Source organism: Peromyscus californicus, unplaced genomic scaffold (genome assembly GCF_007827085.1).
Source record: "Peromyscus californicus insignis strain IS unplaced genomic scaffold, ASM782708v3 Scaffold_4__1_contigs__length_199733344, whole genome shotgun sequence".
Lineage (NCBI taxonomy): Eukaryota > Metazoa > Chordata > Mammalia > Rodentia > Cricetidae > Peromyscus > Peromyscus californicus.
Genome location: NW_026294562.1, coordinates 171,618,325 through 171,762,503, shown reverse-complemented (window position 1 = coordinate 171,762,503; position 144,179 = coordinate 171,618,325). Strand labels below are relative to the sequence as shown.

General features: G+C 42.2%; 1 protein-coding gene and 2 pseudogenes across 1 annotated transcript; 1 reads left to right on the top strand and 2 right to left on the bottom strand.

The window, feature by feature from the left end:
• The first annotated feature begins 13,890 nt into the window (after positions 1 to 13,890).
• Positions 13,891 to 17,515, top strand: LOC128124086 (carcinoembryonic antigen-related cell adhesion molecule 1-like; annotated as a pseudogene).
• Positions 17,516 to 31,054: 13,539 nt separating this feature from the next.
• Positions 31,055 to 33,996, bottom strand: LOC128094308 (armadillo repeat-containing X-linked protein 2-like). Its single transcript, XM_052712589.1, is given in 3 exon segments — positions 31,055 to 31,114; positions 31,116 to 32,680; positions 32,683 to 33,996. Coding segments are annotated over 3 exon segments (2,403 nt in total). The 5' UTR covers positions 33,461 to 33,996.
• A 23,640-nt stretch (positions 33,997 to 57,636) lies between these two features.
• Positions 57,637 to 142,503, bottom strand: LOC128124085 (carcinoembryonic antigen-related cell adhesion molecule 1-like; annotated as a pseudogene).
• Positions 142,504 to 144,179: the final 1,676 nt, after the last annotated feature.

The window sequence follows — 144,179 nt, the reverse complement described above, 5'->3', positions numbered from 1 at the left end:
CTCATTAGCTCACTTTTAGGAAAATGTTCTAAGATATAAAAGTTTAAGTAAGTCATAAATGTTCAGATATGAGTCTAAGAAAGGTCTGATGATAGGAAAGCTTCTACGCTTTGAGGATCTCAAATAATTTAGGATGAGATATGTTTCAGATTGCTCTCCTGTTCTATGGTTCAGAGCTTAACATTTAGGAGTCCTGATGAGCTGGTAGAGCAATGACTACTTACTGTTCAACCACAAGCTCAAATTTTAGATTTATTTTCGATGTCATCTAAATATATCTAAATGTAAACCTAAAAGTGCTTCTCATCAGTTCAAAAATCTCTGTCCAATTTATACCTTGCTTTCTGGACAGAAGGAAAATGCACAAGCTTTTAACCCAAATTTGTAGTTCTTTTTGGGACTCAAAGGTATGAGTCCACTTCTGCTGTTTTACAAGATTCCCATTAGCTGCGTTGTCTACAATATAGATTTCAGTAAAGATTGGTAATACTAATGTATCTAAAACTTTTATGTCATTCTGTAAGTAGGCCTCAAAGGATCAATACAGTCATAAAAACCTACTTTCGACCCACTTCACAGAGGTCGAAAGGATCCCAGACAAGTATTCCTAAAGATGATATTTTTCCTCTCTCCTGGTTTTGGGACTATTGCTTTTCCCATTACTAAGGGTATGGACCTAAGGGTTCCAAATCAGTTCATAAATTTTAACTTCTGTTCCTAGTTTAAACTTGCCTCAACAGATTTCCACTTGGCTGGCAGTCACCTCTAAGCTTCAGTTGCTGACTACACTGCTCCAGATGACTGTGAGCTCCAGACTTGCTAAAAGCTGATGTGGACCAGCCCAGTTAACATGCTTCCCTGTCCCTATGGGGTCAGGCAGCTACATGTTTCTGACAAATGTCCCCTTGCCCAGTCTTTGACTAGGTTTTCAGCCTTTTGGGGGCCCTGACAACAGCACCCCAATGCCAGCTTGAAGCAGTTCCAGAAGAGAATACATCGTCCCATGTTCTCTGTTCAGAAAAGGCTGAAATGCTGGGTCAAAAGAAAACTCCCTGGCATAGAGACAAGATGGCTAACTATACATGGCCATTATTAGAGAGGGATACTTAACTGCCCAAAACCCATGATTGGGTTCCAATAGGCACATGAGAAGGGAGAAATGTGAGACCAAAATGAGCCATCTTAGAAATAAGACCAAAAGGCTTTCACCCACAAACTGGGGCCTAAGATTTCTCCTTCTAGGAATAGGCCAATAGTTACTGAAACAAGTCAGTCCAGATTCCTGAAACTAGGAAGTGTAAAAGTACAGAGTCACAAGGTAGTCACGAGGGAATGACTGCCGGACTATAGAATGTTCCAACTCTGGTTTCCAGGGTAACTGACCACAAAAGTGTCTCCACCCGAGGGCAGCCAATGAGCAATGTTGGTGGGCAACCACCCCCTTAGAAGTAAGATTAAGCCATGATTTCTAGAAAGCCCCTAGAAGCGAGCCAATCAGAATTGTACCCATACTAGCACCCCTAAATGATGTAACCTTGTGATTTTTTTCCCTTTAAAAACTGAGCTTGCAGTAGGTGGGCACTTCCTCCAGCCTCCACTGCGTTGGATGTATTGGACAAAGTCCCTGCCTAGGCTTGTATTGCTTTTGCATATCCAGAATTAAACCTTGCTTTTGCATTCTGGGGGAAAAATCATATTCTCCAACAACAATGTGTTTGTTTCTTGGGAAAATCCCACTCCTCACTGGTTATTTTACTTTCAGATCATAATGAAGATGATTTTTATAAGAGCAATGATGCTTAGTCAGATCAGTGATTTGACTGAACATTCTGAGCCAGCCTGAAAGATACAAGTGACTATGACAGGTTGTGAAGATGATTAGGGAAATAGTTTGGGTTATTCTGCCAATTGATCCAGTAACAGACAAAAAAAAAAAAGACAAAAATAGGCTAGAAGTCACCTTCCCCTTGGTTAGATGTGGGATTTGCAGAGGATGGAAACTGAAAACAAGGAATTCTCATGCATTATAGACCCATGGATCCTGCCTGTTGGAAAACACTCTGATGATTTAAGAAGGCAATTATGTCCCTACACCCAAGGGTAGGCCTGAGCTTCTTGGTCATGTAGCTTACAGAATTAATCACAGGTCCTGGGATGTAGCTTGAAAAGGCAAAGTTGTGAAAATAAATTAAATGCCCCTATTGTATGTAAACAAAGATAGACACTTAGCTGAACACAGGAATGAAGTTTGTAGGTATCTGCTACACTGAAATCACAAGCAGCTTCCTGTCAATACAAAAGGAAGAGGCTGAAATACACATGGCTTCCTTAAAAATTGTTAACCAATTATAAAATAGTCATTGCTTTGTTGTAAAGATGTTATGGAGGGGAAATTAACATAACAAAAGATGTTAAACTGCTTGTGGCCTTTAAGGAAAACATGTAACTTGTTATCATACTGTGATTTCTCTATGTGTAAAGATTTTAATTTGTTTCTGAAAAATATATAACTTGTGATTATGAGGTAATCTTTTCTTGTGTAGAAAATTTTGTCTTATGAGGTATAAAAGGGATAAGAGAAAAATAAGGAACATAGAAGGGAAACAGCAGTGAGTTAAGGAAACAGCAGGGAAGAAGAATATAACACAGGAAGAAAAGAAGCAGCAGAAAGCGAAAAATGAAATGAAGAATTAAGCTTGGAAAACTCAGATAATATTTCCTGGCTGTTAATGCACTATCGCCGAAGCCACACCTCCTCTCTCCTTTCTCTGACTTGCTGAAAGCTGGTTCTTCAGCAAAACTGTCCCTGTGGATACTTTGGCATGGTCACTCTTGTGGGACTGTCTGCACCTTAGAGTTGCTTGGCATTATGTCTCTGTGAGAACTGCCACATGGAGGGAGTGACACTGTTAGTGCCCAGAGCTCTGGGGAGGAGAAAACTGTCCAGCATCCAGCTGCAGTGGCTGATGCCCAGCTCCACACACATGACTCCTGGCTTTTGTTACAGCTTTTCTATAAGCTATACCACTGCAATGGGAAAGACAGAGACAGACTGACTCATTTCCTCCCCAGTTTTGTCCACATCTGTCTGAGGTAGGTGAGACCCGTCTATGGCCATCCTTGTCTACCTCAGCCTTCTGCAGGGACAGCACCAACTCAGGGCCAAATTCTCAGCTGGAGAGCTGAGAGAGCATGTGGAACACCAGGACTGCCAGCTCCTTCCAGTCCACAGCAGAAGACACACACACAGGCAATCGTCCTGAAGGATGTCTCCTGAGTCAGGGCTCCAGGCCCAGCATGTCCCAGTGTACTCAACCTGCCCAGTCCTGCTGCCCAACAGAGGTCATAAATCTGCCAGAGCATCTCTTCACATAGCCCAAGGCCTGTAGAGATGCAGCTGCAGGGAGAAACATGTGGCAGGGATGCAGAAAGACCAATATGTGAAACTGCCAAAGCACATGCTGCCCTCAGCCTGGAACCCACATCTCCTTCCCAGGGAACTGGTGCTCAAGGGCCTGGATTCCTTATGGAAGGCAGTCTGGACACCCCAGGACCCCTGCACAAAAGACCAAAGATAGCATAGCCTCTAAAATGCTCCTGGCCTTGGAGAGATGCCCTCCATTAAGAACTACAGAAGTACAGTTTTAAAAAGACAAAATAGAGTATAAAAATAATCTTGAAAGACAAAAACATAATTGGAAACACTTTAAAGAAATCAGGGCCACAATCCAACATATAATAGCTTAATAAATAAACAAAACATCTAAAAATAATAAAAAACTAATAAATAAAATTAAGAGTAACTTGAACAACAATGTGGGAGACTTAAATCAAAACATAAAAGCAAAGCTGGAGAGGTGGCATGGAGAGTCAAAGCCCTGCCACCCAAGCCTGGCAACCTGGGCTGACAGAGGAGAGCTGGCTTCCAAAATTATCCTCTGACCTCCACATGTGCACCATGGTGTGCAGAAACACATGTGTGCACTTATGCACACAAGCACACATCAAACACACATATACATACTAAAAATAAATTAAATTTCAAAACTTTATAACACTGAAGAAAGGACCTAAATAAAAACACCAGATAAAAAAGAAGTTCCAGGTGCACAGACTGGCAGATTTAATACTGTAAAAATATCTATATTACCAAAGGTGATCTAAACATCAGTGTAAAATGGGGACCAAAATTCCAAAAATGTTTCTGTGAAGAGAAATAGAAAACACTACATTTTCACAGAAGCAAACAAGACCCCAATGTCCAAAGCAACCCTGAGCAGAAAGAGAAATGCTGGAGGAATCACCATGCTCCACGTCAAATATCCCTAACAACAAACCTAACAACACGGTGTAGTTTCTTATAAGACACAGACATTCAAACCAGTGCAACAGAACATAGGACCTAGAGATAAACTGAGCAGCTACAGCTGATCTGTGACCAAAAATACATTGCCAAAATGCATCCGAGTAAAGACAGCCTCTTTGACCAATGTTCATGGGGAAACTGAATAGAAGAACAAAACTAGGTCCCTATTTGTCATTTGCCCAAAAATCCATGTGATCCTGAAACTTGAGAACTTCCGAAGGAAGAAATTTCAAGATACAGCAGCAGTAAGGACTTTCTGGAATGGATTCCACTGCCTCAGAAATCACCACAAGAATTGGCAGATGAAGCCGGACTGTGATGGCACATGCCTTTAATCCCAACACTTGGGAGGCAGAGGCAGGAAGATCTCTGTGAGTTAGAGTCTAGTCTACAGAGTGGGTTCCAGGACAGTCAGGGAGACACAGAGAAACCCTGACTAGAGAAAACAAAAAAGAAAGAAAGAAAAGAATTGTCAGATGGGATTGCATGAAACTGAGAAGTTTCTGCACAGCAAAGTCAACCAGAGTTGAAGAGTCAACGAGAATGGGTGAGAAGGTTGCCAGATACACTTCTGACAGGAATTAACACAGAGTCTATAGAAAGAGTTCAAAAAGTGAATCAGATAGCAAGAGAGCCTCAAATCATCTGGGCAATAACAGGCAAATGTACGGATCAGAGTACTGAAAAGAAGTGCAAATGGAGAGTAAATACATGAAAAATTCATTACTTTTATCCACCAGGGAAGTGTGAATCAAAAGTGTACACAACAACTATGTCAGGTGACTTGGACCTACCGCCAAGTTCACTGAGAAAGCCTGTGTCAAACAAATACACACACACACACACACACACACACACACACACACACACACACACACACACAAAATAATAAACCAATATGAAGAACCTGCCCACAATGGAGGAGACTCAGGGAGAAGACCTGTCCTCCAGTTCCCAGGACCCTTCCTTTTTGCTGTGCTCAACTGCCCCACAGCTGCTTGCTAGGAGCTGCTACCTCCTCCTGTCCCCTTTTCTCCCCTTGAGACTCACCAGTTCTCAGCCTGCTCCCCACGAGGAACTCTCCAACCACCACACTGGCTGGGAGATCCAGGTGACTTTATTCTTAGGGACTCACCAGTGCCCTGTCAGCTGTCTAACTGGGACCCTCTAGTTCTCCTACCCAGCCTGAGACCCAGGACCAGTTCACACTGCCAGAGAAACTTCTTCCAACTTTCTCAGCCAAGCTGATGCAGACCTTAGATTATAGCTGACAACCAGAAAATCTGGAATAGGGGCTGTAGCCCCAATACCAGACAGAGAAAATCGACATCCTAACCTGCTGTGAATCACTGTAAACACCTCTGCCAAAAAGAAGACAGCCTTAAACAAACAAACAAACTCAATGGATGACCAACTCCAGATGCACACATCCCAACTTGGAAATGAAAACAACACAAATAACCAAAAATAATACATCTTAACCAAAAAGAAAAAAAATATGCAAACACCACAGTAACAGCGTCTATTGAAAAATGACCTGGAAGAACTCCTCAATGATTCAATAGAATCATTATAACCATGGTCACACAACTCAAAAATTCAAAGACTAAAAGAACAGAGAAATAATATAGTCAGTACAAGACAAAAAAATAGAGTTTAAGAAAACATAATCAGAAATGATGCTGGAAATGAAAAACTCATTAAACTTATTAAAAAGCTCAGTGGAGTCAGGCATGATGGTGCACACCTTTGACCCCAAAACTTGGGAGGAAGAGACAGGAGGATCTCTGAGAGTTTGGAGAGCAGCATGGTCTACATAGTAAGTTCCAGGACAGCCAGGGCTACATAGTGAGACCCTGTCTCCAAACAAAATGAAATGAAACAAAAACAAACAAACAAACAAACAAAAACAAAAAAGCATTCCTTGGAAAGCCTCACCCAAATTTCAGGTAGAAAATAGAGAGATAGGGTAGAAAATAGACACAGCTATATAAATCGGTTCATTCAGGAAATGTCACTGAGTTTAACCAAAATTATGAACAGGCTGTTGGAGGTTGGGAATATGACAAGAACACCTAGTCTCAGTGTTAGAAGAAGAAGAAAGCGAAGTACACCAAAGCAAAATACAACTCCATCAAAAAAAAGAAAACAAAATCTAGTTTTAAAATGGGCAAAAGCCACTTGTCATCAGAGAGGCATCATCCATCAAATGATGAGAGCCACAGTCAAACACTAGGCAGAGTCAGAGGAGGAGGAAGGATGTAGGAGCCAGAGGAGTAGAGGACACCATGAGAACACAGGCTACAGAATGAACTAAGCAGGGCTTATAGAGTCTCCAAAAGACTGAAGGGACTAACATGTATCCTGTGTGGGTCTGAGCTGGGTCCTCTGCACATGTTATGATTGTGTAGCTTGGTGTTCTTGTGGGACTCCCAACAGTGGACATGGAGGGTGTCTGACTCTGTAGCCTGTGCTTTGGACACTTTTCCTCCTACTGGGCTGCCACATCCAGCCATATGAGGGTTTGGACCCAGTCTTATTGTATCTTGTTAGTCATGTTCTCTGGATATCCCTGGGAGGCCTGCTCCTTTTTTTTTTAAGGGAAACGGAGGAGGAGTTGACCTGAGAAAGTAGGGAGATGGGGAAAGGATGAGGAGGAATAGAAGGAGAGGAAACTACACTTGGAAAGTAATATATGAGAAAAGAATAAAAGTTTTTTTAAAAGACAGCAAAAAAATAAAGTGGGCCAAAGGCTCAGAAGTCCCTCCAAAGAAGATGTACATGAAAGATGGTGCATGAAAAAATATTCAGTGTCATTAACCATTATGGAAATACATACCAAAATCACAGTGACATCTCCACTGCAATAACAATTTCTAAAGAAAGCTAGATAGATATTCAAAGGTTCCCTGGGCATCTTATAGACAGTTATAAAGGCCCACACAGCATCTGGAGCCTCCTTGCAACACCTCACAGATGAGCTGCAGATCTCATAGTGAAGGCCAGATGGAGACATTGGGACACACAGAAGAATATTTCCCTCAGACACACAATCTCAAAGCCTGGTGTGCTTGTTACGTTTTAGTCAACTTACAAATGCCAGGGTCATTTGGAAAGGGGGAACCTCAACTGAGAAGATGCCTCCATCAGATTAGCCTGTTGTAGGGAGCACAAAGGTCTTTGCACTCACAGAGAAGCACTAGGAAAACCAGGAATGTTAAACATACTGGATAGTTACAACCTGATTTCTGCCCAGAAGGCTGGGAATGGAGTTGTCCCATAGCCCAGGTGATCTCTGTACGTTGTGTAGGGCCAGGCCATATCTATTACCCACAAGCTCCAACAAGCAGGACCAGAAGTGGTTAATAGTCTAGATGACCTCTGTGCTATCTACATGGCCAGGGGACTCCCCAAGTACCCACACATAGGACCAGAGATGGTTAATAACCTAGGTGACCTCTGTGCTCTCTGTATAATGGAGAGCACACAAGATCCTCTCCTAGGCCCTCAGGATAGCACATGTAGCCGCCTACAGAGCCCAATTTCATGGAAGAAGTGACATGTGCTTTGAGAAGAGTTTTGATGTAATTATGTCTCCTTGTGCATACGAAATTATGATACAACAGGAATCTTTTTTCCAGGTTGTACTGTGTTAAACAGTCCCGAATAATCTGCGAGGGGCCAGAATCCTGAAGTCTGAACCAACACAGGCTCCTGAGTCTTGTTGAACAGGATTTTCTTCTGGCCTCACATTGATCATTACTCTGTAGGCCATGGTGTTTTTAGAGACCCCCACAGCCTGTAGTTAAGTCTGTGGAACATTTTCTTGATTTAAAATTGATGTGGAAGGGCCCAGCCCACTGTGAGGATTGCCACCCCTGAGATGGTGGTCTCAGTCCTCCATGGCCTCTGCTTCATTTCCTTTTATGACTTCCCATCATAGGACTGTATACCATAGGACAAAAGAAACCCTCTCCTCCCCAAGTTACTTTGGTCATGGTGTTTATCACAGCAACAGAAAGGTAACTGAGACACCTGATTCCAACCAGTCCCAACACCTAGAGGTTCCTCCCACAAGCCTACTCTAACATTCCATCTTCTTCCCATGTCTCTGAGGATGCTACTTTACCTCCTGACAGTCCCTTCCCTCCTGGTGTCACTCAGAGGGAAAGACAGGGTGGTCACAGGGGAGTTACCTAGACAGATGACATCCCAGAAAGGTCAAGAGGACATGGGCAGACCACAGCCACAACACAACTCACACAGGAAGTTAGCGAGTCTCCCTGAGACTATTCAAAGAATGACAAAGTCCACATTCTCTCTTTAGGACACACAGGTCAGCACTTCCTGCACACCCAGGACATGAAACTTCTCATTCCTGGATCAGGCATTTGATTGGTGACACCAGTGACAGTGGTTCCATCCCCTCCCCAGTCATCATTCAGCTGGTTCCTTTCCAGCCCTCACAGACATCTCTGCCACCTTCCTGCTGGGAGTAAATCCCCCCTCCCAGAGCAGTGAGAACAAAGGGCAGATGGGCTCAGTGCGTTTCTGTGTCACATGAGGAAATACACCATTGGGTTTAGGAAGCACAGGGTCTCCCTCTGGTGCTGACAGGGATGGGGAAAGACATGACAGTGGCCCTGCTGTGTAGACAAATTGCAAAACAGTCTTATTAAATAAAAAACTTCAGCCGGGCGGTGGTGGCGCACGCCTTTAATCCCAGCACTCGGGAGGCAGAGCCAGGCGGATCTCTGTGAGTTCGAGGCCAGCCTGGGCTACCAAGTGAGTTCCAGGAGAGGCGCAAAGCTACACAGAGAAACCCTGTCTCGAAAAAAAAAAAAAAAAAAAAAAAAAACTTCAATCCACATATCTGGGTTAAAACCTGAGAGATCAGAGGAATAGGAAAAGCCACAAGCCAACCTCACCTTACAGATCCTCAGCTTCCAAAGATACCTACTTCTTGTATACCCATGTCTATATGCCTTTCTGTTCTGCTATCTCATTTGCTCTCCCTGTTCAGCTATATCACTTCCTCTTCCTGCCCAGCTCTGTCACTTCCTGTCTGTCTGTACAGACCTCCAGACTTCCAGGATTAACTAGTGTTGGCATTTAAGGCATGTGCCACATTGACTGCTCTGTTCCCAGTCTGATCTTGAACTCACAAAGATCCAGACAGATCCCTGCCTCCTGAATGATAGGATTAAAGAAGAGTGCTACCATTGCCTGACTTCTATTTTTAATTCAGTGGCTGGCTTTTTCCTCTGATCTCCAGGCAAGCTTTATTTATTAGAGCACAAATAAAACATTACCACACTAGAATGAACTGTTGTTCTCTCAGGTCAATTTCCTAATTAGCCTTCCTACTCAAAGAGTGTTCTAGAGCACTGGACCATAAAGAGAGAAAGGGGGAGAGGAATGGAAGGCCCACATTGAGAGGGAAGAGTTGGAGCAGAGTCAGGGACACAGACCTTGTCCTCAGCTGAAGTGACCCTGGGAGGTGCTGCCTCCTGCCAGGAAGCTCAGCTTCAAGGAAGGACAACAAAGGTGACACAAGAGCAGCAGGGCATGGGAGCCATGCTGGAGTTGATGCTCTTCTCCGTAGACAGAGAGAATTGCAGTTCCTTACTACCCCATCGTGCAGGGTGTGTCTCTTGGTGGTCCCTTGGCAGGGGCTCCTACTCACAGGAGAGGGGACCATTTCCTGGGAGTGGTGGGAAGAAGGAAGCACAGAGACTGGCTGGGTCTCCTAGGGAGGACAAGAGCCTGAGAGGGGACACAGGACTTCTAGTTAGAGCATCAAAGGAGATGACACAGAGGGACAGAGGCTCAGCAGCAAGCACTCCCTGAACAGGAATTGGTGTGGAAAGGGAATGGGGGGATGGGAACATGAGTGATCAGATTCGTTGAGTTGGGGTGGAACAGAGGGGGAGTGGTCAATGAAAGAGGTAACTTGATAAAGCAAGCCATTTTGAGGTTAGGGAGAAACCTGGTGCCAGGGTAAATCCAAAAAATCCAAAAGGATGACCTCAGCTAAGACAGATAGCAATGGTGGAGAGGGTGCCTGAACTGGCCTTCTCCTGTAATTAGATTGGGGACTACCCTAATTGTCAACAGAGAGCCTTCATCCAGTAACTGAGGGAAGCTGATGCAGAGAGCCACAGTCAAGTGCTAGGCCAAACTCCAGGTGTCCAGGTAAAGAGATGGAGGAGGGGTTGTATGAACAAGGAAGGTCAAGATCATGATGGAGAAACCCACAGAGACAACTGAACCAAGCTAGTGGGAGCTCACAGATTCTGGACCAACAGCTAAGGAGCCTGCATGGGACCAAAACAGCACCTTTGCATGTGGCTGACAGTTGTGTAGCTTTGTCTGTTTGTGGGGCCCCTAGCAGTGGGATCAGGTGTTCCTGGTGCTTCAGCTGGATCTTTGGAACCTATTCCCCATGCTAGGATGCCTTGCCCAGCCTTGATGCAGTGGGAGGAGATTAGTCCTGCCTCAACTTGATAGGCAGTGCTTTGTTGACTCCCATGGGAGGCTGCCCATTACTAAACAGAGGAGGAGTGGATGAGGTGGGGGAGGGTTGGTGGGAGGTGGAGAGAGGGAACAGGGAAAGGAAGAGAGGAAAGAATGGAAACTGTGGTTGGTATGTAGAATAAATGAAATATTCAATAACAACAATAAAAAATCAGGCTATAGGTAAGCCTGAAGAACATTTTCTTAATTAGTGATTGATGGAGGAGGGTCCTGCCCATTGTGGTTGGAGACATCCCAGGGCTGGTGTTCCTGGGGTCTAGAAGAAAGCAAGGGGAGCAAGCCATAAGCAGCAAGCCAGTAAGCAGCACTCCTCCAGGGCCTCTGCATCAGCTCCTGCCTCCAGGTTCCTGCCCTGCTTGAGTTCCTGTCCTGACTTCCTTCAATGATGAACAGTGATATGGACCTATAAGCTAAGTAAAACCTTTCCTCCTCAAACTCCTTTTGATCATGGTGTTTCATTGCAGCAATAGTAACCCTAAGACAGTAAGTTTATGAATTAAAACTACAAACTGAAATGACAACCTACAGAACACAAAAGCATATTTGTAAGTCATATATACCGTACAGCTTTTGTGTTCAGAATAAAAAACTGATTCAACTCAGGAAAAACACTGATTCCTAGTAATCAGGGAAACACAAATTAAATACTATAAGATACCAGTTGACCCCAGGTAGATTGGCTATAATCAAAATAACCGACAAAAAATGTTGCAGAGGGTGTGCAAAAGAGAAACACATATTCCCTGCTGGTGGGTGTGAAAATTAATACAGTCATTATATAGAGTTTGTAGAAGCCCCTCAAAACAGTAGAAATACCACATGACTCAGCTATTTTACTGGGCATATACCCAGAGATCCTGTATCCTACCATAGAGATATTGGCACCCCGTGATTACTGCTGCTCTATTCAATATAACAAGAAGATGGAACCAATCTAGATGTCCATCAACAGATGAATGCATAATGCAAGTCTAGTGCATGTACCAAATGAAATATTATTCATCTCTAGAGAAAAATGAAATCACAAAATTTACAGGGAAGTGGATAGACTTAGAATGTATACTGTTAAATGAGATCATCCAATCTCAGGGAAAAATAACACATGTTCTTTCTTGTATGTGTTCCAAGCCTATATAATGTATGCATGTTTATATGTAATTAAATATATAGAGGTATGGTACAGTATATAGGAAGGAGAACATGAAAGGGTAATTTTAATGATGCAAAATACTCCCTAATGAGTTCACATACATGCTGTACATTGTGTGGGTCCTCTGAATGCGTGCTCTCTCGACTTGGAACACAACACGGTTTTGATGTAAAACATGTCCTTATCAAGCAATATCCACATGTAACTCTGTGCTGCCACCTTACTGGGAGCCCAAATTTGAAGTTATGTTTTTCATCTTTTAAATGTCCCTGTACACTGCAGTTCTTGTAAGTACTACCAACTTAGGGTGCATTATTCTTTAAACAAGAAATCCAGCTGTAACAATTACAGTGAGTGAAGGCTTCCAAAGTATGCTTAAATCATCATAATTGGCGAATTTTTGAAAATTCCAGGGAATGCAGACTTACTGAAGCTCAAAGACTAACACACGGGGAAATACCAACACTGAGAAACTTGCAGGGTTTGGTTTGGTTGTCATTTTAGGTTCTAAGTCTAGAATGTGTTATTGTTAGTGAAGGAATGTACTTTCCTTTAGAATTTGAAATCAGAATAAAATGATTTTAGAGTGAGCAAAGAACTTGGATATTCCTGCCCTGAACAAGATATACAAAAAAATCTAATAAAAACACATGGAAAGGGGGCTCAACAACATCAGTCTTCCTGGAACTGCAGATCAAAATGGAAGTGAGTCTCACATCAGCTATTCTAGTCTTCAGCAAAAATCTACCTAGATCTTCAAAGGCAGCTGCACTCTGGGACCTTTCTGGAAAACTAGTGCTCAGCTCCATTACAGCATTTGGAACTTGACTACCATCTTTGTAGCAGCCCAGACATGAGCTGCAGGTCTCCTCATGAACACCAAGGGGCAACAATAAGCCACTTATTCAACATATTCACACCTCTCCTTGAGGTGTGAAACTATCTTGCAGCCTTGTTTCCACCCAGTTCCAGCAGATCTGGAGTTCCCTCACATAATCTTTTCCTGTTTCTCCGAGACCCCCACACTGCAAGGAGACCATTTGTAGTCCCCTCCCTGCTCTAATCATTCATGAGGAAAGACAGGGATCTCTTCCATCACAGGACAATCACCAAGGAGAACAAAGGCATCCCAGAAATGTCAAGGAGGCCATGGGAAGATCTGAATCACATTCAGCCAGCACAGGAAGCTGGGGTCAGGAACTCTCCCTGTACCCTCCATAGGAAGCTGGAGCACATGGTACTCTTTCTAGGATGCACAGGTCACCTCCTCCTGCACACCAGGATATGAACTCCTAAGATAACATGTATCCATGGATCAGACACCTGATAGGGAACACCAGTGAGGATGAATCTAGGCCCTCCCCAGTCATCACTCAGCTAGACTTTTTCCAGCCCCTAGAGAAGACTGTCACACCCTGCCAGGAGTAAATTCGACCTTCCATGAACAGTGATATCACAGGGCACACGGGGCTCTGCTGGGTTTTTGTGTGCCAAGGAAATACACTCTTGACTATAGAAAGTTCAGGAACAAGGCCCTGGGGTGAGCTGCTGTTCTCTTGGGGCACAGGTCACTTCTTAGCCTTTCAGCTCAAAGTATGTTCTAGAACACTGAACAGGAAAGGAATAGAAGGATGGGAGGCAGTACTCACAGAAGAACAGAGCAATATACACACAGAGACTTCACCTCCAGCCCATCTGACTCCAGGAAGTGCCCTTCTTGGAAGAGGCTCAGTTCTGGGATGAAAAGCAGAGCAGACACCCTAGGAGTCCAGCTTGAGCAGCAGCCTGAGAGGCAAATCTCCTTCCCAGAGGAACAGCCTAGCCCAGAGCAAAGACTATGGAGCCCACATCATCTCTTCTCCATAAAAGACAGGTCTCCTGGAGGGGACTCCTGCTCACAGGTGAGGAGACATTCTTCTGGAGTAGAGAGCTGGGGAGCTCAGAGACTGGATGGGGTCTTCTGGGAGAGAAAAAGAGCCTGGGAAGAATGGACATCTGGCTTCTTGAAGCCTGGGAACAGGAAGCCCACAGTGGATGGGAACAGGTAATTGGGGCAGAAAAACTCATTTGTTGCCCATTTTAAGTTTATCAGCACTGGCCACTCGATCCTGAAGACTCAAGTTGACAACTCCATCAGGGTGACTCTCCAAGACAAACTCAAACTAAGTTGAGTAAACAACAGCCTCATTACATAGGACCCTGAGAAATCTGCAAATAAACCCCAGGCTCTGGGACACTGATTTGCTCACAGGAATCTGAGCCTGTTCCAGGCAGTGGAGTTTAAACCAAAATCAAACCAGTCCTCCTCACAAAGCCCTGCTACTACTGGGCAGGAAGACAGAGCAGCAAGGACATCTAGAAGGTGGGCTCAGGGGTGGACAAGCACTTGAGAAGAAACAGAGCATGGAAAGGTCAGAAAATGAAGGCATAGAGTCTTTAGAGGAGTAGGTCAGACAAGACATGCCGACACTCACCAAAGAATGTGAGTGTGAGCAGGGATTTGAGGGCAGTGAGGTGTGAGCTGTGTAGTCACTATGAAGCCAGCTTCTTATAGTGGAAAGATTCAGGGGTACTGATGAGTGGGAGTGATGCTGCTGACCTCACCCAACAGGACACACACAGACACCAAGGCTAAGAGTTAAACACTCGCATCTCAAATTTCCACCAAATGCAAAGGTCCTAATATTGATAGATTTTTTTTCTCTATTCCCTCTTAGTCTCTATTTTAACCTGCTGGAACTCTCCCACCACTGCCACAGTCACTGTTGAACAAGTTCTGCCCCAAGTTGCTGAAGGGAAGAATGTTCTTCTATGTGTACACACTCTGCCAGCAACAGTCTTAGTCTTTTATTGGTACAAGGTAAAAACTGTGGTTGAGAGAAATGAAATTGCAGGATTTCTAATGTCCTGAAATACAAATGAAACAGGGCCTGCATACAGTGGCAGAGAGATGATGTATCCCAATGGATCCTTGCTCTTCCAGATGGTCACTCAGAAAGATGCAGAAGCCTACACACTATACATGGTATTGAAAAACTTTGATATTAGGAGAGCATCCATGCAGTTCCTTGTACACCACAAGTAATTCTCTGTACCCTCTGGGCCATGGGTGGAGCTAATTCTATCTCACATATAGGGCTGTCAGTCTGGGAAGACTCTGTGTTATGGTCCCCACATTGTGGTTCAAGCATGCAGTAAAGAACACATGGTGGAGAAAACAGCAGGGTATCAGGATGCCTCACTGGAATCCACCCTCAGAGAAAAAGGGGTGAGGTAACTGAACCCAGGCAAGTCAGACTCTGCTCAGGTTCTTAGAACCTCAACATGAACATGGCCTTGAGAAAGACCCTTCAGGACTCAGGCAGGACCTGGCTGTGTAGACCATGAGAGTCTTACAGAGAGATGACCCCCGATAGCTTTGCTTAAGAAATCCATTCCAGACTGGTCCAGCAATGCTGAGAAGCTTGTAGACTGGGTTGGAATTTGATCTATTGGAGCTGACAGGGGACGATGATGGATTGTAGACTGGGAGCCTGCTGACAGTCAGCCTCTGAGAGCCATGTCTGAGGTAGGTCACCTGGGCATCTCCTCCTGAGACTCAGTGTGCTCAGCATAGGTGGAGAGGTAGGAAAGCAATCAGCCAGACCTTCTGACGGTCTTCTGAGACCTCCCAGGAAGGTCAAGAGCCCTAAAGAGATAGAAGAAAAAGTGTACAAATGGCAGCTCCTTGCCCTCTGGGGGTCCAACCCAGGGATTATCTCCTGCAGGCAAATAGTAATAGACACTGCTTGGTGGAAGGTCAGGTTGTTCTTCACATTTAAGGTTAACTTACAGGCATGGCAATGATCATTTACATGTGTCCTATTATAGGGAAACTGAGACAGGAAACACAGTCACTGAGTCTGGGTCACACAGACTCTGGGTAGCACAAACTACTTATTCACAGCCACTTCTCCAGCCTCCCCACCATGGAAATGGTACTAGGTACCTTCAATCTTCTAGATCATTTTGTAGACTCAGGCTTCTTATAGGACTCCCTGATTCATGTCACTTAACATCAAACACCTGACAAGAATGGCCCACCTGTGGCTCAGCCTGACCTAAATGTCAGCCAGATCCTGAGCTCTGTGAGATCTCTGAAAAGCTGTCAGGTTTCTCAGGGAAGCTCAATGGGAAGACTAATCATGACCTATCTGTAGGACAGCCCTGAACAGCAAAGGCTTGGAGGTCTCTGGTCTACACTGAGTAGTGGAGGCCAGTGCAGCTGGAGGGACTTGAACCTTGTGTCTCAAGGCAGGCAATGGGTCAGTGAGGACCAGGGATAAAATGAGGTCTCTGATTCCAAGTCTTGAGTCTGACCATCACCAAACACTGCAGCCCAGTTCTCTCATGAGAAAGTCTTTTCTTCTCCCATACACAGCACAGGAGGCCCCATTATCTCTGAGCACTCAGCCGCTTCATCTGCCTGTAATTTGCTTCCTGCCTGATTCTTTAAGGATCTGGGTTGGTGGGGAGATAAGAGACTATCTTTGATTGAAAGACACCCTTGCAAGAATCAGAGGTACTACACAGGGCAATCTTCTCTCTGTGATTAGCACAGCAATGATACCAAAGACCAAAATTCCAAGCAAAAAATATCTATACCTGGGAAGGGTCTTTAGTAGCATTAATGTGTGAGCCCAAGACTCAGAATACAACCTACCTGTGGAGGATAAATGATCAAAGCCTCTCAGAAGAGGACAGGCTGAAGCTGTCTGAGGACAACAGGACTTTCACTTGACTCAGTGTTGTGAGGACTGACACAGGACCCTATGAATGTGAAACCAGGAACCCAGTGAGGGACTCCCCAAGTGACCCATTCTCTCTGAACATTACCTGTTAATATTTTCTGTTTCATCCTGGCTCCAACTGATTAAATACAGAGGGCTAGAGCTATACCATGCTCGGTGCCAGTCCCCTTGGGTTCATGACACAGACCAACATACAGATACCTAGGCTGCCAGGGCATCCTGGCCCAGCCCAAGCATAGGCGGACTGGCCCAGCATTGAGCTATAATGGGCTGGTGGGGCTTTTCCTGCCTAGAGATGTCATGGTGATGGAGACAGGGGACATGCAAGACTCACACTAAGTGCACACATGAGTGTGCAGTGGAGATGATTGTGTGTTGTGGTTGAGATGGATCAGGGCTTATGCCAGGCATGGTGCAGTCTTCTATTCTGTACCCTGCTCTGGGAAGGACTTGCTCAACTAAGGTTAAAGCACAGCTCAAAGAGATACTATGGCCTTCTACAGACCAGCATTTCCCCTTCCCTCTTCTGACATCACCTGTGACTTTACTCTGTTTGCTCCAGATGGTCCAGATGTCCCGATCATATTCCCCTCAAATATTTATTTCCATTCAAGGACAAACCTCGGCCTCTCCTGCCACACAGCCTCTAACCCATCTCCACAGTACTCTTAGTATTTCAAGGGAGAGTTTCTGTTTTCCTCCCGAGAGCACTTTATTCCCAACATCAATGCTAATAATATCAGATTGTATACCAGCCACATCTATAACTGTCACTGGCCTGAGTAAGACCACATCAAGAACATTATAGTCCTTAGTAAGTGGATCTCTGAATATCAGCACCAGTTTTGGAGTGGAGTCTTCTGGCTTTCTTGAAGACACAGAAGCATTTAATTTCCAGTGCATGTCGATGGGAACAAGCAAAACTCAATCCTCCTCCAGCTTCCTGCTCCATCCCTATGTCTAATCTTCTCCTGCTTCTCTGATTTCTCCTGGCTGATACGGATGGAGCTTGGAATGTGAGCAGGTAGTTCTCCCAATCTTGGAAAGCCTCAGGTTGTGTAAGGGACTTCCCAGGGGAGGTGTGGTAGCCCGCAAAGGTTTCCTAGTAAGATCTGAGCTTGCTTTATAAAACAGGGCTGCATTAGGGGATGGCTGGACCTTGTGCAAGGTCACCAGGTATCTGGAATGGTCTGCAATTGGCTGTACTGGGAGGGAAGTCTTTTGCTCCACCCCTTGGCATTCCTTTAAAAAGCCCTTTAGTAAGACAGAAGGGGCACATGGATTAGGATCCAGGCCCTCCCAAGCTATCCTATGTTTCATAACTGTCTCTATCTGCATATACTTCTATCTGCAAATTTCTCACTTCTCCCTCCTCAAGAGTACCCTGGGGGAATAAGAGGGAGCTAGTCTCCCTCAAATGGCACCAGAAACATGTACGGACCGGGTCTTGGTGAAAGAAGGTTTGAGGGTCCCACGGGAAGTTAGGGCATGTCTGATTATGAAAATTAAGGCGGGAAAATCTATTTGGGGGAGTGAAAGCAGTTGAAAGATGCCCAGAGGGAGGTTCTAGCATATATTTCTTTCTTATCTAGGTTTTCTCTCTCTCTCTCTCTCTCTCTCTCTCTCTCTCTCTCTCTCTCTCTCTCTCTCTTAAAATTCTAGCTATGAAAAATAAGCAATATAGCATAAGAAAAAATTAGGAATAAGATAAGCTACAAGACAGAGAAACTATGTCCTTAATTTTCTAACTATGGAGCTATGAACACAAAATCCTGGGGAAAGATCAGAGGGAAAAAAAACAGGCAGAAAAAATATTCCTATGGAAGCTTTTGGCCTGGGGACAGCTAAAATGCAAACAAAGTCCAAGTGGAAGAGGAAAAAGATTTCCCCTGATCTGGCCCAGAGCTCCCATCCAGACCAGAGGTGAGTGTCTGGGGTCATACGCAGGGAGGCCTGCCCCTAGGTCCTATCCCTGGGCACCAGCCATTCCCAGGGAAGACCTGCCCACCTTGGCCCCAGTTTCTGGCCATTGAGTGGGGGCCCCCACAGGAAGGTTCCCCTTCCCCAAGACCTCCTGGCAGACCCTGAAATCTACACACCCTGCCCCAACACCTACCTGCCCAAGACCCCCGCCACTTCCTGAGACTTGGTGACCAGCCCCCAGCTCCCATCTGGCTCAGAGCTCCGGTCTAGCCCAGAGAGCTCCCATCTGACACAGAAAGCTCCCATCTGGCCCAGAGAGCTCTCATCAGGCCCAGAGAGCTCCCATCTACCCGAGAGAGCTCCTACCCGGCCCAGAGAAAGAGAGAGCTCTCATTGGACAAAGAGCTGTCATTGGACCAAGAGTAAACTCAGGAGACAGGGAATCTGCCAGCCCTCATTAGACCAAGAGTGGCATTCTGAGAAGCAGAATCTGTCACCTCTCATTGGACCAAGAGAGGCTTCCTGAATTGGCGAATCTGTCAGCTCGGTCTGGATCAAGAGCGCTTATAAGACCAAGAACGAATCCATGAGGAGATGGGCAGACGTCAAGGCAGAAGTACATATAACTAAGTAAAAAGCAATACAGCATCACCAGAATCTAGCCCTCCTCCAACAGCAAGACCTGAACATCACAAAATGGAAGAAGCAGAAAAAAGCAACCTTAAGACAACATCATGAAGATGCTAGAAGTTTTTAAAGAAGAAATCAAAAATGAAATGGAAAAGACAAACAAAAAAGTGGAGGAAATCAATAAAGAACATGAAAAGTCAAACAAACAATGGGAAGAACTCTATACAAAACTAGAGGAAAAGACAAATAAAGCAGAAGAAAACAAAAAATCCCTGAAAGAAAACCATGAAAAAGCAATGAAACAGATGAGGGAAACAGTCTAAGACCTGAAAAGGGAAATAGAAAAAATGAAGAAGACACAAACAGAAGGAATGCTGGAAATAGAAAATCTGATTAAACGAACAGGAAACACAGATGCAAGCATAACCAACAGAATACAAGAGATGGAAGAGGGGATCTCTCGTGGAGAGGACACAGTAGAGGAAATGGATTCGTTAGTCAAAGAAAATATCAATGCCAAAATAATTATAACACAAAATGTCCAAAAATATGGGACACCATGAAAAGACCTAACCTATGAATAATAGGGATAGAGGAAGGAGAAGAATACCAACTCAAAGACACAGAAAATATATTCAACAAGATCATAAAAGAAAACTTTCCCAACTTTAGGAAATGACCTATGAAGATACAAGAAGCCTATAGAACAACAAACAGACAAGACCCCCCCAAAGTCCCCTTGCCACATAATAATTAAACAACTAAATGTACAGAATAAAGAAAGAATATTAAGAGCAGCAAAGGAAAAAAGCCCAGTGACTTATAAAGCAAACCCATCAGAATAACACCCGATTTCTCAATGGAGACTTTCAAAGCCAGAATGACCTGGACAGATGTAATGCAGACACTAAGAGACCATGGATGCCAGCCTAGACTAATATACCCAGCAAAACTTTCAATCACCATAGACAGAGTGAACAAGACATTCCAAGACAAAGCCAGATTTAAACAATACTTATCCACAAATCCACCCCAACAGAAAGCACTAGAAGGAAAATTCCAACCTAAGGAAGTCATATATACCCTCAAAAACACAGGCAATAGATAACACCACAGCAGTAAACCCCAAAGAAGTAAAGTACACACACACACTACCACCAAAATATAACAGGAATGAACAATCACTGGTCATTAATATCAGTGGACTTTATTCACCTATAAAAAGACACAGGCAAACAGAATAGATACGAAAGCAGGACCCATCATTCTGCTGCATACAGGAAACATACCTCAACTTAAAAAATAGACACTACCTAAGAATAAAAGGCTGGGAAAATAATTTCCAATCAAATGGTCTTAATAAGCAAGCGGATATAGCCATCCTAATATCCAGCAAAATGGACTTCAAACTAAAATCAATCAAAAGAGATCAAGAAGGGCATTACATACTCATCACAGGAAAGATCCACCAAGATGAAGTTTCAATTCTGAACATTTACGCCCCAAACACAAGGGCACCCACATATGTAAAACAAACATTACTAAAGCTTAAATCACATATAAAACCCCACACATTAATAGTGGGAGACTTCAACATCCCACTTTCACCACTGAACAGATCTCCCAAATCAAAACTTAACAGAGAAATGAAGGACTTAACTGATGTTATACCTCAAATGGACTTAATCGATATCTACAGAACATTCCATCCTAACAAAAAGAATATACCTTCTTCTCAGCACCTCATGGAATCTTCTCTAAAATCAACCACATACTTGGCCACAAAGCAAATCTCAACAGATACAAAACAATTGGAATAACCTCCTGTGTTCTATCAGACCACCATGGTTTCAAGTTAGATTTCAACAACAACAAAAACTACAGAAAGCCTACAATCTCATGGAAACTGAATAATGCTCATATGAATCACCACTGGATTAAGGAAGAAATAAAGAAAGAAAGTAAGAGTTCATAGAGATCAATGGAAATGAATATGCCACATACCCAATCTTAAGGAACATTATGAAAGCAGTGCTAAGAGGGAAATTCATAGCACTAAATGCCAACATAAAGAAGTTGGAGAAATCTCACAGTAATGACTTTGCAGTACACCTGAAAGCTCTAGAACAAGAAGAAGCAAAGTCGTCCAGGAGGTAAAGATGCCAGGAAATAATCAAATTAAGAGCTGAAATCAATAAAATAGAAGCAAAGAGAACATACAAAAAATTAATGAAACAAAGAGTTGGTTCTTTGAGAAAATCAACAAGATAGACAAGTCCTTATCCAACCAAACCAAAAGACAGAGAGAAAGAGAGCATCCAACTTAACAAAATCAGAAATAAAAAGGGAGACATACCAACTAACACTGAGGAAATCCAGAGAATTATCAGGTCATACTTCAAAAGCCGCTACTCCACAAAACTGGAAAATCTAAAAGAAATGGATAATTTTCTAGATAGGTACCACATACCTAAGTTAAATCAAGACCAGATAAACTATTTAAATAGCCCAATAACCCCTAAGGAAATAGAATCAGTCATTAAACATCTCCCAACCAAAAAATGCCCGGGACCAGATGGTTTCAGCATAGAATTCTACCAGATCTTCAAAGAAGAGTTAATACCGATACTCTTTAAATTGTTCCACACAATAGAAACAGAAGGAACATTACCAAACTCCTTCTATGAGGCTTCAATTACCCTAATTCCCAAGGCAAACAAAGATGCAACAAAGAAAGAGAACTACAGACCGATCTCATCTCCCTCATGAACATTGATGCAAAATACTCAATAAAATACTGGCAAACAGACTCCAAGAACACATCAAAACAATTATCCACCATAATCAAGTAGGCTTCATCCCAGGGATGCAAGGGTGGTTCAACATACAAAAGTCCATCAATGTAATACACCATATAAACAAACTGAATGAAAAAAAATCACATGATCATCTTACTAGATGCTGAAAAGACCTTTGACAAAATCCAACACACCTTCATGATAAAGGTCTGGAGAGATCAGGAATACAGGGAACATACCTAAACATAATATAGGCAATTTACAGCAAGCCAACAGCCAACATCAAATTAAATGGAGAGAAACTCAAAGCGATTCCACTAAAATCAGGAACAAGGCAAGGCTGTCCGCTCTCCCCATACTCATTCAATATAGTACTTGAAGTTCTAGTCAGAACAATAAGACAACATAAGGAGATTAAGGGGATACCAATTGGAAAGGAAGAAGTCAAGTTTTTGCTATTTGCAGATGACATGATAGTATACATGTGTGACCCAAAAAAGTCGACCAAGGAACTCATACAGCTTATAAACACCTTCAGCAACATAGCAGGATACAAGATCAACTCAAAAAAATCAGTAGTCCTCCTATATACAATTTACAAACAGGCTGAGAAGGAAATCAGAGATACATCACCCTTTATAATAGCCACAAATGTTATAAAATACCTTGGGGTAACTCTAACTAGACAAGCAAAGGACCTGTATGACAAGAACTTTAAGTTACTGAAAAAAGAAATTGAAGAAGATGTCAGAAAATGGAAAGATCTCCCATGCTCATGGATAGGTAGGATTACCATAGTAAAAATGGCAATCTTTCCAAAAGCAATCTACAGATTCAATGCAATCCCCATTAAAATCCCAACATAATTCTTCACAGACCTGGAAAGAACAATACTCAACTTCATATGGAAAAACAAAAAAACCAGGATAGCAAAGAATCCTGTACAATAAAACAACCTCTGGAGGCATCATGGTCCCTGACCTCAAGCTCTACTATCGAGTTACAGTAATAAAAACAGCTTGGTACTGGCATAAAAAACCAACATGTGGACCAATGGAATTGAATTGAAGACCCTGACATTAATCTGCACACCTATGAACATACAATTTTTGACAAAGAAGCCAACACTATACAATGGAAAAAAGAAAGCATCTTCAACAAATGGTGCTGGCATAACTGGATGTCAACATGCAGAAGAATGCAAATAGATCCGTATCTGTCACCGTGCACAAAACTTAAGTCCAAGTGGATCAAAGACCTCAACATAAATCCAGTTACTCTGAACCTGGTAGAAGAGAAAGTAGGAACTAGTCTTGAACTCATTGGCGCAGGAGATCACTTCCTAAATATAACACCAGTAGCACAGACACTGAGAGAAACAATCAATCAATGGGACCTCTTGAAACTGAGAAGCTTTTGTAGAGCAAAGGACATGGACAACAAGACAAAGCAGCAGCCTACAGAATGAGAAAAGATCTTCACCAACCCGACATCTGACAGAGGGCTGATATCCAGAATATATAAAGAACTCAAGAAATTAGACATCAAAATGCCCAACAGTCCAATTAAGAAATGGGCTATAGAGCTAAACAGAGAATTCTCAACAGATGAAGCTCAAATGGCTGGAAGACATTTAAGGAATTGGTCAACATCCCTAATCATCAGGGAAATGCAAATCAAAATGACTCTGAGATACCACCTTACACCTGTCAAGATCAAAAACACTGAAGACAGTTTATGCTAGAGAAGATGTGGAGCAAGGGGAACTCTCCTCCACTGTTGGTGGGAATGCAAACTTGTATAGCCACTTTGGAAATCAATATAGCATTTTCTTAGAAAATTGGGAATGAATCTTGCCCAAGACCCAGCTATACCACTCTTGAGCATATTCCCAAGGAATGATCGATCGTACCACAAGGGCATGTCCCCATCTATGTTCATAGAAGCATTATTTGTAATAGTCAGAACCTGGAAACAACCTAGATGCCCTTCAACTGAAGAATGGATAAATAAAATGTGGTACGTATACACAATGGAGTACTACTCAGCAGAGAAAAACAATGATATCATGAGGCTTGCAGACAAATGTATGGATCTATAAAAAATCATCCTGAGTGAAGTAACCCAGACTCAGAAAGACAAACATGGTATGTACTCACTCATAGGAGGATAATAGATGTAAAACAAAGGATGACTAGACTGCTACTCACAACTCCAGGGAGGCTACCTAGAAAACAGGACCCCAAGAAAGCCACAGGGATCACCCAATGACAGAGAAGTGGATGAGATCTGCATGAGCAAACTGGACGTGAAGGGGGTAATGAAGGGCAAGGGTCGAGGGAATGAGAATTTAGGGGAGTGGGAGATCCCAGCTGGATCAAGAACAGAGAGGGAGTGTAGGACCCTGGCCTACCAATATCGAGTAAACTGTTGCCTGCTTGCTGACCTTGACCAGATGGTCTCAATATGGTGATTCCCTGCTGGTTTCCTGGTCTCCTTCTTCCTGAACGCTCACCAGAGGTTGTTTGTTTGTGTATCCTGCATTTGGTGTAAACAGCTTAGATGCAAGAATGTAGAACATTGGGTAGTGAACTTCTGCCCTCCGGGGTTCCTCCATTGTGCTGTAAGCCTGTATTTCAGGTTTCTTCCCTCTTTCAATAAATGGCATTCGGCATTCGGCATTCTGCTGTGGTAAATGACTCGCTGTCTCTTGTCTCTTATTTTTTAATCCACAGCCCCTCGCTCGGACATGGTGAATAGGTAGCGGTAGCGCGGGCGTTACCGCAACAAATAGAGGTCCCACCGAGATCCAAGAAAGAAGGGAAAAGCTGATGGACATCCTTGGAAGACTGACCAGTAATTTAAAGAAAAAATAAAAGGTAAGGATGAATTGTCATGGGTGCAAATAGGGCACCACCGCAGTTAAGGGCAAGACAGCTAAAGATTTTAAATAAAGAAGGAAATCTTCCCAATAGAGAAGAGGGAAGGAAAGGAAATTTCCCGTTAGAAAAGGGAGAAAAAATTTTAATTAACCTACCTCGTCAATCTGGTTTGGATTTGATAGCTAATTCTGTGCTGGTTGCAAAGAGTTCATGTTGAGGTAACTTTTAATACTCAGCAGATTGTTTTCCTTTATATTGTTACTTTTTTTATGTTGCATGTTGCTTTTGATATCAGCCTGACTCTTTGCCCAGTATATGATAGTTCTGCTGATACTTTACTGTTTATTGATGAACATATCTTAAGAATTTTTTGAAAACTCATCAAATTCAGTGAATAAGTTTTCTTCATAACCCATTTGAAATTATTCCTAATAAAATGATAAAAAATAAATAAATAAATAATAAAATAAAAGAAAAAAGGATTTTCCTGGTAAAAGGGGGAAAAATTTTTGAAGCTAGGCCTAAAGATTGGGGTCCTGTAGAGGAAGGATGAAGGGAAGAGAAAAGCCTCTTTTCAGTGGTAATGGAGGAAGAAAAGACTTTTTCCAATTTTAGAATTTTCAGGATAGCTCAAACTCTGAGCTCTTTCTGCCTGCCAGTGCAGAGCGGCAGCATCTGAATTTCTAAGAGTCAGCAGGTAGGCCTCATTGCTGCTGGCTGAACAGCAAGCGAGCCCAGAGCTTAAAGTTTTGTTGTCTGTTTGCTTAATTTTGGTTTAAATTTTTTTTTTTTTTATTTTTCCCTCAGAGCGGGACTAATTCAATATTTAGGATCCCTTCATGGGAAATGTTTTTCTGTTTTTCCCTTATGGTGGGAATAACTCATTATTAGGTAGTCCCTTCATGGGAGTAGGAAGTTTAAATGTGAGTTTATGTGTGCAGGGCACGCACCCAGCGCGGGGGCAGCGGACAAAGGCATGCACGAGATAGCCCAGAGCAGCGGGAAGACAGGTACGTGCCAGTGGGAGGCAGAGCAGCAATGGAGCGTGGCCCGGGCAGGCGCCAGCAATAGAGCCCAAGCACTGGGCAGAGCCAAAGCTAAGCCGCAGCCTCAGCTTGTGCCAAGTGAGCAGAGGCCAGAAAGAGACAGGCACTAAAAGTTTAAACGGGCCCAACTTCTGGTGAAAAATGGTTTTGGTCAGGACATGGAATGCTAAGTCAATGCTGTGTGAATAAAGGATGTTCTGTTCTTTTGATTGTCTTAATAAATGTTTGGATGAGTGGTTGATTTTCATGGTAGATAAACTAAAGGAACAGAATTCATAATTTTGAACTGTATATTAGGTATGCTCTTGTCTGTTGATAATGACTGAAAATTTGGCTCTGCTCTTTAAGTTGCTTTCTAGAATTCTATAGAAATATAACACCTGAAATGGATTGGGTTGTTAGCTTATTAAATAATGTTGCTAAGATAAACCCATAAAAAATTAATCTCTTGCTGATAAAGAGGTTACAAAAATATTTTTCCAGTAAATAAAACACAGGTAAATTGTTTGGTCCACATTGGTAATAATTGGCTATTTGCATTAATGTGTTACTTGGAATCTATAAAAAAGAATCCTCTTTTTAAGATTTTATAAAAATACTCAAGAGTATTACCTAAATTTACCTCTTCAAATCCTACAGAGATTGTATTTATTTAATGCTTTTATAATTGGCATATGTAAAAAGGACCATGGAAATAGATGCTGGTGATAGAATTGCTCAATTATTATTCCTTTCATATTTTAAATGCAAAATGGAGCCTATATGTAGAACTGGAGGCTTTGGAGGTACAGGAAAACAGGTGTTTTGACAAACAGTTATCAATGATAAATAGCCTAAATTAAAAATAAAGTTATATGGGATTGAGATTGAAAGATTATTGGATTCTGGCACTGGATATATCTATAATTTCACAAGAATCCTGAGATCCGATTGGCCCCTTAAAAATTCCACCTCTAACCTACAAGGTATCGGCACAGCTCAGACGCCATTACAGAGCAGGCTACTTTTAAAATGGAAGGATGAGGAAGGTCATGTAGGAACTTTTCACCCCTTTGTGCTACCTGACATTCCAGTGAACTTGTGGGGATGGGATGTGTTAGACGGTATGGGAGCAGTGCTTACTACACAGCCTGTACAACAGATGCTGGAGAGTCAGGGCTACTGCCCAGGCAGAGGCTTAGGGAAAATGTTGCAAGATCCACTACCTATGTCAGACAAAAGCTGTGTTACTAGATCTTCTGGGGATACTAGAGGATTAGAGTTTTTTCCATAGGGGTCACTGCACAGCAGCCTTCGATAATACAACTGATTAAAATCACTTGGAAAAGTGATGACCCTGTATGGGTGGAACAGTGGCCCCTTACTAAAGAAAAATTGGAGGCTGTGAACACATTAGTTAAGGAACAGTTAGATGCTGGACATATCATTACTTCCACTTCACCTTGGAACTCACATATATTTGTTATTAAAAAGAAGTCAGGAAAATGGAGGCTATTACAGGATCTTAGAGCTGTAAATAAAACCATGCTTCTCATGGGAGCAACACAGCCTGGCTTGCCTGCCCCTGTGGCATTTCCTAAACATTGGCATTTAATTATGATTGACTTATGAATGACATATTATTGGCTGCTAAAGATAAAATACTTGTTTTTGATGCCTTTTCTAAATTACAAGAGGTTCTCAGCCTGGCTAATTTACAAATAGCCCCAGAGAAAGTACAGGTATCTTTTCCCTATCATTATTTAAGTCATGAATATTTTGGTTTTTCTCATTCACCCACTGGAGTGTTTTGGCAAACAGGTCCTATTCTATGGATACATTCCCCAGCTTCTCCAGCAAAAACCAGTACTCCTTATCCACAGGCTGTTGCTCCGATTATATTTAAGGTTTAAGGGAATCAAGATCAGTGTTCAAACCTTTGGAAAGGAGTCAGATACTGTGGTGACTCCGTACACACAGTCTCAAATAGCATGGTGTAGTGAGTAGCCATTCCAGCTTTGATCTGGAAGTTCCAACCCCCATTGAGACTTCGGCAACTGTCACGCCTACAAGGCGGGGCGAAAGGAGGCGCCTGGGGACCTGAGATCTGGATCGGCGGGCTCTCTCTGTTGCGGGACCCTGGACTGGAGAGGTGTACCAAGCAGAGCTCCAGAGAACACCGCTGGACTGCGATACACCTTCCCCAGACTCCGCGACCTACCTATCCCTTAATTTGTAAGTTACGCCATTAAATAAATCTCCTTTTAACTACGTGGAGTGGCCTTAATAGTTTCACCAATAGCATGGTTGCAAGCTAAAGATAATGATTGGACCATATTGACATACTCCATGCAGGGTCGGTTTGATACTCACTACCCCTCCAATGATGTGTGTCAATTTTTTTAAATTGCATCCTGTTATATTTCCCAAGATAGTACAGATGACTCCTATTCCTCAGGCCCGTGTGGTATTTACTGATGGCACTTCACGTGGTTTTGCTGTGGTGGTTTCTGGTAACATAGTGAAGAGAGTGAAAGTCCAGGGCACTTCTGCCCAGATGGCAGAGGTACAGGCACTGTTGCTTGCTTTACAGATGCTTTCTGATGAGAGTGTAAATATTTATACTGATAGCCAATATGTGGCACATGCCGTTATGCCTTTGGAGACAACAGCCTACATATCATCTATTTCCCCCATTCATGAATATTTATTGCAATTGCAAGGAATCATATGGTCCTGCTCACATAACCTTTATGTGGGCCATATTAGAGCTCATACCCAATTGCCTGGACCTCTAAGCGAAGGTAATCAGAGGGCTGATGCCATTACTCGTATGACTGTCACACTAATTTGTTCTGCCTTTGATAAGGCTACTCAGTTGCATCAACGTTATCATCTTAATGCTGGATCTCTTCGTCATCATACAGGCATAACCAGGGAACAAGTCATCCAGAGAGTTAAATCATGTCCTATTTGTGCTGAATTTTTACCTGTTCCTCATTTGGGAGTTAATCCCTGAGGACTTTTACCTAATCATGTGTGGCAGATGGACGTCACACACGTGCCTTCCTTTGGAAAATTACAATATGTCCATGTGTCTATTGATACATATTCTTCTCTAATTTTTGCTTCTGCCCATTCAGGGGAAAAGGTTAAGGATGTAAAGAATCATTGTCTTCATGCTTTTGCCTATATGGGAGTGCCAAAATGCATAAAGACTGATAATGGTCCCGCCTACAGCAGTACAGGATTTTCAAAATTCTGCCAAGATTTTTCTATTGTTAATAAGACTGGTATTCCTTATAATCCTCAAGGACAGGCTATAGTAGAACGCTGCTATCGTACCTTAAAAACATATATTGCTAAAGTAAAAAGTGGGGAGCTAGGGCCTTATCTCTCCTCTCCACATTCTATTCTTTCCCTTGTTTTATATATTTAAATTTTTTTTTTTTGTTTTTTTGAGACAGGGTTTCTCTGTGTAGTTTTGAGCCTTTCCTGGAACTTACTTTGTAGACCAGGCTGGCCTCGAACTCATAGAGATCCGCCTGCCTCTGCCTCCTGAGTGCTGGCATTAAAGGCTTGCGCATATTTTAAATTTTTTATCGGTGGATTCTGCTGGAGTATCCGCTGCAGATAAGCACTGGAGGGCTCCTGTTGCAAACCATCCTCTGGTGCGATGGAAGGATTTTTCTACTGGCACTTGGAGGGGACCCCATCTGGTGTTGGTGTGGGCCCGGGGATCTGTTTGTGTCTTTCCTCAGAACAATGAGGTTCCTCTCTGGGTACCTGAGCACTGTGTGCGCCCTGTGGCTGCTGCTGAATCCCAACATGGCAGAGACCTATTGGGCCTTCGTGAAAAACTCACCCCTTCTGATGCCAATGGGGATTGAGAGCCCAGTATGGCCAGCTTTGGCAAGCATTAATGTAAGCCTAGGTACTGTAGCCTTGTGGTTGGATTCTTCAGAAGGCAATGTATGGTAACTTTTTTTAAGTATGTCTGAGAACATGTAACCCAGACACCTTGGAGATTAAGGATAACCCTGAAGGTCACTGACCTCCATTTGTTAACAGTACCATGCCAGCTAAGCCTTCTTCATTTTCGCAATCCTCTTCAAGCTGGTGTAGTTCCTACTTTTCAGGAGTGGCTCTGTGCAACATTTATTGGCCTCCTGAAATTCATCTAGCCTCTTTTGAAGATACCTTAAAATTTGTGAGCCTGAATGTAGCCATTATGAGACCATTGGTTCTGCTCCTTGTGTGCTGTCTGTTTTTTTTTCTTTTTTTTTTCTTTATGGTTCCTAGTTGTTCTTTTGCAGAGCTGCCAGCCTAAGTTGTGCTGGGATCAAGAAAAATGGGCCTTGGTGGTTCATGTTCCTGGAGCTGTGTCCATGCCAGTGGACTGTGGCAGTTAGACACAGATGATGCTCACACGCTCCAGAAGAGACTCTGACATCGCTGTTGCTGTTGTTGCTGTTATAGCGGTGCTGGCCACTGCTGCTACTGTTTCTGGGATTGCTATTTCTTTTTTTTTTTTTGCCATTTGCAACACACATCTTTATTGATGATACACATATGAAGTCTTTGGTGACAAAATTCAAGTTAAAACAAGTAGGAGCAGAGTAGGCCATTCACGGACAGGTTCATTATCAATTCACATAGAGGACCCAGTAAAAATATTCCACCCAAGCAACACAATTCAAATCACAAATGTGTCTTCAGTACTACTGGACTACAGAACTACAGGACTACAGGACTATTTGGTATTCAGGAAATGGATCAGCTTAAAGCTGGTGACTGTCACAGACAACATCACTCTGAATGACACATTTTTCTAAACTGGCAGCTGAAAAGACCCCTTTACTATTCACACAAGGAGAAAAGCAATAACATCTCATTTTTAACCCTTCCAGATTGGAAAACTGAGAAATCACAGATCTTGAGGACACAGAGCAATCAGAATTTGTTTACCAGTTTGATAACTTTCACTTTCACCAAGAGGTCATGGTGAGGCCCATGCCAAGGCTCGTATTTTCTTAACACACACCCCAGATGTAGTACATAAGTAAAACAGGGAACCCTTGTTGAATTCTCTGTAATTGAACACTTCTGCTCTGAGGTTGTCAAAGATAATCTCAAATAGAGTAAGAGCATTAATAAGAATTTCTGATTCCACATAAGAATTATAAAGGGAACTAAATGATGATGGCACTTGGGTACCGAGAAGTTTTTTGAGCATGTCTGGATTTTCAGCAAAATTTGAAAGTATTTTCAAATTTTCAACCTTAATTTTTCCACCCCCTTGAGATAATAAGCGGAAAAAGTTTGCAATGGAATTGACAAGCAGGTGCTGGTAGTCATTAGTAATAGTCATGTTTGTTAAAAATTTTAGCCCAACTACCTGTACTGCTGAGTTCAGGTTAGAAGCCATGATATCATCCATCACTTTGTTCATGTATACCTGCAGTCGGCCCTGGTTTTCATAATTTCCACTCAGGTTATTCATGGCCATTAAGGCTTTTTCCTTAATGTGGGGGCCAGTTTTGTTGATCATGTTAGCAATAATCGGGAGGCCTCCCAACTTTCGAATTGTTTCTTGATTACATGAATAATTGGCATTGTTGCTCAGGGTGAGCAGGGCTACCTGCTGGATAAAGGGGTCATCTGATTTCTGAAGCAAGGCTAGGACTTTCCTGAGATCTCGGACACCCAGAATCTCATCAATTTCATATGGAAAGGGGCGCTTATGCATGGGAATGGTTCTCTTGCCCTTCCCTCTGTGCTGAACCTCAGGTTCAGAGTCTGAATCTGACTCTGTATCCGTCCACCCAGATTCCCCCTCCTCATATTCAGGAATCTCTGCTAGGAAAGCCTGTCCCCCATTAGCAGAAGCTGCAGCAGCTGCTGCAGCCCCATCACTGGGGCAAAAGCCCATCCCCAACTCATCCACTTCAACCTTGTTTTTCCTATTTTTGCCCTTGCCTCCATTCCGGTTCCTGTTTCCACCCTTGCCTCCACCTTTGGGCACAGCGCCAGTGGCTGATTCAGCCTTAGGTATAGCCCCAGTGTGAGCTCCAGGGCTTGCTTTTTTGCCAGTGGCTGCTGTCTTAGAGGACCCTGAAGTCCCAGGAGTCTCTGCGGCCCCAGAAAGCATTGGCAGAGAGGCTTCAGCCACCGTGGCAGGTGTTGCTATTCTAGGAGTCTCTGTGGCATTGGTAGGTGCTGCCACCCTAGGGACCTGCACGGCTTCTGTGGTTGTTGCCCTCTGGGTAGATGCTGGTGCCCTAGCAAATGCTGCCGCATTGGGAGTTGTTGCCCTCCTGGGAGCCACTGTTGTCCCAGAAGGGGCTTCTGTCCTGGGAGGCACTGCTGCCCCAGAATACTGGACTGCCCTGGGAGGCACTACTACCCCAGGAGATTGGGCTGCCCCAGGATGCACTGTTGCCCCAGGAGACTGGACTGCTCTGGGAGGCGCTGATGCCACAGAAGACTGGACTACCCTGGAAAGCACTGCTGCTGCCCCAAGAGACGGGGGTGGAAGGGGAGGCACCACTGTCCCAGGAGACTGGCTTACCCTGCTGCTGCTGCTGCCCCAGGAAAGTGGGTTGCCACAGGAATATAGACTGCCCCAGGAGGCGCTACTACTGCCCAGGAAGGTGCTGCTGGCATAAGAGATTGGACTGCCATGGTTGGTGCTGCTGGCCCAGGAGACTGGGCTACCCCATGAGGTGCTACAGCCCACAGAAGTGCTGCTGGCATAGGAGGTCCTATTGATGGGGAAGGTACTGCTGGCCCAGGAGACTGAACTGCCCCAGGAAGTATTGCTGGCCCAGGGAGTGCTGCTGCTCCAGAAGCCTGTGTGGTGCTGGCAGTTCCTGCCACTTTGGGAGCCACTACTATTTCTGGGGCCCCTGCAGCTGTGGGGACCCCTGCCACCTTGGGTGGGGATGTAACTGCACAGGCAGCTGAAGTCACGGCTACTTTAGTAGGCTCAGTCCCAGTCCCATTTGCCGCCTGGACCTTACTTTCTGCCCCATTCTGAACCTTAGGGCTGGGTGCAGCTGGCACCATTTCTTCAGCTGCAGCTTTGGCAAGAGTGGATGTTTCTTCTTGGGCCTTATTCATTGCCTCAACACTCACCAGGGCTGGGGTATTGAATCCTGGCCCAAGGTCAATTGTGAATCCAGCTCTTAGCCCAGCTCTAGCTCTGGCTCCAGTACCCACCGAAGCCCGGTTCTTGGGCTTGGCTGGTCTCTTCTTCTTCTGGTCACTTCCTCTAGTATATTTGTAGACACAGTACCAGGCACTAGCCCCGATCACTATTCCAGCAGCTACGCAGCCAGCATCCCGAGCATGGCTCATGATACACTTGGAACAATTCTCTGATCCAGGTTGTGTTACCGGCTTGCCTAAGTGGAACGTATGTACCAGTCAAAGCGAGGCTCTCAAGCTCAGGTTTGAAAGTTCTTCTGAGGCTGCAAGCTGAGCTGGACCAACTTCCCGGGATCAGGAGCAATTCCCACGGTGCTCGTTCTCACAGCTGCAGAGTCTACAGGTAAATGGATCTGCAAGAATTCAGAGGTCTTTCCCCTTCCTTTAATTCAGTCAGAGCTTCATGTGGAGGACAGGCTGAAGGGCAGAAATATAGACTGCGGGTGCAGGCTGAGAACCTGGTGGACATACCTTCATCCAGAACAAGAGCCCTAGTGTTAGCCTTTTTCTATCCAAATTCCTTTTTCAGGCCTGAAAAGACCAGGATGAAGGGCTCTGTGGGCCGCAGGTGTCTGGAAAGCAGCCTGGCAGTTAGCATGGTGGTTTAATACCAGATTCTGTCTCGATCCCCCAGCCTGTGAAGCCCATGCAGTGCCAAATCCGCCATCTCTCCCACAGAAGCTGGCACACCCATTTCCTAGCACCCTAGAAGGATGGGGGGATGGTGGGGGAGGGGAGGGAAGTCGGGGGAGGGTTGGAGCAGCAAGGTGTCTGTCCGGTTCTGAGGGAATTTTCTTCTTCTTGCCTGGCAGTGTGCAGATTAACAGCGTTGGTACCCGGAGGAAGATCAGATTGCTATTTCTTAATTGGCTACTATAGCTAGCACAATGGAGACCCTGGCAGCAAAAGTAGCTACCACAGTTAATTAATCTTTCATTCTATTGGGCATGATAAATTTAATTCAACAGTTATATACATTTCAATTGGCCTTGTAAGTTGTAAATTTATAAAACTCAAGTTCCACTTGCCTATGGGATACCACCTTATGAGGACTCCAATTTGCAGTAAGGCTCGTTAAGGAAGGGAATGGCTCAATTGCCTTTAGCCTCCTGGCTATGGGTGGGTTAGGACTTCTGTTAGTCTTTTCTGTGTCACACAGATTGCAAGCCCAGTGCCACTTTGAGATCTTTGGCAGCAGTTAACTCTGCAGCTCACGTGGTTGAGTCTGTATGATAATGAGTATTCAGAGACAGGTAATGCCTGGGGGGCAGTCATCAACCTAAGCCAGAGCACCTGTGTGGCCTGGGCAGGTGTCTCCATGATGGGTAAGGTGACCTTCTGATGTCCCACGCAACCTAAGTCAGAAGCTCCTTTTTTAGGAAAAAGAGGGGACCTGTAGGGCCCTGGCCTACCAATATCGAGTAAACTGTTGCCTGCTTGCTGACCTTGACCAGATGTCCTCCCTATGCTGATTCCCTGCTGGTTTCCTGGTTTTCTTCTTCCTGAACGCTCACCAGATGTTCTTTGTTTGTGTATCCTGCATTTGGTGTAAACAGCTTAGATGCAAGAATGTAGAACATTGGGTAGTGAACTTCTGCCCTCCGGGAATCCTCCATTGTGCTGTAAGCCTGGATTTAAGGTTTCCTCCCTCTTTCAATAAATGGCATTTGGCATTCTGCTATGGCGAATGATTCGCTGTCTCTTGTCTCTTATTTTTTAATCCACAGCCCCTCGCTCAGACATGGTGAATGGGTGGCGGTAGCACAGGTGTTACCGCAACAAGGGAGAACAAGGAAAAAGAGACTATGATAAATGAAGACCCCATGGGAATAGGAAGAAGCAAAGTGCTAGAGAGGTCCCCAAAAATCCACAAAGATACCTCCACAATAGACTACTGGCAATGGTCGAGAGAAAGCCCAAACTGACCTACTCTTCTGATCGGATGGCCAAACACCCTAACTGTCGTGGTAGAACTCTCATCCAATGACTGATGGAAGCAGATGCAGAGATCCATGGCCAGGTCCCAGGTGGAGCTCCGGGAGTCCAATTGGCAAGAAAGAGGAGGGATTGTATGATCGAGAACTATTGAGACCAAGGTTGGATAAAGCACAGGGACAAATAGCCAAACTAGTGGAAACACATGAACTATGAACCAATAGCTAAGGAACCCCCAACTGGCATAGGCCCTCTGGATAAGTGAGACAGTTGATTAACTTGAATGGTTTGGGAGGCCCCCAGGCAATGGTGCCGGGACCTGTCCTTAGTGCATGAGCTGGCTCTTTGGAACCTAGGGCCTATGCAGGGACACTTTGCTCAGCCTGGGCGAAGGGAGGAGGGGACTGGACCTGCCTGGATTGAATCTACCAGGCTGAGCTGAAACCCAGAGGAGTCCTTGCCCTGGAGGAGATGGGAATTGGGGGTGGTTTTGGGGGAAGGGTGGGTTGGGGGCCGGAGGAGGGGAGACAAGGGAATCCGTGACTGATATGTAAAGTTAAATTAAATTATAAAAGAAAAGAACTGCCAGATGGAACCTTAGCAGAGAAATAAGGGAGCTAACTGATGTTATGACTCAAATGGACTTAATATCTACAGAACATTCCACCCTAACAAAAAAGAATATACCTTCTTCTCAGAGCCCCATGGAACTTTCTCTAAAATGAACCACATACTTGGTCACAAAAAAAATCTAAACAGATTTAAAAAAAATTGGAATAACCTCCGGTATTCTATGAGACCACCATGGATTAAAGTAAGATTTCAACAACAAAAATTACAGAAAGCCTACAATCTCATGGAAACTGAACAATGCTCACCTGAATCACCAATGAGTCAAGGAAGAAATAAAGAAAGAAATTAATGATTTGCTAGAGTTCAATAAAAATGAATGTACTACATACACAAACTTATGGGACACTATGAAAGCAGTGCTAAGAGGAAAATTCATAGCACTAAATGCCTACATAAGGAAGTTGGAGAAATCTCACACTAGTGACTTAACAGCACAAATGAAAGCTCTAGAACAAGAAGAAGCAAAGTCACCCAGGGGAAATAGACGCCAGGAAATAATCAAATTGAGAGCTGAAATCAATAAAATGGAAACAAAGAGAACAATACAAAGAATCAATGAAACAAAGAGTTGGTTGTTTGAGAAAATCAACATGATAGACAAGCCCTTATCCAGACTAACCAAAAGGCAGAGAGAGAGCATCCAAATTAGCAAAATCAGAAATGAAAAGGGAGACATAACAATTAACACTGAGGAAATCCAGAGAATACTTCAAAAACCTTTACTCCACAACATTGGAAACCTAAAGGAAATGGACAATTTTCTGGATAGGTACCACATGCCAAAGTTGAATAAGACCAGATAGACCATTAACCCCTAAGGAAATAGAAACTGTCATTAAAAGTCTTCCAACCAAAAAAGCCCAGGACCAGATGGTTTAACTGCAGAATTCTACCAGATTTTCAAAGAAAAGCTAATACCAATATTCTTCAAATTGTTCCACACAACAGAAACAGAAGAAACGTTACCAAACTCTTTTTATGAGGCTACAGTTACTCTGATTCCCAAACCACACAAAGACGCAACAAAGAAAGAGAACTACAGACCAATCTCCCTCATGAACATTGATGCAAAAATAATCAATAAAATATTTTCAAAATGACTCCAAGAACACATCAAAAACATTATCCACCATTACCAAGGAGGTTTCATCCCAGTGATGCAATGATTGTTCAGCACATGAAAGTCTGTCAATGTAATACATAATATGAACAAACTGAAAAAAAAATATGGTCATCTCACTGGAGGCTGAAAAGGCCTTTGACAAAATCCAACACCCCTTCATGATAAAGGTCTTGGAGCGATCAGGAATACAGGGAACATACCTAAACATAATAAAGGCAATTTACAGCAAGACAACAGCCAACATCAAAATAAATGGAGAGAAACTCAAAGCGATTCCACTAAAATAAGGAACAAGACAAGGCTGTCTCCTCTCCCCATATTTATTCAATATAGTACTTGAAGTTCTATCTAGAGCAATAAGAGAGCAAAAGGAGATCAAGGGGGTACAAATTGGAAAGGAAGAAGTCAAGCTTTCACTATTTGCAGATGATATGATAGTACACATAAGTGACCCCTAAAATTCTACCAGGTAACTCATACAGCTGATAAACACCTTCAGCAATGTAGCAGGACACAAGATTAACTCAAAAAATCAGTAGCCCTCCTATATACAAATGAAAAATGGGCTGAGAAAGAAATCAGAGAAACATCACCCCTTACAATAGTCGCAAATGTTATAAAATACCTTAGGGTAACTTGAACTAACCTATTGAAAGACCTATACAACAAGAACATTAACTCTCTGAAGAAAGAAATTGAAGATGTCAGAAAATGGAAAGATCTCTCATGCTCATGGATAGGCAGGATTAACATAGTAAAAAATGGCAATCTTACCAAAAGAAATCTACAGATTCAACACAACCCCCATCAAAATCCCAACACAATTCTTCACAGACCTGGAGAGAACAATACTCAACTTCATTTAGAAAACAGAAAACCCAGGATAGCTAAAAAAATCCTGTATAACAAAACCACCTCTGGAGGTATCACCATCCCTGACATCAAGCTCTACTATAGAGCTATAGTAATAAAAACAGCTTTGTAATGGCATAAAAACTGACATATGGACCAATGGAATCGAATTGAAGACCTTAACATTAACCCACACACACATGAACACCTGATTTTTGACAAAGAAGCCAAAACTGTACACTGGAAAAAAGAAAGCATCTTCAACAAATGGTGCTGTCATAATTGGATGTCAACATGCAGAAGAATGCAAATAGATCCATATCTATTGCCATAAACAAAACTCAAGTCCAAGTGGACCAAAGACCTCAATATTAAACCAGTTACACTGAACCTAATAGAAGAGAAAGTAGGAAATAGTCTTCAACACATTGGCACTGGAGACCACTTCCTAAACATAACACCAGTAGCACAGACATTGAGAACAACAATCAATAAATTGGACCTCCTGAAACTGAGAAGCTTCTCTAAGGCAAAGGAAACAGTAAATAAGACAAAAATGACAGCCCACTGCCGAGAACAATTTTAAGAGCCATGCCATATTGCATGCCTGAATTAAGTTTCTGTTGTCCAGTATTGAGCCACTAACTAGAAACTTTTGACATGCCTTGACAAGTCCTGAGTTATTAGAAAATAACTTAACATTTCCTTATCTTTCTGTTACAGTGACCATTAGTAACAATGTTTTGTGGTTAGGTTGCTTGGTTGGGTTGCTTGGCAACTCAACAGTCCCCTGATCTTTTCCCAAAGAAAGTTTCCTGGTCTGCTGACTATAAAACCCACCTGAGAAAAATAAAATTTTGCAGCTTGATCAGAATACTGTCTTGCTGTCAATTCTTTGTGTCTCTTGTTCCTTTCATTCGCCATTCGCCCTTCTAGGGTCTCTGCTGAAGATCCTGCTGGCCGCGACAGCTCACAGAATGGGAAAAGATCTTCACCGACCCCACATCTGACAGAGGGCTAATCTCCAAAATATATAAATAACTCAAGAAACTAGACATCAAAATAACAAAAAATCCAATTTTAAAAATGGGCTATATAGCTAAACAGAGATTTCTCAAAGGAAGAATTTCAAATGACCAAAAGACATTTAAGGAATTGCTCAGCATCCTTAGTCATCAGGGAGATGCAAATCAAAACGACTCTGAGATACCACCTTACACCTGTCAGAATGGCTAAGATCAAAAGCACTGCAGACAGCTTATGTTGGAGAGGATGTGGAGCAAAGGGAACACTCCTCCACTGTTGGTGGGAATTCAAACTGGTACAGCCACTTTGGAAATCAGTATGGTGGTTTCTCACAAAACTGGGAATCAATCTACCTCAACACCCAGCTATACCACCCTTGGTCATATACCCAAGAAATGCTCAATCATACCACAAGGACACATGCTCAACTATGTTCATAGCAACATTATTCATAATAGCCAGAACCTGGAAACAACCTAAATGTCCCTCAACTGAAGAATGGATTAAGAAAATGTGGTACGTATACACAATGGAGTACTACTCAGCAGAGAAAAACAATGACATCATGAAATTTGCAGGCAAATGGATGGAACAGAAAATAACATACTGAGTGAGGTAACACAGACTCAGAAGGACAAACATGTTATGTACCCACTCATTAGTGAATACTGGATATAAAGCAAAGGATAATCAGGCAGCAATCCAAAACTCCAGAGAAGCTAACTAACAGGGAGACCCAAAAGGGGACTAATGGACGGCCGTGAGAAGGGGAAATAGATGAGATCTCCATGAGTAAACTGCGGATGAAGGTTGGGTAATGGAGGGTAGAGGATAAGGGATGACAACATGAGGGAATGGGATGGTTGAGCTGGAACAGGGAGGGAGGGGGAAAGTAATGAAAGAGATACCATGATAGAAGGAGATATCATGAGGATAGAGAGAAACCCAGTGTTAGGGAAGTTGCCAGGAATCCCCAAGGATGACCCCAGCCTGAGCTACTAGCAATAGTGGAGAGGGTGCCTGAACTGAACTGGTTTGCCCCAGAGATCAGACCGGTGAATAACCTAACTGTCATCACAGAGCTTTTCTTCAATGACTGATGGAAGCAGATGCAGAGATCCACAGCCAATCAATCACCAGGCAGAGCTCCAGGAGTCCAGTCAAAGAGAGAGAGGAGGGATTCTATGAGCAAGTGCATCAGGATCATGATGGGGAAACATGCAGGGACAACCAAACCAAGCTAGAGGGAACTCATGAAAGTTGGATCAATGGCTGTGGAGCCTACATGGGACTGGACTATGCTCTCTCTGCATGGTGAGGTAGTTGTGTAGCTTGATCTGCTTGGGAGGGGGTTTCCTGGCAGAAGGATCAGAATCCATCTCTGGTGCATGAGAGGGCTTTTTGGAGCCCACTACCTATGATGGGACACCTCATGCAGCATTGAGGCAGGGGGAAGGGCTTGGACTAGCCTCTACTGGATGTGCCTCTCCATTGGAGGCCTTGCCTTCCTTAGGGTGGGATTGGGGGGTAGGTTGGGAGGGAAAGGCTGGGGAGGGAGAGGAGGGACGAGTGGGATCTTTGATTAGTGTGTAAAATGAATAAAAAAACTTTCTTAATAAAAAAAGGAAAAAAAATAAGGCAAGTGACGCCAATTCTTTTCACCCTTTGAAGAAAGAGAAACATACTTAGAATACAAAATTGACTCTCTTGACCCTTCCTTTGAAATCTTGAAAAAGAAAAAAAAGAATACAGAACTGGTTTACCTCCTAAGGCACACAATTTTTTAATTTTTTAAAAGGACATAAAAATATTTTTAAAAATTTTAAATGTGAAAAATTAATTTGCTTTTAAATTCTAGAAGAGTTTTATATAAAGAGCTAAAGTTGATTTTGTGATGAGTATTGACCTTCATGGTTTATTCAGATTTAGTATGTATGTTGGATAATTTTATGTCAACTTGACACAGGCTAGAGTTATGTGAGCGAAGGGGACACCAGTTGAGAAAATGCCTCCATAAGATCTGGCTGTACATCTGCAGCAAATGATGCTGGCATAACTGGATGTTCACATATAGAAGAATGCAAATAGATCTCTATCTATCTCCCTGCACAAAACTCAAGTCCAGGTGGACCAAAGACCTCAACATAAATCCAGTTACAATGAAAGAGAAAGTGGGAAGTAACCTTGAATGCATTGGCACAGGAGACAGCTCTCTGAATATAACACCAGTAGCACAGATACTGAGATCAACAATTAGTAAATAAAATATCCTGAAACTGAAAAGCTTCTGTAAGGGAAAGGACATGGTCAATAAGACAAAACAGCAGCCTACAGAATGGGAAAAGATCTTCACCAACCCCACATCTGACAGAGGGCTTATCTCCAAAGCATATAAAGAAGTCAAGAAACTAGACATCAGAATAACAAATAATCCAATTTAAAAATGGGGTACAAATCTAAACAGAGAATTTTCAACAGAGGAGTCTGAAATGGATGAGAAACACTTAAGGAAATGTTCAACATCCTTAGCCGTTAGGGAAATGCGAATCAAAACGACTCTGAGATACCATCTTACACCTGTCAGAATGGTTAAGATCAAAAACACTGATGACCGCCCATGTTGGAGAGGAATTGGTGTAAGGGAAGCACTCCCCCACTGCTGGTAGGAATGCAAACTTAACAAATAACTTAACAAAGTTAAGTTATTTGTTTGTTAAGATATTTATGGTCATATAGAGTATAACTAATTCTAGAAGAAAGGCTTCAATTAGCTGCCTATACATGTCTTTGTGTTCGAGTCTCTATCAGTTTTCTACAGGAAATCACGGACAGGCCTAACATCAAATTTGAAGTCTCCAGGAAAAAGATGGGGCCCCACAGCAACCATTTCACATGGACAATAATAATACCACTAAGCTGACAAACATCATCTACAGATCAGCTTTGGACTACAAAATGCTCAGACCAATTGAGATGGCTAGCTGAGATGATCCAGTTTCACAGAGTACTTGAACAAGGACTTGAGATAAGCCCTGAACTTTGGCATTGTGCAGACTGGACAACAAAGGACATAGCTACCTTTCTTAGAATTTGACAATTACATTTGTCAAATTTGGGTAGACCCAAAATTTTTCTTTTCAAAATAAAGATGCCTTCGCCCATATCCAGCAGAGAGCAATTTTAAGAACATGACGCCCACATTCCCAAAGAGGTGGTGTGGGGTGGGTGGTTTTTGTTCTTTTAATGGGTTTTGGGTCTGGGATAATTTTCATTGTTTAGGATGGTTCGTTACAAGTTGTTGTTAAGGGTTAGAAAAGGGCTAAGCAAATGAGATTAGATTTAAGGTTCTTGTTTTAAAAATTATATATGTGTGTGTTTGTGTGTGTGTATGTGTGTGTATAAATGATAGAATAGAGGGTAGATTATTGAATCTACTCTGAAAAGTAAAGAGAAGATATAGATACGTATAGATAAAAAGATAGATTATTGAATCTACTTTTAAAAGACAATTACTAGTTTTAAATACTTTACATTGAATTGGATTTTTGTATATTGTATATAAATTATATACATTGAGATTGACATTGTTAGAAAATGCCATACATATTGACCCGTCCCGCGGGCCAGGTTATTCGAGGGTCTCGAGGAGGGTCCACCTGTAAACCAAAGCGAGGAGAGGGAAAGGAGACCAGGCGCATAGAGAAGACAGAGTCAGTCTGAGTCACGTCAAGGTCTCGTTTATTGACTGGGTATTGAGGTTTATAAGCAGGGCTTCAGGCAGGGAGGGGGAGCAGGGGAAGCAGAGAGAGAATGAAAAATTCCTGAGGAAGGGTGAGGTCGCTTTGGTCCCAGGCCCCTGCAGCTAACTGATTAGCACGTACTACAGGAAGTTGTACAGCCCGAGGTTAGGCCAGGAACTTCCTGCTTTCGTAAGGTTTGATAAGGCAAGGAAGGTCACACAAAGTTCAAGACACAGCTGTCCGGGGTCGGCCCCCAACAACATATATTTCTAATCTTGTTCAAGATATATTATACTTATATAGTTCATTTAATAATGTGATGCAATTTTCTAATCCTTGAATGTTATTATTACCAACTATTAGGATATAAAGAAATGAAAGTTAGTAGTTAGACATTACACTCGAACTGGTAGTCATATTAGGTATATTTTCAAGATCGAGCAGATATATTTTAGATAGACAAGTCATCTTCAAACTCTTCAGAGATCTACAGAATATGGCATTTAAAATACTTTAATAACTTTGAAATTTTTTCCCTTTTTTATGACTATGAGATATGTCTGCTCCTGGCAGCACCAATCTACTTCAGAGAATATATGGGCATTGAAGAAACTGCATATGGAATTAACTTTCCTTGTGGCAAAAGTTAGCCACTGGACAACAAAGTATTCTTGAATGGACTGCTGACAAGCAGGACAAAATGGACAGGACACGAAAAAGGACTACCGATTCTTGCCAAGACAAGTGTGGTTGTGGCTTTAGCAACAGACATCCTCTGAGGCCAGGAGAAAATGACATCATCCTGAAGTGACCTTTACAATCCAGAAAAGGTACAATGCCCTTTTCTTTGAAGGCAGATCAATAGGCAGTGGACCGATGGCTTCTGCTGTGCAGTGGAACAGCAGCTGAAACAGTTATTCTTGAAAGAGTAACTAAGCTGATGGAGTCTAATTTCTCAATGGTAGACTGGCATTTAATAAATGAGATAAAGCCACCCACAAGCCAAGAAGAATGGGCAGCTGAATTTAAAAAACATGAACAATTTTCCAGAATTTTTTCCAGCAGTTTTCCCTGCTGGCCAGCAACTGGAGCAAAGTTGGGAGGGGGTTCCCTGGGACTGGATGTGTCCCAGGGCTTGGGTCCCAGAGGCAAGACTCTCTGGGTGGGATAGGAATCACTCACTTCTTGGTCCAATGAGAGCTGGCAGATTTCTTGTCTCAGGAAGTTACCGGGGTTTCAGGCAAATGGGTATTGGGGTAGGGCATAGGTCTTATAGATTGCAGGGTCCGGTGGAGTGGTTTTGGTGGGGGAGCCTGGCCATGGGGTGTTTCCTCTGCTGGCCAGTAACTTGGGCAGATTTGGGTAGGAGTTCCCAGGGACTGGCCATGTCCCAGGGCCTCTTTTTCTTAGTTTTTTAAGACAGGGTTTCTTTGTTACCATATCTGTCCTGGAGCTCTCTCCATAGGCCAGGCACTTCTCCCTTCCCCATGCCACCACAAGACATTTGAGTAATGGTGACAGCTCTCCCAGGGTCACTGTTTTGGGGCAGGACTCCCATACCTGTGATAACAGTGTTTCTTTGGTTTTTCAAGACAAGGTTTCTCTTAGCTCTATAGACCAAGCAGTCCTTGAACTCACACAGATCTACCTACCTCTGCCTCTTTAGTGCTGTGATCAAAGTTGTGTGTCACCACTGCCCGACTCTTCTATTTTATATTATTTAAAAACTCAAATTTGGGTAAGGATGACCTTACTGCTGTAGAAGGATTTTGAGTCACTCTGAAACAATTCAGGGTCATGTTCTTTGGAGAAGTGTTCTGTCATAAACAGCTAAGAAAATCTCCTCTTTGTATTTTTTCAGAAGAAATTTGAAGAAATTTGTAATCCCCAACACGGTAAATTTTTCTGTACTACATTAAACTTTTTTTAAAGTATCTGTATCAGAAGCAGCCAATAAAATATCCTCCATATAATGATAAATAATAGACTAAAGAAACTGTTTACGAGTCGTTTCCAGTGGTTGATTTACAAAATATTGACACAAAGTTGGGCTACTGGCAGTGGCTCCTGTTGTAAATTTAGACAGCTAATTCCTGTCTTACTTTGCCTTTGTGGAACCTGCATAGCCTGTGACCTATCCTTTTAATTTTTTTCAATGCTCTTTCCAATTAAACATCAATTTAAACATCACAATTCAAACATCAAATACGAGCTGTTTCTGAAATTGTAGGAATATTAATTTGAGCTCACCATTGTTGTAACAAATCTCTCCCCCATAAATTCATGGCTGTATCAGCTACATAAGGCTTTAGCATTCCTATCTGTTCTTTAGACTCTATACATTTAATCCATTCTACATCTTGTTTTACTTGAGATAAGGTTCCAATGCCAACAAACTGAGTGGAGACTTCTTGTAGAGGCCAGTTGGGATCTTAGAATTCTTGTGAAATTACAGATATATCCACCATCAGAATACAATAATCCTTCAATCTCAATCCCATTTAATTTTACTTTTATTTAGGCCATTCATCATTGATAACTGTTTGCCAAAACACCTTCTTTCCTGTACTTCCAAAGCCTCCACTTCTACATATAGGTACCACATTTTGCCTATAAGATATGCAAGCAATAATAACTTAGTAATTCTATCACCAATTTCTATTTCCATGGTCCTTTTTACATATTCCATCTATAAAAGCATTAAATACAATCTCTATAGGATTTTAAGAGGTAACTTTAGGCAATACTCTGGAGTATTTTTATAAAATCTTTAAAAAAGGATCCTTTTTTTATAGATCCCAAGTAACATATTAATGCAAATTGCCAATTATTGACAATGTTGACTAAACAATTTACCTGTATTTTACTGAATGAAAAAATAATTTTGTAATCTCTTCATCAGTAACAGATTATTTTTTATGAGTTTTTATCATAGCAATCACATTATTATTATTATTATTATTATTATTATTATTATTTGTTTTTTTCGAGACAGGGTTTCTCTGTGTAGTTTTGGTGCCTGTCTTGGATCTTGCTCTGTAGACCAAGCTGGCCTCTAACTCACAGAGATCTGCCTGGCTCTGCCTCCTGAGTCCTGGGATTTAAGGCCTGTGCCTCCTCTACCCAGCTGCAATCACATTATTTAATAAGCTAGCAACCCAATTTTTTTAGTTGTTACATTTCTATAGAATTTAACCAAGAATTTCTAGAAAGCAACTTAAAGAGCAGAGCCACATTCTCATTAATGAACCACAGACAAGAGCATACCAATATATAGTTTAAAATTATGAATCCCGTTCCTTTATTTTATCTACCATGAGAATCAAACATTCATCCAAGCATTTATAGACAATCAAAAAAAGAGAACATCCTCTATACACTGAATGATTAATATCTCTGGAAATTTAAACAGCATTGACTTAGCATTCGAAGTCCTGACCGCAACTGTTCTTTACCAGAAGTTGGGCCCATTTAAACTTCCTCTTTCTCACATAAGAGACTACTAATAATGAGCTATTTCCACCACTGGGGAAAAACAGAAAACATTTCCTGTGAAGGGATCTTTAATATCGAGTTATTCCTGCTTTGAGGGAAAAATAAAAAATATTCACACCAATGTTAAGCAAACAGACAACAAAATTCTAAGCTCTGGGCTTGCTTGCTTGTTCAGCCAGCAGCAGTGAGGCCCACCTGTTGATTCTTTGTAATTCAGATGCGGACATTCTGTGCTGGCAGGTACAAAGAACTCAGAGGTTTAGCAATCCTGACATTTTTATATTGGAAAGAATCTTTTCTTCCTCTATCACTACTGGGTGTTGTGCCCAGACCTCGACCCCCAGAGAGACCACTGAAGATGAGCGTGCCAGAACACAAGAGCAAGGCTTTATTCGGGAACAAAGACCCGAATAAAGGCAGGGACCTCATCAAGCCCATCCAACATAGTGCAGGCTGGTGGAGGTGCTCAGCCTGAATGGAGCACAGCTTTTAAAGGCAAAAACCACAATATTACAATGGCAGGGGGTTTCCATACAGGTCCATTTCTGAACGGCTGGTTTTTAGGAACCTTTCAGAAACCTTATCTTAACATTACTGCTCGTGGGTTGGATGTGTGTCGCCATTTCTCATTGGCTGCCCATGGTTTGGAACATTCTGTGGTTAAAAAATCACCATAGAGATCAGGGTTGGGACATTCTGTGGTCACAGTCACCATCACATGGTTAACTTGTGATTCTGTACTTGGTACTTTCAACTTTGTACTGGAACTTGGGTCAACTGTGGGAACTCAAACCTAAACCTATAGTGGAGATTCTTACAAACTGGAGGCCTTGTTTTAAAAATGGAGGAGCTTTGGTCTCCCACTGGGAAGAGGCTATTTTCTTTCCTTTATTTTTCTTTCATAGGGCCTTACAACCTTTAGGCCCAGTTTTAATATTTCCCCCCTTTTTACTGGGAAGATCCTTTTTTCTTGATTAGAAATTTTTCCCTTTTCTAAAATCGGGAAATTTCCTTTTTTCCCCTCTTCTCTATTGAGAAGATTCCCTTTTTAAAGTTTTCTTTCTTTCCCTTTTATTTATTGAGAAAGATCTTTTTCCTTTATTTATTTCCTGTCTTAGGAGCCATTGTATTTCTATCTTTAAAAATTGTGCAGTTACCGCTTTTTATTTTGACAAGCATTTATCAACTATACATTTTGTTGCTCCTGAGATGGGGAGTTTAAAATCCCCATGACCCTGCCAATCCTGGCATTCTCTTACCCTGAGGTTACTTCCTCCAGTTATTAAGATGACTGGCTCCTCTATCCTTCTTCAGCAGATCCTTTGTCCTTCTTCAAGCCACGTGTTGGGTGCCAATTGTCATGTGTGTCTTGGCACTGGTGTGTGGGTTCATGCAGTCCATTGAATGAAGACTCAGAGGCATCTTATGAATGAATATAGCCTTTCATGGCTGCAGGGGTTCCCTGCCTTGAAGGAATGGAGCCCTTTCCCTTCACCTAGGCCAATTTTATTTCTCTCCATTACAGTTTAGCCAGTTAATTTCCATATGCTCAAAACAACCTGAAAGGAGCTCCCAACAAGACAATACCAAGTGCAAATTCCTCCATTTGTCAGGTACCAGGTTTTGCCAGGTTTCCTGAATCAAGTTTTGCATAGGCATTTGTATCCTTGGGAAACTCCTAGACAAGATTCAGATAGAGGGCAACAAGGGCAACAAAAGGTGTCTGCTAAACAAAAGATGGATTCGAGCTAGGTGCTACTCTCTAGAGCCAGGCCAGGTACAGCTCAGCAGGAATGCTGCCACAGGTCTTGCCTTCTAAAGTGCTCCATTTGCAAAACATTCATGCATCTTTCCCAGGAGTGACAGCATGGCTTCCACAACCAGAAGTTACAGAGAATTACTGAGTGCAGGTAACTGCACAGATACACTCATAACTTTAAAGCTTTCCATTATTATACACAGCATGTAGGCTCCTGCATCTTTCTGAGCGACGTTCTGGAAGAACAAGGATCCATTGGGGTACATCATCTCTCTGTCGCTGTATGCAGGCCGTTTCACTTGTACTACTGGATATTAGAAATTGTGCAATTTGATTGCACAACCGCTTTTCCCTTGTACCAGGAAAAGAATTGGACTGTGCTGGCACATTGTGGACACATAGAAGAACATACTTCCCTTCAGCAACTTGATGCAGAACAGCTTCAACAGTGACTTTTGCAGTGATGGAAGAGACTAAGAGGGAAGAGAAAAAAAATCTATCAATATTAGGACCTTTGCATTTGGTAGAAATTTGAAACGTGAGTGTGTTTAACTCTCAGCCTTGGTGTTTGTGTGCCCTGTTGGGGGAAGGTCAGCAGCATCACCTCCATTCATCAGTACCCTGAATCTTTCCACTGTATGAAACTGTCTTCTCAGGTGTCTACACAGCTCACCCCTCACTGCCCTCAGGTCCCTGCTCACACTCAGAATCTTTGGTGAATGTAGGCATGTCTTGTCTAATCTCCTCCTCTAAAGACTCTGTGCCTTCATTTCCTGACCTTTCCCTGATCTGTTTCTTCTGAAGTGCTTCTCAACCCCCTGAGCCCACCATATAGTGTACATGGAACTCCACAGATGCACTGATAACTTTAAAGTTTTCCATTATCATGTATAGCATGTAGGCTCCTGCATCTTTCTGAGTGACATTCTGGAAGAGCAAGGATCCATTGGGGTACATCACCTCTCTGCCCCTATAGGCAAGCACTGTGTCATTTGAATTAATGCACATTAGAAATACTACAATTTTGTTCCTCTCAACCACAATTTCTCCCTTGAACCAGAAAATGAATTGGATTGTCGCTGACATATTCTGGACATGTTAGTGTTACCCCAAGGTATTTTATATCAATTGCGGCTATTGTAAAGGGTGATATATCTCTGCTTTCCTTCTCAGCCTGTTTGTCAATTGTATATAGGAGGACTACTGATTTTTTTGAGTTGATCTTGTATCCTGCTATGTTGCTGAAGGTGTTTATAAGCTGTATGAGTTCCTTGGTCGACTTTTTTGGGTCACACATGTATACTATCATGTCATCTCCAAATAGCAAAAGCTTGACTTCTTCTTTTCCAATTGGTATCCCATTAATCTCCTTATGTTGTCTTATTGCTCTGGCTAGAACTTCAAGTACTATATTGAATGAGTATGGGGAGAGTGGACAGCCTTGCCTTGTTCCTAATTTTAGTGGAATCGCTTTGAGTTTCTCTCCATTTAATTTGATGTTGGCTGTTGGCTTGCTGTAAATAGCGTTTATTATGTTTAGGTAGGTTCCCTGTATTCCTGATCTCTCCAGGACCTTTGTCATGAAGGTGTGTTGGATTTTGTCAAAGGCCTTTTCAGCATCTAGTAAGATGATCATGTGGTTTTTTTCTTTAAGTTTGTTTATATGGTGTATTACATTGACAGACTTTTGTATGTTGAACCACCCTTGCATCCCTGAGATGAAGCCTACTTGATCATGGTGGATAATTGTTTTGATGTGTTCTTGGAGTCTGTTTGCCAGTATTTTATTGAGTATTTTGCATCAATGTTCATGAGGGAGATGAGATCGGTCTGTAGTTCTCTTTCTTTGTTGCATCTTTGTTTGGCTGGGAATCAGGGTAATTGTAGCCTCATAGAAGGAGTTTGGTAATGTTCCTTCTGTTTCTATTGTGTGAAACAATTAAAAGAGTATCGGTATTAACTCTTCTTTGAAGATCTGGTAGAATTCTATGCTGAAACCATCTGGTCCCGGGCTTTTTTTGGTTGGGAGATGTTTAATGACTGATTCTATTTCCTTAGAGGTTATTGGGCTATTCAAATAGTTTATCTGGTCTTGATTTAACTTAGGTATGTGGTACCTATCTAGAAAATTATCCATTTCTTTTAGATTTTCCAGTTTTGTGGAGTAGCGGCTTTTGAAGTATGACCTGATAATTCTCTGGATTTCCTCAGTGTTAGTTGTTATGTCTCCCTTTTCATTTCTGATTTTGTTAAGTTGGATGCTCTCTCTCTGTCTTTTGGTTTGTTTGGATAAGGACTTGTCTATCTTGTTGATTTTCTCAAAGAACCAACTCTTTGTTTCATTAATTTTTTGTATTGTTCTCTTTGCTTCCATTTTATTGATTTCAGCTCTTAATTTGATTATTTCCTGGCATCTTTTCCTCCTGGGTGACTTTGCTTCTTCTTGTTCTAGAGCTTTCAGGTGTACTGTTAAGTCACTACTGTGAGATTATTCCAACTTCTTTATGTGGGCATTTAGTGGTATGAATTTCCTTCTTAGCACTGCTTTCATAGTGTCCCTTAAGATTGGGTATGTGGCATATTCATTTCCATTGATCTCTATGAACTCTTACTTTCTTTCTTTATTTCTTCCTTAATCCAGTGGTGATTCATATGAGCATTATTCAGTTTCCATGAGATTGTAGGCTTTCTGTAGTTTTTGTTGTTGTTGAAATCTAACTTGAAACCATGGTGGTCTGATAGAACACAGGAGGTTATTCCAATTGTTTTGTTTCTGTTGAGATTTGCTTTGTGGCCAAATATGTGGTTGATTTTAGAGAAGGTTCCATGAGGTGCTGAGAAGAAGGTATATTCTTTTTGTTAGGATGGAATGTTCTGTAGATATCGATTAAGTCCATTTGAGGCATAACAACAGTTAAGTCCTTTATTTCTCTGTTAAGTTTTGATTTGGGAGATCTGTTCAGTGGTGAAAGTGGGATGTTGAAGTCTCTCACTATTAATGTGTGGGGTTTTATATGTGATTTAAGCTTTAGTAATGTTTGTTTTACATATGTGGGTGCCCTTGTGTTTGGGGCGTAAATGTTCAGAATTGAAACTTCATCTTGATGGATCTTTCCTGTGATGAGTATGTAATGCCCTTCTTGATCTCTTTTGATTGATTTTAGTTTGAAGTTTATTTTGCTGGATATTAGGATGGCTATATCCGCTTGCTTATTAAGACCATTTGATTGGAAATTATTTTCCCAGGCTTTTATTCTTAGGTAGTGTCTATTTTTTAAGTTGAGGTATGTTTCCTGTATGCAGCAGAATGATGGGTCCTGCTTTCGTATCTATTCTGTTTGCCTGTGTCTTTTTATAGGTGAATAAAGTCCATTGATATTGAGGGATATTAATGACCAGTGATTGTTCATTCCTGTTATTTTTTGGTGGTAGTGTGTGTGTGTACTTCTCTTCTTTGGGGTTTACTGCTGTGGTGTTATCTATTGCCTGTGTTTTTGAGGGTATATCTGACTTCCTTAGGTTGGAATTTTCCTTCTAGTGCTTTCTATAGGGGTGGATTTGTGGATAAGTATTGTTTAAATCTGGCTTTGTCTTGGAATGTCTTGTTCACTCCGTCTATGGTGATTGAAAGTTTTTCTGGGTATATTAGTCTAGGCTGGCATCCATGGTCTCTTAGTGTCTGCATTACATCTGTCCAGGTCATTTTGGCTTTGAAAGTCTCCATTGAGAAATCGGGTGTTATTCTGATGGGTTTGCCTTTATAAGTCACTTGGCCTTTTTCCTTTGCTGCTCTTAATATTCTTTCTTTATTCTGTACATTTAGTTGTTTAATTATTATGTGGCAAGGGGACTTTGGGGGGGTCTTGTCTGTTTGTTGTTCTATAGGCTTCTTGTATCTTCATAGGTTATTTCCTTCTTTAAGTTGGGAAAGTTTTCTTCTATGATCTTGTTGAATTTATTTTCTGTGTCTTTGAGTTGGTATTCTTCTCCTTCCTCTATCCCTATTATTCGTAGGTTAGGTCTTTTCATGGTGTCCCATATTTCTTGGACATTTTGTGTTATAATTATTTTGGCATTGATATTTTCTTTGACTAACGAATCCATTTCCTCTACTGTATCCTCTCCACCAGAGATCCTCTCTTCCATCTCTTGTATTCTGTTGGTTATGCTTGCATCTGTGTTTCCTGTTCGTTTAATCAGATTTTCTATTTCCAGCATTCCTTCTGTTTGTGTCTTCTTCATTTTTTCTATTTCCCTTTTCAGGTCTTAGACTGTTTCCCTCATCTGTTTCATTGCTTTTTCATGGTTTTCTTTAAGGGATTTATTGTTTTCTTCTGCTTTATTTGTCTTTTCCTCTAGTTTTGTATAGAGTTCTTCCCATTGTTTGTTTGACTTTTCATGTTCTTTATTGATTTCCTCCACTTTTTTGTTTGTCTTTTCCATTTCATTTTTGATTTCTTCTTTAAAAGCTTCTAGCATCTTCATGATGTTGTTTTAAGGTTGCTTTTTTCTGCTTCTTCCGTTTTGTGATGTTCAGGTCTTGCTGTTGGAGGAGGGCTAGATTCTGGTGATGCTGTATTGCTTTTTACTTAGTTATATGTACTTCTGCCTTGACGTCTGCCCATCTCCTCATGGATTTGTTCTTGGTCTTATAAGCGCTCTTGATCCAGACCGAGCTGACAGATTCGCCAATTCAGGAAGCCTCTCTTGGTCCAATGAGAGGTGACAGATTCTGCTTCTCAGAAAGCCACTCTTGGTCTAATGAGGGCTGGCAGATTCCCTGTCTCCTGAGTTTACTCTTGGTCCAATGACAGCTCTTTGTCCAATGAGAGCTCTCTCTTTCTCTGGGCCGGGTAGGAGCTCTCTCGGGTAGATGGGAGCTCTCTGGGCCTGCTGAGAGCTCTCTGGGCCAGATGGGAGCTTTCTGTGTCAGATGGGAGCTCTCTGGGCTAGACCGGAGCTCTGAGCCAGATGGGAGCTGGGGGCTGGTCACCAAGTCTCAGAAAGTGGTGGGGGTCTTGGGTAGATGGGTGTTGGGGCAGGGTGTGTAGATATCAGGGTCTGCCAGGAGGTCTTGGGGAAGGGGAACCTTCCTGTGGGGGCCCCCACTCAATGGCCAGAAACTGGGGCCAAGGTGGGCAGGTCTTCCCTGGGAATGGCTGGTGCCCAGGGATAGGACCTAAGGGCAGGCCTCCCTGCGTATGACCCCAGACACTCACCTCTGGTCTGGATGGGAGCTCTGGGCCAGATCAGGGGAAATCTTTTTCCTCTGCCACTTGGACTTTGCATTTTAGCTGTCCCCAGGCCAAAAGCTTCCATAGGAATATTTTTTCTGCCTGTTTTCTTTTCCTCTGATCTTTCCCCAGGATTTTGTGTTCATAGCTCCATAGTTAGAAAATTAAGGACATAGTTTCTCTGTCTTGTAGCTTATCTTATTCCTAATTTTGTCTTATGCTATAATGCTTATTTTTCATAGCTAGAATTTTAAGAGAGAGAGAGAGAGAGAGAGAGAGAGAGAGAGAGAGAGAGAGAGAGAAGACCTAGATAAGAAAGAAATATATGCTACAGCCACCCTCTGGGCATCTTTCAACAGCTTTCACTCCCCCAAATAGATTTTCCCGCCTTAATTTCCATAATGAGACATGCCCTAACTTCCCGTGGGACCCTCAAACTCTCTTTCACCAAGACCCGGTCCATCCATGTTTCTGGTGCCATTTGAGGGAGACCAGCTCCCTCTTATTCCCCCAGGGTACTCTTGAGGAGGGAGAAGTGAGAAATTTGCAGATAGAAGTATATGCAGAGAGAGACAGTTATGAAACATAGGATAGCTTGGGAGGGCTTGGATCCTAATCCATGTGCCCCTTCTGCCTTACTAAAGATCTTTTTAAAGGAATGCCAAGGGGTGGAGCAAAAGACTTCCCTCCCAGTACAGCCAATTGCAGACCATTCCAGATACCTGGTGACCTTGCACAAGGTCCAGCCATCCCCTAATGCAGCCCTGTTTTATAAAGCAAGCTCAGATCTTACTAGGAAACCTTTGTGGGCTACCACACCTCCCCTGGGAAGTCCCTTACACAACCTGAGGTCTTCCAAGATTGGGAGAACTACCTGCTCACATTCCAAGCTCCATCCCTATCAGCCAGGAGAAATCAGAGAAGCAGGAGAAGATTAGACATAGGGATGGAGCAGGAAGCTGGAGGAGGATTGAGTTTTGCTTGTTCCCATCGACATGCACTGGAAATTAAATGCTTCTGTGTCTTCCCAGAAAGCCAAAAGACTCCACTCCAAAACTGGTGCTGATATTCAGATATCCACTTACTAAAGACTATAATGTTCTTGATGTGGTCTTACTCAGGCCAGTGACAGTTATAGATGTGGCTGGTATACAATCTGATATTATTAGTATTGATGCTGGGAATAAAGAGCTCTCGGGAGGAAAACAGAAACTCTCCCTTGAAATACTAAGAGTACTGTGGAGATGGGTTAGAGGCTGTGTGGCAGGAGAGGCCGAGGTTTGTCCTTGAATGAAAATAAATATTTGAGGGCGATATGATCGGAACATCTGGACCATCTGGAGCAAACAGAATAAAGTCACATGTGATGTCAGCAGAGGGAAGGGGAAATCCTGGTCTGTAGAAGGCCATAGTATCTCTTTGAGCTGTGCTTTAACCTTAGTTGAGCAAGTCCTTCCCAGAGCAGGGTACAGAATAGAAGACTGCACCATGCCTGGCACAAGCCCTGATCCATCTCAACCACAGCACACAATCATCTCCATTGCACACTCATGTGTGCACTTAGTGTGAGTCTTACATGTCCCCGGTCTCCATCACCATGAGCCTCTCTAGGCAGGAAAAGTCCCACCAGCCCATTTTAGCTCAATGCTGGGCCTGTCTGCCTATGCTTGGGCTGGGCCAGGATGCCCTGGCAGCCTAGGTATCTGTATGGTAGGTCTGTGTCATGAACCCAAGGGGACTGGCACTGAGCATGGTATAGCTCTAACCTTCTATATTTAATCAGTTGGAGCCAGGATGAAACAGAAAATATTAACAGGTAATGTTCAGAGAGAATGGGTCACTTGGGGAGTCCCTCACTGGGTTCCTGGTTTCACATTCATAGGGTCCTGTGTCAGTCCTCACAACACTGAGTCAAGTGAAAGTCCTGTTGTCCTCAGACAGCTTCAGCCTGTCCTCTTCTGAGAGGCTTTGGTCATTTATCCTCCACAGGTAGGTTGTATTCTGAGTCTTAGGCTCACACATAAATGCTACTAAAGACCCTTTCCAGGTACAGATATTTTTTGCTTGGAATTTTGGTCTTTGGTATCATTGCTGTGCTAATCACAGAGAGAAGATTGCCCTGTGTAGTACCTCTGATTCTTGCAAGGGTGTCTTTCAATCAAAGATAGTCTCTTATCTCCCCACCAACCCAGATCCTTAAAGAATCAGGCAGGAAGCAAATTACAGGCAGATGAAGCGGCTGTGTGCTCAGAGATAATGGGACCTCCTGTGCTATGTATGGGAGAAGCAAGGACTTTCTCATGAGTGAACTGGGCTGCAGTGTTTGGTGATGGTCAGACTCAAGACTTGGAATCAGAGACCTCATTTTCTCCCTGGTCCTCACTGACCCATTGCCTGCCTTGAGACACAAGGTTCAAGTCCCTCCAGCTGCACTGGCCTCCACTACTCAGTGTAGACCAGCGCCCTCCCAGCCTTTGCTGTTCAGGGCTGTCCTACAGATAGGTCATGATTAGTCTTCCCATTGAGCTTCCCTGAGAAACCTGACAGCCTGTCAGTGATCTCACACAGCTCAGGATCACGTTGGCATTCATGTCGGGCTTGGCCACAGGTGGGCCATTCTTGTCAGGTGTTTGATGTTGACTGACATGAATCAGGGATCCTTCAAAGAAGCCTGAGTCCACTAAATGATCCAGAAGACTGAAGGTCACCTAATAAGGACTCCATGGTGAGGAGGCCTGAGATATGGCTGTGGACAGATAGCTTGTGCTACCCAGAGTCAGTGTGACCCTGACTCAGTGACTGTGCTTCCTGTCTCAGTTTCCCTATAATAGGACATATGTAAATGATCATTGCCATGCCTGTAAGTTAACCTTAAATGTGAACAGTGACCTGACTTTTCACCAAGCAGTGTCTGTTACTATTTGTCTGCAGGAAATAATCCCTGGGCTGGACCCCCAGAGGGCAAGGAGCTGCCATTTGTACACTTTTTCTTCTATCTCTTTATGACACTTGACCTTCCTGGGAGGTCTCAGAAGACCGTCAGAAGAGCTGGCTGATTGCCTTTCCTACCTCTTCACCTATGCTGAGCACACTGTGTCTCAGGAGGAGATGCCCAGGTGACCTACCTCAGACATGGCTCTCAGAGGCTGACTGTCAGCAGGCTCCCAGTCTACAATCCATCATCGTCCCCTGTCAGCTCCAACAGGAGATCAAATTCCAACCCAGTCTACAAGCTTCTCAGCATTGCTGGACCAGTCTGGAATGGATTTCTTAAGCAAAGCTATCGGGGGTCATCTCTCTGTAAGACTCTCATGGTCTACACAGCCAGGTCCTGCCTGAGTCCTGAAGGGTCTTTCTCAAGGCCATGTTCATGTTGAGGTTCTAAGAACCTGAGCAGAGTCTGACTTGCCTGGGTTCAGTTACCTCACCCCTTTTTCTCTGAGGGTGGATTCCAGTGAGGCATCCTGATACCCTGCTGTTTTCCCCACCATGTGTTCTTTACTGCATGCTTGAACCACAATGTGGGGACCATAACACAGAGTCTTCCCAGACTGACAACCCTATATATGAGATAGAATTAGCTCCACCCATGACCCAGAGGGTACAGAGAATTACTTGTGGTGTACAAGGAACTGCATGGATGCTCTCCTAATATCAAAGTTTTTCAATACCATGTATAGTGTGTAGGCTTCTGCATCTTTCTGAGTGACCATCTGGAAGAGCAAGAATCCATTGGGATACATCATCTCTCTGCCACTGTATGCAGGCCCTGTTTCATTTGTATTTCAGGACATTAGAAATCCTGCAATTTCATTTCTCTCAACCACAGTTTTTACCTTGTACCAATAAAAGACTAAGACTGTTGCTGGCAGAGTGTGTACACATAGAAGAACATTCTTCCCTTCAGCAACTTGGGGCAGAACTTGTTCAACAGTGACTGTGGCAGTGGTGGGAGAGTTCCAGCAGATTAAAATAGAGACTAAGAGGGAATAGAGAAAAAAAACCTATCAATATTAGGACCTTTGCATTTGGTGGAAATTTGAGATGCGAGTGTTTAACTCTTAGCCTTGGTGTCTGTGTGTGTCCTGTTGGGTGAGGTCAGCAGCATCATTCCCACTCATCAGTACCCCTGAATCTATCCACTATAAGAAGCTGGCTTCATAGTGACTACACAGCTCACACCTCACTGCCCTCAAATCCCTGCTCACACTCAGAATCTGTGGTGAGTGTCGGCATGTCTTGTCTGACCTACTCCTCTAAAGACTCTATGCCTTCATTTTCTGACCTTTCCATGCTCTGTTTCTTCTCAAGTGCTTGTCCACCCCTGAGCCCACCTTCTAGATGTCCTTGCTGCTCTGTCTTCCTGCCCAGTAGTAGCAGGGCTTTGTGAGGAGGACTGGTTTGATTTTGGTTTAAACTCCACTGCCTGGAACAGGCTCAGATTCCTGTGAGCAAATCAGTGTCCCAGAGCCTGGGGTTTATTTGCAGATTTCTCAGGGTCCTATGTAATGAGGCTGTTGTTTACTCAACTTAGTTTGAGTTTGTCTTGGAGAGTCACCCTGATGGAGTTGTCAACTTGAGTCTTCAGGATCGAGTGGCCAGTGCTGATAAACTTACGATGGGCAACAAATGAGTTTTTCTGCCCCAATTACCTATTCCCATCCACTGTGAGCTTCCTGTTCCCAGGCTTCAAGAAGCCAGATGTCCATTCTTCCCAGGCTCTTTTTCTCTCCTAGAAGACCCCATCCAGTCTCTGAGCTCCCCAGCTCTCTACTCCAGAAGAATGTCTCCTCACCTGTGAGCAGGAGTCCCCTCCAGGAGACCTGTCTTTTGTGGAGAGGAGATGATGTGGGCTCCATAGTCTTTGCTCTGGGCTAGGCTGTTTCTCTGGGAAGGAGATTTGCCTCTCAGGCTGCTGCTCAAGCTGGACTCCTAGGGTGTCTGCTCTGCTTTTCATCCCAGAACTGAGCCTCTTCCAAGAAGGGCACTTCCTGGAGTCAGATGGGCTGGAGGTGAAGTCTCTGTGTGTATATTGCTCTGTTCTTCTGTGAGTACTGCCTCCCATCCTTCTATTCCTTTCCTGTTCAGTGTTCTAGAACATACTTTGAGCTGAAAGGCTAAGAAGTGACCTGTGCCCCAAGAGAACAGCAGCTCACCCCAGGGTCTTGTCCCTGAACTTTCTATAGTCAAGAGTATATTTCCTTGGCACACAAAAACCCAGCAGAGCCCCGTGTGCCCTGTGATATCACTGCTCATGGAAGGTCGAATTTACTCCTGGCAGGGTGTGACAGTCTTCTCTAGGGGCTGGAAAAAGTCTAGCTGAGTGATGACTGGGGAGGGCCTAGATTCATCCTCACTGGTGTTCCCTATCAGGTGTCTGATGCATGGATACATGTTATCTTAGGAGTTCATATCCTGGTGTGCAGGAGGAGGTGACCTGTGCATCCTAGAAAGAGTACCATGTGCTCCAGCTTCCTATGGAGGACACAGGGAGAGCTTCCTGTGCTGGCTGAATGTGATTCAGATCTTCCCATGGCCTCCTTGACATTTCTGGGATGCCTTTGTTCTCCTTGGTGACTGCCCTGTGATGGAAGAGATCCCTGTCTTTCCTCATGGATGATTAGAGCAGGGAGGGGACTATAAATGGTCTCCTTGCAGGGTGGGGGTCTCGGAGACACAGGAAAAGATTATGTGAGGCAACTCCAGATCTGTTGGTACTGGGTGGAAACAAGGCTGCAAGATAGTTTCACAACTCAAGGAGAGTTGTGAATATGTTGAATAAGTGGCTTATTGTTGGCCCTTGGTGTTCATGAGGAGACCTGTAGCTGGTGTCTGGGCTGCTACAAGGATGGTAGCCAAGTTCCAAATGCTGTAATGGAGCTGAGCACTAGTTTTTCAGGAAGGTCCCAGAGTGCAGCTGCCTTTGAGGATCTAGGTAGATTTTTACTGCAGACTAGAATAGCTGAGGTGAGACTCACTGCCATTTTGATCTGCAGTTCCAGGAAGACTGATGTTGTTGAGCCCCCTTTCAATGTGTTTTTATTAGATATTTTTGTATATCTTGTTCAGGGCAGGAATATCCAAGTTCTTTGCTCACTCTAAAATCATTTTATTCTGATCTCAAATTCTAAAGGAAAGTACATTCCTTCACTAACAATAACACATTCTAGACTTAGAACCTAAAATGACAACCAAACCAAACCCTGCAAGTTTCTCAGTGTTGGTATTTCCCTGTGTGTTAGTCTTTGAGCTTCAGTAAGTCGGCATTCCCTGGAATTTTCAAAAATTCGCCAATTATGATGATTTAAGCATACTTTGGAAGCCTTCACTCACTGTAATAGTTATAGCTGGATTTCTTGTTTAAAGAATAATGCACCCTAAGTTGGTAGTACTTACAAGAACTGCAGTGTACAGGGACATTTAAAAGATGAAAAACATAACTTCAAATTTGGGCTCCCAGTAAGGTGGCAGCACAGAGTTACATGTGGATATTGCTTGTTAAGGACATGTTTTACATCAAAACCGTGTTCCGAGTTGAGAGAGCACGCATTCAGAGGACCCACACAATGTACAGCATGTATGTGAACTCATTAGGGAGTATTTTGCATCATTAAAATTATCCTTTCATGTTCTCCTTCCTATATACTGTACCATACCTCTATATATTTAATTACATATGAACATGCATACATTATATAGGCTTGGAACACATACAAGAAAGAACATGTGTTATTTTTCCCTGACATTGGATGATCTCATTTAACAGTATACTTTCTAAGTCTATCCACTTCCCTGTAAATTTTGTGATTTAATTTTTCTCTAGAGATGAATAATATTTCATTTGGTACATGCACTAGACTTGCATTATGCATTCATCTGTTGATGAACATCTAGATTGGTTTCATCTTCTTGCTATATTGAATAGAGCAGCAGTAATCATGGGGTGCCAATATCTCTATGGTAGGAAACTGGATCTCTGGGTATATGCCCAGTAAAATAGCTGAGTCGTGTGGTATTTCTACTGTTTTGAGGGACTTCCACAAGCTCTATATAATGACTGTATTAATTTTCACACCCACCAGCAGGGAATATGTGTTTCTCTTTTCCACACCCTCTGCAACATTTTTTGTCAGTTATTTTGATTATTGCCAATCTACCTGGGGTGAACTGGTATCTTATAGTATTTAATTTGTGTTTCCCTGATTACTAGGAATCAGTTTTTTTCCTGAGTTGAATCAGTTTTTTATTCTGAACACAAAAGCTGTATGGTATATATGACTTACAAATATGCTTTTCTGTTCTGTGGTTGTCATTTCAGTTTGTAGTTTTAATTCATAAACTTACTATCTTGGGGTTACTATTGCTGCAATGAAACACCATGATCAAAAGGAGTTTGAGGAGGAAAGGTTTTACTTAGCTTATAGGTCCATATCACTGTTCATCATTGAAGGAAGTCAGGACAGGAACTCAAGCAGGGCAGGAACCTGGAGGCAGGAGCTGATGCAGAGGCCATGGAGGAGTGCTGCTTACTGGCTTGCTGCTTATGGCTTGCTCCCCTTGCTTTCTTCTAGACCCTAGGAACACCAGCCCTGGGATGTCTCCAACCACAATGGGCAGGACCCTCCTCCATCAATCACTAATTAAGAAAATGTTCTTCAGGCTTGCCTACAGCCTGATTTTTTTATTGTTGTTATTGTATATTTTCATTTATTTTACATACCAACCACAGTTTCCATTCTTTCCTCCCCTCCTTTTCCTATTCCCTCTCTCCACCTCCCATCAACCCTCCCCCCGAATCATCCACTCCTCCTCTGTTTAGTAATGGGCAGTCTCCCATGGGAGTCAACAAAGCATGGCCTATCAAGTTGAGGCAGGACTAATCTCCTCCCACTGCATCAAGGCTGGGCAAGGCACCTAGCATGGGGAATAGGTTCTAAAGAGCCAGCTGAAGCACCAGGACACCTGATTCCACTGCTAGGGGCCCCACAAACAGACAGAGCTACACAACTGTCACCCACATGCAAAGGTGCTATTTTGGTCCCATGTAGGCTCCTTAGCAGTTGGTCCAGAATCTGTGAGCTCCCACTAACTTGGTTCAGTTGTCTCTGTGGGTTTCTCCATCATGATCTTGACCTTCCTTGCTCATGCAATCCCTCCTCCATCTCTTTACCTGGACACCTGGAGTTTGGCCTAGCACTTGACTGTGGCTCTCTGCATCTGCTTCCCTCAGTTACTGGATGAAGGCTCTCTGTTGACAATTAGGGTAGTCCCCAATCTGATTACAGGAGAAGGCCAGTTCAGGCACCCTCTCCACCATTGCTATCTGTCTTAGCTGGGGTTTTCCTTTTGGATTTTTTTGGATTTTCCCTGGCACCAGGTTTCTCCCTAACCTCAAAATGGCCTGCTTTATCAAGATACCTCTTTCATTGACTGCTCCCCTCCGTTCCACCCCAACTCAACCAACCTGATCACTCATGTTCCCATCCCCCCATTCCCTTTCCATACCAATTCCTGTTCAGGGAGTGCTTGCTGCTGAGCCTCTGTCCCTCTGTGTCATCTCCTTTGATGCTCCAACTATATAAGTCCTGTGTCCCCTCTCAGGCTCTTGTCCTCCCTAGGAGACCCAGCCAGTCTCTGTGCTTCCTTCTTCCCACCACTCCCAGGAAATTGTCCCCTCTCCTGTGAGTAGGAGCCACTGCCAAGGGACCACCAAGGGACACACCCATGCACTATAGGGTAGTAAGGAACTGCAATTCGTTCTGTCTATGGAGAAGAGCGTCAACTCCAGCATGGCTCCCACGCCCTGCTGCTCTTGTGTCATCTTTGTTGTCCTTCCTTGAAGCTGAGCTTCCTGGCAGGAGGCAGCACCTCCCAGGGTCACTTCAGCTGAGGGCAAGGTCTGTGTCCCTGACTCTGCTCCACCTCTTCCCTCTCAATGTGGGCCTTCCATTCCTCTCCCCCTTTCTCTCTTTATGGTCCAGTGCTCTAGAACACTCTTTGAGTAGGAAGGCTAATTAGGAAATTGACCTGAGAGAACAACAGTTCATTCTAGTGTTGTAATGTTTTATTTGTGCTCTAATAAATAAAGCTTGCCTGGAGATCAGAGGGAAAAGCCAGCCACTAAGTTAAAAATAGAAGTCAGGCAATGGTAGCACTCTTCTTTAATCCTATCATTCAGGAGGCAGGGATCTGTCTGGATCTTTGTGAGTTCAAGATCAGACTGGGAACAGAGCAGTCCATGTGGCACACGCCTTAAATGCCAACACTAGTTAATCCTGGAAGTCTGGAGGTCTGTACAGACAGACAGGAAGTGACAGAGCTGGGCAGGAAGAGGCAGTGATGTAGCTGGACAGGGAGAGCAAATGAGATAGCAGAACAGAAAGGCATATAGACATGGGTATACAAGAAGTAGGTATATTTGGAAGCTGAGGATCAGTAAAGTGAGGTTGGCTTGTGGCTTTTTCTATTCCTCTGATATCTCAGGTTTTAACCCAGATATGTGGCTTGAAGTTTTTTTTTATTTAATAAGACTGTTTTGCAATTCATCTACACAGCAGGGCCACTGCCATGTCTTTCCCCATCCCTGTCAGCACCAGAGGGAGACCCTGTGCTTCCTAAACCCAATGGTGTATTTCCTCTTGTGACACAGAAACACACTGAGCCCATCTGCTCTTTGTTCTCACTGCTCTGGGAAGGTGGGATGTACTCCCAGCAGGAAAATGACAGAGATGTCTGTGAGGGCTGGAAAGGAACCAGCAGAATGATGACAGGGAAGGGGATGGAACTACTGTCACTGGTGTCACCAATCAAGTGTCTGATCCAGGAATGAGAAGTTTCATGTCCTGGGTGTGCAGGAAGGGCTGACCTGTGTGTCCTAAAGAGAGGATGTGGACTTCATCATCCTATGAATAGCCTCAGGGAGACTTGCTAACTTCCTGTGTGGTTTGAGCTGTGGCTGTGGTCTGCCCATGTCCTCTTGACCTTTCTGGGATGTCATCTGTGTAGGTAACTCCCCTGTGACCACCCTGTCTTTCCCTCTGAGTGACACCAGGAGGGAAGGGACTGTCAGGAGGTAAAGTAGCATCCTCAGAGATATGGGAAGAAGATGGAATGTTAGAGTAGGCTTGTGGGAAGAACCTCTAGGTGTTTGGACTGGTTGGAATCAGGTGTCTCAGTTAGCTTTCTGTTGCTGTGATAAACACCATGACCAAAGTAACTTGGGGAGGAGAGGGTTTCTTTTGTCCTATGGTATACAGTCCTATGATGGGAAGTCATAGAAGGAAATGAAACAGAGGCCATGGAGGACTGAGACCACCATCTCAGGGGTGGCATTCCTCACAGTGGGCTGGGCCCTTCCACATCAATTTTAAATCAAGAAAATGTTCCATAGACTTAACTACAGGCTGTGGATGTTTCTGTAAATGCCATGGCCAACAGAGTAATGATCATTGTGAGGCCAGAAGGAAATCCTGTTCAACAAGACTCAGGAGCCTGTGTTGGTTCAGACTTCAAGATTCTGGCCCCAGGCAGATTATTTGAGACTATTTAAACACAGTACAATCTGGAAAAAAGTTTCCTGGTGTATTATAATTTCAAATGCACAAGGAGACATAATTATATCAAAACTCTTCTCAAAGCACATGTCACTTCTTCCATGAAATTGGGCTCTGTAGGCGTCTACATGTGCTATCCTGAGGGCCTAGGAGAGGATCTGGTGTGCTCTCCATTATACAGAGAGCACAGAGGTCACCTAGGTTATTAACCATCTCTGGTCCTATATGTGGGTACTTGGGGAGTCCCCTGGCCATGTAGATAGCACAGAGGTCATCTAGACTATTAACCACTTCTGGTCCTACTTATTGGAGCTTGTGGGTACTAGATATGGCCTGGCCCTACAGATCGAACAGAGATTACCTGGGCTATGGGACACAGTCACACGCCCATCTCAGCCATCAATGCTTCTCTCTCCTTTTTCAGGGCTTCTGTCTTACAAAACTTCTCCTCCCAAGTCTCTTTCAGCTCGGCAATAATCTTCTCCATCTCCTGCAGTCTCTCCGTGGCCTCCTCAGGCCCAATCTGGGGCTCAGCACCGAGGGAGAAGGAGGGCTCCAGCTCCCCATTGTGTGGAGGAGGAGACTAGGGTGAAGCTGGGGTGGGAGGAGATGATGCAGCTGATGGAGCACCTCCAGGACTGCCCTCTTTTACCTTCAGACCTCCTAGAGTAGAGGCTGAGAGTTCCAGAGCCATCAGCAGCTCCCGCAAATGCGCCACCTCCTCCTGCAGCTCTCAGGTAAGCCAGGCATTGGGGCATCTTGCCCTGTGGTCAGTGTAGCCATAATCCAGGCAGAGATGTTGTGGTACCTTGTACGTAATCTTCTTTGGAGACCTTGGGTCACTGCTAGGATCTGGAAGCCTGTCTGATATAATAAGCTTTTAGATCAACATTGAAATGCCATATTCTGAAGATCTCTGGTGTATGAGGGCTGTCCAGGTATATCTGAATAGACAAACTTTGTTACTAATTACTTGTTTCAAGCTCAGCCCTGAACATATGCAAGGGACTGAGCAAATGAGTAAAATATCCCTGTAATATTACATCAATACTTACTTACCCTGACTGACTATTTATGTTCTCTAACAGTCTATAATAAGTAGCTTAAAAAACAATGCTTTTTCAGAACAAACTTAGCAAACAAAAGGAGGCTAGACAACATTCTTAAGCCTGAATGTACCTTGGGTAAGGAGAAACATTTTTTTAAGTCATTGGTTTTTAACTATAAAAACTGTTCTTAAAAGATTAAGATCTCTCAAATGTCTTCTGTAATATCAACAATAAAGTATCTTTTTATCCTTTAAGGGGGAGAAAACATGGCATCATCACAATCTGTATAAAGTAAAGCCAATCTCCAGAGTCCAAACAATCCCAAAGTTCAATATCTGGGATTCATTTATAATCCTTTTGGTTCTTTTACTTAGAGGCTTGGATGATTTCTTTGACTCTACCTTTGGCAGCATATACATAGCCTGCCTGCTCCATTTTATTAGACTGGTGCTTCCAGTGATCATTATCTGACACTGGCATATTTTTTAAACTGCTAAAGTCCACTATTGCAACTAGACTCTTTTTGGAACTCTAGTCCTGCATACATTTGCAAACCTCAGCTGTTCCCTATGATCCTTTTATGTCTGTAAAACCATTATCATTTTATTATATGGGTAAATCTTAAATGACAAAGTATAGCTGCCAGAGCAAGGTATATTCCTGTGTATAAAAGCATTGATGTGCAGCTTTAGTATTTATTAAGTATCTTATTTATTTAACATATGTTGCCATCTATTTAAATTCTCTAGAAACTTGCTGTTGAACACTTGGTAAAGACATAAGTATTAGGTGTTAACCTGAGTAGATCTTTATAACCTTAGTAAAAGATGGCTGCCAGCCACATGACTGCCCATGAGGTCACCAGCCAAGATGGAGGGAGCCATGTGGTTGCTGTTTAAAGCTCGTTTTTCTAAACAATAATTACTTGCACACATACACACAGTTGGAACCAAGCTTCACAATACATACGAACAGTTAAAGCTTGCTTACATTTTTAAGTCACATACCTGTCCACATACACACATACATAAGCGGTTTGCAGAATCATTAGCCATTTTTAAGATGAAACCAACCAGAATTAACTTTCAAATTCAGTATTTTCATGTATAAGAAACCATAACAAACAGTTTATATCACATCCCCTCTGACCATCTACAACCTTCCATGTACCCACAGTCCGTTCCTTTGATCTCTCAGACGTTTACTCTAGACAAATTCCGCCTTTTCTTTTCTTTTAAAACAAAAACTCTTATCAAAGTCTTTCTTGCTCTGGGATGTTCTGTATGGCAAATTTGTTGCTCTGATTGGTCAATAAATAAAACACTGATTGGCCATTGGCTAGGCAGGAAGTATAGGCAGGACAAGGAGGAGAATAAAGCTGGGAAGTGGAAGGCTGAGTCAGAGAGACACTGCCAGCCGCCATGATGAGAAACAGCATGTGAAGATGCCAGTAAGCCACGAGCCACGTGGCAAGGTATAGATTAATGGAAATGGATTAATTTAAGCTGTCAGAACAGTTAGCAAAAAGCCTGCCACGGCCATACAGTTTGTAACCAATATAAGTCTCTGTGTTTACTTGGTTGGGTCTGAGCAGCTGTGGGACTGGCAGGTGAGAGAGATTTGTCCTGACCGTGGGCCAGGCAGGAAAACTCTAGCTACACTTTCTTGTAATTTCCCTCACTAATCTAGAATATATTGTAAAGTTACAATATTTGAAACAAGAACAGAAATAAATGCATATACCATAACAAGAATAACTCTCAATTTGCATCAGCATGTACCACAGACAAGAAACTGTTGGTTAACCTTAAATCATAGTCACGGTGGCTTATCAATCATTCCATTCTTGGAGCCAGACCTTGATCAGGTTTTAGCCCCAGGGCAGGTCTTGGGAGCTCCACCCAACAGCATGGGAGATGAAGAGGACAGGGAAGGCATGCACCATGGGGACAAAAGATTGCTGTTAACCTCAGATTTTCAAGTACGTGAAAATGGCAGACTGTAAGTGACTCCAAGCCCTGGCTGGGCCCACAGACTTGTAGGCCGCTCCTCAGCTGTGACCCTGGAGGGGCAGTTAGTTCTCCACCAGTCCCCACACTCTGAGCTCCTTGAGGCTCCTGCTGGCTCCTGCCAGGTCTGCCCAGTGTCCACACGGGAGCCCAGCCAGAACCTGCTGGCCACATCTGGTGCCCACAGTGTTCACAGCCTGCCCTAGCACACAGCAATGCCTAGTTCCCATGCAGCCAAGCCTCTACTCCACAGCTTTCTGAGCAAGCTGGGACCCCCGATCCCGCTGCATCTAGGCCCTGTGATGCTCACTGGCCACTTAGCCCTTTCAGCAGTGCCCTGGGTCCCTGAAGTAGCAGCTGTGCAGCCACTGCCTGCTGGACTCATTGCAGAGCTTTCTGCTGCCTGCTGCCTGAGCTCTGGTCAGAGAGAGAGCAAGGAAGCAATGGGGGAGTTCGGTTAGTCTGTGCCAGTTCAACCACCAAAGGGCCTCCATCCCTTCTTCTGGCAATCCAGCCCACAATTCCCAATGTATACACAAGCTCAGGCATAAAACATTCACACATGTGGCCATAGTTTTCACACATTTATACATTTATATAGGTATATAAATCACACTGACAAACAAGATAGGCAGACAAAAAGGAAGAACAAGGGCTCTACAGATGGTCCAGGTAGACCAGAGTTCAGGGAGGGAGCCTCAATTATGCCAAAGACCGTACAGATGGGACAGGGACAAATCAACAGAGACTCCCGATCCCCAGAGTTCACAAAACAGACAGACCCCTCACAGGCATCCTCTGACGGGGGACCTGTGGGGACCCCGTGTCATGATGAGGGGTTGGGACATCTCCCAACTCCTCCAGGGTCACCTTACAGGTGCGTCTGCCAAGGTGAGAGCCTGTCAGATTCAACTGCCGGCTTTGGATAAGAAAATGAAAGTAAAAGAAAAGTGAAGATAAAAAATGGAGTGCTCTTACCGATCGATAGGTGCAGAGGGATCCCGGCGGGGGGTCTGGGGATCCCGGTGAGCCCCCAAGTGTTGTGCCCAGATCACCACCTCCTGAGAGACCACCAAAGATGAGCACGCCGAAATGCAAAAGCAAGGTTTAATTCTGGATATCCAAAAGCAATACAAGTCTAGGCGGGAACTTCGTCCAATACATCTAATGCAGTGGAGGCTGAAGGAAGTGGAGAATATGATTTTAAGGTGTGTTACTTTTGTTTATGTTGCATTTGTTTAACTCTGTGAAGCTGTGTTACTGTGACTGTCTAAAACACCTGATGATATAATAAAGAGCTAAACAGCCAATAGCAAGGCAGGAGAAAGGATAGGTGGGGCTGGCAGGAGAGAAGATTAATAGAAAGAGAAAAAAGAGAAGGAGAGGAGAAAAAGGGGCAGAGGATGCTAGGGGACAGCCACCCCTCTACAGAGCCAACCATGGAGTGAGAGTGAAAGTAAGATTACAGAAGTAAGAAAAGGAAAATGCCCAGAGGCTTTTTAAAAGGTAGAAGGGATAATTTAAAGTCAAGAAATGTTTGCTAGCAGCAAGCAAAGCTAAAGCTGACATTTATAATTAAGAATAAGCCTCTGTGTGATTTATTTGGGAGCTGGGTGGCAGTCGATCCCCAGAAGAGCAAAAACAAACAACAAAATTACGATGTTCCTATGTGGGCTACAGGAAAAGAAAATCCAACAACACACTGTACTAGATACAGTGGGATCCTTTCACAGAGTATTCATACCATGTCGCATACAGCAGGAACACAGCAGCAGCAAGCAGGAGGAAGCACAGAAGCAGCAAGGGGCATTCTGGAGACTATTCCACTCCCCAGGTGCCTCTCCAGTCTTTAGCTTTGCTATTTGGCGAATCAAACTCCATAAACTCCAATGCTGACTCCAGCTCCTCATGACCACTGACAACATTTGAACCCCACAGTGACTCTTCCAGTCTCCTGTGGGTCCTCCCTTCACATCATGCTGCTTCTCCCCATTTCTTCCCATTACCTGACGGCTTTGCTCCTTCTGGCAGGAGCAGTTCTCAACCTGTGGGTCTCAGTCCCTTTGATATGGGTTATGAACTACTGATTGACAGGGGTTACATATCAGATATTCTGCATATCAGATACTTACATTATAATTCACAACAGTAGCAAAATTATAGTTATTAAAATAATTCTATGGTTGGGGGTTGACCATAGCATGAGGAACTGTATTAAAGGGTTGCAGCATTAGGAAGGTTGAGAACCACTGCACTAGAAGGCATGCTCAAGCTGTGCCCAGTGTCTCAGACCACTTCATGTTGCCTGTGGATCAAGATGTACCAGCTCCTTCTCTAGTACCATGTCTGTCTACACACCACCACGCTCCCCTCCATGATGATAACAGACTAAAGGTCTGAAACTATAAGCCACCACCTCAATGAAATGTTTTCCTTTATAAGAGTTGCTGTGGTCATGGTGTCTCTTAACAGCAACAGAAACCATAACTTAGACAGAAGTTGGTACCAGGGACTGGAGTATTGTGATAGGCTGGACCATGTTTTTATTTGGAGTAATGTGGAGTATGGGAGTTTGGATTTGGAAAGCAGTGGAATGCTTTAAGTACTGCTTAATGGGCCAGACTAGCACGAACATGGAAGACATTGGTGTTGAGTTATTTGAACTGTGGGGGCCTGGACAAGAGATTTCAGAGAAGAATATTAGTATGTGGCCTAGAGATTGTTCATGGGATATTTTGGTGAAGAATACGGTTGCTTTTTGTCCTTGTACAAAAAAGTCTGCCTGAAGCTAAAGTGAAGTGTTTTGGATTAATTCCATTGGCAGAGGAAATCTCAAAACAGCCTAGTATAGACTCTGTTGTGTTTTTATGACTGCCCACTCTTGTACAGATTTATATTAAAAAAGAGGAAGCTGAGCAAGAAAAAAATACAAAATGTACAATTTGAGGAGAAAGAGCACCAGGAAGTGGAATGGAACTATTTCTTGTATTCAAGAAAATAAACAGATGAAGAAATGGAATATAAGGAGTGGTGGCCTCAGGGCAAGATCCTAACAAGCTAAATTTCCAACTTGTGACAAGAAATTAAAGAAAAGCTTAAATCAGGGTGTGGTGGTACATGCCTTTTATCCCAACACTGGGAAGGCATAGGCAGGGGGTCTCTGAGTTAGAAGCCAGCCTGGTCTACAGAGAAAATTTCAGGACAGTCAAGCTTAGGCAGTGAAGGAAACCAATAAAAACAGAAAATTGGTGGAGATGTAATTAAACAAGGGGGTCACGTTCCAGTCCCAGTGAGCAGCAGAACGTGGCAGCTTTGGCCACGTGGTTCTGGATTAAGGACAGAAGAAATGGGCTATGCAGTTTGCCTCCTCAACTAAGGAAAACCACTGAGACTAGGCATGTGTCAGGGGTATCCCTAAATGGAGGACCAGAGAGGCCATTGTGTGAAGCTCTGAAAGAGAAGCTTGGATTGCCTTGGAGACCCCCAAGTTGTTGGAGATGCCAGAGCCTTGGGATACCTGCTGAGAAGAGCTGCTAACAGGGAGTGGAACCAGCCCAAAAGAGAGAAGTGTGTTGTGGTCAACACAGCTGAAAGAAGTTGGAGATCTGATGAGCAGTTTGAAATAACACCTGGAGATGCAGAGTTTGGAGTTTGCCAAGATGATTTTCAGTCTCACTTTGGTCTGATATTTCTTCATTATGCTCCCTTCCCTATGCTTTGAAAGAGTAATATATATATTGTGCCATTATATGTTGGAAGCATGTGATTTTTCTATTTTTATTTTATAGGAGATTATAATTAAGAGATTGCGTGAATCTCAGAAGAAACTTTGAACTTTGCACTTTTAAACATTGTTGATGTGTGATAGACTATGGAGACTTTTGAAGTTGGAGTAAATATATTTTCCATTATGATATTGTTACAAGCTTATGGGGGCCAGGAAGTGGGATGCGGTGGTTGGAATGTAATTGGCCCCCACAAGATAACAGGAAGTGGCACTATTAGGAGGTGTGGTTTTGTTGGAGTAGATATGGCCTTGTTGGAGTGAGGGTGTCACTGTAGGAGCAGTCTTTCAGGTCTCCTATGCTCAAGCCATACCCAGTGTCTCAGTTTACTTCCTGTTGTCTCTGGATCAAAATTGTAGAATTCTCAGCTCCTTCTCCAGCACCATGTCTGCCTGCATGCCATCATGTTCCACCATGATGATAATGGACTGAATCTCTAAGCCATAAGCCCTCCCATTAGATGTTTTCCTTTATAAGGAAATGATGTCTCTTCATGGTCATGATGTCTCTTTACAGCAATAGAAATCCTAAGACAGTCCTGATTATCAGTCATCCTCCAAGAGGTAGCAGCACTGGGACAGGACCCAATGTCAGACATGCTGTTGCTGCAGGTCAGCCCAGGGAATGCCTGAACTTGCTCAGTGAGAAGGTGGTGGCTTGTGTTGTGAGAACTTGAATTATAATGAGAAATGTGAGGTTGTTTTCTCTTATTTTAGATTTGCTTTTATTCTCCCTGCCTCTCAGTCTGTGTCATTGTCTCTGTCTCTTTCTCTGTCTGTCTCTCTCTCTGTATGTGAGTATGCCACATGTGTGTGGGGTTCCTATTGAAGCCAGAGGAGGGCATCATTGCCCCTGGATATGAAGCTTCAGGCAGTTGTGAACCTCCTGATGTGTGTGCTGGGAACTGAACTCAGGTCTTCCAGAAGAGCAGCAAGTGCTCTTAGCTTCTGAGAGTTTTTAAACTTTGTGTTTGGAAGGTTTTAGTTTGCAGGTTCTCTTTCCATGTCACTATCATTCTCTTTCTTACCCACCTGTGACACAAACCTCATATTCTACACTGTTATGAGGCAGACGGTTGGCCCACCACCAGCCTGTCTTTATCCAGGGACCCTCACTTGTGTCCCTGTTGTGGCAATGTGTTGAGAATAGTTACCTTCTCCAGGGAGTCAGGACTCCACTCCTGCTTTCTCACTGCAGGTCCATCTCCTCTGCTAATCCCAGGCCCCTCTCGGCCCTCACAGAACTCTGAGCTGGCCATCACAGCACCATCCTGTTAACAAGTGTTTGCTCCTGGAGCTGGTCAAAGTGTGTATATCCTCCTAGGAGAAGCAAAGGTGTGCATGCATGCATGTGCATGTGTGTGTGCACCTGGACACATGTACAGTCTCAGGTATGAGAAGTTAAGAACCATTCAACAAATATTTATTTAAATGTAAAAATTTGAGGGCTGGGGTGTAATTCTGTAGGCAGAGCTTACTTAGTGTGCACAAAGCTCTGGACTTGATCCCCAGGACTTTGTTCAATAATGATACAGGAAGGAGGATGAGAAGCTCAAAGTCATCCTTGGTTATGTACTGAGTTTGAAGACAGCCTGGGCTATGTGAGACACACTCACAAAAAATAAAAAAAAATAGTCAGGAAAAAAATGTAATAGTAAATAGTGGCCATTGGATGGGTATTTGACACACTTTTGTTTGCTTTCTCCTGAATTGTTTGTCCTTGTCCTTATACCTCCACCTGCTAAAAGTGGATCATTTGCCCCATGCCACATCTAACTGGGCATGACCATGAAGCTCGGTCACAGTGGCCAAGGGGGCTTAACACAACCTCATTCTTCCAATATGTCATGCGAAGTTTACCCTATGATTGTCCTTTTGTGCATCCATGGTACCTAAGGTATGTCACAAACCTCAATTTACCTCAAAGTCATGGGCATCATACCTGGAAAGGCCCAGAGCACTGGCCTTCCTGTGGTCTGAGGTGAGTCATGAGCCTGGCCCTTAGGATTTTGTTCTCAAAGCCTGTGGTGGCTCTGGCCTCAGATTCTGCATGCTCTGGGTGTCAGGAGTGTGCTCCCTGCTTTTGTGATGTTCCCATGGGCTGGCCAGAGAGAATGTCTGCAGGAGGTGGGTGTGTTGCTGTCAGGCAGTTTTCTCATGGTCCCCATTGACCCTGATACTTGATATTTTGTGAAAAGGCAAAATCATAAATGTGTGAAAGACAGACACTGGCTTCTATTCCTGTTTCTAGAATGAGGCTGTCCTTACAATCTGGACAGGTTCAGAAATTGTGGGGCTGCAACGTACTCTGGAAGAATTTACAGGTGGAACACATGAGTGAGGTATCTCAAACTTAAGGATTTGTTCAACTCCATCTGCTACCCATGACCAACACCTATGACTGAGTGAAGCCCGGCTTCTCTATCTAGCAAACAGCAGTCCACAGGTGACATACGTGCCCTACTAAGAAAATTAGGCTAACAGTGTGAGTGACTCCATATTGACCTGACTAAGGGCTTACTCCAAAACCACAGGCTTTTCACAGTGTTTAATTTCACGTTTAGTAGATGTCTGTATCATTCCAAAGGGTCCCCTTCTTTCATAATCTGTTTCTTTGGTACCTAAATCACAGGTGGGTGTGAATCAAAGGCCATTTTCCTGTTTTTCAAATGATCATGGTTTTCTGGTTAATATGTTAATTTTCTAAAAAGCAGTGGTTGATTTTCTTTTCTTTTTTTCATTTTTCTTTATTAAGAAATTTTCTACTCACTTCACATACCACCCACAGACACCCCCCCAGCCCTCTCTCCCAAGCAACCCCACATCCCCACATCCCCCAAATCAAGGTCTCCCATGGGTGGTCAGCAGACCACAGCACACTTCCCACTGTACCAAGCCTGTGCAAGGCGTCACACCACTGGTACTGGATTCCCAGAAGCCTGCCCATGCACCAGGGAGAGATCCTGATCCCCCTGCCTGGGTGTCTCCCAAACAGTTCGAGCCAAACAACTGTCTTCCATATCCAAAGGGCCTAGTCCAGTTCCATGGGGGCTCCACAGCCAGCAATCCACAGTTCATGGGCTTCCACAAGTGTGGCTGGTCATTTCTGCATGTCGCCCCATCATGATCTTGACGTTCCTCACCTGCAGAATCCTTCCTCTCTCTCATCAGTTGGATTCCTGGAGCTCAGCCTGGTGCCTGGCTGTGGATCTCTGCATCTGACTCCATCAGTCACTGGACAAAGGCTCTATGATGACAGCTAGGTTATTCGCTAGACCGGTCACCAGAGTAGACCAGTCTAGGTACCCTCTGGACCACTGCCAGCAGAACAAGTTGGGGTCATCCTTGTGGATTCCTGGGAGCCTCCCCAGCACCCTCTTTCTATTCCCATGATGTCCTCATCTATCATGGTATCTTCCTCCCTGACCTCCCACTCTGTCTGTTCTAGCTTGACCCTTCCTTTCCCTATGTTCTCATCCCCTACTTCTCATCCTCTCCCTCCACGTCCAGTCTGCTCATGTAGATCTCATTCTCTTCTCCTTTGCAGGGTCATCCTTGTGTCCCTCCTAGGGTCTTTCCCTGTTAGCTAGCCTCTCTGGAGTTGTGGGTTGCAGTCTGGCCATCTCTTCCCTCATATCTAGTATCCACTTATGAGTGAGCATACTATGTTTGTCCTTCTGAGTCTGGGTTACCTCACACAAGATCATTTTTTCTAGTTCCATCCATTTTCCTGCAAATTTTATGATATCATTGTTTTTTACTGCTGAGTAGTACTCCATTGTGTATATGTACCACATTTTCTTTATGCATTCTTCAGTTGAAGGGCATCTAGGTTGTTTCCAGGTTCTGGCTATTACAAATAATGCTGCTATGAACATAGTTGAGCATTTGTCCTTGTGGTAAGATTGAGCATTCTTTAGGTATATGCCCAAGAGTGGAGAGATGGTTTGGTGTTTAAGTGGTTGATTTTTTAATGTTAAACTCACCCACATTCCTCAAACATAGTCAAGGTTGTAATTCTGAAACTGGTTTTTGCGGTATTTCATTTAGGGGTTTTCACCTCTCTGAAGGTATATAGGAATGAGGTTCCACCTCCTCATTTGTTCTGGAAGGTTTTGACATTGTTCCTGAGCACTCAGTTGTCTGGTAGAATTGTGTAAGGAGGGTACGGACTGCTCCTGGATGTTTTGTGTACAGTGGTTTTTTTGTTCAAACTCCTTCTCTGGGAAATAACAGGATCACTGCCTGTCTTAGGGTTTCCATTGCTTTGACAAAACATGGTGACCAAAAAGGAAGTTGGAGAGGAAAATGTTTATTTGCCTTGTACTTCTACATCATAGGCCATTACTGAAGGAAGTCAGGACAGGAACTCAAGCTGGGCAGGATCCTGGAGGCAGGAGCTGACACAGAGACCATGGAGAGGTGCTGCTTACTGGCTTGGGGCACATGGTTTCTCAGCCTGCTTTCTTATAGAACCCAGGACCCCAGCCCAAGGATGGCACCACCCACCATCCATGGACTGGACCCTCCCCCATTGATCACTAATTGAGAAATGCCTTACAGGTGGATCTCATGGAGGCATTTTCACAATTGAGGCTCCCTTCTCTCTCTCATGAATCTAGCTTGTGTCAGATTGATGTACTACTAACCAGTACACTGCCCCTAAACTTCTGCAAGTGTGCCCCACAACTTACTGCCAGACCTGAACAGAGAATCTTATCTTGTTGTTTATGGTCAGGTTAGATTGACTGATCTCTTCTTGGTTTAAATTTGGTCGTTTGGGTGAGTGTAGAAATTCATCCATTTCTTTTAGATTTTCCAACTTAATGGGGTATAGATTTTTAAAGTAGTCCCTTACAATATCCTGAATTTCCTTGGTGTCTGTTGTGACATTTCTTTATTCCTTTGTGATTCGGTCACTTTGGGTCCTCCCTCTCTTCCCTTTGGTTAGTTGGGCACAGGGCCTGTCAATCTTGTTTACCCTCTCAAAGAACCATCTCTCCACATGCCCAGCTGTGATCTTTTCCAAACAGGCACAGTAGGAGTCCTGAGTATGGGAACTGTCTGACTGAGAAGAGAGCTGCTGGGCAGCACCTCCTTATTAAAAGGAAGTGGAGTCCACACTACATGAATAGATTAATATAACAAATTAAGACTATCTCACACATCTTTTTAATTATCAAGCTTCTTCTGATTCAGGTATAAAGCAATACTCTTTGCTTGGACTTTTACATCCCTTTTCTAACCTGACAGAAAAAAAATGTTTACAATTTAGTAAGCGTCTTTGCACATTATCAAAAATGACCTTGAAGTGAGGGAATACTCTCTCTATACAAAACCCAGAAAAGAAGGCACACATATACTGACATGTTAGCTGTTATTACAGATTTAGATCATAGAAGACATTTATTCCCCTTGTTTTAACTAGAAAAGAGGAACTTCTAGCCCCACAGTAGAAAATTCATTTTCTCCTCCTCCAATCCTATGCTTAAATCTATCAGAAGTTCCTGGTATTAAAAAAAAGAACCTATGGCTCTCCATCCTCTTCAAAATTTATGAGGGATAATTCATATATTATTTTGTATATGTTTATAAGTGTCAATTTTTTTATACTGGTGACATTTATTAATCATCTTATGATTTTTATATTAAACACAGGGTTCTCTCATTATTCTCTCCATTAAAAGACTGTCAGTTTGAAGGTGTTAGCTCCTGTTGATATTGTTGGAGGCACATGGCTGGGCAAACTCAAGTCTCCTATAGAAAGCTGCAAATATATCCTGCAAAACAATGTGCCAACCAAAAACTGCACCATGGAGTTTGGGTATACCCTCCTTAAGATACACAGAAAGTGGGTGTTGGTGGCACAAATTCCAGCACTCAGGAGGCAGAGCCAGGCAGATATGAATGAGTTTATGGCCAGCCTTGGCTATGGAGCAAGACCCAGTACAGCCAGAATTGTTACCCAGAAAGTCCCTGCCTTGAACCGCCCCCCTCCCCACAAAAAAATGACACAAGTGTTGATTTTTATCATGTGGTAATAGAGCCCATGTTGGAGTCTCTTCTAAGTCTCCCAATTCCATGATCCCATTGGGAATACAGAAGATTTAATTAAAATGGAAAAGTTGGAAGAGGAAGACTTGGATGTGTACCTGACTGCCCGTGGCACAGAAAGTACTAGGAGTGCAGTGATCCTCTGAGGGTTCTCAATACTGGTAAATATTTCAATAATGTCACTAACCAAGATAATGGCCAAGTCACATGGTCACCTCTATCTTGATAAAGTCACCATCCAAGATGGCAACAAAGTCATTTGGTTTCTTTCTGTGTGGTGAGCTCAGCTCATGATAAATGAGCCCACACCTCACCAGGGCATGAGACCATGGGGAATATAGAAATGTGGGCAGCCACTGCTTTATTTCTCAAACAATGGATCTCAAGCATGGATGATATAACAGAAGAAAGTACCTGTGAGTACAGGTATGTAGGCCCCAAACAGCAAAGTAAAGACACAGAGGATGGACCGCCATGGTCTTGATCCAAGACAGGGGGTCCATATGTGTCAGCACAGAGGTAACTATGAATGCAAAGTGGTCTCATTTGGATCTTCCTTTGATCTCACTAAACTCCTATGTAGAAGCTAGGATCCACAAGGCCCTCTATAGGACTTTACTTAGTGGTCACCGCTCTGTTTCTGTACACTCCCTGCCTGTCCCTCTATGCCTGTGTATGTGGGTGGTGATGGTGGTGGTGGTGATGGTAGTGCTGGTGGTGCTGGTGGTGGTTGGTGGTTGGTGTATGTGTGTACATTATGTATATGTCCGGTACTCTCTGGGGACAGAAGATGGTATCAGATCCCTTGAGACTACACTTACAAAAGGTTTTCAACTGTGTGGTTGATGGGGATCTGAGTCCTCTGGAAGAGCAGCCAAGTGCTTAGATCCACCGAACCACCTCTCCAGCTCCTATCCCTGGCATCTCTTGAGTATGCTCGACTGTATGAAGTCAGGTGGGGACAGGCTTCTAGTCTTCCTGGTCAACTAGGTTGTCTCCTGATGCATCCTTTTCTGTCACTACCCTCCTGTCACAGTAGTGGGGCAGAGGTGTACAGGGAGACAGATGCAATTAGAACAGAGGGCCCCACAGAGCTAAGTGTTGGCAAGAGCAGGAAGTGTGAGCAAGAGAGGAATCTGGAGTATGTGATAGGACACTGGACATTCCCCAGTAGGAGAAGGAGCTAGTGTCGGGGAGCTAAGGAGACAGTAGTGTGTGCGAGGAAGCCCTGAGAACAGAGTGGGCAAATGTCCAGGAGTGCTTCATGCGCTTGCTGAAGGCTTGGCCACTTAGCTTTGTGGGACTAGAAAACAAGTCACAGCTGAGAGGTGAAATGGAATCCCAAACAGACACGCATGGAAGATTGCATCTCTCCACCATGGAACTGCAGCTGTGATCAACCAAGACAGTTCCTGTGTGCAGCACCTTGGATTTCATGGCCGGCTATGTGTACAGGAAAAATCCCATGTCAGGAAATAGGTACAGAGTGGCTGCCACTGGACTCTTAGAACTGTACACAAGCCAGTCTACATTGTCATCCTCCTGATGGCAGTGATCGCATGCCAGGAACCTGCACACATAGTTACCTAACTGTCAGAGGGCTTTCCCCAGTGGAGGTCATCCCCTCCCACAGCCCATTTTTCTCTGCCACAGTCAGTTTTTTGATCACTACTAAGCTGGCTCCCTGGCTACAGTGGACTTCATAAACTTCTCTTGCTGTATGGTCTAAAGGATGCAATCCCTCACTAGCAATCCCTTTCCTGCTAGCCACCGGCTACCCAATCCATTATCTGCCTTTCTCTCTGCTGACTCTGAAGACTGGGGCTGCAGAGTTGTGTTCTTTGGGGACTCTCCTCCCCCACCCTGCACAGTGAGGCGCAGGAGACTGGGAATACATGAGCAGCAGCTAATGGGGCAGGTCCCATCACTGTGTTTTTATTTCAGAAGACCGTTGTTGCTGGTGGACATGGGAAGGCTGAAGTTAGGGATTTGGGTTGTTGGACATTGTTTTTCAGGAAATAATGTTAAGCTCCATCCACCTGAAAAGTATGATCATACAGTCAGTCTCAAGACCACACATACACACACACACACACACACACACACACACAAACACACACACACACACACACACACACACACACACACAGAGTGAGAGAGAGACAGACACACAGACAGACAGACAGACAGACAGAACATGGGTGCATCTCAGAGGACAACTTGCTGGAGGGGGTCTCTTCTTTCACCTCAGGGTTCGGGTAATGAACTCAGGTGTCAGATTTGTAAATTGCACTTTACACATTAAAGCATCTCATCTCCCCTAAACCTAGTTTGTGAGTGTGTTGCTGTGAACCAGCTCTCATGTATGCCAGGGAGTCTCCATGTTCTCCAGGGACCAAGTACTATGACAGCAGATGTGCTCCACTGTGATTCTGTGGATCAAACCTAGGCCAGCGACAGCCAGGCAAGCACTCTAGCAATAGGACTACATTTCCAGCCTTTAAATTCTCTAAGTGACCATCTCAGTTGCTAAGAAGAATATAGGTTACTATGTAGCTGGAGCGAGCCTTCTGGAAAGGAACAGAAACACACAATAGTCCCCTCCTTTAGAGTCAACCCACATGGTCTGTTTGTCCTGCATAGAAAAACATCTCATGAGGGCCCCCTGTGCCAGAGACTTTAGAAGATAGCACCTGGCCTACTTTAACATGCAGCCCATGGTCCCTGGCCATTGTCCACTGTCGCTCCTTGAGGGCCTTTCATCTGCAGTGGCCCTTTGGCCAATGTCCACCCTCACTGTTGAGCATGCCTCCCACCATTCTCTAAGAAACCTGTCAGTCTTCTACACGACAGGATGTCTCTTATCTAAATCCATCTGGCAGACATCAAGGGACTAGGGTGCTGGGCAGAGGAGGGGACACAGTGAGATCCCAGAGCCTGCACTTCGGACTGGTTGGAATGGAGTCTTTCCTCTGAAAGCCAGAGCAGGTTCAGATGAGAAGAGACAAGGGAAAGGGGTGTGGCCCTTCTACCTTTGGGTCTGTGCTGGGAACTACACAGGGATTAGCTCACCCACACCTGTAACCTCTTTTGTAGTGGACAGAATGCGGGCGAGCAGCCTAAGGGTAAGAGAGGTGCAGCTCCTCGTCTGCTGCACGAGGAACTAAGGACACACAGTTGTGGCCCTGAGTGTCCCCATCTCTCCAGAGACATGTGAGAGGAAGCAGAGAAGCAGGAAGCTGTCTTCTAAAGGCTCTGAGAGTGAAGGTGACAGTGCTTACCTCATTAGGAGAGTTGTCATGTGACCCAGGGAAGCATGATAAGAGTCACCAGAGAATGGAAGTGCAAGGCTCATTTGAGTCTTGTAATTTGGAGCCCAAAGGAGGCGGCAGGAGGTAGCGGTAGATGTGGGGTGGGTGTTGAGGGGGGTGATGCCGAAGTCCAGTTAGAGGATTTGCATCCTCCAGAGTCTGTTTCACAGACCTAGCTTATTAGGACCAGAGGAGAGGTAACAAGGACAGAGACCTGGATTATTCAGTTCAGGAGTTCTCCAAGTTCACAAAGCCTTGATTATTCTTTCCTCAGTGGTTATTTGTGACTGACATGTTCCTATGACAAAGAGGAGCACAGTGGCCCATGGCACCCAGACACACAGAGTAGAGAGTCTCCCTAAGGGAGAATGAATGCCCACAACCTTCACACACAGCAGAGAAGGCATTAGGGTGAGGAACTTGCTCTTGGACATGTGGTTCCCTCATGCCAGCCTAGCCTAGGTGCACTGAGTCTCCCTTCAGCACTGAATGGAAAGGCACTTGAGGGCTGGTGTTGTGCAATATTTGTTTAACAATGTAAAGATGTGTTGTGTGTGTATAACTATGTAAAGATGTGTTGCTGTTTTACTTTGCCTGCCTAAAGCACCTGACTTGCCTAAGAAAAAGCTGAATGGCTAATAGTGAGGGAGGAGGTATAGGTGGGACATCTAGGCAGGGAGAGTAAGTAGCAGGAGGAATTTGAGCTCAGGAAAGAAAGGGAAAAAGGCCTGAGGCAAAACATAGATGAATAGAAACAGTTTAAATTAAGGTAAAGGAGCTAGTTAGACAAGCCTAAGCTAAGGTTAAACACTCATAATTAATAATAAGTCTCCATATCTTTATTTGGGAGCTACTTGGCAGCCTAAAGAAAATGCCAGCCAGAGGCTGGGAAAAGAAGATCTGCTCTGTAAGTCAGACAGGAGACAGTGGCTGGTGTCCAGGATGCCATGGAAGGACGGGCAGGTGGTGGGACCTTTGATTCCTGAGGGTCAGTGCCTTTACTTACTGTGGGTGGATGGTGTCCAGTTGTCCTCACTGAGCATGCTCTTACTTCTTGCCCTAAAGAAATGGGAGACACTGTCAATATTGTTTGGTTCCTCAGTTGGGAAGGCCCCTGGGAGCTGATGTTTCCTGGGAGCTGCTAGGTGTCCTTGCTGTGTGTTCACACCATGACTGCCACTGCCTTTCTTGGTGCTGCCTCCTTTTCCAATCTAATCAGTCCCTTAACCAGCCCCCTCCTAGCCTTTGATCCTTTCCCCCATCATATTAGCTGTATTCTAACTGGTGCTGGGGATGGTACTTTGGTTGAGTGGGGCATCCCGGTCCCAAAGATTTGTCCTTTCAGTGTTCTGCATATTTGGTCTTCAACCCACACTCCTTTGTCTACCAATGCTGGGTTCTTCTTTCACTTGTCAAGAGGACCCTGATTTTTCTGCCTCCACTAGGCTATCTCAGTTCCTTCCACCATCTTTGCTGCTGTGACAACAAAATAAAGAATTTACTTTTGACTTCTGTTTGTTTTGAGGTTTCACATTTGAGGCTTCTTTTGAGGTTTCATTGAGGTTGGTTGGCTCATTGTCCATCTGTTTAACATTGTTCTCAATTTGTGGCTCCCTGGTGAAAGATGAAGTCAATTTATCTCCAAACTTCATTGGGAAAGGAGCGACCATGACCAACAGACAGTGGGGTACAGGACATAGGAAGGCAGTGATATGAGGAACACAGCAGATACATAGCAAAGAGATGAAGATGGAGTCCAGACATAAAGTGAAGGAAACCTCTTTCCTTTCTGAGCATGGAGGGCATGGAATTGTAGGTAGAAGGGTGGAAGACACTTCACCTGCTACGACGGCTGCGCCACAGGAAAGCCAGAACAAATATTACTGCAATCAGCCCCATCAGACATTGAGCAACAATGCCAGTAATACCCCTTGATGAGGGTCGATGTTTTTTTGGTTTTGGAGGTTCACCTGTCATAGACAAAAAAAAGAGAAGAAACATCATGATAAATTCATCCACATCAAGCAAGTGGACAAGAACTCTCTGATTTTGTGTGATATCTGTTTGTTCCTTTGGGGAGTGCACTTCCTGTGAGAAGGTAGATTAGGAGAGGTGAGGCAATTAGCAGGGTGTTCTCTCCTAGTACTCCCATAAGTTCTATGTTTCTAGGCTGGCCATGTGTCTTCCTTTAAGTCCTTGCCTGTGGTGGTTGTAGAGAGAATGTATTTTAGGCTGCAGCCTAAATCATATTCACTCTGGCAGTCCTTGGAAGGCTCTGAAGATGGGAGAAAGTCATATAGCAATTTTTTTACCTTAAAATTATAGTTATTTTTAATGATCACATCTTATTCTCATTGTGTTAATTTTGGTAGATGTAAATATTCACCTATCTGGTTCCTGTGGCCAGGAGTTAACTGAAAGAATGTCAAGGCTGAGTGTACTCTAAATGGCCACTTTTCCTCATAGGGACTCTGTCTTAGTTAGAATCTCTGTTGAGGTAATAAAACAACACAATCCAGGGCCACAACCCCAGGCGTGGTAGTACCCCCAAAAGCTGGACCTACCCAAATCAATCATCATTCAAGAAAATGTCCGACAGGTTTTCCCTCAGGTGAATCTGGTGGAAGGGAGGCATTTTCTCAACAGGTGTTTCATCTTCCCATATGGGTTAGTTTGAGTCAAGTTGATATAATACTAGCCAGCATAGACGCCCATCTCTTAGAGCTCCCAGCCAGGGGTATGAAGACAAACCTTCTTTGGTGACACACAGTTGTAATATAGGAGGTGACTCTCTTTCCAGAGCCCAGCCTCCACCTGGAATAGACTGTTAGGCCTGTACTGCAGCCAAAAGCACACTCCCTTCTCCCACCACAGGCATCAGAGCTGTGGGCACAACCCTGGGGTCCTCCAGCATTCTCCCACCAGTAAACAACCAGTAAATGAATATGCAATTTAAAAAAAGAGAAATATGGTGCCATCTGTGGGGTTTCATGCCTATAATCCCAGTAGTTGAAGGACTGAGGCAAGAGGATGCCATGAGCTCAGGATCAGGCTAGACTACCAAGTGAGTTCCCAGCCAGACTGAGCTACACAGTAACACCCCATGGCTGTGGGATGTCTTTCTGTATGCTGTGAATATGTGTTGCTCTGATTGGTTGATAAAGAAAGCTGCTTTGGCCTATGGCAGGGCAGGATGGAGCCAGGCAGGCAAATCCAAGAGAGAGAAAGTGAGAGAGAAGAAAAGAGAGTGGGGCAGATGCTGCTAGCCGCCACCAGGAGAAGCAAGAAGTAAAAGTACTGGTAAGCCACAAGTCATGTGGCACAGTATAGATTCATAGAAATGGGTTAATTTAAGATGTAAGAGCTAGCTAGTGAGAAGCCTGAGCCATTAGGCCATATTGTTTGAAAATAACATAAGCCTCTGTGTGTTTTTTTTGGATCAAGAGGCTGTGGGATGTGGATGGGAGAGATTCATCCAGACCGCAGGGCCCAGGCAGGACACAGGAAAACTGACTATACCCATCTCAAAAACAACCAAAACAACCACCTGCAGCAAAACCTACCACAGCCACAACATGAAAGAGCACCAAGTCAGACCATTCTTCTGCCCAGTTCTACCCTGTGGCCAAATGATCTTTGACAAGTATGCTTAGAGTTGAGCAGTACAGAGGATGCTCAGGCAAAGGGTTGTTCCATGCCCAAGTCCTGTTTCTTAATACCTGGTACAAACATTGACTCTAAGTGGATCCAATACCTAAATGTAAAAACAAAGGTTATAAAACATTTAGATGAGAATCTGTGATGTAAGCTCAGTGACATTGGATTTGGCAGTGATACTCTTGGCTGTGACACAAAAGCAGAGGTGACAATAACAGCTAAACAACAAATGAGGCCTCACAAAAACTGAAATTTTCTGTGCACCAAAGGCAATGTCAGCTGTGTGATCCAGCAGTCCTACTCTGCGATGTGTAAAACACAGTGACTAATGATCTGTTGAAGACAGAGCAAAGCTCTATATTATTCCTTGCTTTGTCACTTGAAAAGCAAGACATGGAAAATTAAGGACTCATCCATCAGTGGATGACTGGATAAAGAAAATGTGATATATGAACACACTGTAATACAATTGAGCTTTATAAAAAGTAAATTCCATGTTTTGAGAACATGGATGGACCTGGAGGGTCATACGCTAAATGAACTAAGTTTTGTACAGGAAAATAAACACTGCATGTTCTCAGTTCCATGGGGAATGATATTGTGTGACTTTTCCTAGAGATGGGAAGAAATGGCTTTCACCACTGTCCTACTTCAGGTTTTGATGGCTGTGAAGAGACACCATGTTCACTGCAACTCTTATAAAGAGAACATTTAATTGTCGTGGCTTGTTTACAGTTTCAGAGGTTCAGTCCATTATCACCATGATGGGGAACATGGCAGAGTGCAGGCAGATGTGGCACTGAGGCTGAGAGTGCTATATCTTGCAGGAAATAGGAAGTCAACTGAGACAATTAGTGGTATCCTGAGCATGGGAAACCCCAAATCCCACCCCCACAGTGACACACTTCTCCCAAGAAGGTCATATCCACTCCAACAAAGCCACACCTCCTAATAGTGCCACTCCCTCTGACATTATGGGGGCCAAGTACATTCAAACCTCCACAACCACACAGGTGACAACTATGAGATAGACCAATGAAACAGTTAAAGCCTAGTCTAGCTTAGTGAACCTTAGTGAGAATAATAGTGTGGGTGACTCAAAGGCAGCTGCATCACTGTGAAGCCCATCTCAGAATGTGTTACAACTCATGAAATTCCCTAGAGCCCTTTATCAGACCCTATGCCATGACAGTCTCTTTCTTAACATTCCTATGAATACAGTCTTGTCTGACCTTGTTTAAAAAACAGTTTGTAGGTGGAGAGATTCTCTCCAGGTTCTGCCAAGCCCCAGCAGCCCCGTAGCCCACTTATAAAATAAACACACAGACTCATATATTACTTATAAACTGTATGGCCATGGGAGACTTCTTGTTATCTATCTACTTCTTCTATCTGAAATTAACCCATTTCTATTAATTTATACTTTGCCATGTGGCTCGTGGCTTACCGGTACCTTACATCTCCCTTGTCATGGTGGTGGCTGCGCTGTCCCCTCCTCAGCCTTCCACTTCCCCCAGATCTCTTCTCTGCTTGTCCTGCCTTTCCTTACTGCCTAGCTACTGGCCAATCAGTGTTTTATTTACCAACCAATCAGAGCAGCACATTTGTCATACAGAACATCCCACAGCACTTCCCCTTTTCTTTTTTTTTCAAAAAGGAAGGTTTTAACTTTTACATAGTAAAATTCCATATAACAAAAAAATTATCAAGCAAGAATTACAGTTACCATATTTAGTCTATTTATAATAGCTAGTCTATTTGTACTTGGCAACATTAAAGAAGATATCCTATCTATCCTTTATTTGTGAGTCTAAAGTTTCATATATAACTTATCTTTTATTATAACTAAGGAATATTATATCTAACTTCAACTACATCAAAGACCTCAGAAGGATATAATATTACCTGAGAAATGGGAGAAGGATGCAAGCAACTTTTGGGAGTCTTGCAGCTGGCAGCCTGGACAGTCACCTAATATTCCTTTGTAAAGTTGGGGCATCTGTCTTCAGCCCACAGGGCTAGAGTCTCTCAGTCATTTCTGTATGTGTCCTGTAGAATGTTTGGCAGTTTCCTCTGCGAAGCAGGAACCTGAAGGACCATTTCACCAAGCAAAGTTCAGTGGTCACCTTTCTATGGGTCCTGCATGTCCAGTCGATCAAGCAGTCCAGGCAAGAACAGTTTCTTGCCCAAATGGCTATTTTTGCCAAGAAGATGAACTCCATAATGGAGTGTCTTCGATGCCCATCCTCCTCTCTGAAATAAATCAGTGCTGCCAGGAGCAGACATGTCTCACTGTCCAGAAAGTCTAAATTTTAAAAATATTTTAAATGCCATATTCTGTAGGTGTTTGAAGTATTTGAAGACTACCTATCTATCTGAAACATATCTATGTATACCTGGAAGACTTAACTAACACGGCTATGAGTATGATTATCATAGATGACTAATTATTAATCTATTTTTAAATTATCCATTACAATTTTAAATGAGCTATACAAACATAACACCTTAAACAAGAGTAGAAATATACACACAGTATAGCAAAATTATCTTTAAATTTGTATCAATAAACTAAAATCTATACCAATGTAAAACATTTCAAACAAGTTGTTGTTCTTTAAAAGTAGGTTCATTAATCTACCCTTTTATCTTATCATCTCTATATCCTATATATCTATATCATATCCCCTTTTCTTCTTTAGAAAGAGATTGCATTTATAATCAACCTGTTTTAAATAAAAATATTGGTTTTTCTCTGTCCCACACCAGAGGGCTCTTCTGATTTGGGACACAAGAATCTCTTAAACTTTTCTTTTAGCAATATGCCTGGGTTTAGAGAAGGAGTGAGTGATATATTTGGGAATTTGGGTGTAGTTTCTCTTACTACTTCCTGCTGGAGGGAAGCGCTGTATTTTATGGGGTCACAAAGAAAATTTTAGGATTACGGAGTTGTCCGTGAGGGTGTATCATCTGAGCCAGTTGCTTTGAAACTGTTTTGGATGTTGGATCATCTGGGCCATCATGTCACTGGAGACCATTCAGGGGGTCTTGGCTGGTCAAACCTGATGTATCTTAATCCAGAACAAATCTATAGCCTCTGGCTTTCTGTGGAAACAAAAGCAGAGCCTCTTTTCCAAAGCAACATACCCTTATATCCAAATTTTGAAGTCAAGGTACCTTTAAAATTTACATATTTGTTTAACTCAACAGCTTTTACAATCAAATGTTTTTCTGAAGTTAAAAGTCCCAAAGACAATACAGTACAAATTCTCTGGGTAATATCCATCTTTAGGTGGCTTATTTTTTATTCTACCTTTACTGTCTCTTTAAAGACTTTATTTTAAAAAACTATATATTTCTTTATATAACTGTATATATTCCTTTTTCTCTCTCTTCCAAGCCTACATACATTTGTGCACACATTGTAAAGCATTTAAAGTCTTGTTCCATCTGAATCTGCTTTATTGTGAACCCATTGCTTTAAACTGCAGCATTTCTAAGACTGAAACGGCTGCTGTGGCTGCTGGCTCCGCCCACCTCAGCCTCCCAACATGGCGGTGGTACAGTTTACCACCAGCTCTGGGTCTGGAGCCATGTGCACAATCAACTATCAGAAGCAGTTCTAGTAAAGCAACATGTAGCCCAGAAATCCTTTTTTTTTTTAAACTAGCAAAAACTATATCAAACACACAGCATAGTGCTCAGCTTGGAAATACCTCTGTGTAACATAGCATAGGTCAAGCCCGCATGCAGGCATCCCACGAACCTGCCCTAGAGTAGCTCAAACACCAGGCTGCTGCTAACTTGAGAGAGACAACTAGGAAGCTGTTTTTAGCTCCGTTTTGAATTGCTTATTAAATATTGTCAGGTTTAAGGTGGAAACTCGAGCCATTGTGTGCCATTTGTAGCTGGAGAGCTTCTTTCTAGGTCCCTCCAAGCCCCAGTAGTCCTGTAGCCCACTTATAAAATAAACACAGAGACTCTTATATTACTTATAAACTGTATGGCCATGGCAGGCTTCTTGTTATCGACTTCTTCATTCTTAAATTAACCCATTTCTATTAATCTATACTTTGCCATGTGGCTCGTGGCTTACCGGTACCTTACATCTCCCTTGTCATGATGGTGCCTGGCAGTCGTCTCTCCTCAACCTTCCACTTCCTCCAATTGTCTTCTCTGTTTGTCCTGCCTATCCTTTCTGCCTGGCCACTGGCCAATCAGTGTTTTATTTACTAACCAATCAGAGCAACACATTTGACATACAGAACATCCCACAGCAACAGTTTTCCCAGTGATGTCTGTCTGTCCTTCCTCTATTGTCTTCCAGGTTCTAATATTGATGGGTGATGTTAACAGTGTCCCTAATAGCTCATATCAGCCAGTCAATCCCAGCCAGATTGCTGCCATAGTCCCTCAGGTTATAGAGCCTTTGTCTCAGGATGGGTGGGCAATTATATTGCTCAGTGTAGCTGCCAGATGAAAGGATTACCTAATTTGTTCTAGAATAATAAAAACTCAGGATTCAGAAACTGAGATAAAGAGCTGAAAATCCAGGGAAAGAGGAGCAATTGGCTGACCCTCTCTCCACATTCTTGGTAAACTCCAGCACCGCAAGTTTCCCTGATCTTCTCCCAAGTCTCTTCCTGTCTTCTCTAGCTGCCCTGCAAAGTCCTCCAAGAACGTTATGGCTAATCCTGGTCAGTCAATTGCTGACTCCATTCTATATTCAAGGTTGCTTTATTGGCACAGTCTATAGGCTGTATAGATAAGTCTCTTCCAACATTTCTCCCTTTTCTCTAAGTAAAAAGGAAAGGTTTTAACTCTAACAATGCAAAACTGTATACAATAAAAGCATTTACCATGTATGAAATACATTTACAATGTCCAGTCCATTAATAATTAGTAAATTTAAAAAAATATTTCATTATATATCCTCTCTTCAAGAGTCTAAAGTTTTGTACCTAATGTACTTTCTATTATGTCTAAGGGAAACAACTATACCTATCTAGTCTTCAACTCCATCAGAGACCCAAGAAGTATATAATTTACCTGAGTAAGCAGGAAGTTCAGAGGAAACAACTTCCAAAACTATAGAAACAAGAGTCACCTGGCTACCTGGACAGTCACCCAAGGTTCTTCTGTAACATTGGGGCATCTATCTTTGGCCTCTGGACTTAGAATATCTGACAGACTTTACTGTGAAGCATGAATTTTTGAAGGACTGTCCTACCTTGTCTTGGCAAAGTTTGACAGTCAGTCACCTTCTTTCGTGTCCTGCTTGTCCAGTTTGGACAGCATACGATCAGCAGTTAAGGCAAGGGCAGTTTCTTGCCCAAATTGCTAGCTTTTGTCATAAAGAAAGCAAACTCCATATGGAGGTTCTTTGATGGCCATCATCCTTTTATGAAGTAGATTAGGGCTGCCAGGAGCAGACATGTCTCACTGTCATGAAAAGCGCTGTTATTAAAACATTAAAGTGTAATAGTCTGTAGGTCTCTAAAGTATTTGAAGACAATCTATCTATTTAAAATATGTCTCTCTTTGACCTTGAAAACATACCTAACATGACTATAAATTTGATTGTTTTAGATGACTAACTAACTACTAACCTATATTTCTTTATTATCCTATATACCTTTCCAGGACTAGAACTTTATATTTACAAATGAGTGCCATAGGTATAATACTTTAAATAAGAAATAGAAGCATATAATACAGTATGACAAAAATAACCTTAGATTTGTTTCAGTATACAAAAATACCTCACATAAGAGTAGAAACATTTATAGAGCATAACAAAAATAACCTTAAATTTGTATCAATATATGAAAATGCATACCAATGTGAAACATTTGAGACTAGTATTTGTTTTTCTAGTTTAAAAGTTGACAAAATAATCTATTCTTTTATCCTATCATTACTATATCCCCCTTTTTCTTTTCAGAACAAGATTCCTGAATCTAATTTCCATTGTTTAGTATCCCCCTCAACAACTTGTGACCAACCCCTCTAAATGATGACAAACATCCACTGAATGTCCAAAAACCAACTACTCTGCCTCTTGGGAATGTGGGTGTTGTGTTCTTAAAATTACATTCTACTACCTGGGGGTGACATCATCTTTAGGGGACCCAGAGAAAAATTAAGATAATGGTCAAGTCGTGGGGGAGACAGCTGTTGTCCAGTCTCGATGTGATGGGATAATGCAAGGTTTATCTGAAGTCCTGGGTGGAGTAGTCTACGAGGCTGGACAATCTTAGCTAACTGACTTGAAATTGTCCTGAGTAGTTTGTAGTCCATAGCTGATCTTTGGGTGGTGTTTGCCAGCTTAGTGGCATTATCACAATCCAGGTGTATTCATCATTGTGGGTCCCCAACAACCTTTTGTAGACTTCAAAGGTCACTGTTAGGAATTGTCACTGTTCACTGTAGAAAATGTAAACAATTGAAATGTCATATGTAGCAGATATCAGCAAGGTTAAGGGACCACAATCTATTAAATACAACTGGAGTACACAAACTTAGTTCTCAGTTACCTGCTTCAGACTCAAGCCCAAAATCATGTATAAGAAGCTAGATGAAGCCTATTTCTAGAATCAGTAGTACTCTATCTGATCATTAATGTCATGACAGAAAGTTTAAATATATATATGTATATATATATGTATAAATCTTATAAATTTTGGGATAATATTTATATCTAAAGAAAAATTTTAAGGAGTCAAAATAAAACCAAATGTTTATGAGAATAGTAGCAATAGAACAGTCCCTAATTTTTATTTTTTTTCTGTTTCAATCTATGTGGCTCTTCTGACATGAGACAGAGATTTTAAATTATCCTTTAACAAGAATGCATGGGTTTAGAGAAGGAGAGAGTCATGCTCCATCTCCAAAACCAGCTTTAATTTTTAATTGAAGTGGGACTACAAAAAGACCATTTTTCCCTTGTATGTTTGTAGAAAACAGCAGAAACAAACATTTGGGAAGATTTATGAGATTTTATCTTATTGGAAGTGTGTTCTACCATTAGGCCAATTTACTCTTTTTCTTAGGGCATTTGTCCAGTGGTCTTTAGATTCCTTATTTGGATGCTTTCATTTTCCTGGAAAGACAAAACAAAACCCTGCCCCAATCTTAATTTTAGGGAGTTTCCTTTTTGTGAAGTTGAATTGCCATGATGTTTGATGAACTATCATCTCTCCTAATCAAGAGCACTCTCGTGTTCAAATCCCATCTTTATCAATTTTGATGACATCCATAGCTTTTCTTCTGTGAAAACAAAAGCAAAACCTCTTCCCCAAAATAACACTATCCTGTTTCCATTCTGAAGTCCACACATCCTTAATGTATACAGGCTGATTTAGTTCAGCATTTTTCCTACTATCCAATGTCTCTCCATAGCTGCTGTCCCTTTCTCATTAGCATTTTAGAAATTTAAAGTTAATAAAGCATTATGCAATCTATCTTTGGGGGTCCTTATTATCCCTTTCTGTTTTTTAAGCATTTCTTTTAAAGTACAATTAGATCTACTTGTTCTGTAGGATTTGGTGGTATGTTTTATGTTGTAATATGCAAACAACTTTTATGTTGTTATGTTTATGTTGTAATATGCAAGCAACTGTTTGACTTTAGTAGGGACATATGCTGGAACATTGTCAGCCTTGATTTACGCAATTGTTCCCATAATGGCAATAACCTGTAATAAATGTGTGATTACAGAATCACCCTTTTCAGAACTCAAAGCAGTTGCCCATTGAAATCCTGAATACATGTCTATGGTATGGCATACATACTTAAATGTTCAAATTCTGCAAAAAGAAACATCCATTTGCCAAATTTTGTTTCTCTGAGTACGCTAAGGTTTATTTCCTGCAGGTAGTGGAGTGGAGTTATACAAAGAGCAAGTAGGACATTTCCTTAGCTTATTGCCAAGTGATAGAAAAATCTTTCTTCAAATCCTTGCTATTACATGGTGTTTTTTATTTTTTTATTTTATTGTTTGTTTTTTGGGACAGGGTTTCTCTATGTAGTTTTGGTACCTGTCCTGGATCTTACTCTGTAGACCAGGCTGGCCTCAAACTCACAGAGATCTGCCTGACTCTGCCTCCCTAAGTGCAGGGATTAAAGGCATGAGGCATTACCGGACTAACATGGTGTTTTTAATGAAATTCTGAGGCTTCTAGCATATTTCCTACCAACAGCTGATCAATTCCATGACTACCTTGTGGTAGAGGGCCTGGTAGTAGATCCATATGGGATCTGATATGTGTTATATACAAGGGATGATTTCTATTTCTAATTATTTTAGGTAATTCAATAAAAAACAAAGTTGATTATGTATCATCTGGCATAAGTTCAATATTTCATTATGTAAAATAACTCTGCATATTGAGAGTTGTGGTGATATTGTATTCCCCAATATATCGTGCACCCTAATAAATTTATCTGGGGTCAGAGAACAGAACAGTCACCAGACAGGCATAGAGGCCAGAAAATGGTGGCACTCACACCTTTAATCCTAGCATTCCAGAGGCAGAGATTCGCCTGGATCTCTGAGTTCAAGGCCACACTGGAAACAGCCAGGTGTGGTAACAAGAGCCTTTAATCCCAGGAAGTGATGGCAGAAAACAGAAAGGTATGTAAGGTGTGAGGACTAGAAACTAAAGCCTGGTTAAGCTTTCAGGCTTTGGAGAAGCAGTTCAGCTGAGATCCATTTGGATAAAGACTCAGAGGCTTCCAGTCTGAGGAAAAAGGATCAGCTGAGGAACTGGCAAGGTGAGGTGACTGTGGCTTGTTCTGCTTCTCTGATCTTCCTGCATTCACCCCAATACCTGGCCCTGGGTTTGTTTTTATTAATAAGACCCTTTAAGATTCATCCTACAGAGAGTCAGTAACTGTATTAAGAGTTTCTGGAAAATCTATAATACCATGAGAATAGCATATAATTCTGATTTTTGAATGGATTCATAAGGGTTTTGAGCTACTTTATTTAAACTTCCTGACTTATAATCTGCCTTTTCTGATTTATTTGCATCAGTATAGAATGTAGGGGCTCCAGAAATAGGTGTTCCTCACATAATGTGAGGAAGAATTCAATTAGTTCTTCTTATAAACTGAAGTCTCTTGCTTTGGAGATATTTGTTGCTATTTGTATCAAGAAATTACTGCAAGCTCTTTGCCAAGGTTCATTTTCTATCCATGATGAGGAAATTTCAGCATTAGTAAAAGGTACTACAATTTCTGTTGTATCCATTCCTGTTAATTGTCCAAGTCTCAATTTTCCTTTCAGATTCAATTCAGAAAACTTTTCTACATAGAACTTTAATTTTTCACTCTGTTTATCTTCTCTCTGTAAGAATTTCTGTAGGAGAATGTGTGGAGGGTAGTATAAGCAGGATACAGTCAAGCTTTGTATCCAAGCGATCTACATTTACATTCTGTAATTCCTTTTCTACCAAAGCCAATTCTCTCTCAATCTCAGCTGATAGTTTTCTTGGACTATTTAAGTCCTTATCACCTTGTAAGGTTTAAAATAAATTACTTAGTTCTTAATTTTTCAATACAAATGTAGGCTATAGCCAGTTAATATCTCCCAGCAATTCTTGAAATCATTAAGAGTTCCTAATTATCTCTCCTGATTTGTACTTTTTGTGGTTCAAGTTTTTGTAAACCTATCTTATATCCTAGGCAATTAATAGAATCTCCTCTTTGTATTTTTTCAGGAGGAATTTGTAGTCCCCAAGAAGGCAAAATTTTCTTTGTTTCTTTAAACATTTTTCTAAGGTATTAGCATCTAAATCAGCTAGTAAGATATCATCCATATAATGATAAATTGCAGATTGAAGAAACTGTTTCTGAACTATTTCCAATGGCTGTTGTCTAAAATATTGACATAAGGTGAGGCTGTTTAACATCCCTTGTGGAAGAATTTTCCATTGCAGCTTTTTAACAGGCTGGGAATTATTATAAGTAGGCCCTGTGGAGGCTAATTTTCCTCTCTCCTGTTCTTGTAAAGGTATAGTAAAAAAGCAGTCTTTTAAATGATCACTGTAATAGAGCATCCTTTAGCTAATAGAGAAGGCAAGGGAAATCCAGGCTGTAAAGAGTCCATCAGCTGAATTTATGGCTCTTAAATCTGTTAACGTTCTCCATTTTCCAGATTTCTTTCTAATGACAAACATAGGAGAATTCCAAGGACTTATGATTCTTCAATATGTTGAGCATTTAGCTGTTCCTGTACCAGCTGTTCTAAGGCCTGGAATCTTTCTGATGTCAGAGGCCATTGTTCCATCCACACAGGTTTATCAGTTAACCATTTTAAGGGTAGAGCTGTTGGTACCTTGGAAGACCAACAGCTGTTGTGCCCTGTTTATGTACAATTTGAACAGTCTGTGACTGTTCTTGATAATACCTTTTAATATTTCTCTCAGAAGCATTCTTTATTTTACAATTTGCTTCTGAGATTGGGGGAATGTTAATCTGTCTTTTCCATTACTGCAACAAATCACATCCCCATAAATTCATGGCTATATTAGCCATATATGGCTTTAATTTTCCTATCTGTCCTTCTGGCCCTATACACTCAACCCATCTTCTACTTTGTTTTACCTGCGATAGAGTTCCAATCCCTAGGAGCTGAATATTGACCTCCTGAAGAGGCCAATTTGGATGCCAAGATTTCAGTGAAATTGTTACAATTATACCTGTGTCTTTCAAACCCTCAGTTTCAATGCCGTTTTATTTTTGTATTTTAAACTTTGGTCTATGATCATTTATAGAAGTTTGCCAAAATACTTGTTTTATGGTCTCTCTTGAAAATTTTGTTTTATTGAATTTATCTATTGAAGCTGTTTGTCATACATATTAGTATGGTTTTTGGCAACAGGAATTTGGTTCTTAATTACGCTGTGGAGGAGTTCCCTCCATGATAACAGGGAATGATTGAACCAAATTTGATATTGGGACCTGCGAGAGGCCCCCAAGTCATTTCCTCATGGAAAAGGGTTACATTGTCTGTTCCTTTGATCTGCTTCCTTTAGTCCAATGTCAGCCTTTGCCACACCTTCTACATACTCCAGAAGGCTAGGGCCTTCTCTTTGGATTATCTCTAGAAAAAGCATTGTTTTTAGGAATAACTTGCCTACAATCCCTGTTTAGATGACCTTGGTTACCACAATTAAAACATCTGACATTTAGATTTTTCTTAAGATTTCTAGAAATTACTTCTCCTATCAAAGTAGCATCATAAGCATGAGATCCAATATCAGACGTATTTTGTATCCATTTATCTATGAGTGCTGATCTTGCATTTAAAGGCCTAATCACCCTTTTGCATTCTGAATTAGCACTTTCAAAAGCCAAGGATTCAATTAATATTTGTCTAACTTCTGGGTCTGATATTCTATTTACAGGAGTTGGATATTACTAAAATGTGAGACCTCACTATCCATTCTCAAGAATACAAAGAATTTCAAGAGCACTCAGTAGTTATATGCTCACTGTTGAGTGGCCTAGATGCAATGGACAAATTCCTACAAACCTGGTTCTTTAGAGATGGAATCGAATCAAATAAGCAATAAGATTGAATCAACAAAAATTTGACAAAATTTCAAAGACATTGATGATAAAAACACTGAAACATGATGGAAGTCCAGCTTAGTGTAACAAAGGCCACACATGGAAACCCACAGCCAACATCATATTAAATGGGGAGACTGACAGCTTTCTCTCTAAGATCAGGAAGAACACACGATGCTGCTGTGACCACTTCTGTTCAAGAGACTCTTAAGAATGCTACACAGAGCCATTAGGTGAGACAATGAAATGAAGGTGCCCAATTATGAGGTGGTAAATAGATAGATAGGTAGATGTGGGGCGTTTACCCAACCACCCCCACAGTTCCCCAGAGTTTTCTTGAGTGCGAGCAGCAGGAAATATTAGATAGAAGGATTTATTGTGGAGAATATCACGGAGATAAACAGATAGAAAATAAAGGATAGCCTCGAGAGGGCCTGGAACCTATTCCAACGGGCCCCGACTGTCTCTGCCCCAGGGTTTTTATAGAGATGCCTAGGGGTGGAGCAAAAGACCTCCTCCCCCAGCACAGCCAAGTGCAGACCATCCCAGACACCTGCACTTAGGCCCGTGGTCTAATCATCCTCTATGCGGACCTGCTGGGTAAAGCCACGAGGAACCCGAGAACGGGCTCCCACAGGTCCCCCTTTCTTAATATATAAAAAAATAACTATTAATGGCTTACAGCAATCTCCAAGCTGTTACACCTCCCAATATGGGAGTAGAGGATGATAAAGATGGCATTTCTCTTTTGAATTAGGTCCAAGGTGACCACAGCAGTTTTAGCTGCCTCAAGCCCTTTCTAAGCCAAAAACTCTTAAGGTGACTACAAACTTAAAGAATCCCTTAGCTTCATCATTACCATTAACAGGTTAACATAAATATTGCTATACATAGTCACAATTCTCTCAATCTTACACCACAAAGCAAACTCTTAACAGAACCATTTGAATTAGCATATATGGTGCTATATATAGTTAACAATTTTCTCCGTCTTACAACTTTAACTCAATCATTTGAATTTTCTTGCTAACAGAACATAGGAAAAACTTCGATGTATTCACAAACAAATATTTCCTTAACTCCACAAAACCAGGGTGCATCAATATCAATAGGGTAAACAATTTCTGCAAACATAATTCAACCTCATAACTCCTCCTTTTCTTTATAATTTTTTAAACAAAATCTCAAAACTAGTTAGAGGAACCCAAACTCATACAATTCCTACAAACCCATATTGAAAAGCAATCTTCTCAATCTAACCATTAACACTTTGAAAACTTAGCAAAACATCCAAAAGCAGTTTCTTAATAAAACTCTTTACACTTTAAAAGCAGTCTCTTAATATACCCCATTTGCATTTCTTACTAACAAAAACATGACATTAATCCACTCAAACAACTTTTGAAATTAGACTAAGGAATATTAACTCTCCCCCTTTTCTTTATAATTTTTTAAGCAAAATCTCAAACCTAGTTAGAAAACCCAAACTTTTCCATTTAAACAGTTCCATTTATAACACAATACCAGTTCTGTAAGTAAACTCAAAATTGTCCCATATCAATGAAATCTCTACTGTTCATTTCATTTCTTAAGTCTTAAAATTCAAACGATAAATTCTGGTACTAGCCTTCCAAATATGAGAAATCCATAACCAAATTCTTTTTGTACTTTTATCTCATTTTAAGTTCAAAAAGTTCAAACAAATAAATTCTGGTATTAGGCTTTCACTTCAAAATATGAAGAGAAAGTTTTTCAACCAAAACTTTTTGCAGTTAACAATTTTTGTTCAAAGAAGCATATCTGCAACTTTCATTCTCAAGCTGGAGACCTTTTTAGGTACAGTAGTATTCTAAACCGCACCGTTTTTGATGTTAGCTCAGGTTTTTCTGTGTTGTGTCGATTTTCCACGGATCTCAGCTGTGGATGCCTTGTGCTGGTTCTGGCGTCCGCCATTCTTAGCTTCTTAGCGGCTTCTGGAACTTTTGAAAACTGCTCAGACTGCCTGCTTTGCAGTCTTCTAGGACACTAACTTCTAGATCTCAGGTTTTTTCATCATATACATTAAGCATAGACTCACACTTAACATTTACACTTTTTTACAAACTCACATATAACATTTTTTGCCTTGCAAAGCATTTAGACTCACATTCAACATTTACACTTTTTTACAAATTCACATATAACATTAACATCTACTTATTTATACTCTTTAAGGGAACTATAGAAATACTTTAGCAAATATATTTCTTATTACTTCTTATGTACTTATTATCTTATTTCTTATTTAAACTTACATTTACAACTAGCATCTTTACTTCTTACAAGCTTATTACTATATGTCTTAAGACTACCTTAGATACTTCTTGCAAGCTTATATTCTTAAAGAAACTCTATGGATCTATTTTACAAACTTATATAGGGCTACCATTAGCATATATTTAACTTAGCAAACACCTAGAGATTTCTTAACACAGATCTAACAAGAGAATTTTTACAAACTCACATATCTTATTTTCATCTTTTTCTACTTCTTACTCTTAATTATCACTATCTCTATTAGAAAGATTCTCTTAACTAGACAGGAAGTACGTACATCATTTCTAAAGTTTAGAGTTTATAGTCAGCCTTGTTATAAAGCACTGGGATTTAGTGAGTGTTGTTGTTATAGAATTGTGATAGTTGTTGCTAGGGGACTGTAACCTTCCCAGGACGAAGCCACACTCCAAAGTTGCCAGTTCTCTCAGTCATTCCGGACCGGCAGAGATGCACTGTCAGCGGTAGATGGTTTGTAACTAGAGGCTGTCCCTTCACCCAAATTCATAATAGTTCCTCTAAGTGCTTCAATTCAGACAAACGTTTCTATTACAGCAGTACTTTTGGTTTGTTCTACTGAAAAACTTCACTTCACGCTGAGGGTGAAATTACCATATTTAGCTGCTGTAAAGCTCTTCGCCAAATACTGCACAGCTATTAGGTGATATGAAGTATTTTTCTAAAGGAGCTAGTAAAGCCAAAAGTGGCACAGCTCCGAACTGTATTTAGGATTTTCACTTCATTAGCTTTAACTCCTGATGTTGTTAGCAGCTGTAATATTTAGCATTGATTTCTTATAAGGAACTTTCAGGTGAAGCAACTCTTTTGTAAGACAGCTAGATTTTCTGAAGTTTGTTTACCATCTATAAAGCAGTCATTTCTTTTTTGAATGCCTGTATCCTCTTAGATTTGCAAAGGAATCACTCATTGCAGGCAGTTTGTTCAAGAGGTAAAGAATTTTTTTTAATTTCAACATGTTTCTTCATATCTAAGACAACGTTCAGTGTATAAACTGCTCTCTTGCTTTCTTAAGGATTTTAAAGTGGCTTGTTTGCTCTTATAGGTTTTTCTCATCCAACTACCATAAACTTTGCACAGCTATTAGGGTAAATAAGGCATTTTACCAACGGAGCCCCAAACCGTGAAGCACCTAGCTCCGTATCCTTTCAACTTTTCATTGGAAGTAACACTTAGACGATTTTCCTCCTTATTCTTTTAAAAGCTGTATTTTAAGTTTACCATGAACGTATTTTCGAGCTGACAAAAGTGTTTCAGGGCAATGTCGCCATTTTTAGCGGAAAAAACTACCTTTCCCAGAATGCATTTCCCTTATATCAGTCCATAATGTTATCAGTCCCTTATATCATTTCCCTTATATCAGTCATTTCCCATAGTTCTTTTCGGGTCTGAGAGTCAACTTGTTCTCTTTTACCAGACTTGTTTACAAATTCTTGCCCGGGAGGTTTGAACAAAGTTTTTTTGCTTTTGCAACAGGAGATTTGAACAAGCATTTTACATTTTCAGCTATGGCACGTTGGGAGATTTCTATTCTCTCAACTGGCTTTAACAGGTGTTTTTCCTTCATCAGACACTGGCCCCCAAATTAGAACTGCACTTGCCTCCTTAGCACGCATTGAGGCTGGCATTTCTGATAGCAACTTTCCTCGGGGCTTGTGCTTGCCTTAGCCAGTCAGTGAAAAACAAGATCATTTACAACAGCTTTTCCATAGCTCTTTCAGAGAGATTTTTCTCTCACTGATCTGTCTCATTTTGCTTGTTCCTTCCTTCCCCAGATGCAGAGCTTCAGGTATCTGTCTGCAGCTCTGTTCCTCTGCTAGCTGCTTTTGGAGGTAGGGGCTTTTTTTCCTCCCTCCGAATCCGCCTCAAATTCTAGCAGCCTTTCACAGGTCATGTATTTTCTGGGGAGGAATATGTCCCTTCTCTTTCTTCAGAGTCTTTCTCCCTGACAGTATCCAGTTTGGTCTCAGTTTATCCCCTCTACCCCAGAAACAGTTTCCGACACTACAGTGGCGGTTTCCCCTTCTCCTGAAGGTAGGGGCTTTTTGTCTGTTTTCCAAGTCTGTGTGGTTTGCATACAGACTGAAAATCTAACAAGGAAGGTTTTTGCCATTTCTAAACTCCCATTAGAACAGTTTTTTTTGCCTCATCAGGCCTTCACCTACCTGGCCCAGTCCCCAAGTGGGTTGCATTTGCTTGTCTGGGTGCTTAAGGACAGAGCTTATGCCAGAGGCAATCACCCCTTAGGGCTACACTCCCTCATTTCACCAGGAGTTAGTTGAAACAAAGCTTTTCTCAAAGAGATGCTTTCTCTGACAGAAAAGAAAGCTTTACTCCTGGATAGTTCTGTTCTGCCCTGGCTGGGCTCTTTCCCCAGACAGCATTCTGACTCAGCAGCACAACTGCTTCAGACACAGTTCAGCTTTACTGTTTTCCCAGAAAGGTCCTTACTCTGATAGGAAAGCTTTTTCTCAGATTTCTTTTTGCAGCTCTGGACCTATCAACCCGGGACTTGTAGGAAAGTGGACAACTGTGCCGTTCCCACCGGCTTTAGCTTTGGTTGTTCATTAGCAATCTTCCCCTGGGTCCTGCACCTTCCTGCCTCAGCTCTGTGCTCCAGGAAGTTTACCACTGCAGGAACCCTAGTATCCCTGAAATGCACTCCAACTCAGAGACGCTGGCCAGTCGCCTCTGGGTTTTTGCTCAGAAGAGAGGATACAATGCTAACAGTTTGCATTGCTTCAGGGGATCTTTGCATTAGGACAATTAGGAGCACCTTTTCATTCTGAAATGCTCACTCAGAAACAAAACCCTTGTTGCCTCAGCTGGGCATAACTGAAAAGCTTGGCATTTTGTGCTTTTCCCAGTAAAGTTTCCTGCCCTTTTGGGCTCTCTGTAGCTCTTTACCCACACTCTCCCAAGTGTTTCCCTCAGGGTACTCTGACCCACTGTCTTTTACCAGCTTGAAGAAACAGCTTAGAAGAGAGGTTTTTAGGAACTTGTCCCTGCCTCCTGCATTGCAGGGAGGATTTTTAAAGCTTGAAAGTCAGAACTTAGGTTTTGCTGTCTTAAGAGGTTTGTTGTTTTCCCTTAGAGCTAATCACAGGTGGTCCCCATACTAATATCTTCAGGTGATTCTAATTTTTGTCCTCCTGAGAAAGTTAAAGGCTTTAGTTTTTAAGTTTAAGAGCTTTTGAGAAAGATGAAGGCTTTTTAGAGAGATTTTTTCCCCCAGATTTTCCAAGAAAAGCTTTATAGTTTGAGAAAGAATTTTTTTCCCCAGGAGAAAGACCAACTTTTCCCAAAACTTCCCAACTTTAAACTTTGGCTTTTTACACCCCCATTTTTGCCTCAGGGAGAAATCACTTTCTCCTGCCGCTTGGACTTAGCATTTCAGCTGTCCCCAGGTCAAAAGCTTCCATAGGAAACTTTTTCTTCCCCATAAGCTCAAAGAAGAGCTTTTTTACTACCCATAAAGCCCAAAGATTTTTCCCCCAGTTTGCATTCATAGCCCCCAAAGTTAGAAAATTGAAGAGTTCTTCTGTCTAGTTGCCTTACTTATTTTTTCCTACACGATCTTACACTTCTAAGTTTTTTCTATACTATATTACTACCCTATACCTTATACTTATTTTTCACAGATAGAAATTGAGAAAGGGATAGAAGATAGAAAATTTCGACAGAAGAGAATTTCGCTGTAGCATCGGACATCCTTCCAGTCCGCTTTCCTTTTCTCTCGAGGATAAAACCCCTGCCTCTCAATATATATAAAAAATATATATTTTTCATAACACTGGCATGCCTTATCCACTGGCAGGGCTAACTCAGCACTTTCGCCAAAAACTCTGTAATAAAACTATTATTTTCCTTTATCTTTAGTCCCTATTACTTTGTCTTTAGTCCCTGTTCATTTGTCTTTAGTCCCCCTTTTTTTCAGTCCCTCCTTTTTTTCTTTAGTCCCTTTTTTTTCTTTTTTCTTTAGTCCCTGTTCGGGCGCCATTCTGTGGGGCGTTTACCCAACCACCCCCACAGTTCCCCAGAGTTTTCTTGAGTGCGAGCAGCAGGAAATATTAGATAGAAGGATTTATTGCGGAGAATATCGCGGAGATAAACAGATAGAAAATAAAGGATAGCCTCGAGAGGGCCTGGAACCTATTCCAACGGGCCCTGACTGTCTCTGCCCCAGGGTTTTTATAGAGACGCCAAGGGGTGGAGCAAAAGACCTCCTCCCCCAGCACAGCCAAGTGCAGACCATCCCAGACACCTGCACTCAGGCCCGTGGTCTAATCATCCTCTATGCGGACCTGCTGGGTAAAGCCACGAGGAACCCGAGAACGGGCTCCCACAGGTAGATAGATAGATAGATAGATAGATAGATAGATAGATAGATGACAGATAGCTAGCTAGATAGATGACAGATAGCTAGCTAGATAGATGACAAGGACTTGTTCATAGAAAATCCTTAACATTGTACAGAAAGTTCTCAGAACTAAATGAGTAAAACTAGCAAAATTGTTGGCTAATGTAAAGAACATGCCCTAGTGAGATGTATTTCTGTATAGTAATATTGACCATGAACAATTAGATATTTGATTTTTCTGGCAGTAGTGGAGCTTGAATCTATGGCCTGTGCATGCCTGGCAAGTGTTCAGCCCCTGAGCAACAGTCCCAGCCTTAACAGTGAATAATTGGAAAGGAAATTAAGAAAGTATTTATTTATGAGAGCACCAAAAAGAACAAAATACTTAGAATTAACTCCACCAAGAAGATAAAAGACTTGCACTCAGCAAACTCCCAAATAAGAGATGATGAAAGAAGACAAGAAATGACAGCCATTGGGGTTGATGGGTTGGAAGACTTAACCTCATTATTACTGTTGTTATGTAGTACTGGGATTGAATCCAGGGCTTTGTGCATGGTAAGCAATGTTCTACTATTGAGCTGTATCCTAAGGTCTGCCTTTTAATGTTTATTTAGAAACAGGATGTCACTAAATTAACCAGGCTGGCCTGAATGGTGGTGGTAGGCATGCTTAGAACTTTGGTACTCCTGCCTCAGCTTCTTGAGTGGCTGGAATTACAGGCATGAGCCAGCTTGTCTGAAAGACTTTTTTTTTAATAGATGACAATATCACTGAAAGTGGTCTATCAGTTCTATGCACATCAGATCAAAACCCCAGTGACATTTTGCACAGAAATAGTCCATTCTAGCTGTCCTGGAACTCACTATGTAGATCAGGCTGGACTCAAACTCCCAGAGATCCACCTGTCTCTGCTCCCAAGAGCTGGGTTTAGAGGCAAGTACCATACCTGGCTTTAAAAGTATCTTGATAAAGAAAAAGGAATAAAATTGCAGGACATCCTGCATGATTTCATAATTTTAGTACAAAGCTGCAACAATCAAAATAGTCTACTGCTGACATAAAGGCAGACATACAGGTCAGTGAAATAGAATCAGAAAGCCCAGAATTGCTCATGCACACTGGCCATGATTAAATTAAAGATTAGTTGATACGATCAATATATGTGTTTATGGGGCACAGTTCTGCATATATATTATAATGTGTGTCAGATCTGAGCAGCTGGCATAGCCACCATTTCATGTGTCACTTTTTAGGTTTGTTACAAACATTCATTTCTGCTGGCTCTTTTGAATTACTTGGTATGGTGGTATTTTATTTGTATTGAAATGTGATTTTAATTGTATGTTAATAAATAAAGTTGCCTGGGGGGTCAGTGCTATTAGAGCCATAGCAAGAGCATGGCAGTGGTGGCGCATGCCTTTAATTCCTGCATGGTAGATTCAGAGTTTGCCAGCAGCAGTCATATATGTTAGAAGAAAAGTAAAAAAGCCTCCCCCTGGGTGCTGTATCTTATGGGCACATAAAGAAAATTTTAGGCTTATGGGGTAGTCCATGAGGCTGTATTGTGTGAGCCAGTTGCCTTGAAACCATTCTGGATGTTAGATTATCTGGGCCATGGTGTCATCGGAGATCTTTCAGGGGGTCTTGGCTGGTCAAACCTGATGTATCTTAATCTGGAACAAATCCATAGCCTCTGGCTTTCTGTGGAAACAAAAGCAGAACCTTTTTTCCAAAGCAACAACTTGGTGTGAAACAGAGTTGCCCTATTGAGTTACAGAACTTGGAAGGCTTTCTTGCTGTCCATCTGACCCTCTGTGACCAGATGAGTTTTGATCAAGCTGCTAAGATTGTTCAAGGATGGAGGAATAATCAGTGAAACAAGGGATGTTGGGAAAATGGGATATCTAGGTAAAAGATTGAAGTTAAGCCTTCACCTAACAACATATAAAAATCAATTCTAAATGGATCAAAGACCTAAAATGGATCAGAGCTGAAAGTCATCAGACTTTTAGGAGACAGGATGAAAGCATCTTGAAACTGGATTTCGAATGGTGACTTTGTTATGATGCCAGATGCATCATATGGGCCTTTTGGCTGCTTATATGTCTCTGCAGAACATGCATGTTTGGTACCTGAGGAGGACAGTAGACGGTGTTGAATTCCTTGGAACTTAGTTACAGACAGTAATAAGCTGCCATGTGGGTGCTGGGAATTGAACCCCTGTCCTTTGGAAGAGCATCTAGGGTTCTTAAATATTGAGCTATATCTCCAGTTCCATAAACCATATATATATACACACACATACTACTACACATCACAAAAACCAGTCATCAGAAAAAAGAGTCTTGTGCAAGGAGGTCATGCTGCAAATGTCAACATGAGGACAAGAAACTGATTATATGGGCCACCAAGATGGCTCAGTTGGGAGGAGTGCCTGCCGTACTCCCTCCCAGTACCTATCCCCAACTGCCACACGGAAATAAATGCACAAACAAATGTGGGTCAGTGAAATGGCTTAGCAGATAAAGGGCTTGCTCACCCACCTGAGTTCAATCCCCTGTCCCTGGATAACTGGCTCCTACAAATTGTCCCCTAACCTCCACACATGGCTGTGGGACATGCACACGAATAAATATGCAAACATAGTATGAAACAATACAGGTCCTTTCTACCTATGGATTTGGTATTTAGGGATTGAAACCTTGGAAACAAACTACGTGGAAAAGTATCTCTGCACTGATAAATGTGTTGTTTCCTCCTATCATGGTCCTGTACTCAACACAATAAGTCTATTGTCAACTTGGCCCCAGTTAAAAAAAAAGACTAGTGTCTATGCAGTATGCATACTAGGTATTAGAAATAATCTAAAGAAGATTTAAATGTGTAGGAGGAGGTATAGAGTAACATGAATATTTACTGTGTGTCTGACTCAGACCCTAAACTCTTAATCACTTTGCATTTTCTATTTATTTGCTATATTGACATCTATTGTTATTATGGAGAGTGTCTCACAATGTAATCTAGGCTGGCCTTGTACTTCTTTTTCTTTTATTAAGAGATTTTCTATTCATTTTACATACCAACCACAGATTCCCCTTTCCTCTGCCTCCTGCACCCAGCCTTCCTTCCCAAACAAACCCCCCATTTCCACCTCCTCCAAATCAAGGTCACCCATGGGGAGTCAGCAGACCCTGGTACATTCAGTTGAGTGGCTTTGTACTTCTATGCCTACTGCTTCATGGTCTCTCTTTTGAGACAGGGTCTCACTATGTAGCTCTGGCTAACCTGAAACTGGCTACAAAGACCAGGGTGGTTGGGAACTCATAGAGATCCAACTGTCTCTGCCTCTGGTGTGCTGGGGTTAAAGGCATGCAGCACTGTGCTCAGCTTGTTTGGTGTTGTATCATGAGATTAACATGCATCCATCACCAAGCTGGCTGTATCTTGAACCATGTTTTTCTCCTTGTGACTTTGGCCTATTCTGTACTCTTTTGATAAAGAAACTGCCCCCACCCCCAACACTATGGAGTAAGGAGGGAACAGAGGTCACTCACGTATTATGTCCAGCTGGATGGGGTCACTCCTCTTGGAACTGATTTGATTGGATACTTCACACTGATAGTCCCCGGAATCTTCACTCCTCACAGAGTCTATTTGGAGGGTGCTGTTGTTCTGGGACAGCCTTACCCTGTCTGTGAGCTCCACATTCTGGCCTTTGAAAAGCCAATGGATGGAGATATCCGTGTCATTTGACAAGCAGCTGAGGAACACAGAGATCATATCTTTGAGGGTGGTGTTGGTGACTTGGATGAAGGGTGGAGTCACTGGATCTGTGGATAAATAGTGGAAGGGAACAGCTGAGAGTCCTTCACCCTCAGAGATCTCATCCAGCTCACAGGGCCCATAGAATGAAGTGGCCCTCTGCAAGATCACATGTTTGGATTCAAGATATGTTCTGTAAGGAGAGAACTGAATCTTACTCCTACCAAGATCACCCACAGTGACACTGACTCAGGGTATTTGTGTAGATTCCAAACTGGGAGCCTCTTCACACCACATGTCCAGAAATCTCATGGTGGAGGGAATGTATTTCCCAATGATTTTTGTGGGAATTCTTGCTCACACTTTTGGAAAGTGTGAACAGTCAGGTCCCTCTTTTATGAAATAGCCTTCTGTTTGTTTTTTATTAAATAATTTGTCATGGGGTTAAGATGGCCTACATAATCTTAAAGGTGTTAAAAGCTAGACCTAGGACTGGGAGAAATTCCTGACTGAAGAATTTCTGTTTGTAGAAAAAATGTATTTCCTGCCCCATGGATATGGATTAAATACTACAGAGAAGAAGTGAATAATCACAGTGCTGACCAAAGCCTGCCACTCTAATCCTCAGTACTGATTTTTTTGAGACAGGGTCTCACTGTACAGTCCTAGCTTGCTTGGAACTTGCTATGTAGACCAGCCTGGCCTCAAACTCACACTATCTATCTGCCTGTCATTCCTCAGTGCTGGCATCAAAGGTGTGTGCCACCACACTCAGCTGACATTTGTTTTTTGGACCTTGAGAAGAATAAGCAGAAGAACATCATCAACTGTCAGTGACATGGTTCACCCTGACTCAGAACAGGGCTCCCAGGCACCTTCTATACCCACTCTTCCCATTCCCTGGAGTCAGACCTGAGTCACCCATCTGACGCATGAGACAGGAGTAGACCTGGGAGCAGAGGTCTAGTATAAGTCTGTGGGAGATTTTTTCCCTCACATTTGGAGAAAAAAGAATGTGAGCACCATTGAAATCACTGGGTGCTCCTTCTACATAATGGAGGTCATAAAATGAAAATGGAGAGGACAGGAAAGGTTGTGTTAGGCACAGAAAGAAATCTTGATCTTGAGGTTCTCCTAACCCTGGAAAGTCCCTCACACAACCAAAGGATTTCTAAGACTGGGAGCACCTCCTTCTCACATTGCAAGCTCCATCCCTCTCAGCCAGAAACCAGAGAACCAGGAGGTCATTAGACATAGGGATGGAGCAGGAGGCTTGTGGGAAGACTGAGTTTTGCTTGTTCCCATAGACATGGGCTGGAAATTCAATGCTTCTGCACCTTCCCAGAAAGCCAAAAGACTTCACTCCAAACCTGGTGCTGATATTTCAGAGATCCACTTACTAAGGACTGTAATGTTCTTGACTATGGTCTAATTCACTCCAGGGAAAAAGTTATAGATGAAGCAGGAATAGGATCTGTTATTTTTAGTATTGATGTTGGGGATAAGGCGCTCTTGGGAGAATGACTGGAGCTCTCCATTGATAAACCAAGAGTACTGTGCAGGTGGGTTAGCATCTGTGTAGAAGGAGAGGCTGAGATTTGTCTTTGAATGGAAATGAATATTTGAGTGGGATCTGATCGAGACATTTGGACCATCTGGAGCAAACAGAACAAAGCCACACATGATGTCAGCAGAGGGAAAGGGAAATCCTGGTCTGTAGACAGCTATAGTATCTCTTTGAGGTGTGTTTTATCCTTAATTAAGCAGATTTCCACCAGAGATGGAGTGCAGATTAGTGGAAGAGTACTCATTCAGCACACACAAGCCCTGATCTATCTCAAGCACAACACACAAACATCCCCTCTGCACACTCATGTGTGCACTGAGCCTGAGTCTGACTTGTCCCCTGTCTCCATCATCATGAGCCTCTCTAGGCAGAAGTCCCTGCAGCTCATTCAAGCTCAATTCTGGGCCTGTCCACATGTGCTTGGGCTGGTACAGGATGCCCTGGCAGCCTAGGAATCTGTGTGGTAGGTCTGTGTCGTGAACCCAAGGGGACTGGGACCGAGCATGGTATAGCTCTAGTCCTCTGTATTTAGGCAGTTGGGGCCAGGATGAAACAGAAAATACTTACATGTAATGTTCAGAGTGAATGGGTCACTTGGGGAGTCCCTCACTGGGTTCCAGGTTCACATTCATAGGATCCTATGTCAGTCCTCACAACACTGAGTAAAGTGAGAGTCCTGTTGTCCTCAGACAGCTTCAGTCTATCCTCTTCTGAGAGGCTTTGTTCATTCATCCTCCAAGGTAGATTATATTCTGAGTCATAGGCTCACACATTAATACTACTGAGTCCTCAATCTCCATGGGATTGGAATTGCTGGTTGTGATTTTGGCCTTGGGTATCATCGCTGTGCTAACCACAGAGAGAAGATTGTCTTGTGTAGTACCTCTGATTCTTGCAAGGGTGTCTTTCAACCAAAGATAGTCTCTTATCTCTCCACCAACCCAGATCCTTAAAGAATCAGTCAGGAAGCAAATTACAGGCAGATGGAGTGGCTCAGTGCTCAGAGATAATGGGGCCTCCTGTGCTGTGTATGGGAGAAGCAAGGACTTTCTCATGAGAGAACTGGGCTGCAGTGTTTGGTGATGGTCAAACTCAAGACTTGGAATCAGAGACCTCATTTTATCTCCTGGTCCTCACTGACCCATTGCCTGCTTTGAGATACAAGGTTCAAGTCCCTCCAGCTGCACTGGCCTCCACTACTCATTGTAGTCCAGTGCTCTCCAAGCCTTTTCTGTTCAGGGATCTCCTACAGATAGGCTATTATCGCCTGCTTTGTGTAGACCAGAGCCCTCCCAGCCTTTGCTGTTCAGGGCTGTCCTACAGATAGGTTATCTCTAGTTTTCCCATTGAGCTTCCCTGAGAAACCTGAGAGCCTGTCAGAGATCTCACACAGCAAAGGATCTGGCTGACATTTAGGTCAAGCTGGGCCACAGGTGGGCTATTCTTGTCAGGTGTTTGATGTTGATTGACATGAATCTGGGAGACCTATAAGAATCCTGAGTCTATGAAATGATCAGAAGAGTGAAGGCCACCTAGTAGGACTCCAGGATGGGAACATGGAGATGTAGTTTTGGACAGATAGCTTGTGCCACTGATGGCCTATGTGACCCTGACTCAACCACTGTGTTTCCTGTCTCAGTTTCCCTATAATAGGACACATGGTAAATGATCATTGCTAGGCCTGCAAGTTAGCCTTAAATGTGAACAATGACCTGACCTTCCACCAAGCAGTGTCTATTAGTATTTGCCTGTAGGAAATAATCCCTGGACTGGGTATGGAGAGATGGATCAGGGGTTAAGAGCACTTGCTGCTCTTCCAGAGGTCCTGAGTTCAATTCCCAGCAACCACATGGTGGCTTACAACCATCTATAATGAAATATGTTGCCTTTTTCTGGTGTGCAGGCAGAACAATGTAAAATAAATAAATAAATAAATAAATAAATAAATAAATAAATAAATAGGTAAAACTGTCTGTGGGAAGGAAACACCAAGGAGCTGTCAGTAGCAAGATGTAAATTTCACATTGGAAAGAGAAGCAGGTTAGAAGTAACCCATAGAAGATTGTAGTCAATTTTCAGTGTATTTCAGAGTAGCCAAGACAAATTTCCAATGTCTCACCATAATGAATGGGAGATAATTGGGGTAGTGGATGTGAAATAGTTGACTTAATCATTATGTCTTGTATACAGATGTCAAAGATCTCACTCTATTTCTCCAGACTATGTACAGTTGGGACCCCAGATAAAGCACTATTAACAAGTAAAAGACCATGGATCAACAAAGTGGAAAGATCATTTTCAAGTGCCAAAAAATGTTACGTATTGTATATTTGAATGTGGGCCAAAATATATAAAGAGCTCTGACAGTTCAACAATAGTAACAATAAAAACCACAAACAGCTCAATCCAAAAAGAAGAAAAAGACCTGACATTCCTTTTAAGGTAAGAGGAACAGGTGACCAATAAAGACATGCTGCTTAGTTTTGTCTATTTGACAGACTAAATTCACATGGAAAGAGAAAACCACATTTGAGGTATCACCTCTATCACAATGGCCGGACAGACTTTATGCAGACACTAAGAGACCATGGATGGCAACCTAGACTATTATACTCAGCAAAACTCTCAATCAACATAGACAGAGTAAACAAAATATTCCATGATAAAACCAGATTTAAACAATATCTCTCCACAAATCCAACCCTACAGAAAATGCACTAGAAGGAAAAAATCCAACCTAAGGAAGTTATATACACCCATGAAAACACAGGCAATAGATACCACACCAACAAGTACCAAAGAAGGGAAATTTACAACACTACAACCAAAAAATATCAGGAATTAACAATCACTGGTCATTAATATCCATTAATATCAATGGTCTCAATTCACCTATAAAAAGACACAGCCTAGCAGAATGGATACGAAAACATGATACATCCTTCTGTTGCATACAAGAAACATACCTCAACTTCAAAGACAGACACTACCTCAGAATAAAAGGCTGGGAAAAGACTTTCCAATCAAATGGACTTAAGAAGCAAGCTGGTGTAGCTATCCTAATATCTAATAACATAGGCTTCAAACTAGAATCAGTCGAAACAGATCGGGAAGGACATTACATATTTATTGCAGGGAAAATCCTACAAGATAAAAATCTCAATCCTGAATGTTTGTGCCCCAAATACAAGAGCGCCCATATTTGTAAAAGAAACATTACTAAAACTTAAATTGCACATCAAAGCCCATACACTAGTAGTGGAGACTTCAACACCCCACTCTCAGCAATGGACAGGTCTGCCAGACAGAAACTTAACAGAGAAATAAGGGAACTAATTGACATTATGACTCAAAGGGACTTAATAGATATCTACAGAATATTCCATCCTAACACAACAGAATATACCTTCTTTTCAACACCCCATGGAACCTTCTTGAAAATCAACCACATGCTTGGTCACAAAGCAAATCTCAAAAGATAAAAAAAAAAACTGAAATAACTTCTTGTATCTTATCAGACCACCACAGCTTATAGTTCAATTTCAACAACAACAAAAATTACAGAAAGCCGACAATCTCATGGAAACTGAATAATGCTCAATTGAATCACCAATGGGTCAAGGAAGAAATAAAGAATGAAATTAAAGATTTCCTAGAATTCAATGAAAATGAATGTACAACATACCCAAAGTTATGGGACACTATGAAAACAGTGCTAAGAGAAAAATTCATAGCACTAAATGCCCACAAAAAGAAGATAGAGAAATCTCACACTAGCGACTTAACAGCACACCTGAAAGCTCTAGAACAAAAAGAAGCAAACTCACCCAGGAGAAACAGACACCAGCAAATAATCAAATTGAGTACTGAAATCAAAAAAATAGGAACCAAGAGAACAATATGAAGAATCAATGAAACAAAGAATTTGTTCTTTGAGAAAATCAACAAGATAGACAAGACCTGTAGTGGGTAGCCATTCCAGCTTTGATCTGGAAGTTCCAACCCCCATTGAGACTTCGGCAACTGTCACGCCTACAAGGCGGGGCGAAAGGAGGCGCCTGGGGACCTGAGATCTGGATCGGCGGGCTCTCGCTCTGTTGCGGGACCCTGGACTGGAGAGGTGTACCAAGCAGAGCTCCAGAGAACACCGCTGGACTGCGATACACCTTCCCCAGACTCCGCGACCTACCTATCCCTTAATTTGTAAGTTATGCCATTAAATAAATCTCCTTTTATCTATGTGGAGTGGCCTTAATAATTTCACCAATAAAGACCTTATCCAAATTGGCCAAACAGCAGAGTGAGTGAGAGAGAGAGAGAGAGAGAGAGAGAGAGAGAGAGAGAGAGAGATCCAAATTAACAAAATCAGAAATGAAAAGCGAGACATAACAGCAGACAGTGAGAAAATCCAAAGAATCATCAGATCATACTTCAAAAACCTGTACTCCACAACATTGGAAAATCTGAAAGAAATGGATGATTTTCTGGATAGGTACCACACACCAAGTTAAATCAACACCAGATGAACAATTTAAATAGACCAATACCCCTAAGGATATAGAAACTCTCATTAAAAGTCTCCCAACCAAAAAAGCCCAGGACCAGATAGTTTCAGAACAGAATTCTACCAGATCTTCAAAGAAGAGATAATGCCAATACTTTTTAAATTGTTTCACACAATAGAAACAGAAGGAATGTCATCAAACTCCTTCTATGAAGCTACAATTAACCCTGATTCCAAAGCCAAACGAAGATGCAACAAAGAAAGAGAACTACAGACCACTCTCCCTCATGAACATTGATGCAAAAATACTCAATAAAATACTGGCAAACAAACTCCAAGAACATATCAAAACAATTATTCACCATGATCAAGTAGGCTTCATCCCAGGCATGCAAGGGTGGTTCAACATACAAAAGTCCATCAATGTAATATGCTGTATAAACAAACTGAAAGAAAAAGACCACATGGCCATCTCACTAGATGCTAAAAAGGCCTTTGACAAAATCCAACACCCCTTCATGATAAAGGTCTTGGAGAGATCAGGAATACAGGGAACATTCCTAAACATAATAAAGGCAATTAACAACAAGCTAACAGACAACATCAAAGTAAATGGAGAGGAAATCAAAGCAATTCCACTAAAATCAGGAACAAGACAAGGCTGTCCACTCTCCCCATACTTTTTCAATATATTACTTGGATTTCTATCCAGAGCAATAAGCCAACATAAGGAGATCAAGGGGATACAAATTGGAAAGGAAGAAGTCAAGCTTTCACTACTTGCAGATGACATGATAGTATACATAAGTGAACCCGAAAATTTGATGAAGGAACTCATACAGATTATAAACACCTTCAGCAATGTAGCAGAACACAAAATTAACTAAAAAAAAATCAATAGCCCTCCTATATACAAATGACAAAGGGCGTGAGAAAGAAATCAGAGAAACATCATGCTTTACAATAGTCACAAATGATATAAAATACCTTGGGGTAACTCTAACTAAACAAGCAAAGGACCTGTATGACAAGAACTTTAAGACCCTGAAGAAAGAAATTGAAGAAGATGTCAGAAAATGGAAAGATCTCCCATGCTCATGGATAGGTAGGATTAACATAGTAAAAATGGTAATTTTACCAAAAGCAATCTACAGATTCAATGCAATCCCCATCAAAATCCCAAAACAATTCTTCACACACCTGGAAAGAACAATACTCAACTTCATATGGAAAAATAGAAAACCTAGGACAGCAAAAGAATCCTGTACAATAAAACAACCTGTGGAGGCATCACAATCCCTGACTTCAATCTGTTCTATAGAGCTACAGTAATAAAGACAGCTTGGTACTGGCAAAAAAACCAACATGTGGACCAATGGAAATGAACTGAAACCCTGACATTAATCTGCACACCTATGAACATATGATTTTTGACAAAGAAGCCAAAACTGTACAATGGAAAAAAGAAAGCATCTTCAACAAATGGTGCTAGCATAACTGGACGTCAACATGTAGAAGACTACAAATAGATCCATATCTGTCACCATGCACAAAACTTAAGTCCAAGTGGATCAAAGACCTCAACATAAATCTAGTTACTCTGAACCTGATAGAAGAGGAAGTAGGAAGTAGTCTTGAATGCATTGGTACCAGAGATCACTTCCTTAATATAACACCAGTAGCACAGACACTGAGAGAAACAATCAATCAATGGGACATCTTGAAACTGAGAAGCTTTTGTAGGGCAAAGGACATGGTCAACAAGACAAAGTGATAGCCTACAGAATGGGAAAAGAACTTCACCAAATCCACCTCTGACAGAGGGCTGATATCCAGAATATATAAAGACTTCAAGAAATTAGACATCAAAATAAACAACAGTCCAATTAAGAAATGGGCTATAGAGCTAAACAGAGAATTCTCATTAAAAGAAGCTCAAATGGCTGAAAAACATTTAAGGAATTGCTCAGCATCCTTAGTCATCAGGGAAATGCAAATCAAAACAACTCTGAGACACCATCTTATACATGTCAGAATGGCTAAGATAAAAAACACTGAAGACAGCTTATGTTGGAGAGGATGTGGAGCAAGGGGAACACTCCTCCACTGTTGGTAGGAATGCAAACTTGTACAGCAACTTTGGAAATCATTATGGTGTTTTCTTAGAAAATTGGGAATCAACCTCCCTCAAGACTCAGCTATACCACTCTTGAGCATATATCAAAGGAATGATCAATCATACCACAAGGACACATGCTCAGCTATGTTCATAGCAGCATTATTTATAATAGCCAGAACCTGAAAACAACCTAGATGCCCTTCAACTGAAGAATGGATAGACAAATCGTGGTACATATACACAGTGGAGTACTACTCAGTTGAGAAAAACAATGATGTCATGAGGTTTGAGGGCAAATGGATGGAACTAGAAAAAATCATCCTGAGTGAGGTAACCCAGACTCAGAAAGACAAACACGGTATGTACACACTCCTAAGTGGATACTAGATGTAAAGCAAAGGATAACCAGATTGCAACTCACAACTCCATGGAGGCTACCTAGTAAAGAGAACCCTGAGAAAGACAAAGTGATTGCCCAATGACAGAGAAATGGATGAGATCTACACGAGCAAACTGGGTGAGGGGTGAATGGAGGGCAAGGGTCAGGGAAAAGAGAACTTAGGGGAGAGGAAGGTCCCAGCTGGATCAGGAGCAGAGTGTGAGAACAGAGAGGGAGATACCATGATGAATGAGGACCCCATGGGAATAGAAAGAAGCAGAGTGCTAGAGAGGTCCCCAGAAATCCACAAAGATACCTCCACAGTAGACTGGATATGATCGAGAGGGTGCCTGAGCTGACCTGCTCTGGTGATTAGATGGCCAAACACCCTGGCTTTCATGATAGAACTCTCATCCAGTGTCTGATGGAAGCAGATGCAGAGATCCATGGACAAGCCCCAGGTGGAAGTCCAATTGGCGAGAGAGAGAGAGGAGGAGGGATTGTATGAGCGATAGATATTGAGACCATGATTGGAAAAAGCACAGGGACATATGGTGATATTTTATCTTGTACTAAAGTGTTATTTGTATGTTAATAAATAAAGTTGTCCGGGGGTCAGAGCTATTAGCAAGCCATAGGAAAGCTGGGCGGTTGTCATGCATGCCTTTAATCCCAGCACTTGATAGGCAGAGCTAGGTAGATCTGTGTGTTCAGGGATACAGCCAACATTGGAGACACATGCCTTTAATCTCAATACCAACCATAGAAGACCTGGAGTTCTGTACAGACAGGCAGTGACGAGGCGGTCATGTGGTTGGGTTTACAACCAATGAGTAGGCAGAACTGAATGTCTTTATAAAGACTTTAACACAGGAAGTAGCTCTCTTTCAGAGAGGTAGGACCAGCGTAGGAGGAAGGGTAAGGTTTTGGCTCTTAGCTCTGACCTCTTGGCTTTCTTCTTTGCATTGGTTCTGTGTTTCTTATTTAATAAGATGTTTGGTTACATCTACATTTGGCGCCCAATGTGACAAGAATCCATTAAAAACTGCTTGGCTTGGCTTGGCGGCAGGTCCAGTTTCTGGCCTGGGTGGCCCGTCTCCCTAGCTCGGGCCCAGGTCTGACTGACCCACAGCTGGAGCTACTTGCTTAAAGCTGGTGCTACAAACAACTCAGGCCTGCCCTGCCGAACAGGGCTCCATGCTTTCTTTCTCTCTCTCTCTCTCTCTCTCTCTCTCTGGATTCACACCTCAGACACCAGGTGGCTGTTTTGAAATTCCCTCGGATTTCTACTATTCTACGCAGACTTGGTAAGTCAATTAAGATATCTATTTAAAAGAGAATTTTTTTTCTACATTAAAAAACCTGGGCTTTATGTGTACACTGGAAGAAAATTGGGCTTTGTTTGAAATTTTAGGCAGTTTGACAATGGAACAACTATATGAGAAGATTAATATTGATCGAATTATGCAGTTTATTACTTTTCTGATCCTCATTTTACTATTTAAAAAGATAGTCAATTTAAGTGTCAGGATAACAGTCTTAGAAAAACCTGTTAAACCTGTAAAAATGAATTATAGAGAAATTCAAATTCAGACAGAATTAATTAACAGTGAAGTTGTTTCAAAATTGGATCATACAGTTACAGAAAGAAAGGCTGTTTTCACACAATCACCCTTAATTTATCCAGTAGCCATACAGCAGCTACCTGGTGAAGAGAATGGACAAAATACTTGGATTCCAATTGAAATGTTAGACTTATGAAGATTTAAGGAGCCATAGCATCTCATGACATGCATTCCCCATATGTAAAGCAAATGTTAAACTCCTGGTCAACTTATAATAGGATTCTACCACAGGACTGGCGGGAGCTGGCACAGGCTGTTCTTGAGCTCGGACAAAATCTCCAGTGGAAAATGTGGTTCAAGGAGGAGACTAAAAATATAGAAAAACAATGGAAGGATAAAGGAATACAAGTCTGCCAGGATCAACTTATTGGAGAAGGCCAATATGCTTCAGTACAAACACAATGTTTATATTATGTCCAAACCCTAATTCTATGTCGAATGGCAGCCTTGATTGCATGGGAAAGAATTGAGGAACCAGGAAAAAAACTGAGTCATTTACAAAGGTTATGCAGGGCCCAAAAGAATCTTTCACAGATTTCTTACAAAGATTGACTTCAGCAGTACAGAGAATGGTCCTGAATTCAGAGGCTAGTCAGATAATAATCGAATCTTTGGCCTTTGAGAACGCAAATGCAGCATGCAAAAGAATAATCAGGCCATTAAAGGCACGATCTGCATCCTTGGAAGATTGGATTAGAGACATGGTTAATGTTGAGGCTCATGACCATGATGATATGTGGGTAGGAGAAGCAATTTCAAAAGGTTTGAGAAATGTTAGATGTTTTGGATGTGGAAAGCAAGGACATTTGAAAAGGGACTGTAAACAGGTCATTCCTTGAAACAATGTTTCTTCAAGGAACACTGGCAACAGAATGCCCCTTCCTTCTGGAGTATGCAGAAGATGTGGTAAGGGAAAACACTGGACCAACGTATGTAGATCAACAAGGGACAGACAGGGTAATCCTTTGCCTCAGTCTTTGGGAAACTCCCAGAGGGGTCTAAGGCAGGCCCCCATAGCAAATCCAATTCAAACCTTTCCTGCAGTTGTAGAGGAAACCCCTACTCAAAGCAACTAAATAACCAAATGCCAATTGGAATAAATCATGCTGGTTGGGATGATGAAACAGAGAGAATTGTAAATTCAGGAAAAAACATAAAGAAATTTTTTTGGCAAACTTCTATTAATGAACAAAGACCAAAATTAACAATAAAAATAAATGGTGTTTTGTTGTCTGGTCTGGTAGACACAGGTGCAGACATTACTATAATTGCACCAGAATTTTGGCATCCAACTTGGCCTCTTCAGGAGGTAAACGTTCAACTGTTGAGAATTGGGACATTATCTCCAGTGAAACAGAGTGCAAGATGGCTCGAATATATAGGTCCAGAAGGACAGAGAGGAAAATTAAAACCATATGTGGCTAACATAGCTTTGAACCTGTGGGGTTCGAGACTTGTTGCAATAATGGAATACTCAGATTAACATCCCTCCAATCTCAGAAACAAATCATAAATTAGTACATGTTTCTGAGAGAAATATTAAAAGATATTATTCTAATGAGTGCTCACCAGCCATCCATGTCATACAAGAACAGGGCACAACAACTGATAATCTTCCAAAAACACTAACAGCTCTACCTTTAAAATGGTCAACAAATAAGCCTGTATGGGTCCAGCAATGGCCTTTAACAACAGAGAAACTCCAGGCTTTACAAGAGCTGGTAGAAGAGCAATGAAATGCTCAGCATATTGAAGAATCAACCAGCCCTTGGAATTCTCCTGTATTTGTTATTAAAAAGAAATCTGGTAAATGGGGAATGGTAACAGACCTTAGAGCAATTAACAAAGTAATCCAACCAATGGGCTCTCTACAATCTGGAATTCCTTTGCCTACTCTGTTACCAAAAGAATGGCCTCTCATGGTTATTGATTTCAAAGACTGTTTCTTCTCAATACCCTTACAAGAAAAAGAAGGAGAAAGATTTGCTTTCACAATGCCTACTTATAATAATTCTCAACCGGTTAAAAGATTTCAATGGAGGATCCTCCCACAGGGAATGTTGAATAGCCCAACTCTGTGCCAATATTTTGTACAACAGCCATTGGAAGTGATACGTAAAAAATCTCCTAAATTTTTAATTTATCATTATATGGATGATATTTTACTAGCTGACTCAAATGCAGATACTTTAGAAAGAATGTTTGAAGAAGTAAAGAAAATTTTGCCTTGCTGGAGATTACAAATTGCTCCTGAAAAGATACAAAGAGGAGATTCTATTAATTGTTTAGGATATAAAATAGAGCTACAAAAAATTAGACCCCAAAAGGTGCAAATTAGGAGAGATTGACTAGAGACTCTTAATGACTTTCAAAGATTATTTGGAGACATTTCTCATCTATGAACTATTGTTGAGTAAAAAATGATGAACTGAATAATTTGTTCAAAACCTTAGAAGGTGACAAGGACTTAAATAGCCCAAAAGAATTATCACCTGAAGCTGAGAAAGAATTGGCCTTGGCAGGCAAGAATTCTACCACTGAACCACCAATATGAACCAATATGAACCACCACATATGGCTTGATCTGTTTGGGAGGCATCCAGGCAGTGGGACCGGGTCCTGTGCTCATTGCATGAGTTGGCTGTTTGAAACCTGGGGCCTATGCAGGATTGCTTGGCTCGGCCTGGGAGGAGGGGACTAGACCTACCTAGACTGAGTCTACCAGGTTGACCTCTGTCTGTGGGGAAGGCTTTGCCCTGGAGGAGATGGGAATGGAGGGGGGGGGGGGCTGCGGGTAAGTTAAGGGGGATGGGAGGGGGGAGAACAAGGGAATCCGTGGCTGATATGTAGAACTGAATGGTATTGCAAAATAAAAAAAAAAAAAAAAAGAATTGGCCTTGGTAGAAAAGAAAGTACATGAAGGGCACGTGGATCTTATTGATCCAAGGCTGGACTGCATTTTGGTTATTTTACCTTCTAGGCATTCTCCTACAAGAATATTAATGCAAAGGGAAGACATTATATTGGAATGGATTTTTTTTTTTTGGTTTTTTTCGAGACAGGGTTTCTCTGTGTAGCTTTGCGCCTTTTCCTGGAACTCACTTGGTAGCCCAGGCTGGCCTGGAACTCACAGAGATCCGCCTGGCTCTGCCTCCCGAGTGCTGGGATTAAAGGCGTGCGCCACCACTGCCTGGCTGGAATGGATATTTTTATCAAATAAATCAAATAAAAAATTAAAAACTTATGTGGAAAAAATCTCTGACTTGATTTGGAAAGGAAAATTGAGACTTCATCAGTTAGCAGAAATAGAGCCAGCAGAAATTGTTGTACCTTTAACTAAGGAGGACATTGAAAAATTATGGATAGAAAGTGAACCTTGGCAAAAAGCTTGCAGCAATTTTTTGGGAGAAATTAACAGCAAATATCCCAAAAGCAATAGAATTGATCTTATAAAGAGAGCTGATTGGATCTTGCCTCGAATTGTATGGGAAAAACCCATATCTAGAGTTCGTACATTTTATACAGATGCCAACGAACAAGGAAAGGCAGGTTACAAATCAGAAAATTTAAGTAAAGTGGTTCAAAGTCCTTATAATTCAGTTCAGAAATCAGAATTGTATGGTATTCCGTTGGCATTAATGGATTTTTCAGAACCTCTCAACATAGTAACTGACTCTCAGTATGCTGAAAGAGTGGTACTACATATCGAGACTGCAGAATTTATCCCTGATGCTTTAGAATTAACTTCACTCTTCATTCAATTACAAGATATAATCAGTAAAAGGAGTCATCCTTTATATATAACTCACATTCGATCCCATACTGGTCTGCCAGGCCCTCTAGCACAAGGCAATGATGAGATTGATAAATTATTGATAGGAAATGTGCTGGAGGCCTCAGAATTTCATAAAAAACATCATGTCAATAGTAAAGGTTTAAAAAAGGATTTTTTCATAACCTGGCAATAAGCCAAAGAAATAGTAAAGAAATGTCCTACTTGTTCCTTCTACAATCAAACGCCATTACCAGCAGGATGTAAGCCAAAGGGTACTCAGAGGAATGAAATCTGGCAGATGGACGCGTTTCACTTTGCAGAATTTGGAAAATTGAAATATGTATACCACACCATCGATACTTATTCATTCAGGATTTCAATGGGCAACTGCTTTGAGTTCTGAAAAAGCTGATTCTGTAATTACTCATTTGCTAGAAGTTATGGCCACCATGGGTATACCTGCACAAATCAAAACTGACAATGCTCCATCATATGTCTCTATTAAAATGAAATAGTTTTTTGCTTATTACAATATAAAGCATATTTCAGGTATACCACATAATCCTACAGGTCAAGCAGTTATAGAAAGATCAAACAGAACTCTAAAGGATATACTAAATAAACAGAAAGGGGTAACAAAACCCCCCAGAAATAGACTACATAATGCTCTATGAACTGTAAATTTTCTCAGTGCCAATGAGAAAGGAACAACAGCTGCAGAGAGACACTGGATAATAAAAAAAACTACAGAATTAAATCAGCCTATATACTTTAAGGATGTGCTGACCTCAGAATGGAAACCCGGATATATGTTACATTGGGGATGAGGTTTTGCTTTTGTTTCTACAGGAGAAGATAAGCTGTGGGTACCATCAAAATTGATAAAGGTTCGATTTGAACAAGAGAGACCTCTTAATTAGAGGAGGTGATAGTTTATCAACTAGCATGAACATCCAATTTAAACTAACTTATACCAGTAACACATGCCTTTTCATTTAATCAGATAATTACTTGCCAAAAAGGAACATCCCCAAAAAACCTTGGGGAAAGGTTTTTGTTTTTGTCTTTTAGGAGAATGAAGGTTAAGGAATCTGAAGAACACTGGACAAATGAGACAACCGAAGAAAAGGGACAAATCATCTATCCCAGGAAACAGAGTGAAATGTTGAATGGGTATGTTATCTAAAAAATTGTGTGTCTTCCTAAATGTTTGTTTCTGCTTTTCTCTAAAGATTTAACACTATTGGTCTTCTTGTAGTCCCAGGTCAATTAAAATTTAAAGCTGACTTTGGAGTTGGAGAATGGCTCTCTCCTTCTTTAAACTCAAGCATGTTGTTAAAAGGAAAATGCAAACTCCCTGTATCATGCCAGAAAAGAGCCATCTTCTGCTACGGGACAGGAGAAAAGCCAAATTAATTAAGGGACTATTCTATTACTAATCTCAAATCTTTGATTCTATTCTGATTCTTTAAACTTTTCTTAAAGTATGAATTTTATATCAAAATTTACAAGATTAATATATACATATATATACATATATATATATATATACACACATATTTTAAACTTTGTTAAGATATGAATGGTCATATAGAGTCCTAACTAATTCTAGAAAGAAAAAAGGCTTCAATTAGCTGGTATATATGTCTTTGTGTTTGAGTCTCTTATCAGTTTTCTGCAGGAATTCACGGCCAGGCCTAACATCAACTGAAGTCTCCAGGAAGAAGATGGGGCCCCACAACAACAACAATTCCAAGTGGACAATAATAACATCACTAAGCTGACAAACATCATCTACAGATCAGCTTTGAACTACAAAGTGCTCAGAGCTATTTTGAGAGGGCTAGCTGAGATGATCCAATCTCAAAGACTACTTGAATAAGGATTTGAGATAAACCCTGAACTTTGGCATTATACACAGACTGGATAACGAAGGATATAGTTACCTTTCCTAGAATTTGACAATTAACCTAAAATTTTTCTTTTCAGGATAAAGATACCTTTGCCCATACCCAGCAGGAAGCAATTTTAAGAATATGACGCCCACATTCCCAAAGAGGTGGTGTGGGGTGGGTGGTTTTTTGTCCTTTAATGGGTTTTGGGTCTGGGATAATTTTCATTGATTAGGGGGGTTGGTTACAAGTTGTTGTCAAGGGTTAGGAAAAGGGCTAAGCCAAGGAGATTAGATTTAAGGTTCTTGTTTAAAAAAAAAAGAAAAGGAAAGAAAAAGACAATTACTAGTTTTAAATACTTTACATTGGATTGGATTGTTTTATATTGTATACAAATTATATATATTGAAATTGATATTGTTAGAAAATGCTATATGTATATTTCTAATTGTACTTATACTGTTCATTTAACAATGTAATTTTCTGATCCTTGAATGTTATTATTGCCAACTATTAGGATATAAAGAAATGAAAGTTAGTAGTTAGACATTACAATAGAACTTGTAGTCATATTAGATATGTTTTAAAAATTGAGCAGATATATTTTAGACAGGTCATCTTCAAACCCTTCAGAGATCCACAGAATATGGCATTTAAAATGTTTTAATAACTTAGAAAGTTTTTCTTTTTTGTTATGACTATGAGACATGTCGGCTCCTGGCAGTACCAATCTACTTCAGAGAAAATATGGGCATTGAAGAAACTGCATATGGAGTTAACTTTCATTGTGGCAAAAGTTAGCCACTGGACAACAAAGTATCCTCGAATCAACAGGACAAAATGGACAGACAGGACATGAAACAAAGGACTACTGATTCTTGCCAAAACAAGTGTGGTTATGGCTTTATCAAAAGGCATCTTCTGAGGCCAGGACAATATGGCACCATCCTTGAAGTGGCCTTCACAATCCAGAAAAGGTACAGTGCCCTTTTCTTTGAAGGCAGCTGAACAGGCAGTGGGCCAATGGCTTCTGATGTGCTATTGAACAGCAGCTGAAACAGTTATTCTTGAAGAGTAACTAAGCTCACGCCTCTCAATAGTACAATGGCATTTAATAGAGGGATGTGGAAAGAACGGGAAGCTGAGATGAAGCCACATACACACATAGCCAACAAGAATGGACAGCTGAATTAAAAAACCATCAACAATTTCCAGAATTTAAAATCCTGAATCATGACATGACACTAGTGGAATTCAGGTGTTTCTGGTACATGGACTGCTCTCACTCAATGTGAGGTTGAACTGTTGACCTTGTGTACATCCTACTCCACAAATGAGTCTGTCAGATACACTAAGCCTATAGGCTGAAGATGATGCCCCAACACTGCGGAGAAACCTCAGATGACTGTCCAGGCAGCTGGCTGTTTCTGTCAACTCACAATTTTTTGGAAGTTGCTTGCATGTACTTCCTGTTTTTATTTTTGTTAGCTAACATTATTTCCTTATTGGGTCTCTGAGGCAGTTGAAGATTAGTTAGTTATAGTTGAAGATTAGTTAGGATAGAAAGAGAATTAGATACACTTTGGACTTACCAAAATAGGATAGATAATGGAATTATTTTCTCTGAATTTGTCAAACACAAACGGACTAGACATTGTTTAGGTATTTATTACTTGTATATATTGTATCTAGTTATTGTACTTTTGTATATAGTTTTTCTTATGTTAGTTATAAGCTTTTTCCTTTTTTCTTTTTATTCAAATAGAAAAGGGGAAATATGGTGATATTTTATCTTGTACTGAAATGTTATTTGTATGTTAATAAATAAAGTTGCCCGGGGGTCAGAGCTATTAGCAAGCCACAGGAAAACTGGGCGTTGGTGGTGCACGCCTTTAATCCTAGCACTTGGTAGGCAGAGCTAGGTAGATCTCTGTGTGTTCAGGGATACAGCCAGCATTGGAGACACACGCCTTTAATTTCAATACCAACCATGGAAGACCTGGAGGTCTGTACAGACAGGCAGTGACGAGGTGGTCATGTGGTTGGGTTTACAACCAATGAGAAGGCAGAACCGAAAGTCTTCATAAAGACTTTAACACAGGAAGTAGCTCTCTTTTGGAGAGGTAGGACCACCGCAGGAGGAAGGGTAAGGTTTTAGCTCTTAGCTCTGACCTCTTGGCTTTCTTCTTTGCATTGGTTCTGTGTTGCTTATTTAATAAGATGGTTGGTTACATCTACAGGGACAAATAGCCAAACTAGTGGAAATGCATGAACTGTGAACCAATTGCAGAGGAACCCCCATGGAACTGGACCAGGTCCTCTGGATAAGTGAGACAGGTGATTAGCTTGAACAGTTTGGGAGGCTCCCAGACAGTGGTTCCAGGGCCTGTCCTTGGTGCATAGACTGGCTTTTTGGAACCTGGGGACTATGATGGGACACTTTGCTCAGCCGTGGTGTAGGGAGGAGGGGACTGGACATGCCTTGGCTGAGTCTACCAGGCTGGGCTGACTCCCCAGGGGAGAGCTTGCCTTGGAGGAAGTGGGAATAGGGGGTGGTTTGGGGGAGAGGGGTGGGAGGTGGGAGGAGGGAGGACCAGGGAATCTCTGGCTGATATGTGAAATTAAGTTAATTATAAAATAAAAATACTATAAAAAATTCTTCAGGAGATCAAAACTGACCAATTCTCACAAGCAAAGAAGGATCAGGAAGAACACAATCTGACTATAGTTTATGTGTCCCATTCACAAATTTTCTTTTTCTTCTCTGGGTGAGTGGATCATGCCCTCTCTCCCTGGCCCTATATCCCCTTCTCTCATCTGCTAAAACCATGCATTTATTATTCCATAGGTACATGTAAGAGAAAAAGTTTCCTCCTTAAAACTCCTCAGCTGCATGTTCTACCACTAAAACATATATTTGTTTCCAGCAGAAATTCTTATCATTAAAAGAGTTACAGGCTGTCATCCTCTGGACCACAGACATGCTATCTAGCTGGAGGTCTGCATCCCATCCTCCATCCTCCAGCCCACATGGATATGCTGTCCAGCTCAGCCCTGCATCATGCCCTCTAGCACCTGAGACAGAAAATCCTGCTACACATGTCTTACAGAGCCTGAAACAGCCTGCTCTTCCTGTGTTTCCACTGCATTCCAGCCTTCAATTCCCTCAGCTTCAGACCCATATCAGCAGGAAGTAATCATGAATGATTTCTACAGCCCCATTGTAACTTACCCTTCTTTCAGTGCTGAACTCCACAGCCCAGGGTCTGGACTGCCCTTAAAAAAACACTGTATTATTAATTGTATAAATTCTGCCCATGATCCTGAAATCTATATACTATTAGATTTTCTCGTCATGTACTTCTGACAATTGTTCTGTAAGTCTTGCTGTGCATACCCTGACACAGATTATTACAGTCCTCCCATAGCTAAATGGGTCAATATTGCCTTGAGTATAAATTTAAACTATTAGGTCAGTTTCAACTGCAACCTTGGTCCAACAGGTGCTCATGACTAACTCAAGTAACTCTTTATCTACCAATGCCTCTTTTAAAATACCATTTAACTAAATTAATACCACTAATCAGAGATTGATAGAGCTTTGTTCCAAACTAATCATTTGTTTTTGATAAGTCACAATTATAGTATTTAAATACATTTGACCATATTATGCTATACTAGCTAATAAAAGATTGTTTATGTTACTCCTCTGCTACCTACTGGGGACAGAGAAATTCTTATTATTACAACTACACCTATTAGAATGCTAAACTAATTCTCAACTTGCCATTTACATAGATTATTGATTATAAATATTAATTAAACATATTTTCATTTTTCAAGTCATCTCCAAACTTAAATTTTTCCATGTTTTTTGCTACCCTAGAGAGAATTAAACATTCTCCTTATTTTGACTAAATGAAAAAACTGGAACTGCTGCAAGCCATAGGAAAACAAAATGGAATTCAGTACTATCACAGAAACTACTACATGGAAAGGTCAAGGATTTTTCCGAAGGTCAAGCCATGGGTTAAGAAGTCTTGGTGATGTTTTAGCTCTTGTATATATATTAAATGGTTCCTACAATGATTTTCTTGTATGCTATGTGTGCTTCCAAGAACTCCTAACAGTGTTTTATCTAAATACCTATCAAGAATCCATGGCCAAACAATCTCATGAACTAAGGTAACAACCTTATAGAAACAATGCCTGTCTCCTAGGTCAGGTGGATAGCTTGATTTCTTGTGCAATTTAAGCAGAGACCCTACTTTCTTAAACAAGCTCCTCTAAGATTATAGACTCCCAACTTCTTACCTAACCACTTCTAGGAATGTAGACCGAGTATATAAATCCCTTTTCTTTGATTTACTAACCAATCATTAGCTCTGAGTTGACCTCTTTTTTTTTTTTAATCACTCCCTTTTTGGGTTGTAAAAGAAAGCCTGATAGTCACTGCTTGAGGTAAATTCTTACCTGACTTTATGACCCTGTAGGAAGGAATTCAAGCCTGATGACTTGCTCTGCCAGAGGATTGTTATTGCTTGGGTTTATAACTGAATACCTCAGAGACTTGGGGAAACTGAGAGGTATACGGAGACTTACAGGAAGATTTTGAGGAGAGAACTTGAGGACAAGATGGAAGATGAGAAAGAGCCAGCTAGGGAAGTACTAGATAAGTAAGGATGAAACGAGAAGGACCTAGATGAGGCAGAATTAAGATGAGAGAATTAAGATAGAACTTAGAGGGGACAGTAGATAAATATAGAGAGAAATCAGGCAAGAAAAAAGCAAGGCATGAAAACAGAACTGTAGCTGTGTAGACAGGATTTTATCCCAGAGGAATAAAGTAGACAGACAAAGAAAGAGCTTGGTTTCCTCAGATTCATTTCCCCAAAATAATGTTCACTGTTCATAGCTTCTCTTCTAGGCCCCTGGGAAGAATGTTATTAATGTGGGTCCTTAATAATATTTGAGAATAACCTCCTCTATTTTATTGGACCACCATGGCTTAAAGCGAGATTTCAACAACAACAAAAATTACAGAAAGCCTACAAACTCATGGAAACTGAATTATGCTCAATTGAATCACCAATGGGTCAAGGAGGAAATAAAGAAAGAATTAAAGACTTCCTAGAATTCAATGAAAATGAATGTATAACATACCTAAACTTATGGGACACTATAAGAAAACAGTGATAAGAGGAAAATTCATAGCACTAAATGCCAACATAAAGAAGTTGGAGAAATCTCACACTAATGATTTAACAGCACACCTGAAAGCTCTCGAACAAGAAGAAGCAAACTCACCCAGGAGGATTAGATGCCAGCAAATAGTCAAATTGAGGGCTGAAATCAATAAAATGGAAACAAAGAGAACAATACAAAGAATCAATGAAACAAAGAGTTTGTTCTTTGAGAAAATCAACAGGATAGACAAGTCCTTGTTCAAACTAACCAAAAGGCAAAGAGAGAGCATCCAAATAAACAAAATCAGAAATGAAAAGGGATACATAACAACAGACAATGAGGAAATCCAGAGAATCATTAGGTCATACTTCAAAAACCTCTACTCAACAACACTGGAAAATCTAAAAGAAATGGACAATTTTCTCCATAGGTACCATATAACAAAATTACATCAAGACTGGATAAACAATTTAAATAGACCTGTAACCCTTAAGGACATAGAAACGGTCATTAAAATCTCCCAACCAGAAAAAGCCCAGGACCAGATGGTTTCAGCACAGAATTCTACAAGATTTCAAAGAAGAGCTAATACCAATACTCTTTGAATTGTTCCACACAATAGAAACAGAAGGAACACTGACAAACTCTGTTTATGAGGCTACAGTTACCCTGATACCCAAAACACACAAAGATGTAACAAAGAAAGAGAATTGCAGACCAGTCTCCCTCATGAACATTGATGCAAAAATAATCAAGAAAATAGTGGCAAACTGAATCCAAGAACAGAGCAAAAAATTATCCATTGTGATCAAGTAAGCTTCATTCCAAGGATGCAAGAATGCCACCATATAAACAAACTGAAAGAAAAAAAATGACTGTAGCATGAATCTTAGAGGTCTTATTAATAAATAAAGCCTGAGGCCAGGTACTGGGGTGAATGCTGGAAGATCAGAGAAGCAGAACAGTCTATAGCATCCTCACCTTGCCAGTTCCTCAGCTGATCCTGTTTCCTTAGACTGAAGCCTCTGAGTCCTCATCCAGAATAAATCTCAGCTGAACTGCTACTGGAAGCCTAAAAGATTATCCAGCCAAATGTTTAACCAGCCAAGTGCTTCTAGTTTCTGGACTTCACACCTTATATAACTTTCTGCTTTCTGTCATCACTCCCTGGGATTAAAGGCTCGATTTCCATGATTAAAGGCGTGAGTCACCATGCTTAGCTATTTGCAGTGTAGCCTTGAACTCACAGAGATCCATGCCTCCAGAAGGCTAGGATTAAAGGTGTGAATGCCTCCATTTTCTAGCCTCTGTATCTAGTGGCTGTTCCATTCTCTGACCCCAGATAAGTTTATTAGGGTGCACAATATTTTGGGGAACATAATACCACTACACATCATCATTTAATTAGATGCTCAAAAAGCCTTTGACAAAATCCAACACCCCTTCATGACAAAGGTCTTGGGGAGATCAGGAATACATAGAACATTCCTAAGTGTAATACAGGCAATTTATAGCAAGCTGACAGCCAACATCAAATGAAATGAAGAGACTCAAACGATTCCACTAAAATCAGGAACAAGACAAAGATGTCTACTCTCCCCATATTTATTCAGTATAGTACTTGAAGTTCTAGCTAGAGCCATAAGATCAAATGGGAAAGGAAGAAACCAAACTTTCCCTATTTGCAGATGATATTATAGTATACATGAGTGACCCTGAAATTTCTACCAGGAAACTCCTACAGCTGATAAACACCTTCCCACCTTTCTGTGGGAAGACTGATTAGGTGAGTTGAAGTGTGAGGATCTTAGCAAGTGTCCTTTCCACCTCTCTGTGTTTCTAGCTTGGTTCTCCCTCTTCCTTCCAATCCCCGAATTCCATCAATTTCATCCAGGCAATCATGTGAAGCTGTGGGAATGTGAGACAGGGCGATAGTGATTTTGTGTGTTGAATATCCAGTGTTTCCATGGCTACATCTTTTTCTCAGGGTCTCAGGTGTGGCAGCCATGAATAAATCGCCTCTTGTGGTTGTGATCTAAGTGATAGAAGGCCCAGGCTATTGACTCTCAATGGACCAGCTTATCTGCAGAGACCATGGTTTCTGCAGTGGGGTACGAAAGCAAGGCAGACCCTGTAAGACCCCATTCCCCTCTGCTTGGTGACTGTGGGGAACTCAGCCTCGACCTTGCAGAAACTCTGTTGGAACTGCACTGCAATCTGAGACATGCCCCACTTTCTTTCTCCACAGCGATCATATCTGCATGTGTCCTGAGGGTTATCTCAGACTCACCTTCACAAGTATATCCCTCCACTAATACCTTGCTTGTCTAAGCTCATCATGGACACATCCTAGAGGATGAAAACTATTGAATTACCAGGTTTGAAATTTTGCACCAGAACGCCCCCCAGCCCCCTCCCCCTGTCCTTTTCTCTCTCCCATTTTTACTTAGTAGCCATGTTACAGTGATTTCACTTTTTGGATACCATGTGTTTCCCAACATCTGTTAAGTATCAATGCCATCCTCAACTCTTTACTCCTTGTTGTGAATATTTAAGGCTCAAACCTCACTACTCTGCTCAAGAGTGATTATAATGCTAATGTTGACCCTGTGGTATGGTATTTATGATGTGGCTGGCCCTGTATTTGTATCTGGTTTCATCTATATGATGAGTCTGTCATATAGAAATTATTTTCATTCAGATGATGAAAAACTGGAGCTTAAAGTGGTTTTCAAAAAGTACTTAAATCTGTATGGTTAATCAGAGATAGACCTGGCTACCTGGCTTCAAGGCTAACACTAGTGGTAGGAATAATTGTGGCTAACATTTTTTTCTTCCTGTTTGTGTGGTATTTTGCCAAAAAAGGTTACTTGATTATTATATTAAGTCTTTAAAAACTACTACGAGGCAGGTGAAGGATGTGATATAACCTAGCACCATAGCATCAGAGGCTGAGGCAGGAGGATTGTGAATTTGAGGCAAGTCTGCATTATATAATGAGACCCTTGCCCCCTTAAAAGTTCTCCCAAGCTAGTAGAAGGAGAAAACTAAAGATGAGAATGAAAATAAACAAAACAGAGACTAGAGTAACTGCTAAGAAATCGGATGCACCAAAAGTTGGTTCTTCAAAAATGATTAACAACATTAGCAACCTTTTCCAAGATTAACGTTGAAAAAAGGAGATGGATATTAATATAATTTGAGGCCTCACCATCCATTCTCAAGATTATGAAGAATTTCAAGAGTACTCAGTAGTTATATGCTAACTGTTTAGGGCCTAGATGGAATGGACAAATTCCTACAAACCTGAATTCTTTAGAGATGTGAAAGAAACAAAATCGAATAGCAGTATAACCAATAAGATTGAATCAACAAAAAATTGACAAAATTTCACAGATGTTGATGATAAAAACACTGAAACATGATAGAACTCCAGATTACTATAACAAAGGCCACACATGAAAACCCACAGCCAACATCATATTAAATGGGGAGACTGATCCTTTCTCTCTAAGATGAGGAAGAACACAGGATGCTGCTGTGACTATTTCTGTTCAAGAGACTCTTAAGAATGCTACACAGAGCCATTAGGTTAGAAAATGAAATGAAGGTGCCCAATTATTAGGTGATATATATATATATATATATATATATATATATGGATGTATATTATATATCTGTAGATGACAGTAACTTGTTCATAGAAAATCCTTAACATTGTACAGAAAGTTCTCAGAACTAAATGAGTAAAACTAGCAAAATTGTTGGCTAATGTAAAGAACATGCCCAAGTGAGATGTATCTCTGTATACTACTATTGACCATGAACAATTAGATTTTCCTTTTTCCTGGCAGTAGTGGAGCTTCAACCTAGGGCCTCGTGCATGCCTGGCAAGTGTTCAGTCCCTGAGCAACAGTCCCAGACTTAACAGTGAATAATTGGAAAGGAAATGAAGAAAGTATTTATTTGTGAAAGCACCAAAAAGAATAAAATACTTAGAATTAACTCCACCAAGGAGATAAAAGACTTGCACTCAGAAAACTACCAAATAAGAGATGATGAAAGAAGACAAGAAATGACAGCCATTGGGGTTGATGGGTTGGAAGACTTAATCTCATTATTACTGTTGTTCTGCAGTACTGGGATTGAACCCAAGGCTTTGTGCATGGTAAGCAATGCTCTACTATTGAGCCATATTCTAAGGTCTGCCTTTTAATGTTTATTTAGAAACAGGATGTCACTAAATTAACTGGGCTGGCCTGAATGGTTGTGGTAGGTACTTTTTTTTTAAAAAAAAATTATAATTTAATTTAATTTTACATATCAGCCACAGATTCCCTTATTTTCCCCCCTCCCCCCCCACACCTTCCTCCCAGCCCACCCCTCATTCCCATCTCCTCCAGGGCAAAGACTCCCCTGGGGATTGAGTTCAACCTGGTAGATTCAGTCCAGGCAGGTCCAATCCCCTCCTCCCAGGCTGAGCCAAGTGTCCCTGTATAAGCCCCAGGTTCCAAAGAGCCAGCTCACGCACTGAGGACAGGTCCTGGATCCAGTACCTGGATGCCTCCCAAACAGATCAAGCTAATCAACTGTCTCACTTATCCAGAGGGCCTGATCCAGTTGGGGGTTCCTCAGCTATTGGTTCATAGTCCATGTGTTTCCATTCGTTTGGCTAATTGTCCCTGTGCTTTTTCCAATCTTGGTCTCAACAATTCTCGCTCATACAAACCCTCCTCTTTCTCGCCAACTGGACTCCTGGAGCTCCACCTGGGGCCTGGTCATGGATCTCTGCATCTGGTTTCCTCAGTCATTGGATGAGGTTTCTAGCATGAGAATTAGGGTGTTTGGCCACCCTATCACCACAGTAGGTCAGTTTGGGTTTTCTCTCGACAATTGTCAGTAGTCTATTACTCCTGCCTCAGCTTCTTGAGTGGCTGGAATTATAGGCATGAGCCAGCTTGTCTGAAAGACTTTTTTTAAATAGATGACAATATCACTGAATGTAGTCTATCAGTTCTATGCACATCAGATCAAAACTCCAGTGGCATTTTGCACAGAAATACAAAAGTCCATTCTAGCTGTCCTGGAACTCACTATATAGATGAGGCTGGTCTCAAACTCCCAGCGATCCGCCTGTCTCTGCTCCCAAGAGCTGGGGTTAGAGACAAGTACCATACCTGGCTTTAAAAGTATCTTGAAAAAGAAAAAGGAATAAAATTGCAGGACATCCTGCATGATTTCATAATTTTAGTACAAAGCTGCAACAATCAAAATAGTCTACTGCTGACATAAAGGCAGACATACAGGTCAGTGAAATAGAATTGGAAAGTCCAGAATTGCTCATGCACACTGGTCATGATTAAATTAATGATTAGTTGGTAAGATCAAAATGTGTGTTTATGGGGAACAGTTTTGAATACATATTATAATGTGTGTCAGATCTGAGCAGTAGGCATATCCAGCATTTCATCTGCCACTTTTTCTGTTTGTTACAAACATTCATTTCTGCTGGCTCTTTTGAATTACTAGGTGTGAAACAGAGTTGCCCTATTGAGTTACAGAACTTGTGAAGGCATTCTTGCTGTCCATCTGACCCTATGTGACCAGATGAGTTTTGATCAGGCTGCTAAGATTGTTCAAGGATGGAGGAATAATCAGTTAAACAAGGGATGTTGGGAAAACAGGATATCTAGGTAAAAGAATGAAGTTAAGCCTTCACCTAACAACATATAAAAATCAACTCTAAATGGATCAAAGACCTAAAATGGATCAGAGCTGAAAGTCATCAGACTTTTAGGAGACAGGATGAAAGCATCTTGAAACTGGATTTCGAATGGTGACTTTGTTATGATGCCAGATGCATCATATGGGCCTTTTGGCTGCTTATATGTCTCTGCAGAACATGCATGTTTGGTACCTGAGGAGGACAGTAGACGGTGTTGAATTCCTTGGAACTTAGTTACAGACAGTAATAAGCTGCCATGTGGGTGCTGGGAATTGAACCCCTGTCCTTTGGAAGAGCTGCTAGAGCTCTTAAATATTGAGCTATCTCTCCAGTCCCATATGTATATTTGGTTTATGGAACTGGAGAGATAGCTCAATAGTTACACATCAAACACACACACACACACACACACACACACACACATACTACTACTACTACTATTACTACTACTACTACACACCACAAATAAATAGTTATCAGAAAAAAGAGTCTTGTGCAAGGAGGTCATGCTGCAAATGTGAGCATGAGGATAAGAAACTCAATATAATGGTCACCAAGATGGCTCAGTTGGTAAGCTGCCTACCATACTGCCTCCTGGTACCTATACCCAACTGCCACAAAGAAAAAAAAAATGCAGAAGAGATGACCGGCCGCACTATTGGAGGCCCATGAACTGTAGACTAATGACTATGGAGCCCCCATGGGACTGGACTAGGCCCTCTGGATACAGAAGACAGTCGTTTGGCTCGAACTGTTTGGGTGGCACCCAGGCAGGGGGATCAGGATCCATCCCTTGTGCATGGGCAGGCTTTTGGGTTGCAGTGCCTGTGGAGTGATGCTTGTGCAGCCTTGGTACAGTTCGAAGGGACCTGGACCTGCCTAGGCCCAGTGTGCTGGGCTCTGCTGAATCCCCATGGGAGACCTTGATTTGGGGCATGTGGGGATGTGGGGTGGTTTGGGAGGGGTAGAAGGGAGGAGGTGGGATCTGTGGGCGGTATGTAGAGTGAGTAGAAAATTTCTTAAGAAAAGTGAAAAAAAAAGAAAAAGAAAAAAATGCACAAACAAATGTGGCGCAGTGAAATGGCTTAGCAGATAAAGGGCTTGCTCACCCGTCTGAGTTCAATCCCCTGTCCATGGAGAACAGGCTACCACAAATTGTCCTCTGACATCCACACACTAGGTGTGGAACACCCATATAAAATGAATAAATATGCAAACGTGTAAGAAACTTAATACACGTCCTTTCTATCTATGGATTTTATATTTGTGGATCGAAACCTTGGAAACAAACTACTTGGAAAAGTATCTCTACAGTGAAAAATGTGTTGTTTCATTCTATCACTGTTCTGTACTCAACACAAGACTAGTGTCTATGCAGTATTCATACTAGATATAGAAAATAATCTAAAGATAATCTGAATGTGTGGAAGGACATATAGAGTAACATGAACATTTTACTAGATTCTGAGGGTTGACTGTGTGACTGACTCAGACCCTAAACTCTTAACCACTTTGCATTTCTATTTGCTATATTGACATCTGTTGTTGTTAATATTGACCAGGTCTCACAATGTAATCTGGGTTGGCCTTGTACTTCTTTTTTTTTTAATTAAGAGATTTTTCTATTCCTTTTACATACCAACCATAGATTCCCCTGTCCTCCTTCCTCCTGCCCCTCAGCCTTCCTCCTCATAAGACCCCCCATTTCCACCTTTACCAAGGCAAGGTCTCCCATGGGGAGTAAGCAGAGCCTGGTCCATTCAGTTGAGTGGCCTTGTACTTCTATGCCTTCAGCTTCGTGCTCTCTCTCTGTTTTGAGACAGGGTCTCACTATGTAGCTCTGGCTAACCTGAAACTGGCTACAAAGACCAGGGTGGTTGGGAACTCATAGAGTCCAACTGTCTCTGCCTCTGGTGTGCTGGGGTTAAAGGCATGCAGCACTGTGCTCACCTTGCTTGGTGTGTTATCATGAGGTTAACATGCGTCCATCACCAAGCTGGCTGTATTTGTATCTTGAACCATTTTTTTTCTCCTTGTGACTTTGACCCATTCTGTACTCTGTTGATAAAGAAACTGCCCCCATCCCCAACACTATGGAGTAAGAATGGAGCAGAGATCACTCACCTTTTATGTTCAGAGTGATGCGGTCACTCCTCTTGTTAACCAATCCCTTGGTTACCTCACACTGATAGTCCCCTGAATTCTCACTCCTGGCAGGGTCTATTTGGAGGGTGCTGTTGTTCGGGGACAGCATCATCTTATTTGTGATTCTCAGACGCTGAGAGTTGAAGAGCCAATGGATGGAGATCCCCGTGTCATTTGACAAGCAGGTCAGGAATATAGACATCAGGTCTTTGACTGTGGTGTTGGTGACTTGGATGGAGGGTGGAGTCACTGGATCTGTGGATAAATGGTGGAGGAGAACAGCTGAGAGTCCTTCACCCTCAGAGATCTCATCCAGCTCACAGGGCCCATAGAATGAAATGGCCCTCTGCAAGATCACATGTTTGGGTTCAAGATATGTTCTGTAAGGAGAGAACTGAATCTTACTCCTACCATAATCAACCACAGTGACACTGACTCAGGGTATTTGTGTAGATTCCAAACTGGGAGCCTCTTCACACCACATGTCCAGAAATCTCATGGTGGAGGGAATGTATTTCACAATGATTTTTGAGGGAATTCTTGCTCACACTTTTGGTAAGTGTGAACAGTCAGGTCCCTCTTTTATAATAATAGCTTTAATAATAGCCTTCTGTTTGTCTTTTATTAAATAATTTGTCATGGGGTTAAGATGGCCCACGTAATCTTAAAGGTGTTAAAAGCTAGACCTAGTACTGGAAGAAATTCCTGACTGAAGAATTTCTGTTTGTAGAAAAAATGTATTTCATGCCCCATGGATATGGATTAAATACTACAGAGAAGAAGTGAATAATTACAGTGCTGACCAAAGCCTGCCACTCTAATCCTCAGTACTGATTTTTTTTGAGACAGGGTCTCACTGTACAGTCCTAGCTTGCTTGGAACTTGCTATGTAGACCAGCCTGGCCTCAAACTCACACTATCTACCCTCCTCTCTCCCTCCTCAGTGCTGGAATCAAAAATGTGTGCCACCACACTCAGCTGACATTTATTTTTTGGACCTTGAGAAGAGTAAGCAAAAGAACATCATCAACTGTCAGTGACATGGTTCATCCTGACTCAGAACAGGGCTCCCAGACACCTTCTCCACCCACTCTTCCCATTCCATGGAGTCAGAACTGAGCCAGCAACCCCACCCATGAGACAGGAGTAGACCTGGCAGCAGAGGAAAAATTGTGTGGGGAATTTTCTCCTCCAATGTGGAGAAAAATAATGTGAGCACAGTTGAAAGCCCTGGGTGTTCCTTGTAGGTCATGGAGGTCTTAAAATAAAAATGGAGGGGACAGGGAAGCTTGTGTTAGGCACAGAAAGAAATCTTGACCTTGAGGCTCTCCTAACCATGGAAAGTCCCTCATACAACCAAAGGATTTCCAAGACTGGGAGAACCTCCTCCTCACATTTAAGCTCCATCCATATCAGGCAGATATCAGAGAACCAGGAGGCTTGGGGGAAGATTGAGTTTTGCTTGTTCCCATAGACATGCACTGGAAATTAAATGCTTCTGCATCTTCCCAGAAAGCCAAAGGACTCCACTCCAAACCAGGTGATGATATTTCAGAGATCCACTTACTAAGGACTGTAATGTTCTTGACTGTGGTCTTACTGAGGACAGTGACAGTTATAGATGAGGCAGGTATAAGATCTGCTATTATTAGTATTGATGTTGGGAATAAAGTGCTCTTGGGAGGATGACTGGAGCTCTCCATTGACAAACCAAGAGTACTGTGCAGGTGGGTTAGCATCTGTGTGGCAGGAGATGTGAGGTTTGTTCTTGAATGGAAATGAATATTTGAGAGGTATATGATTGGAATAAAGGACCACTGGAGAAAACATATTAAAAGACATGTTATGTCAACAGTGGTAAGGGGAAATCCTGGTTTGTTTAAGGACATAGTATCTCTTTGAGTTGTGCTTAAACCTCAGTTGAGCAGGTCCTACCCAGAGCTGAGGTCAGATTAGTAGAAGAGTTTTCATGCAGCATGCACAAGCCCTGATCTATCTCAAGCACAACACACAAACATCCCCTCTGCACACTCATGTGTACACTGAGCCTGAGTCTGACATGTCCCCTGTCTCCATTACCCTCAACCTCTCTAGGCAGGAAAAGTCCCTGCAGCCCATTCAAGCTCTATGCTGGGCCTGTCTACATGTGCTTGGGCTGGTACAGGATGCCCTGGGAGCCTAGGTATCTGTATGGTAGGTCTGTGTCATGAACCCAAGGGGACTGGGACCGAGTATGATATAGCTCTAGTCCTCTGTATTTAGGCAGTTGGGACCAGGATGAAACAGAAAATACTTACAGGTAATGTTCAGAGAGAATGGGACACTTAGAGAGGCACTTACTGTGTTCTAGTTTCACATTCATAGGGTCCTGTGTCAGTCCTCAACATTGAGTAAAGTGAGAGTTCTGCTGTCCTCAGACAGCTTCAGCCTGTCCTCTTCTGAGAGGCTTTGGCCATTTATCCTCCACAGGTAGGCTGTTTTCGAATCTTAGGCTCACACATTAATGCTACTAAGTCCTCACCCTCCATGGGATTGGAATTGTTGGTTGTGATGTTGGGCTTGGGTTCAGGTGCTGTGCTGACCACAGAGAGATGATGGCTCTGTGTGGTACTTCTGATTCTTTTAAAAGCCTCTTACAACCACAGATATTTTCTTAACTCCCAGGCAACCTAGATCCTTAAAGAATCAGTCAGGAAGCAAATTACAGGCAGATGGAGTGGCCGAGTGCTCAGAGATAATGGGGCCTCCTGTGCTGTATACGGTAGAAGCAAGGACTTTCTCATGAGAGAACTGAGCTGCAGTGTTTAGTGATGGTCAGACTCAAGAATGAGAGACCTCATTCTATTTCCTGGTCCTCACTGACCCATTGCCCCTCTTGAGACACAAGGTTCGAGTCCCTCCAGCCACTCTGACCTCACCTGCTTTGTGTAGACCAGAGTCCTCCCAGCCTTTGCTGTTCAGGGCTGTCCTACAGATAGGTCACGATTAGTCTTCCCACTGAGCTTCCCTGAGAAACCTGACAGCCTGTCAGAGATCTCACAGAGCTCAGGTGAACTGAGCTGCAGTGTGGTGATATTGTGTTCCCCAAAATATTGTGAACCCTAATAAACTTATCTGAGGTCAGAGAACAGAACAGCCACTAGATACAGAGACCAGAAAATGGTGGCAATCACACCTTTAATCCTATCACTTGGGAGGCAGAGATCCATCTGGATCTCTGTGAGTTTAAAGCCACACTGGAAACAGCCAAGCATGGTGACTCATGCCTTTAATCCCAGGAAGTGATGGCAGAAATCAGAAATGTATATAAGGCGTGAAAACTAGGAACTAGGCTGGTTAAGCTTCAGGCTTTTGAGAAGCAGTTCAACTGAGATACATTTGGATAAGGACTCAGAGGCCTCCAGTCTGAGGAAACAGGATCAGCTGAGGAATTGGCAAGGTGAGGTGGCTTTGGCTTATTCTGCTTCTCTGATCTTCCATTGTTTATCCCAATACCTGGCTCCAGGTTTGTTTTTGTTAATAAGACCATCTAAGATTTATGCTACATCTGGTGCCCAACTTGTCAGGTACAAATTCTTGAAAAAGCTACTTGCCTGTGGCCTTGTGGGCTCCAGCTCAGACCTGAACTACACGTAGCTGGTTGTGGTGGTGCACACTGGTTGGATTTACTGAAGGAGGCAGAGACAGGAGGATCCCAAGTTTGAGACTAGCCTAGGAGGTTTGCTAAGGAGAAGCTCCAGCTGGCTGGGGCCCAGCCACAAACAGTGGCAGTGGGACCATGGAGGCAGTAGCTGCTGGCTTCTTCTCATCGTGTTGGTGACTGCGGTGATGCTGCTACCTAGGATGAAGGGTTTATTGATGCTTGTTCAGAGAATTGCCTGGACCATCGTGTTAAAAGAAAGCATAAGCAAAGTTCAGTTTGGAAAAGTTTGGGAAGACAAATGGTGGGGAGAAATTGCTGTGAAGATTTTCTCTTCTAGGGAAGAATGTTCATGGTTCCGAATGACATACATTTATCAGACTGTGATTGCTCCAAACCACAGAGGAGGCACAAAAAAAAAATCTGCAGGGAACCATGGTCACGACGAACAGCAACTTTGAAATCTTCAAATCTTCAAAATAATGATGGGACCCCACAATGATGATTCCACAAGGACTATAGTAAAGCCATTAAGCTTATCAACAACATGGGAAGATTGACTTTAGACTACAAACTACTAAGGACAGTTTTGAGATGACTAGCTGAGATGATCCAGCCTGACAGACTACTTGAACAAGGACTTGAGACAAGCCCTGCACTTTCCCATTATGCAGAGATTGGACAAATGATACAGCTAAATATCTCAGGACTTGACAATTAACCCAAAATTTTCTTTTCAGGATTCCCTAAAGACATCGTCACTCCCAAGAAGCAGGAAGTAATTTAAAGAAAACGATGCCCATATTCTCAAGTGGTGGGGTGGGTAGTTTTTTTGGTTTAATGAGTTATGGATATTGTCACTGTTTATGATGGTTGGTTACAAGTTGTTAATTGTTAATGGTCAGAAAAAAAGCTGAAGAAGGAGATTAGATTCAGAGTTTTTGTTTAAAAAAAAGAAAACGAAAAAAGAGAATTTGGATATGAGGAAGATCATGAATCTACTCTGAGATAAAAAGATAAAGAAATAATAGGAAAAGTGGGTAGATCATTGAATCTACTCTAAAAAGAAAAAGGGGGAGATATAAAAGTGACAAAAGGTTGACTATTGAATCTATTATGAAAAGAAAAAAGAGAATATGGATATAAGATAAAAAGGTCAATTATTGAATCTACTTTTTAAAAGGAACTACTTGTTTTAAATAGGATAAGTAATGAAATTTTTTGTCTGAATTTATCCAATGTTAATGTACATTGTTAATGTATATAATGGATTTTTTGTCTGAATCTGTCAAATGTTAATGGACTAGACATCGTTAATGTAATTCTTGACTGTATATATTGTATATACTTATTGGATATAATTTTTCTTGTATTAGTTATAAGCATTTTTTAAATTTTAGACAAAAAAGGGGAAATGTGGTGATATCGTGTTCCCCAAAATATTGTGGACCCTAATAAACTTATCTGGGGTCAGAGGACACAACAGCCACTAGACAGACATAGAGGCCCAAAAATGGTGGCACACACACCTTTAATCCTATCACTTGGGAGGCAGAGGTCCATCTGGATCTCTGTGAGTTTAAAGCCACACTGGAAACAGCCAGGCATGGTAACTCACACCTTTAATCCCAGGAAGTGATGGCAGAAAGCAGAAAGGAATATAAGGTGTGAGAAACTAGAGGGATTAAGCTTTTAGGTTTTTGAGCAGCACAGTTCGGCTGAGAGGCATCCAGTCTGAGGAAACAGGATCAGCTGAGGACTGGCAAGGTGAGGTGGCTGTGGCTTGTTCTGTTTCTCTGATCATTCATCGTTCACCCAATACCTGGCCCTGAGTTTGTTTTTATTAATAAGAACTTTTAAGATTCCTGTTACACTGCAGTGTTTAGTGATGGTCAGACTCAAGACAAAGAATGGAAGACTTCATTTTATCCCTGGTCCTCACTGACCCATTGCCTCTCTTGAGACACAAGGTTCGAGTCCCTCCAGCCACACTGACCTCCCCTGCTGTGTGTAGACCAGAGGCCTCCAAGCCTTTGCTGTTCAGGGCTTTCCTACAGATAGGTTATGATTAGTCTTCCCATTGAGCTTCCCTGAGAAACCTGACAGCCTGTGAGAGATCTCACACAGCTCAGGATCTGGCTGACATTTAGGTCTGGCTGGGCCACAGGTGGGCTATTCTTGTCAGGAATTTGATATTGATTTACATGAATCTGGGAGCCCCATAAGAATCCTGAGTCTATGAAATGATCTAGAAGATTGAAGGTCACCTGGTAGATCTCCATGGTGGGGAGGCTGGAGATATGGTTGTGGACAGATAGCTTGTGCCAGTGAGGGCCTATTTGACCCTGACTCAATGACTTTGTTTCCTGTCTCAGTTTCCCTATAACAGAACACATGGTAAATGATCATTGCTATGCCTGCAAGTTAACCTTAAATGTGAACAATGACCTGACCTTCCACCAAGCAGTGTCTGTTAGTGTTTGCCTGCAGGAAATAATCCCTAGGTGGGACCCCAGGAGGGCAAGGAGCTGCCACTTGTACACTTTTTCTTCTATCTCTTTAGGGCTCTTGCCTTCCTGGGAGATCTTAGAAGACCATCAGAATAGGTAGCTGATTGCTTTTCCTACCTCTCTGCCTAGGCTGAGCAAACTGATTCTCAGGAAGAGATGCCCAGGTGACCTACCTCAGACATGGCTCTCAGAGGCTGACTGTCAGGAGGATCCCAGCCTACAGTTCACTGTTGTCACTTGTCAACTCCGACAGGAGGTCAAATTCCAATCCAGTCTACAAGCTTCCCAGGATTCCTGATCCAGTATAGCACGGGTTTCTTGAGCAAAGCTATCAGGGGTCATCTCTCTGTGAGACTCTCATAGTTTCCTCAGCCAGGCCCTGCCTGAGTCCTGAAGGGTCTTTCTCAAGGCCATGTTCATGATGAACATCTAAGACCCTAGGCAAAGTGTGACATGCCTGGGTTCAGTTCCCTCACCCCCTTTTCTCTAAGAATGGATTCAATTGATTCTTGCTGTTTTTCCCACACATTAATATGTGTCCTTTACTGAATGTATGAACCACAATGTGGGGACCATAACACAGAGGCACACCCTATGTGTGTAATAGGATTAGCTCCACCGTCGACCCAGAGGTTACAGAGAATTACTTACCGTGTACATATAACTGCAGCGTTGCTTTCTTTTCATCAAGGTCTTCCGCAGTCACAATTAGCAAATAGACTCCTGCATCTTTCTTAGTGACATTCTTGAAGAGTAAGGATCCATTGGTGTATATTGTCTCTCTTTCGCTGTAGAGAGGCCCTTTTTCTATTTTACTTCTGTATGTTATCAATCGTATAATGCTGTTTGACATATTAAGTCGATTCCCCCTGAACCAGTTAAAAAACCTCTGTGTCTCTGGCACATTGTGGGCAAGGAAAAGAACGTTGTCCCCTTCACCAGCGTGTGGTGGAACTGCCTCCACAGTGAGTTCTGCAGTGGTGGCAAAGTTCCAGAAGGTTAAAAGCAAGGCTAAGAGGGAAGAGAGAAAAAAATCTATCAATATTAGGACCTTTGCATTAGGAAATTTGGAATGTGAGTGTCTTCAACTCTCAGTCTCAGTATGTGTGTCCTGTTGGGACGAGGTCAGCGGCATCACCCCCATTCATCAGTACCCCTGAATCTTTCCACTGTATGGGACTGTCTTCTCAGGTGTCTACACAGCTCACCCCTCACTGTCCTCAGAACTCTACTCATAATCAGAATCTTTGGTGAGTGTAGACATGTCTTGTCTGACCTCCTCCTCTAAAGACTCTGTGCCTTCATTTTCTGACCTTTCCATGCTCTGTTTCTTCTCAAGTGCTTGTCAACCCCTGGGCCAACCTTCTAGATGTCCTTGCTGCTCTGTCTTCCTGCCCAGGAGTAGTAGGAGGACAAGTTTGATTTTGGTTTAAACTCCAGTGCCTGGAACAAGCTCAGATTCCTGTGAGCAAATCAGTGTCCCAGAGCCTGGGGTTTATTTGCAGATTTCTCAGGGTCCTATGAAATGAGGCTCTGGTGTACTCACCTTAGTTTGAGTTTGTCTTGGAGAGTTACCCTGACAGAGGTGTGAATGTCAGTCTTCAGGATACAGTGGCTAGTGCTGATATGCTTACAATGTGGAACAACTGAGTTTTTCCTCCCCCACACCAATTCCCATCCACCATGAGCTTCCTGCTGCTCCCAGGCTTCAAGCAGAAGCCAGACATACCTTCTCAGGCTCTTTCCCTCTCCCCAAAGACCTCATTTAGTCTCTGAGTTCTCCCACTCTCTACTCCTGAGCAATGTCTCCTCACCTGTGAGCAGAAGTCCCCTCCAGGAGACCTGTCGTTTGTGGAGAGGGGCTGAGGTGAGCTCCATAGTCTCTGCTGTGGGCTAGGCTCTTCCTCTGGAGAGGAGGTTTGTCTCTCAGGCTCCTGGCAAGCTGGGCCCCTCTGGTGTCTGCTCTGCTTTTATTCCCACAACTGAGCCTCCTCCCAGAGGAGGGAACCTCCTGGAGTCAGATGGTCATTGGGTGGAGTCTGTGTGTGTTCATTGCTCTGTTCTTCTGTGAGTGCTGCCTCCCACCCTTCTATTCCTTTGTTGTTAGGTGTTCTAGAACATATTTTGAGCTGCATGGCTGAGAAGTGTCCTGTGTCCCGAGAGAACAGCAGCTCACCCCAGGGCCAAGTGTGTATTTCCTTGTGACATAAAACCCAGCAGAGCCCAGTCTGCCCTGTGATCTCAATGTTCAGGGAAGGTGGGTTTTATTCCCAGCATGGAGTGGCAGTCTTCCCCGCGGGGCTGGAAAAGGTCTAGCTGAGTGATGACTGAGGAGGACCCAGATCCATCCTCACTGGTGTCACCTATCAGGTGTCTGATCCATGGATACATGCTGTCTCAGGGGTTTGTATCCTGGTGTGCAGGATGAGGTGACCTGCGTGTCCTAGAAAGAGTACCATGTGCTCCAGCTTCCTATGGAGGGCACCAGGAGCCCAGCTTCTTGTGCTGGCTGAATGTGATTCAGGTCTACCCATGCCCTCCCTGACCTTTCTGGGATGCCTTTGTTCTCCTTGGTGATTGCCCTATGATATCTTTGTCTGCCCTCATGGATGATAAGGGGAGGGAGGTGACTTAATAAGGTCACCTTGCAGAGTGGGGGGTCTCAGTGACACAGGGAATGATTATGTGAGGGAGCTCCAGGTCTGTTGGAACTGGGATGGAAACAAGGCTGCAAGATAGGTTCCCTCCTCAAGGAGTTTTCCCTGTTGATTATGGGGTTTGTCGCCCCCTGTTGTTCATGAGGAGACCTGCAGCTCATGTCTGGGCTGCTACAAGGATGGTAGCCAAGCTCTAAAGGCTGTAATGGAGCTGAGCACTAGTTTTCCAGGAAGGTCCCAGTGTGCAGCTGCCTTTGAAGATCTAGGTAGATTTTTGCTGGAGACTAGAATAGTTGAGGTGAGACTCACTGCCATTTTGATCTGCAGTTCCATGAAGACTGATGATGTTGATCCCACTTTCCCATGTGTTTATTAGATTATTTTTGTATATCTTGTTCAGGGCAGGAATATCCAAGTCCTTTGCTCACCATAAAATAGTTTTGATTCGACTTTTAAATTTCAAAGTAAAGTACATTCATTCACTAACAATAACACATTTTAGCGTTTAACATAAAATGAAAACCAAACGAAAACCTGCAAGCCACTCAGTTTTGATAATTCCTGGTGTGTTAATCTTTGAGATTCAGAGCCATTTAGTTGGCATTCCCTGGCATTTTCAAAAATTCCCAAGTTACGATGATTTAAGCATACTTTGGACAGCCTTCACTCTCTATAACTGTTATAGCTCGAATTCTTATTTAAAGAATAATTCACCATAAGTTGGTATTACTTACAAGAACTGCATTGTACAAGGACATTTAAAAGATGAAAAATGTAACTTCACATTTGGGGTCCCAGTAAGTTTGCAGCAAAGAGTCTCATGTGGATGTTGCTTGTTAAGGACCTGCTTTGCATCAAAACCGTGTTCCATGTTGAGAGAGCATTCACAGGATCCAA